This window comes from Vicugna pacos, chromosome 7, assembly GCF_048564905.1.
Source record: "Vicugna pacos chromosome 7, VicPac4, whole genome shotgun sequence".
Classification (NCBI taxonomy): domain Eukaryota; kingdom Metazoa; phylum Chordata; class Mammalia; order Artiodactyla; family Camelidae; genus Vicugna; species Vicugna pacos.
In genome coordinates this window covers 9,834,486-9,948,578 of record NC_132993.1, presented here as the reverse complement: position 1 = coordinate 9,948,578, position 114,093 = coordinate 9,834,486, and the positions used below count along the sequence as shown (strand labels likewise).

At 37.8% G+C, this 114,093-nt stretch overlaps 7 protein-coding genes, 1 long non-coding RNA gene and 2 pseudogenes across 8 annotated transcripts; 9 read left to right on the top strand and 1 right to left on the bottom strand.

The window, feature by feature from the left end:
• The first annotated feature begins 2,999 nt into the window (after positions 1 to 2,999).
• Positions 3,000 to 3,925, top strand: LOC102530384 (olfactory receptor 2A12-like). The gene is given in 2 exon segments (XM_015244228.2): positions 3,000 to 3,630; positions 3,633 to 3,925. Coding segments are annotated over 2 exon segments (924 nt in total).
• A 10,139-nt stretch (positions 3,926 to 14,064) lies between these two features.
• On the top strand, positions 14,065 to 17,630 carry LOC102530646 (olfactory receptor 2A14-like). Its single transcript, XM_072965375.1, has 2 exons — positions 14,065 to 14,101; positions 16,648 to 17,630. Exon 2 carries the CDS (start codon positions 16,698 to 16,700, stop codon positions 17,628 to 17,630), a length of 933 nt encoding a protein of 310 aa, XP_072821476.1. The 5' UTR covers positions 14,065 to 14,101; positions 16,648 to 16,697.
• A 5,777-nt stretch (positions 17,631 to 23,407) lies between these two features.
• Positions 23,408 to 24,358, top strand: LOC102530906 (olfactory receptor 2A2-like). Its single transcript, XM_031674520.2, has one exon. The coding sequence runs from the start codon at positions 23,408 to 23,410 to the stop codon at positions 24,356 to 24,358; it is 951 nt and encodes a 316-aa protein (XP_031530380.2).
• A 4,865-nt stretch (positions 24,359 to 29,223) lies between these two features.
• LOC116278959 (ferritin light chain pseudogene) lies at positions 29,224 to 30,203 on the bottom strand (annotated as a pseudogene).
• Positions 30,204 to 30,459: 256 nt separating this feature from the next.
• LOC140697291 (uncharacterized) lies at positions 30,460 to 109,503 on the top strand. The gene is made up of 3 exons (XR_012074179.1): positions 30,460 to 30,659; positions 109,236 to 109,327; positions 109,426 to 109,503. It is a non-coding gene; the product is annotated as an uncharacterized lncRNA (long non-coding RNA).
• Positions 49,483 to 50,415, top strand: LOC102531398 (olfactory receptor 2A2-like). The gene is made up of 2 exons (XM_006210101.3): positions 49,483 to 49,734; positions 49,780 to 50,415. The coding sequence occupies exons 1-2, from the start codon at positions 49,483 to 49,485 to the stop codon at positions 50,413 to 50,415; spliced, it is 888 nt and encodes a 295-aa protein (XP_006210163.2).
• Positions 64,296 to 65,228, top strand: LOC140697523 (olfactory receptor 2A2-like). The gene has a single exon (XM_072965374.1). The coding sequence runs from the start codon at positions 64,296 to 64,298 to the stop codon at positions 65,226 to 65,228; it is 933 nt and encodes a 310-aa protein (XP_072821475.1).
• Positions 89,222 to 90,154, top strand: LOC102525280 (olfactory receptor 2A2-like). Its single transcript, XM_006219815.3, has one exon. The coding sequence runs from the start codon at positions 89,222 to 89,224 to the stop codon at positions 90,152 to 90,154; it is 933 nt and encodes a 310-aa protein (XP_006219877.1).
• Positions 102,332 to 103,055, top strand: LOC102531640 (olfactory receptor 2A2-like; annotated as a pseudogene).
• Positions 109,504 to 111,226: 1,723 nt separating the features above from the next.
• Positions 111,227 to 112,235, top strand: LOC102531891 (olfactory receptor 2A7-like). Its single transcript, XM_015244218.3, is given in 2 exon segments — positions 111,227 to 111,807; positions 111,809 to 112,235. Coding segments are annotated over 2 exon segments (1,008 nt in total).
• The last annotated feature ends 1,858 nt before the right edge of the window (positions 112,236 to 114,093 follow it).

Here is a 114,093-nt window from a genome sequence, read left to right as displayed (position 1 = left end):
ATTAATAATGTTGTTAGTTTCTTTTTATGTATCTTGTAATTTGGGGAACCATGTATTTTATGTCTATTTTTTATAATTTCCCTGAATGGATATCCAAGTTTAATTGATTCTTACAGATTTAAAATGACTTAGGGCTTCAGTTCTCATCAAGAATATTAGCACTCTACCTATCTAACACGCCTTTCTCCATTTACTCATTATTTTTAAAAGACTTAATTTCCCCCTTTTAAAATACCGAAATAATTATTTCATAATCTTTAGGTTATAAAATTTATCAGTGTATTTTTTCAAATTATACATCAATATTATTCATATATACATATAAATATATATATATATTTGAGTTACTTGTGGGTTGCCTTTTATTGTTATTGAGGAATATTCTTTAATAGTATACTGAGGATCTGTAGATCTGCAATGCTTTCTTATTTGCACATCAATAAAGTTTTACTTTTATCTCACTCATTCAAGTTAATTCTTGAAGACATAAAATTTTAGAATGACAGCTGACCCCCTCTTGGCACACTGAAGACAGCAGCTTATTGTCTCTAGATCTTTTGCTGTTGCTAAGAAATCATGTTCAGTTGAATTGTTGTTCCTATGTATGTAATTATTTTTACCCTTGCTAACTTTTAGTATTTCCTCTTAATCTTGAAAAAAGTACATTATAAAAGTCTAGCAAAGACTGCCTAATAGACAAATATAATTATAGCTTCTATTAAAAAGCACAAAACTTATGAAACAAAAAAAACTATAATGAGCCAAGAACGATAGATATAAGAAGAATCAACATATTTTAATCACAATTTTTTAAATTTAAGATAAAATAAATCAACGCACTTTATCAAAAAATTGAATCAACGTAAAAATCTTGGAAAGAAAAACAATAATTAAAATTTTAAAATAGATGGAATAACTGGTAACTTGGTGTCAGTCACATAATAAATGTACATTTTATTTATTTTTAAATTGAAGCACAGTCAATTGCAATGTGTCTATCTCTGGTGTACAGCACAATATTCCAGTCATGCACATACATGCATATATTCATTTTCACATAAATGTGCATTTTAAATATAGTTATGAAATGCCTAAAACATGGTGAAGAGAGAAAAAGAGAATAAGTCCGAAAGGGTAATTAAGAGCCTTGAGACAGGTTAGTTGACTACAATGCTGTTAGAATAGAACTTCCAGAAGATCTAGACACAGTGAATCGTAGAGAATGGAGAGAAGACAACGGTCAGAGATAATTGTTAAGAATTTACATTCTTTAATAATTTTTAAAATTTATCTATTCTGTTTTCTGAGTATATTTTTAATCTAAAGATTTATGTCATCTTCAGTTATGAAAAAATTTTCATTTTGCTTGAGTGTGCAATTACCTTATGTATCACACTCATTAGATGGAAGGAATATTTACAATTTAAGGACTTAGGTCTGTTTTCAATTCTGAAATGTTTATGGTGAAATCTCTTCAAATACTGTTTCTTCACCATTTTCTCCATTCAGTTTTTGCTCTGAAAACTTTATTATGTCTAAGTGCAGCCTCTAATCTATTATTTGTGTCTTTAAATTCCACCTTCAAAATATCATTCCTTTGTCTGTCTGTATTACAGGACGGGTGGGTTCTTAATGTGACCTTCCAAAGCTCTACTTCCCTCTTTGATTCTAGGTCTGGAAATTATCCTCTTTATTGATTTTTTTAAAAATTATGTGGTTATATTTCTTATTTTAAAGGTTTGTTGTTGATCTCTTTTTCTACACTGATTGTGTTTTCCTGGCTTCCTTGTTTATTTTTCTTAATTTATTAACCATTTAGTAAATATTATGCCTTTATTAATCTAATGGAACATCCTAACCATTCTTACTTATATTAGAGTCTTTGGAAGATTATTTTATACATTTAATTTCATCTTGAATGAATTCAGGTTTCTGCCGTTGACCTTGCTTTTCCAGCATGATATTTGTGAGTTTCCAAACTATGTTTTTTAGGCACACATTTTGAACGAAAGACTTTGTTTTTACTAGTATTTTTATTTCAGGTTGATCTTTCCACCTTTTCTTTCTACCTGTCTTGTGGTTTGGAGTCTTTATGTTCTTCATCTGCTTCCATGGGCCCCTCGTACAGAATTAGGTCCCAAACAGTGTCTCAGGCACTGGAGATCTAATGACAGAGCCAGCACATAGTGACTTCCTGACAGACACCTTATCCAGCGGCCCAATAGCTGTCTTGTTTTTCTATTTAGTTTTGACCTTGTTTTATGAACCCAACCCAAGCTCTTAGTTTCAGTCAATCATATTGGTACCCATATCCCAAACTTTGTCTTGACGCCATAAAAGCTGAGTTCTAGGTATGATTTTTCTGATTTCATACTTGGAAAAAATCATGTTTTTGATTAATTTCTGATACATAGAAGAACAGTCTCATTTTAAACTCTGTTATATATTTGGGGGTATGCATTTTGCATTTTATTTCCATATGTTTGAAGTATAGGAGAACCTAAGGACTCATTTTGAGCATAAATATTCACTTTCTTCTTAATGAAATATAAACCTATAAGGTAAGTACAATGAAAAAACTGTTCAGCATCATTGAGCTTCAGTTTCTGGGAGAAAATAGAGATTAGTGAAAATTGGTAAATGATAGACGATCTGCCACTATCTTCTCATTAGCTTCAGCTGACTATTGCTTACAATGAATTTTAAGAAAAGAAAAATCTCCTATTTTTTTAGAAGAAGACAGTGACCCCAACTTTTATGCAAAATCTACTAATTTTTAAAATTGGTAAATAGGTAACATTTTAAATATCACTAAAAAAAACAATTTTCAGATCAACATCACAGGGCTATGGTCAGGATTAGAGCCATGAATTACTGATTTGTGGCCTCTGGCATAAATTCTCATTTTGTATGAGCATATAATTTCTCTTTCCTTCTCTACCCCTCAGCTCTAAAATTTTTGTCCTAAGTGCAGTATTTTACTTATCTGTCAGAAGAACATGGGAAGCAATCAGACATGGATCTCGGAAGTCATCCTGCTGGGATTCCAGGTTGACCCAGAACTTGAAGTTTTCCTCTTTGGGTTCTTCTTGCTATTCTACAGCCTCATTTTGATGGGCAATGGGGTCATCCTGGTGCTCATCTGCCTGGACTCCAAGCTGCACACCCCCATGTACTTCTTCCTCTCCAACCTGGCCGTTGTCGACATAGCCTATGCCTCAAGCACTGTCCCTAAGATGCTGGCAAATCTTATAATGCGGAAGAAAACCATCTCCTTTGCTCCGTGTATACTTCAGACTTTTCTGTATTTGGCATTTGCCGTCACAGAGTGTACAAGCTTGGTGGTGACGTCCTACGATTGGTACGTGGCGATCTGCCACCCCCTGCATTACACTGTCGTCATGAACTGGAGAGTGTGCACGGTCCTGGCTGCCACTTGCTGGATATTCAGCTTCCTCTTGGCTCTGGTCCATATTTCTCTCATTCTGAAGCTACCCTTTTGTGGACCACAAAAAATAAACCACTTTTTCTGTCAAATCATATCCATATTCAAGTCGGCTTGTGCCGACACAAGCCTCAGCCAAACTGTCCTCTTTGCAGGCTCTGTGTTCGTGTTAGTCGGGCCCTCTGCTTGGTGTTGGTCTCCTACACACGCATCCTGATTGCCATCCTGAGGATCCAGGCAGGTGAGGGCCGCAGAAAGGCCTTCTCCACCTGCTCCTCCCACCTCTGCGTGGTGGGGCTCTTCTTTGGCAGTGCCATCGTCATGTACACGGCCCCCAAATCCAGCCATTCTCAAGAGCAAAGGAAGATTCTATCATTGTTCTACAGTCTTTTCAACCCTATGCTGAATCCCCTGATCTACAGCTTGAGAAATGCAGAGGTGAAAGGTGTCTTGAGGAGATTTCTGGGGAAGAAGAGATGAGGGTGAGGGAAGGTGTGGAATATCCTGAGTGCGTGAGCCTGTCCTCATGATTCTGGGTCCTGACATCCCCCTTTGAATTTATTAATTTAACAAACCCAGTACTGTTTATCTTTAGACTTCTTATAAAATGAGAAAAGAAATACTCTTCTGGTTTGAGCCATTGATAGCAACCCTGAGTTAAACATTTTGAAACAAAAAATCACAGTCTAATCCTAGTCATGATCACAGATGCAAATATCTTAAAGAAAATACTAGTAAAACAGGTCCATAAAAATAAAATTAAATTATGATAAAGTTTTTATCCTGAAAATGCAGTAATTGTTTAGCATTCAAACAATGAAAAAAAGTGTGTCACATTAGCAAATTAAAGGATACATATTAGTAGAGTGAAGAAATTTGACAAAATTCGACATCCATTCATGATAACACTCTTTACAATCTAAAGATTTACCCCCCAATATAAATAAAATAGTAACAAATTGACTTGATATATTTCATAATTATAATGGAATTTTACAAAAATGCTACCATAAGCAATAGAACTTACGTTTAAAGTGCTTAAAAATAAATCTAACAAAGGATGTACAAAACTATAAACAGATAATTAGAAAAAATTATTGAGAAATTCTTGTAACTAAATACACAGACATATGATGTGAGATATGCCAGGTGCTTGGATTGGGAGACATAATATTACAAAGATTCAGTCTCTTCAAATTGATGAATGCATTCAATGTAATTCTACTCAATATTCTATGATATCTTAGAAGAATGTGTAGGTATCTGCAGGACTTGACAGGCTGATTCTAAATTGCAAAGAGCAAAGGCTAGCCCAAACACCATTAAAAAAAGGATGAAATGCTAAGTGGGAGGATTTCACAACAAAATGTACCATGAAGTGCGAATAAGCAAAGCAGTGTGGTCTTCATCCAGGAATTGGCCAATAAACAAACTGAACAGAATACAAAGCATAGAAGCAGATTCATGTCATTATAAGCAGTTGCTATATGAGAGATATGGCACCACAGATCCCGGGAGAGGAAGGGATTTGCAGAATATGGTTCTGGCAGAAATCAGTAGGCATGAATGCAAAAAGCTCATTCTTGATGTTCTCAAGGTCTAAATGTCAAAGGCAAAACTATAAAGCTTTAGAAGACTTTAAGGGGAAGGATTTTTAAATTAATATGCAAAATTATTAGCCAGCAGAGAAAACATTGATAAATTTGACTAGATTGGACTTAAGAAAGTCTATTAATAAAGAGCATTAAAAAAAGACTGAAAAAGACGAGAATCCTCTTCTACTAGATCTTCTAATTTGTCAGATTTCAAGCATCACCTCTTCAAAGAGAGCGTATTTCAGAGAGTCTCATTTGTCTTGATTAGGTGACTTTCTACCATATCACTCAAGTGTATCTTTTTCAGGGTATTATTAATCTGAAGTTATCTTTCTTTATATTTGTTCATAACTTGTCAGTTTACTATCTCTAACACAGAAGATCACTGTAAGCATACACTTTGTCTTCCTCAGAGCTGTGTCCATAGCACTCAGAGCAGAACTAGGCATAGACAAGGCCCTCAGGGAATCTCTGTTGACAAACTGACCAACAGGCATCCGCAGGGAAGGGTAAACACACCCACCATCTCCCACAGTCTTCTTGAAACCATGGAGCAGAGAAGTTAGAGGGGACACAGATACATTTTTACGGTCTTTTTAAAATTTGCACTTTGCTCATAAAAAGATCAAGGAATAGAGACTTTGAATAATTTACCCATGATCATTGAGACAGTGTATGAAAAGGTTAGAGCTAAAACACAGGCAGTCTAACTTCAGACCCTGTAATAACGCTATGCTTAACCCTGTGTGCAAGTGTAGTTCACATTAAGGATCCAATGATTCCAGACAAAACACAGACATGTCTCTCCTCCAACCCTAAGAGAGTCATCAAAATCACCAAAGAAGGATAAAGGTAAGATAAAAGTTGAAAGAAAATGAGATATTTAATTCCCCAGTTTACAGAATAAATTTTAATAATCAAAGCACCATGAAAAATATTGGGGGGGGCTTGGGGGGTAGAAGGTGGCAATATGGTTGATGAACCATTTTCAGATATTTGGTCAGAGAATTTTTCTGACAGAACAATACTTAAAATTGATAAAGAAGCAAAGAAATGTTTCCTTTTTATCAGGAAAGAAAATGTTTTCCTGAACTGTTTTCTCTCAGCAAATTTCCCCCTGTATTGCATTTACCAAATAGGGACAAATGGCCATCTCTGAACTAGTTACTGAAAAAGAGGATGAAGCTGACAGCTTGATTTCGATCAGTTCCCTGTGAGTGAGGCCCCTTTCTCTGATAACTTTACCACTTCATACCTGGAGGAAATCAGTACTAGGTCAGCAAAGAAGGGGCTAATTACTATATATATATATATATAGTAAATAATATAATATAATATATTATATGGCAGAAAACCCACAATATCTGCCAAATGGCTTAAGTTCTGAAGCAAATCTTCTTAAATCTTGAGAATGAAATTGAAGTGTGCTAATTTTCTCATCCTTCAGTTCTAGGGGTGTAGCTGATACTGTCTCAAAATAATGCATTATGTTTAAAAACCTAATGGCTACAACCTCTAAATACAATGAAAAATTATATCAAGGAACTTGCATTAAGAATTTATTCAGTTAAAAAGGATTCTGAAGTAGATAAAGTATTTTAGTACACTAAATATATTTAGTACATAGTAGATACTTTTCCTTCTGCTACATAGAAATACTTATATATGTACACCTGTATATACATAAAAATAGCATGAGGAATATGAATCAATTTTTATAAAAAATATTTATCATTATCTATTTATCTTTTTTTTAACATTTTTTATTGATTTATAATATCTATTTATCTTTTTAGCCTTACAGTTCTCTGAGTGCAAAGAGGTATGTAGGGTTCCACTAACCAAGTGTGTGGGCGATATGGGTGTAATTTGCTGGATTGCTTAACTTAATTTCATGTTGAGGACATATTCCCTTTACACAAAAAATAACAGCTAAAATACTTTCCTAAAATATCCTGTGATTACGTTTTTGTTAAATAATTTGTCTATCTGTCCTATTAGCCTGGAACCTGTATATATTCATGAAGAAATCTCTGGAATATTAATCATAAGAAGCAGTTCAGGTGATTCAATTTGGAATACTTTCAGATTTGTTCCTTACTATTTTTTAGAATTGCTTTACTTTGTATTACGGAGCTTACGCCCTTTTTACAATGAAAACATTCCATTATTTCCCTAAAAGTGGGTGGAGAGAGAGGACGGTAAAGAACGGAGGAGACTTTAAAGAAGGTACCATGAGTGCAGCTCTCCTGTTTAGCCCTAGGATGTGAGTCAGAGGACTGCAGATTTTGTCTCTTGACCAGTGGGATCCCTTTTAAAGGCTTACAGCTCCAAGTAATAAAGGTGGTGTTAACTGATTGCCTACTTTTCCCCCCTGCTTGGATTCTTTGTGCCTGTGGATAAGGCTTTCTCCACCTTTCAAACCTCCTCAGCCACGTCAGTGATATATCCATCTCTTCTTTCTGGACTGGTTGCTTTCTAGCTATCCCATCTGCCTTTATCCTACCTTGCGCTCCTTAGCATGTTAATCTCATATCTTTCTCTTTCTTGGTTTACTCCCTTGTTTTGGTGGAACACATCCTACAATAGCTTCCTATAGTTACAAAGGTGTACTGTGACAGAAGTTACAGTAAAAAGAGTCATCAACATTTCTAATTTCTTATCATTGTTTATAACATTTATCTTTTTCAGAAATGACATTGAAATTCTATGTGCTAAGGGAACTTTAAAAAAAATAAGAAAAGACTCAATCCTGTGTAGGAAGAATTTCTGTCTCAGAGATGGCAAAATATTAAAATGATATTTAGGTGCAGCTGTAGGTATTTGTGATCTGCAAACTCTTTTATCTCTAAATTGAATTTCATTTAATAATTGTCCATCATTAATGATGGAGCCAAAAGTGCTTTGTAATATTCTTACTAAATATAAAATATTGATCAATATAAATGTTAAGTAGACTCAGGAAGTCTAAGACTTTCCAGAGTAAATGGTTTTGTTCTAGCCAATTCAAAGATTAAAAGCAAAAAAAAAAAGATAGAGAGGGATCGTGACACCCCTTTGTATCTACAAAGCTGTGTTAATTGTCACCATATTATCATCATCAAAAGAAATAAAAGTGGCAATTATGAATGAACTTTTCAATTATGAATGAACTTTTACCAAATTGTTATCCTTTGTTCTATCTGATTATTGGTGAGTAAAATTTATTTTTCTATAATAATCTAGTTTTGTTTGTAAAATACAAGAAATATAAACAATAAAAATATTAAAAAGTAAAAAAAAATTAAGCACAGTCTTGAAGGAGGCTCTAAATGCTTTTAGTCTACCACAGAAGGGAGTCCAACTTGGTTTTAGATAGTTGAATGGGCACCATGAGTGCTTTGAAGGATTGGCATTATGTTTGGAGTCAAATGGGTAATTCCTTGAAATAAGGAATAAGAATTTCAAGAGTGGGAGTATTGGGGAGCAGGACTTGAATGAAATAGAGAATGTGTGTTGTAGAGTAGGAAGGTAAGTGGAGTGAGGCTCTATTGGACACACAGATTACAATAAGAAAATAAATAACCATGATTTACTTCATCTTAAAATGCTTATTCTGCTCTCTAATACATGAAATATATCACTTTTATCTTGATGAGCTCCTTCCACCACAATTTTAAGAAGACTCTCTAGAGCACTAGATTGAGATGGACTCTTAAAAAGTTAGAACTAAAAGGACTTTCCAATCATCAAACATTATCACTTAGTGCACAAGATAGAGACAGGAAGACAGATCAAGAGAAAGATGTTCATTTCAACTGCAGGGCTTAATCCACAATGAAGAAAAATGTAGCTCTTACGTCTAATGATGTTTGAAAAGGAGGGCAAACTAAAACAAGGTGATGTGTATCTAAACTGTGAAATCAAAAGTATCTGAAAGTGAAAAATGGATGGTGATTATTTGGCAACAACATTTTCTCCATTGGGAGATACCTGTTTTCCTGAGATGATGTCTTAACAAGGTCCATGGGGCCCCTCCCATGACAGATCAAGAAATATGACCTCTCCTCTACAAACAGGGGAATTTAGAGAATAGAGCCAAGTTAAGACCAGTAAAAATAAGTATTGAGAGAAGTTAATTTATGACACAGTCTTGAATTTTCTATTTTCTGTTTCAAGGTCTTACGTAGTTTAGAGACATCCTGGCCTTACCCCAATCACAAGCAAACACAAACACACACACACAAATCCCCCAAAAATGTACGCACTATTCCCATGGCATACTGAAAGACCTAAAGGAATAAACATGTGAGATGCACCCATTGGTTCACTTGCAGATAGGAAAGCAGCAAACACTTTAAATCTCTCTGGGGAGGACGTGAGTAGAGGTGATAACACATGGTTCTGTCCCCTGAGTCATTATTTGTGTCTGCAGGGAGGAGGTTGGGTTCAAGTGATGCAGAAGACGCCCTCACTTGCCAAAGCAAGTCCATCACAAGTTCTGTGCTGAGAGCTGTGTGTCTGGGCTTCATCTCTGATGAGGCCCCTGTGGAGAAGCATCAGCCCCAGTCCTCCGTCTGCGTGAGGCTTCTCCTCAGACCCAGGCCATGTTGAGAAGAACACTGGTTCTACCACTGTGAGTAAGAGGGTTCATGAGTCCCGAGAAGGGTTTGCAGGTGGAAACAGGAAAGGGGGAGTGAATGAAACCACTGGCCCCAGGTACTAGGGACTGAAAGCCTCCCCTATGTCCCAAGCTTATCTTCAGACTATGATCCTGAGGGTATTTCTAGGGACCTCTGCCTATCCTGACCTTCATGCCTCTGATCCTCCAGGATCCCCATCCATGTCCCCTTCATCATCCTCCTGTGGCAGCTCTTGGCTTTGTCATGACTGTGTCAGAGAAGAGGAGTCAGCTGTCCACCCACATAGGACAGGATCTGGCTAAAGGGCTACAAAGAACTTCAGGGACCACATGGCCCAGGTGCCTCGTCTACAGATAGAAAATGGTGAAGACAGAGGTAAGAGGTTTGCTTCCCCAGCATCTGTTGGCATACAAACTCTCCTTTTGTTTTTTATTTGAGCAGAGGAATATTATGATTCTGTAACATACTTCCTTATGATAACTGGATCCAGAATTTATTCTCCAATGATGGCTTTCCAATCTCTAATAATACATCTTAAAACACTTAGTAAGTTGCTTATGTGAGTTAACTCATTTGACTTTTCGAATGTCCCATGAGGTAAGGTTTATTATCCACTGCAGTTTGTAGCTGGGGTGGGGGTGGCGGGGACTGAGGAATGGAGAGACACACAGAAGTCATGAAACCAGCCTGCACCAAAGGCAGGGTTTGAACCCAGGAAGTCGGGATCAGATTCCATGTTTCTTAATTTTTCACACAATGCTATATATGAGGATCAAGCTGAGTACTGAAGTAACTAATGGAGGTGGAGAACAATTTCTGAGTAAGTGTGAAAATTGGACAAATCTGTACTCCCCCAGTGTTTTGACTTTGACAGCCCCAGGGTTCTCTCTCTGAGTGACAGTAGAAAGTTTTAATTTAGGTCAGTGTGAAATATCCTCAACATGGCTCCTTTCTTCTCATAAGATTTACTTTCTTTCATGTTGATATATTTGGCATAACAGAATGGCCATTTGAATATTAAAACCCATATTTTCTCCTTCAATCCAAGAGGATTGAGGTTACTTTAAAGGACTCTACAATTTCTTAACATTCATTTTTAAAGTTAATTTTAAGAATCAGCATATAAAAACATTAATAGAAATGAGAGTAAAGTGATGTCTTTTCTGTTTAAGCTCAAAAATAACCAAAAAGAGACAAGATAAATGTGAAAGAGTTTACAATACCATGATTTTGTTCAATCTCTAATCCCAGTGATTTATGTTCTTCCTAGAATTGCGGTCCCTTTAGTACAATTAGTAAGAACTAACATTTATTTAACTTTGACTGTGTTCCAGTTTAGTGATATTTATTCTTCACTTTAGCCTTCTAGACTCAATCGTAACCATTTTCCAGATGAAAAGAATGAGGGTGAGACTCAGTGACTCAAGTTCACACGGTTCACCTGCCCGGTTGAGATGGGAGTGATGCCCTGACCAGCACTGTTGACCCTGCAGTTTTAATCCTTCTTCAAGGATCCGGTTCTTTTCAGTCCCTGCTCATTTTCCTGCTGTGGGAAAGCGGAGCAGTATGTCCATGAAACGTTTCCTCTCACTCTGTGCATTGAAGGTGTAGCAGGGTGGACACTTAAAGACCTCTTCATTACAGGTGTTCGTCTCTTTATTGTATCTGTCACAGGCTTTTTCTCAGGTGAAAAAAAGAATCTATCTTCTTGAACTGCGAAATTCTAATATAAAGCCATGCCAATATTTAAAAGGAGAAACATGCTTTCACCTTACGCTGTATTTTCCTGCTATCTTCATCCTCAAAAATGAGCTGATCCATATGATTGTGCATTGATAGCCACCACTGTAGAGCTGTCTCCTCATGACCTTCCTACCAGCCTGTCAAAAGTGCAGGTGACATCCGGGGTTACCTATGGTTTGTCTGGAGTTCACACCTGATGAAAGGAGTCAGCCCACTTGGCACTGTATTTGCTTCCTTATTTATTGCTGCCATTTGGAAATAGGTTTTTCTAGGCTAATGGTTTCTTTCAAAAATTTCTCACAAAAAATCTTACATAAATGCATAGTGTTTAAATTTTGAACTTTGATTAGTCAAATGATTCTAGGCGTTTGGTAAAGGAAGGCTAATGTCGTGCATGTGGGACAGCTGAAGCATCCACGTGCCTGCTATCCTAGATCCCTGCACCGGGTGCATTGGGAATACAGGTGCTCACATCACCGCTGAGCACCCTGGGCTTTTCCTTGGCTGCTGTCCCAGGACCCATCGCAGGCTCACGCAGGCCTCCTTGGCCCAGGTCCCAACTCAGTCTGCTTGGCCTTCCCCTTCCAGCTCTCACCCACACTTCCCCTCCAGGAGGTCTCCTATGACTCCTTCACCAGTCTCCTTGAAAAGAGATTTAGTCTCTCCACTTCCTCTGTCTTTATAGCTCTGAAGATATGCTAAGGGGACTTTCCCTGAATTAATTTTCTAATTTTCTGTTATTTTGTTCCTTGCTTCCTTAATGACAGAATGTACTTATTCAAAATGAGACTTAAAAATTCACAAAGCGTCCATCCCCTCAACATCCCAGGGATTAAGAACTCTCTAAGCCAACCTTTTCAGCTTGCTTCAGAGGAACGAATTAACATAATACTTGGTGTATCCCCAAAGTGCCATATTCCATTCTGCCGTTGGATTTGTATTGTCTGGAAAAGTGGACAGTTTCCCATTTTGTATCTGCTCTTGGGATCAATCCAGTCAGCAGTATGTATCCATTAATTTTGTTCTGTTTACATGAATTTATACATAAATCAATTAATAAGAATGACTAAAAGTATACCTATCAGCTCAAATAAAATCAATTCAGTAACATTTCAGTGACTTGGTAAGATATTTTACTGAGTACAATTTGCTGACATTTTGGGAGCTCCAGTCAAGTGTTCACTCAAGACCTTGGAACTTAGTGTAAGAGGCCACCTGCTTATAAGAGGAACACTAAGTCCACGTAGGCATAGACACAGATGTGCACGTGCAGGAGGGTAAACGCCTCTGAAATGTGCAGTTTCATGGCACTCTGATCTACCTGTGAGCACACTGGTAACCCCAGAAATATAAATAAAGGGAATTCACAGGGGCAAATGTTGGCCTGTGTCACTGGGGTGGTATCAGGGGAAAGAGGAAGTTTTTGTGAGCTGACCTTGGATACGTGATCCCTCTATCAAACAGGCTGATTCTAAGTGACTTATTCTAAGTAATTGATGCAAAGATTTCTGGACTAGATGACAGTCAAATTCCTTGTCACTTCTGACTCTGAATTTACAGGTACTGGTTTTATTGTTTTCAGTGTTTTGGTTTTTTAACCTGAAATCCCCAGAAGCTACTTTATAGGTAAGAAAAGTGAAGGGCGCTGGGAGGTACTTGTCTGCATGACGAAGGTCGCAGTGACCTGTGCAGCATCAGAGCTTGGCTTTGTTTGTCCTCCTCTTCACATTTTGGTGGATGTTGCATTGATTTTCAACCTGATTTAAGATCTTTTTCTCTCATTAGGCAACAGAAAATCTTGATCTTTTTCTCTATTTGGACAGAAAAAATTTCTAAAGAAAAACGAGATTGAAGTTTTTAATTTCCCCTTTCCTGTCAAAAGTTAACTATTGTCATAGTGCAATCACTTATTTCTCCCACTTGAAACTCTAAGAAAATCTACTTAAACTTGAGATTTCTGTTAGACTTGGTATTACTCAGGACTGAGCAGGAATAACATGCAACTTTAGTTCTATTTTACATACTGGATTTTTCCAAAATGGAAATGTCTTATTTTCCCCCTGCACAAGGCATAGTGTTTATTAAAAAGCAAACAAACAATAAGCTAACGATATGCACAAAAGGAAGACCCTGCATAATCCTACTTTCTAGAGGTAATCAGTATAAGCACTTTGATGTTTAACTTATAGGATTTTCTCACATATTTGTAAATAGGCCCCCCAGACATAAGTATGGATATGTTTATATTGTAAAATATAAATTGAAACATATTATACACACACTCTTTGACTTACGTATAACATTTTTCATTTCACCATATAAAGATCCATATTGTCCTTTTAAATGGTGATGCATAATATTCCATGTTCTAAAAATTAGCCAGATATTTTAATCCATCTCCAATTCATAAGCTTTAATATCAATTCCAAACTTTCAAAAGTATAGCAGGATCACAATGAATATTTACAGCCTCTTGGTCATTATGGTTTGGGTACATTGGATTTTTTTCTGTTCCCAAGACTCACCAAGTCCTTCCTGCCCAGGACTCCGTCTCTTCTGTTCTCCTGTGCACGGAGTGGCCTGGTTTGGCTGCTGTTGGGGTGGACTCCCCTTCATCATTCAGATTTCAACCTTGTGTCTCCTATTTAGGAAGACTTTTCCTGACAGTCCCATCTAAAGGAGCCCCTTCAAACCAGGTCAGTTTCCCTCATTTATTTTTGTTTGTTTCCTCCATACTACTTTTTGATGTGAACAAGTATATTATTATTTATTTTACACCTGGTATTTTACAGGTATAATTAAGCATAACTTCATCTTGCTCCAAATCTGAAAAAATAAATTGAGAAATAGACGCAGAAATCAGGTAGAAATTAAAAGTATATTTTATTAGTGAGGCTTATTGAGAAAATATGGTTTCTCTCGTTAACAAAATTTAAAACAAATCCCAACCATTAGCCAACCCCACCCCTAAATGGGACAGAACATACTCCTGTAGGATTTAACCTGAAGGGTAGAAATGTATGTGACAAAAAAGGAGAGCAGAGAAGGGGCATCTGGCATCCTCAGCTCCTTGTTCCTGTCTCACAAGTCATATAAGTCAGAGGACAGAGAGGGGCAGGTGTAACACAAGGTGGTTCCATCCAGGTTAGAGAGGTTTCTCCACTAAATGGACATGTGAGGTTAGAGGAGGATATATCACCTTGTTCTTCATTGTCTCCCGGTGGAATATGTCCACCTCATCCACTACTCTTCCTCCAGAGCTTAGATCAGAGGCTGGAACAGGTGTTGCACTCAAGGAATATGTGCTAAGGAGTTGTTGAAATATAAATTCAAATGGTATAAAATTATTCACATATTGACTTAGCAAAAGTTAAAATTGGTACTACGCAGTATTGGTGATATTGTGGTAAAGAGGCATAATTCTTATACCCTGTCAGAGGGAGAAATTGGTACCAATTTTCTACGTTGAGGTTGGTAACAGGTATCAAAAGTTTTGACAGGTATCTATCTTTAGCATCTGCAGTATCACTTTTAGAACATGTCCTAAAACAATAACCATGAGTATAGATAGCACTTCGGTTTAAAAGATTATTATTGTCAGTGCTACCAAACATAAAGGAAATAAGAATTTCCAACAATAGGAAATTAAATAAATTGAGATGTAATAGAATATTTCACTAATTTAGAATAAGATCTGTAAAGTATTGATTTAATATATAAAAATCGTTATCATATGTTAAATGAAAGTGGTAGGTTTAAAACAGTATAATAAAATCCCAATTTTAAAATATGAATTAGGGATCTAAAGTTTTCTAAAAGAAAACACCAAAATTGTTTTTTAAATATTCTTTTGGATTTGAAACTTTAACCTAATTAAAACATGATAGTTCAGGTTGTTTCTGGGAAAAAAAATATGAGGAACGTTAGAGACAGCACGTGGTTATGTGGTTTCTCCAAGTGATGTGATGTTTCCATCCATCCCTTTTATGACCAGTCCCCCTCTGAATAGACCCAGGCACCTCCTAGGAGGACCTCCCAAGGGAGGACTAACCAACTGATGCTCTAGTTGTCTCACGACCTGTAACCTGCTCACAAGCCATCAGGACAGCAGTAGGTGGTCAGCTGGAAACAGGTGGTGAGGAAGGACTTCAGGGAATTTGATGGCATTGGGAGTGGTCATAGCTGAGAAGATGTCATGATGACAAAAGATTCTGTCACAGCAGAACATATGATTAGCTGTGAATTTGTCTCTTAATACAATTAAAAAGACAGAAAACCCCCAAACCAAAAAAAAAAAAATTAGAGTATAGTTGTCATCTTTAAATATATCCACTCTTAATGTAAATTCATTTTCCCCATTTGAACTGCAATCTTGAAAAGGCTGCAGAAATATTATGATGTTTAACTGCACTGAAGACAAATATACCCACGTGTTCCACGCATGTAGCCAAGAATTCTTTCACTTACGCCTAAACTTCAGTATCCAGTGCTGATAAAGAGGCAAATAAAACTCAGGATAAAACTACAACATCAGAGATGCAAATGAGGCGCCAGAATACATTACAAGGGAGTGTTAGTCAGCTTCTGAAAATAAGGGGCTTACAAAGCTATAAATCCACTGCAACATTGAGGAGTTATTTCGAAGAGAATTTCAAAACTCCAACAAATGGGTAGAAAAGCATGTGAGAAATTGAGTGGATACATAAGCAACATACAAAGAACAGAGGACCCTCATCACTTCATACCTTGGACCAAGAAGTCAAGCAAGCCTAGAAAATGACACTACCTCCTACTGCATGTGGTTTGTCAAGTTCATCCCTCTTCTAACTGCATTAAAAATCAAGACTAATACTCTCTTTTTACTGAAGTGTAGTCAGTTACAATGTATCAGTTTCTGGTGTCCAAGCACAATGTCCCAAGGTCTAATAGTCTTGAAGGGAAACCAAGAAACTTGATTTCTTCAAAACATCGTAAGTGTGCACATGTGTATATGCTATTAGGTAGACTATATAGTAATAAATCCTATAATGTTATCTTAAAATATATCTTATCTATAATAAGTTCTAAGATTCTAATATCCATTTGATACAAAGGGAAATTTTTGATAATTTGTATGAGCAAACCTATTTAGTTTAAACAATACAACTAAAAATAAATTATAGAAAATCCATCCAAAGTAATACATTTGTAAATGTCAATTTGTAACATTCAGTAAATATTTTGTGTCTTCATTTCCCTACAGCTCTGACCTTCCAGTTGTGGACGTGGACCTGTCTGTCTCTGCCCAGGAGCATGGACGGCAACCAGACGTGGATCACAGAAGTGACCCTGCTGGGATTCCAGGTTGATCCAGTCCTGGAGTCTTTCCTCTTTGGACTTTTCTCTCTCTTCTATACCCTCACCCTTCTGGGGAACGGAGTCATCCTGGGGCTTATCTGCTCAGACTCTAGACTGCACACCCCCATGTATTTCTTCCTGTCACACTTGGCCATCATTGACATGTCCTATGCTTCCAACAATGTCCCCAAGATGCTGGCAAATCTAGTGAGTCAGAAGAGAACCATCTCCTTTGTTCCTTGCATTATGCAGACATTTTTATATCTAGCCTTTGCTCACACAGAGTGTCTGATTTTGGTGGTGATGTCCTACGATCGGTACGTGGCGATCTGCCACCCCCTACGTTACACTATCATCATGAGCTGGAGAGTGTGCTCGGTCCTGACCATCACTTCCTGGGTGTTTAGCTTCCTCCTGGCTCTGGTCCATTTAGTTCTCATCCTGAGACTGCCCTTCTGTGGGCCTCATGAAATCAACCACTTCTTCTGTGAAATCCTGTCTGTACTCAAGCTGGCCTGTGCTGACACCAGCCTTAACCAAGTTGTCATCTTTTCAGCTTGTGTTTTTATCTTACTGGGGCCCCTCTGCTTGGTGCTGGTCTCCTACACACGCATCCTGTTCTCCATCCTGAGGATCCAGGCAGCTGAGGGCCGCAGAAAGGCCTTCTCCACCTGCTCCTCCCACCTCTGCGTGGTGGGGCTCTTCTTCGGCAGTGCCATCGTCATGTACATGGCCCCCAAGTCTCCACACCCCGAGGAGCAGCAGAAGGTCCTTTCCCTGTTTTACAGTCTTTTCAACCCTATGCTGAACCCACTGATCTACAGCCTGAGGAATGCAGAGGTCAGGGGTGCCCTGAGGAGGGCGCTGTGGAAGGAGAGGCCAATGTGAAGGATATCAAAGGGCAACGTGTGAGAGGAAGGGCTTTGCTTTCTCTGAATTATGGTAGGTGACTTTTTTTGCCTTGTGCTATAATAATGCCGCAATGTAATAGAAAATTATAAACCTAAACATATAATGAGAAACTCCATAGACCTTAGAAGGTAAGATAGATGAATATCTTCATGACGTTGGATAGGCAAAGATTCTTAAAGATGATCCAAAAAGCATAAGACATAATATTTGAAAAATTGGTTAATATTGGGCCTTTTCAAACGTAATCATTCTGCTCATCCAAGTCACTATTAAGAAACAAGAAATGTAAACCACATGCCATGTGCTCTGTATTTTTAAAAATGTGGTCAGTCAAGAGCAGTCACAAAAGGCTTAAGAAAAAACAACGTTTATTATACAGTCAAACCCTAGAGACAGGAGGCGTGATCTACCATGCAGGGCCACGTGAGGATGACACCAGAGTGGTCAGGCAGAAGACAGGACAAGGGGGAAGATTTCAACCACTGCCTTTATTGGCATTTCTGCAGGAAACATTGAATAAAGGGGTGTATATGAACTAGTTGGAGTTCTTGTAATAGATAAATGTTTACCATGTAAAGAAGGAAATAGTGTAGACTGAAAGGCACAGGAGAATTATAAAGGTGAGGATTTCTCTGATATTTGGAACCCAAGTTATATTACTTTCAATCATTTCAAGTCTCTCTGGCCTCTCTTCTCCCTTGAAATACAAAGAACCCTTGATTTCAGCCTGTGAGGTGTGTGCAGAGAATCAGCTGACCCAAACCAGGACTGCTGACCCATGGAAACTGTGAGACAATAGATGTGTTATTTTAAGCCATTAAATTTGTGTTAATTTGTTGCAGCAACTAGAAAACTAAAATACTTTTGTTATGAGATAAAAATCATTCGTTATCAGCTCTGGCTCTTGCTAGATTGGTAATGTATCATGTAGTCCAGTGGTACTGTAACTCTTTGGTGTCAGGACCTCTTTGAATTCTCCCGAACATATTTTATTTATGTGGTTATATTTGTTGATGTGTGTCATATTAGGAATTAAAACTGAGATTTTATTAAATATTTACTTTTAATTCATTTAGAAATATTTCCATTATACGTTAACAGAAATGATGTATTTTTATGAAAAATTACTCTTTTACAAACAAAAAAAAATGAAAAGAAAAGTTAAGTTTCACCCGTTTGAAACATTTTTAAATGTTTGCTTAGAAGACAGCTAGATTTTATACCATCTTCTGCATTCTGTGTGTTGCAATATCACATGTCATATCACATGTCATGATGCTTCTGGGAAACTCCACTGAGAGAGTGAGAATGAGAAAGGCAAAAGGTGTCTAAATATTATTGTGAAAGTAGTTTGAGCCCATGGGCCCTTTGAAAGGTTCTCGGAGATTCCCAGGGGTCCCTGGATCACACTTAAGTAATTGATGTTTTTATCTTTTTAAAATTTATATTTATATAATTATATATAACATACATATTTTTCTATATAATTATATATTAACATACATAATTATGTTAACATATAAAATATATGTAAATAATTTATATATTATATATTGTTTTGAATCTATCCTAAAATTTCAGTCTCCACATCTGTAAAATGAAGACAGTGATGGAATTAAACTGTGTGGTCAATATAAAGCATTTGGCGTATTTTCTGAAACATAAGGGCTCAGTAATGGTTGCCAGTGGATATTAGACTCCTTCCTCGTTTGAATCTCTGAACCCTTTCTGCAGACAGAGATCCATCTTGGCTTGGGGGATCTGTTCTCTCTCAGGGTTGCCTTCACAGGCCCTACTGGAACCCACCTCTCAACCATCTAAACTTTTCAGCTTATCATATACTTTCATGAGGCTTGTAGAAGAACATGAATTCATAAAATGAATCATTGAAGAGTCTGGCTATTGTAATTTGTTGTATCTGTCTCAGGTTTATAACCCTTGAGATACTTCAAAATATGTGCAGAAACAGGATGATGCCAGTATCTGCTCTGCCCGTTCCCTAGAATTTTTCCTCCAAGGAGAATTAGACATAATCTTAGCTCTCCTCCAGAGAGAGAACTCAGGGTTTTCCTTCCACCCCTTAGAGAGAAAATAAAAAAGTGTTACGTCTCATGATCCTTCTGGGAATCTGAATTCTCAGTAGAGACTCAAGGATTATTTCTGTTTATCTGACTCTAAAATAAAGCATGCTTCTGGGGTTCTTTGAAGAAACTTGAGCAAGTCCAATGAGCAACTCCTCCTGTATCTGGGATTCAATCCTCTGAAAGCTGTGAAGGGGCAAGATTCTACACCCATTTCAGAGGTACATTTCTTACCCCCTTTTTTTTTTCTTGGTCAAAGAAGATTCTTGTGAGAAAATTGACAGCCAATGTCTCCTGGTGCAGAAGAAATTGATTTATGCTGGGAGGTGGTTTTCAGTACATGTGGGTGAGATAGGACAGGATAGTAGCAGGTGTCACCATGTCTATGTGGACAAGAATGACATCCCTGGACGATCTTACCTCCGCGCTTATATTGTGTGTTGTAGGTAGAATGGTAAACGTCTCCCTCCCCAGCTTTAGAAATTTCTGCCTACTGTGTGGTGGGCAGGGGACCCTGAACTCCCTCCACCTCTCTCTCATGACCATCTCCCAGGATAACTGAGTGGTGATGCTCAGAGCTAGCACAACTGTCTCAGTGAGAAGGGGCTCAGGGAATAAAAAGCTCTACATCCAGGAACTGTCTCTGAATAAGGCTCTGAAATAGCTGAATTAATAAAGTGACTTTATAGGTTAGCTAGCCTAAATGGGAATGTTGGTGTCCAGGGAAACTTTTCTCAGTGGAAAACAAAATTCTAGGAACAGCTACAGTACGTATTTTCTTTGCTGACATAATATAAGCGGTAAGTTTGCCATACAGTTACTTCTTTTTGGAACCCTCTCAGGTTATTACCCTATCATGGTGCTTATTAGACTTGAAGTCACATTGTAGATACCTTTCCTATCACGTAATAGGATAGAGTGAGTGCCAGCATTCCTGACAAGAGGTGGAGAAGTAAATACACTCCATACATCAAGAAACATTTGAGCTGCAGGACTGCCCAGGTGGAGAGAATTGCTCGTGCTGACTGTGCAGACCTTTTGCTGTCAGAACTGTTACTGTTTTATTTACTCTATGGGGAAGATGAAGTTTTGGCATCAATTTTGTGACATTTTTTCTTTATTCCAGCACTGTGTCTGTTTAAGAGTTTTAATCAATCTTCAATTTTATTTTTTACGTTGTTTGTTTTTTAACAGCAATATGGTAGTAATCGTAATGAAAAGGAAGATTTAAAGATTTATTAATTCAGACATAAGAATAACTAGGCTTTAAAGTTAATAGATACATGTTCCCACTGAATAGTAATAGACAGAATTACCTTCATCAATATTATTTTCCTTTATGTTTAGAGGTTTTTTTTGTGTTTTAAACATTGCTTTTTGATGTAACTGTGTCTAAGTAGAATTTTGCAGTACAGAAGTTGCTATCTCACACTATATGTAATATAGGAAAATTCTTTAATAATAGCAAAAATCAATGTCACAAACAATGCACATTTATAGAACCTTCCCAAATACAATCATATTTATGGAAGTGATAGAATCTATGATTCTGTCTCTCTTTCATTTTCCAGTGATCAAATCCTGTGAACTTTTCTAGCAAAACAGAAACCATGCTTTGGTCAATAGAAACTGGCAAATAGAAAAATGCTTAGTATATGCATTTTTTGAACTAAAAATGACAGTCATCCATTTAACAAACATTTCCTGAGTGCCCATTTCACCTAGAATTGTGCTAATTGTTATAAGATATAAAGATGTACAAGACATATTATCCACCCATAACACATGTTATTTGGTGAAATGGAATCTCAGTTCAAATAAATGATATTCGATATAAACCTCTTTTTATCTTTGATTTTACCTTAAGGATTATCGATATCTTCACAGTGAGAATACAACTCTTAACTTTTATATCTGACCAAGCCTGTACATTGAATGGGTGCTTGAAGAGCCTTGCCCTATGAATCTACACTAGTCCCAAGAATAGAGAGGATCCCTTTTATAGGCTGTCCAACAGCTAGCCTTGTAATGGGGCCCAGGGAAGAGGAAACAGGCTGCCACCTTTCTCTTTATGGTAACTTGTTGTAAACGGCAATAAAATGGTTCAAGTGAGGAGGGCCATGACCCCACCCCAGCACCCCTTCACGATTATGCAGTGGGGGTGATGATAAGCACAGTTTTCAACCAAACTAACCTTTTTGCATGACCCCCATGCATTCTCCAACTCAATACATCCCAACCTGAGAACTTACATTTACTTAAGTCTGATATTCTGCAACAAGATATACAATAATTCTCAGCATTGTTAAAATTACTGAATTCATCCTGTACTCATAAAATTTTTTTTAAAAAGAATGAACTAAAATTATATCCATCCTTTTAAGAGATTTAACTTATAATTATTTGGGAGAGAATATGTTATCTGCTCTATTGGCCTTTAGGACATGTGTGATAAAATGGCATTATATTTATGCAATATTTTCTTTTAACAGTGATTGATTGATTGATTGATTGATTGATTATCAAAGTATAGTTGATTTACAGTGTTGTGTTAGTTTCTGGTGTCCAGCATGGTGATTCAGTTATATATACATATTCTTTTTAATATTATTTTTCATTATAGGTTATTACAAGATACTGAATATAGTTCCCTGTGCTACACAGTTACACAATATTTTAAAGTGATATGGTATTAATTATGCTAAAATATTGTTAACTTGTAATCGTTCAACTTGCACAGGTAAAAATCTTCGCTCCCTTTAATATATATTAAAAAGTGAAATAATTACAGGTACCACCTCCTAGGAGAAATAGGAGTTCCTCTCAAGCAAGAAACTGGACTTAGGAAGAAAACACTAGATTTAGATACCACCTGAAAAACCTGTAGCTCTTGTTGTTAATAATACAAGATGTAAAGATTTCCAGGAAGGAAGTCTGAATAGTGGTGTTAGGGTGGTTTCTTTCACATGGAACCACAAATGTCACAGAAAACTGTGTCAGCTCCCTCAAATTAAAGGGTAGATGGCTCAGGTAGCACTTAGAAGAAGAGAATAAAACTAAGAGAGAATTTCAGCCTGGCAACCAAACAGCTACACACATTTTAAGTCTGGTTGCACTTAAGCTTTGTGGAGTCTTAACTTCCATTTAATGTTTTTCTTCTTTCTCAGTATTTAATATCAAGCTGAGACAAGAATGAACCAAAGGAAGCTGATGTTAAGCATATTTTCACCAAGGTATTTGAAGAGGATCCGTGGACCTTTGGGAGCCAGCATGATGGAACCAGCCGTAAGCGTGGGACAACCACGTAAGAAGGGTGGATTTATGATTGCAGAGTCGTGACTGTCAACTCAGATGCCTTTTCCCACTGGGTGGTTTCTTACAGACGTGTCTTCAGACATCAGGGGCTTTTGCTTGTTTGATTTTTAGATGACTCTAGGTGAACGTATATGGGAGTTCTTTGCATAATTCTTGAAACTTTTTTGTAAGTTTAAATTTATTTCGTATTAAAAGTTAAAAAAAAGGTAATCAATTTTGAGGCGTAGGGGAAGCCACCAAGTAGGACAAGGATACAACCTTTCTCTGAGCTCATGTTGAGATAATTACAATTTTCATTGGTTCTCCAGCTCTGACCTTTCTACCACACTTCAGTCCTTGACAAACGGTCATTAAGGAATGGGAAGCAACCAGTCATGGGTCACAGAATTCACATTGGTAGGATTCCAGCTCAGTGCACAGATGGAAATGTTTCTCTTCTGCATCTTCTCCCTGTTCTATATCTTCAGTCTGTTGGCAAATGGGGCGATCCTGGGGCTCATCTGTCTGGACTTAAGACTACACACCCCCATGTACTTCTTCCTCTCACACTTGGCCATCATTGACATCTCCTATGCTTCCAATAACGTCCCCAAGATGTTGGCAAACTTAGTGAGCCAGAACAGAACCATCACCTTTGTTCCGTGCATACTGCAGACTTTTTTGTATTTGGCTTTTGCTGCTACAGAGTGCCTGATTTTGGTGGTGATGTCCTATGATCGGTTTGTCACAATCTGCCACCCCCTCCATTACACTGTCATCATGAGCTGGAGAGTGTGCATGGTCCTGGCTGCCACTTCCTGGTCATGTGGATTTATTCTGGCTCTGGTACATGCAATTCTCCTCCTAAGGTTGGCTTTCTGTGGCCCTCAGAAAGTGAACCACCTCTTCTGTGAAATTCTGTCTGTCCTCAAATTGGCCTGTGTCGACACGTGGATCAACCAAGTGATTATCCTTGCTTCCTGTATGTTTGTCTTGATTGGTCCCCTGTGCTTAATGCTAGTCTCCTACACACGCATCCTCTGGGCCATCCTAAAGATCCAGTCAAGGGAGGGCCACGTAAAGGCCTTCTCCACCTGCTCCTCCCACCTCTGTGTGGTTGGACTCTTCTTTGGCATAGCCATGGTGGTTTATATGGTCCCAGACTCCAGTCAGTGGGAAGAGCAGGAGAAAGCACTGTCCCTGTTTCACAGTCTCTTTAATCCAATGCTGAACCCTCTCATCTACAGCCTGAGGAACGCTCAGGTGAAGGGAGCCTTGTGCAGAGCACTGCAGAGGAGGTCCATGCAAGGGTACATGCAGTGTTGTTAGATGGGGTGTTTTCTCTTAAAATATGTGGTTTGCTGAAGGAAAAGCTCAGAAAAATTTCCCAATTAGAAGTTTGATATAAATATAGTAATTGTCCAAATTCTAGTTCTGAAAAATGGGGCAAATGTCCATGAAAAGCACATCTTTTGTCCCTTTATCTTTAGAGGTGGCTGTTATCAGAATATTTAGGCTTTCTTTTAAAAAATATTGAACTCTATTTTTTAAAGCCAGGAATATTAACATATGGAGAAAAAATAAATTAAGAAAATTACATTAATACATTTATCTGGCTTATGTATTTAGGTATGTGTAACATACGCATAGGAGTGAGATCATCTGGTATGCGTCTTTCTCTCTCTGACTTATTTTACTTATCATAGGCCCTCAAGGGCCATCCGTGTTGTTGCCGATGGCAAAGTTTCCTTCACACATTGTGTGTGTGTGTATGTGTGTGCGTGTGTGTGCATAAAATTTTCTTTACCCATTCATTCATTGATAGACACTTAGTTTGTTTCCACAGCTTGGCTATTGTAAACATTGCTGCAGAGAACATGCATATCTTTTTGAGTTAATGTTTCTGTTCTTTTGGATAAATACCTAGAAGTGGAAATGCTGCATCATATGGTAGTTCTATTTTTAATTTTTTGAGAAACCTCCATGCTGTTTTCCATGGTGTCTGCACCAGTTTTCATCTTCACCAACACTTGTTATTTCTGTCTTTTTGAGAAGAGCTGTTCTAAAATGTGTAGGGCAATATCTTATTGTTGTTTATTTGCATTTCCCTAATGATTAGTGATGTTGAGCACCTCTTCATGTACATGTTGGCCATCTGTATGTCTTCTCTGATAAAATGTCTATTCAGATCCTCTACCCATTTTAAAATTGGTTTCTCTCTCTCTCTCTCTTTTTTGTGTTTTTTGTTTGTTTTTTTGCTATAGAATTGTATGATTTCGGACATTAAACCCTTACCAGATATATGAGTTACAAATATTTTCCCCCATTTGATAGATTGCCTTTTCATTTTGTAGATGGTTTCCTTTGCTGTGCAGAAACTTTTTAGTTTTATTGTAAAATGTATCATAATGATGTTAATTATTCTCTATTTTTTGACAAGTCATGAAAATTCTGTTTACCTTGAGTTATAAAGTTCTAGAATAAGTACAAAAGTAAACATAATTAATTTTCACTTAAAAATACCTAGTGCCAAAAGCATAAAACATATAACCTTCAACACCAAAAGCAAATACAGCTGTTAAAAAATACAACCAACCAAAGAGGTGACGTCCAGATTGCTGCTGTAGACATTTACTATGTCTAAACAAATAAACACATGCATAAATAGAATTCACCTTACTTGGCAGAGGGTCATTATATATGCAAACTTCCTCTTTGTTGCAGGTTTTTCTCCATCACAATTTTTTGTCTAAATCGTTCACATGTACTGCCAATATATGATTGTAATTAAAACTTTAAAATAAAAGCAATTCTACCATTCCCTTTTATGAGTAAGATAATTATATTTCCTTGGAATATAAATAGCCACCATTTAAAAAGTTGTTTTTAATTAAAATATAGTCAGTTACAATGTTGTGTCAATTTCTGGTGTATAGCATAATTTTCCAGTCATATACATACGTATGTATATTCATTTTTGCATTATTTTCATTATAGGTTACTATAAGATATTGAATATGTCCTCTGCTATACAGTATAAACTTGTTGCTTATTTTATATATAGTGGTATCTGTAAATCTCAAACTCCCAATTTATTCCTTCCCACCTCCTCCTCTGGTAATCATAAATTTGTTTTCTATGTCTATGAGTCTGTTTCTGTTTTGTAAATAAGTTCATTTGTGTCTCTTTTTTTTAGGTTCCACATGTAAGTGATATCATATGGTATTTTTCTTTCTCTTTCTGGCTTATTTCACTTAGAATGACAATATGCAGGTCCATCCGTGTTGCAGTAAATGGCATTATTTTATTCTTTTTATGGCTGAGTAGTATTCCATTATATATAGGTACCACAACTTCATTATCCAGTCATCTGTCCATGGACATTTAGGTTGTTTCCATGTCATGGCTATTATAAATAGTGCTGCTATGAACACTGGGGTGCAGGTATCTTTTCAAATTAGAGTTCGCTCCGGATATATGCCCAGGAGTGGGATTGCTGGATCATATGGTAAGTTTTATTTATGATTTTTAAAGGAATCTCCATACTATTTTCCATAACTGCTGCACCAAACTACATTCCCACAGTCAGTGTGAGAGGTCTCCCTTTTCTCCACACCCTCTCCAGCATTTGTCGTTTGTGGACTTTTTAATGATGGCCATTCTGACTGGTGTGAGGTGATATCTCACTGTAGTTTTGCTTTGCATTTCTCTGATAATTAGCGATATTCAGCTTTCTTTCATGTGCCTATTGACCATTTATATGTCTTCAGAGAATTGCTTGTTCAGTCTTCTGCTCACTTTTGGATCTGGTTGTATAGGCCCCCGACTGTGGGAACAAAGGAATGAGACTTGGGCTGGAATAGGAAACAAGTTATAAAAAGCTGCAGACTCAGAGGTGAGAAGGCTGGTTAGCCAAGGACGGGTAAGATCCCCAGAGGGGGGCAACCTAAGACAGGCACAGCTGCCTGAGTCCAAGAAGAATGTTGTGAAGCAGCCGTTTCTCATACATTCCGCCCTGATAAGTTGTAAGACTCGCTGGTGCCAACAGGAACATGATTTACCAAAACATAAAGGGTCTTCTGACCTTGAGCCGGACACTGCCTGCTAACCATTTCCCTTGTCATTCTTCTTTGCTACATAAGACTGTGCAACTTAATAAAGCTTCAGAGTAGCCATCAGCTCTCTCCGCATACAGCGTGTATGTGTACATGGTATCGTGACACCGACAGGTTGTTTTTTTTTTTGTTATTAAGCTGTAAGAGCTAAATCTGGAGATTAAGCCCTTGTCAGTCGTATTTGCAAATATTTTTTCCCATTATGTAGATTGTCTTTTTGTTTTGTTTATAGTTCCCTTTGCTGTGCAAAAGCTTATAAATTTAATTAGGTCCCAATTGTTTATTTTTGCTTTTATTTCTATTGCCTGGGTAGGCTGCCCTAGGAGAACATTGCTAAAATTTATGTCAGAGAAAATTTATGTTTTGCCTGTTTTCTTCTAGGAGATTTATAGTGTCTCATTTTATGTTTAAGTCTTTAAGCCATTTTGAGTTTATTTTTGTGTATAGTGTGAGGGAGTGTTCTAACTTCATTGGTTTACATGCAACTGTCGAAATTTCCCAACACCACTTGAAGAGACTGTCTTTTCTTCATTGTATATTCTTGCCTCCTTTGTCTAACTGAACATAGATGTGTGGGGTTTATTTCCGGGTTCTATATTCTGTTCCATTGATACATATGTTTTTGTACCAATACCATGCTATTCTGATTACTGTAACTGTGTAGTATTGTCTGAAGTCTGGGACGGTTAGTCCTCTAGCTTTGTTCTTTTTCTTTAGTATTGCTTTGGCAATTCTGGGTCCTTCATGATTCCATATAAATTTTAGTATTATTTGTCCTAATTCTGTGAAAAATACCCTGGTAGTTTTATAGGGATGGCATTAAATTTATAGATTGCTTTGAGTAGTATGGCTGTTTTAACATTATTGATTCTTCCAATCAAAGAGCATGGGATATCTTTCTATTTCTTTGAATCATCTTTAATCTCCTTAATCAGCGTTCTGTAGTTCTCTGTGTATAAGTCTTTCACCCCCTTAAACTGCTACCATTTTTAGAGTTAGAGACTCTTCAAGATAGTTCTCAAGATCACAGTTCTAGAGAAGACCTCCCCTTCTCTCTTGTCTCTCTAGGTTGGAAAGAATAAGACCAGAGAATACATGAGACACCAATGGTTCTCAAACCTTAGTTTGCACCAGAATCACCTGGAGAGTTTGTTAAATCTCTGATTGCTGGCTCCACTCTGGAATTTCTGATTCTGTAAATCTAGAGTGAGGTCCAAGAATTTGCATTTTTGACAAGGTTCCAGTTCATGCAGATGGCACCATTCAAGGAATCCCCCTGTGAGAACCACTGAGATAAGTTACCTCAGAGGAAAATCTCTTTTTGACCATCATCTTCAGGACACATACACTTTTTCTTTCCTTTCCCAAAACACGAAAGCTCTCTCTTCCCCTGGGTGAGAGGGTGAACTAGGAGACATGGATAATCTAAATACAAAACATTGGGAGAACGTTTATCAGATTGGAGGGGGAGGTGCTGTGTAGATACGGGGTTAAAGGATGTTGTGGGAGAGGGTGTCAGGAAGGTTCCGGGAGGATCGTAGTGGGAAAGTTCACTGTGATAATTAGGTTCTCATCCTGAGAAGCCACTTCTGAATCTCCAGCATCTGGCACTTTTTTGTGAGGGTTGGATTGTAGAAATTTAAATTAGAAAAAAAAAAAAAAAAGATTGAAAATACGTAAAAACTCCCTTGGGGGAAAAAAACTCCCTTAAGGAAAGGTCAAGACACCACTATTTGAGCTTCAGCACATTTTTCCAGGGGAGGGGGTGGGGAGACAGAGTGATCCATGTTTGACCCAAAATTGTCTTTGTTGGCTCCTAAAATCCAGAGTCCCCTCTCGCCATCCCCAAAGGCCTCATTCACTAGAACAAAGGGGTGGGGAAAACCAACAGTTTGACTGTAAGGTGGATTCCTTCTCCCCACTTTTAAATTCCTGCAAAAGCGGCAGGTTCTCTTCATCAAAAGACTCCTCCCAACGTTCCTCCTAATTAGAGGTTATCTGGGGACCAAACACACCCCTCCTCCTCCACTCCCACCCCCCCACAACATCTAGAGACATCCTTTTTTTTTTTTTTTTTTTTCTGCAAAAAGCTTTATTGTTTCCATTTGGCGCAAGGCTTCGGAGAGGGCTCCAGCATGGTTAAGCAGCTGCCTGGTGGCTGCAGAGAGAGGCTTCAGGCGAAAGCCCTGGCACCAGAGGGGCTCCCCAAAGGCCGCTGGGTTTCAGAGGCTCCCAGTCGTGCTTGAGGGTGAGCCTTCTGAAGAGATACTCACCCAGCCCAGCCTGGGGACCAGCCAGCCTGCGGAGGTTGGTCAGGTGGTCGCCATCTTCTTGATGAGCTTCACCTGCTCATCCCGGAAGTGGCCCTCCCGGAAGTCACAGAGGTGGGGGTCTGCGCGGGCAGAGCCCAGGGCACGCAGACCCAAAAGGGTCTGGTTCAGGCTCTTCTCCATGACAATGGCAGCTTCCACAGCGTCCTGGGTTTTCCCCAACTCATCCTGAGACGGCTTCTGCCCGTCCTGGAAGAGGGCACAGCCGCTGCGCTGGTTTTGCAGTTTCAAGAGACCCTCCAGCGCCCTCGGGCTTCTCCTCAGCCAATTCGCAGAAAAAGCGGCCCAGGCCGTCCAGAGCCACATGGTCGCGGTGGAAATAGAAGCCCAGAGAGAGGTGGGGGTAGGAGGCCCACGGCTGACGGCGGCCTCCCCCTGGCTGGAATAACTCTGGCGAATCTAGGGGCTCACGGTTGGCAGTAACAAGGAGCTAAGCTCGCAAGATGGCGTCGGCTGGTCCTGGAGGCCGCGGTCCGCCGAGCGGCTGGTTCTGAAGGTTGTGACTGGAAAAAATGTTGAAGGGTGGTCGGAGGCTGGAGCAGGGGGTGTGCCTGGGTCTGCTCCCTCCAAACACTGTTGAAGCAAGAGACAGGTCTGTGGGACCGCCAAAAGCCCTGCCTAGTGCCGTCTTTGGGGTCGCTCCCGTCGGCGTTCGCAGCCCCCGCGGGCGGTCAAGGCGCCACACGGGGAGCGTGCGCACCACGCGGCCAGGACGCTGCCCGGACCCATGTCAGCAGCGTCAGGGCGCAGGGGGCTCGGCTCAGAGCTGTCCCGGGTGACTGTGCTGCGCCCTCTAAGGGTCCAGACGTTCCCGTTTTAATCAAACACCCAGTCACCCCTGTGTGAGAACCGGGCTGCCTTTGACTCCGGGGCGGGGAGTGAGGAGCCGCCTGCGCCCTGGGCGGACTCGGGCAGCGGGGGAGCTGTGCGGACGCGGCGGTCCCGGAAGCAGAAGCAGGACTGGCGGGGGGGAGGGCCCTTCTGAAGAAGAGTCGCCATCAAAGGCTGCGGAACTTTGGTGGAAACAGCCAGAAGTTTTATTAAGTTACTGCCCAGAGTCACCAAGGGCCTCACTCAGCTCTGATCTTTCGAGTTAGCGCAACAGCTGAAAACCTCAGCTTTCGCAAGTCAGCTGAATTTCTGACCCAGCTCTGCATCTGCAGTGGCGTGAAGAAGGGATTGAAGGTATGTGCTTGAAACTTCTTTAACCTCCGAAGTCTTCCTTTATTTTAGGGCATGGCTTGTGTTATTCCAAGGGCTACCCTAATAATAGCTTCTTTATAATCGGGAGACCAACTTTGGGGCGCCTGAAGGCATCCGTGCCTGGATGATGCCCATAAGAGGGGACAGTGGTTATTTCACAGAAGATAAGGTTTTGTTTTTCTGTTTGTTTTTTAACTTTGCTAAGAGAGTTGTGATGTAAATTTCTCCTGGAGGGGAATAGGATGTATTGATGATAACTTTGGTAACTTGTGGCACTTACGTGGTGAAGAGAACACAAATTTGAAATATTTGGTTGAAATCTCTACTTATTCAAGAGCTCAAAAAATAAAATTCAGTGACCCACATGGTGAATAAATTCTACATCCTTAGGCATAAAAGAAGCAACTTCATTTCTACAACCTTTCTCTTATCTAGCAGTTTTTAACTAGTTGCTCCAAAAAGCCTACAGAAAATTTCTAAAGAAATGGGGCTCCTATGGTTAGTGTGCGATGATGCTTAAGTTTTCCCTCAGTCTATGGTGTTCAGAATTTCGTGTGTGTGTTTTCCTCCAAGGCTTAAATACTTGGTACTTTCTTTTTCTTTTTCACAAAGAACTTGTGGCTCATCAAGGCCAGAGTTACTTTCAAAGTAACATCACTGTGCTTAGTCGGGACTCCCTTATAAGCCCCTTGGTCTCTCTTTATCATTGGGTCTCTCTCATCATCTTTAAATTCTTTCTTCACGCCTGCTTTCAAAACCCTGTAAATGATTTCCCAAGTTCCATTCCATCAAATCCAAATTCTAATCGTAGGCATTCCAACTCCATCTCCTGGTAGCACAAATTTCATTTCTCATGATCTTTCACGAGAGGGCTCTTCTCCGTGTTTAAATAGCAAGACCCCTTGTTTGTTCATCACCTCATGACTTCAGTCCTGCTGTTCTACATGCTTGGGTGGTCTCCACCTCTTCACTGGTCACAACTGCCTGCCATGGCCCCCGCCAGCCTCGTGAGACATTGTGACAGTGGGAACTTCCGAAAAAGCACCTCATCCACACACTAGTTTCAAGAAATCGAACACAGAAAACACCCCCCTAACACTGGACAACCCTTCTGCCTTTAAGAGTCCCTAAACTGCTGCCTTGCCTCTTTGCAGTCAAACAAGGACTGTCAAATGTCCTAAAAGACCAATCAGAAATTCTCTCCCACTTCAAAAAAAAAAAAAATTCTCACTGTACTAGAATGCTTGCCCTTCAGAGACTTGTCTCACTGTTTCCTTTTTACTGTATGAAACTTAATCTCCTTGCTAACATCTTTGTACCCCTGCTGACATAAAAGCAAGGGGTTCCCTTGCCAAAAGTCTACAAATAGCCTGGTAAAATTGTGTCTTCAGCCTTAGTTCTGTCTTTGACACTAACCATCTAAATCCTATCAACTTTTCAGAAGCAGTTTTGGTTCCAACATCTCTAAAGCTATCCAGCAGTTTCCCCCTTCCTTGTTATATGCCCCATTCCACATGGATACAAACTCGCCTCCTCCCAGGCAGGAATTGTTCAGTAATAGTGAGGAGTGTCTTTCTTCCTTCTCCATCTCCCTCTCCCCTCCCCTCTCTCCACTACCTTTTTCTTTTAAAATCTCCATACACCTAACCCTGAACCTAAGCACAAGTGCACAGTGTCCAGTCAGTAAATACTTCTGAGCATGTTCATACTCATCTCCCAGAGCAATGAGAACAAAGCTGATCAGTTTACCATGTTATTTCATATACAGAACATTTAGCCACATTATAGAATTTTTGATATCTTTTTGACATTAAGAGAAACTTCAGTATTTCAGATGCTCATGAAGTGAGCTCATGAAAACTTTAAAACTTTACTCTTAGAAAACAATAGTTCTCTCCACTGTAGTAATCACTTAATCTTTATCCTTAGTGTTTGAATAGTATTCACAAATGCTTGACCTATAGTGAAGTCTTAGTAAATATTTTTGAATGAATGCATGTATAAATGACTGACTGAAGAAAGGAATACCCATAGGATATATTTATAAATGAGGAATGTATCTTATACGTAAAAAAGTGTAGAAGTTTGGGAGGAGGAATAAAAATAGAAATTGAATAGCAATCAAAGCCAGTAAGGTGCCACAGATCTGCTATTCCAATCCACTGTTTTGCTGATAATATAGTGTTCATCAGCTGCCAAGGAGGCAACATATTTTTGTTTGTTTGTTTATATATATGTATGTATTTATTGAAGTATAGTCAGTGTACAATGTGTCAATTTCTGGTGTACAGCACAATGCTTCAGTCATACATGAACATACACATATTCGTTTTCATATTCTTTTTCACCATAAGCTACTACACAATATCATATATAGTTCCCTGTACTGTATGGCATGAACTTGTTTATCTATTCTATACACATCAGTTAGAATCTGCAAATCTCTAACTCCTAATTTATCCCCTTCCATCCCCTCTCCTTGTAACCACTGGTTTGTTCTCCATGTCTGAGAGTCTGTTTCTGTTTTGCAAATAAATTCATTTGTTTTTTTTTTTACATTCCACATATAAGTGATATTGTATGGTGTTTTTCTTTTTCTTTCTGGCTTATTTCACTTAGATGACAATCTCCAGTTCCATCCATGTTGCTGCAAATGGCATTATTTTATTATTTATTATGGCTGAATAGTATTCCATTGTACAAATATACCACCACTTCTTTATCCAGTTATCTGTTCATGGACATTTAGATTGTAAATAGTGCTGCTATGAATATTGGGGTGCATGTATCTTTTTGAGTTAAGGTTCCCTCTGGACATATGCCCAGGAGTGGGATTCCTGGATCATATGGTAAGTCTATTCTTAGTCTTTTGAGGTGTCTCCATACTGTTTTCCATAACTGCTGCACCAAACTACATCCCCACCAGTGGTGAAGGAGGGTTCCCTTTTCTCTACACCCTCTGCAGCATTTATCTTTTGTGGACTTCTGAATGATGGCCATTCTGACTGGTGTGAGGTGATACCTCATTGTAGTTTTGATTTGCATTTCTCTGATAATTAGCAAAATTGAACGTTTTTACATGCCTGTTGGCCATTTGTATGTCTTCATTGGAGAATTCCTTGTTTAGCCTTCTGCCCATTTTTGGATTGGGTTGTTTATTTTTTTCTTATTAAGTTGTATGAGCTATTTATATATTCTGGCAATTAAGCCCTTGTCATTCTCATCTTTTGCAAATATTTTCTCCTGTTCCGTAGATTGTTTTTTTGTTTTGCTTACGGTTTCCTTTGCTGTGCAAAAGCTTATAAGTTTAATTAGGTCCCGTTTGTTTATTTTTGCTTTTATTGCTATTGTCTGTATTGCTATTGCCTGTATTGTATTGCTGAGACTCGGATAATGTTTTGCCCATTTTTACTTCTAAGAGGTTTATAGTGTCTTGCCTTACGTTTATGTCTTTAAGCCATTTTGAGTTTATTTTTGTGTACGGTGTAAGAGAGTTTTCTAACTTTGTTGATTTACATGCAGCTGTCCAGTTTTCCCATTTGCTGAAAAGACTGTCTTTATTCCATTGTATGTTCTTGCCTCCTTTGTCAGGGATTAATTGACCAACAGTTTGTGGGTTTATTTCTGGGCTCTCTATTCTGTTCCGTTGATCCATATGTCTGCTTTTGTACCAATACCATGCAGCTTTGATTACTGTTGCTCTGTAGTATTGTCTGAAGTCAGAGGGTTATTCCTCCAGCTTCATTCTTTTTCTTCAGTATTGCTTTGGCAATTCTGGGGTTTTTTGTGATTCCATATAAATTCTAGAATTATTTGTTCTAGTTCTGTGAAAAATGTCCTGGGTAATTTGATAGGGCTGGCATTAAATCTGTAAGTTGCTTTGGGTAGCATGTCCATTTTAACAATATTGATTCTTCCAATCCAAGAGCATGGGATATCTTTCCATTTCTTTAAGTCATCTTTAATTTCCTTAGTCAGTGTTTTGTAGTTCTCCACATAAAAGTCTTTCACTTCTTTGGTCAGATTTATTCCTAAGTATTTTATTTTTGGGGATGCAATTTTAAAAAGGATTATTTCCTTACTCTCCTTTTCTGATATTTCATTGTTAGTGTAAAGAAATGCCACTGATTTCTGTATGTTAATCTTGTATCCTGCTGCCTTGCCAGAATCTTTTATTAGCTCTAGTAGTTTTTGTGTGGAGCCTTTAGGGTTTTCTATATATAGTATCATGGCATCCACATATAATGACAATTTTACCTCTTCTCTTCCAATTTGGATCCCTTTTATTTCTTGTCTAATTGCTATGGCTAGGACTTCCAATGCTATATTGAATAGAAGTGGTGAGAGTGGGTATCCTTGTCTTGTTCCAGATTTTAGAGGGAAGGCGTTCAGCTTTTCACAGTTGAGTACTATGCTGGCTGTAGGTCTGTCATAAATAGCTTTTAATATGTTGAGATACATACAGAGGAATCATCCCTCTATATCCTCTTTGGTTAGAGTGTTTATCATAAATGGATGTTGAATTTTATGAGATGCTTTTTTGGCATCTGTTGAGATGATCATGTGATTTTTTGTCCGTTCTCTTGTTGATGTGGTGTATCATGTTGATTGATTTGTGTATGTTGATCCATCCTTGTGTCCCTGGGATGAAACCAACTTGATCATGGTGTATAGTCTTTTTTATGTGTTGGATTCTGTTTGCTAATATTTTGTTGAGGATTTTTGCATATATGTTCGTCAATGATATTGGTCTATAATTTTCTTTTCTGGCAGTGTCTTTTGGCTTGGTAGTGTCCTTGTCTGGCTATGATATATTGTTTAGCAATAGTCCTGCAAACAATAAAATGTGTCTAGTGTCTTATAGAAATCAACTTTGTTCACTGAAATTATTAAGAATCCTGAGGAGAGAGAAGATAACATAAAAATAACCAGAAATTATTTTTAATATAATATTGTTATAGTACCTAGGACATAGTCCCTTAGCTGGGTCATTAGTTTTAAAAATAGAAATGCTGTTTCTAAATGTTGTAGCCTGTGGTATTTGTGTAATATTATACACACAGTGCGAACTGAAATAGAGGCTTGTTGAATGGGGTGAAGTAAACTGGATTAAAAGCTTCTTCCAGCTCTGACTAGTGATCAGTTCTCAGAACTTTCTTTGTTCAGGTTATGTTCTTTACCATAATTTTCTAAAATAATTTAGCTTTCACTATATTTTATATTGAAATACACTTGACATAAAACATTGTGTAAATTTAAGGTGTATAACATGTTAATTTGTTACATTTATATGTTGTAATCTGATCGCCATTGTGCTGATAATTGGTAACTCCATCACACTAAATAATTATCCTTTTTTATAGTGGTTGGAATAGTTAAGTTCTAGTCACTTAGCAAATTTGTTGATTATAATACAATGTTGTGGTCTATGTTAACTCTACTATGCATTAGCATTCTGAGGCTTATTTACTACTTGTTAAATTTGTACCCGTAGACAACATCTACTCTGTCCTCCCACCCCTCAATCCCCTGGTAACCACCGTTTACTCTCTTTTTATGAATTCGGCCTGTTTAGATCGCACATATCATTGATACCATTCTTTCCCTGTCTGACTTATCTTAGCATAATGTGCTCAAGGTCCATCATGGCATTGCAAATGGCAGGAAGTCCTCCTTTCTCATGGCTGAGTGACACTCCACTGTGCATACATGCCACATCCTGAGCCATTTGTCAACATTTATGTTGTTTCCATGTCTACGCTGTGCCGAATAATGCTGCAGTAAACATGGGAATTCATGTATCTCTTTGAAATCCTGTTTTTGTCTCCTTTGGGTATATACCCAGAAATGAAATTGCCAGATCCTATGATAGTCTTCAATGTTTTAATTTTTTGAGGAACCTCATATTGTTGTCCATAATGGTTGAACCAATTTGCATTCCCATCAATAATCTACAAGGGTTGGCTTTTTTCCACATTGTCTCCAGCATTCGTTATTTCTTGTCTTCTTGATGACAGCTGTTCTAACAGGTGTGAGAGGATATCTCCTGTAATAATACTACTAATAATAAAAACTCTAGTCAGTAGGACTAGCAGAGTGAGGGCTCCAACTCTTCACTTCATAAAAGCAAAAAGGGCACTGACAAAATCAACTTTTTCAGATGTCTAGAAATTTAAAAACTCTCAATAACAAGCAAAACACATGAACACACGGCTTACAGTAATTTGACCGAACAATTTGAAAGGAAAATCTGAGGAATGAGCTGAGCACAGGTGACTTTGAAAAGCTTCAACATATTCCTGGGAATCGAGAGGCTAATCCCCATGAGTAGGACTGTGGGCGTCTACGAGAAAGGCATGTGAATGCTCCTAGGTCTACATCCAAAGTATTTACTACGTAACAGTATCTATTATAAACAGGTCCTCTTTTGACAACAGGAGAGGTAAGGAACGGAAGCTTATAACTGGGGCCTTTTAAGTGGTTTTAAGGTGTAGGATTTACTCTCTCGAGACAGCAAGTCAGAGAGCACTGCTAATTCACACTGACGTGCAGTAGGCAAGCATGCATTCTGGACACTGCATTTTGGGAAGAACCCTGGCTTGAGAAATTAATTTATGTGTTATCGGCATATGAAATGTACTGAAATCCCCAGGACTGATGAGGTCTCAGAGGAAGTAGATTAAAAAATACAAAGAACCAACCCTGAAAAATGCTGGTGTTAATAGATGCGGGAGATGAGGAGAAACAGACAGAAAGGTAGAAGGGCCACTCGGGGAGCGAGAATATGACCGTCAAATAGAAGTGTTTCAAACAAAGAGGGCGCTTGACTGTGTTAAGTGCTGCTGGCCGGTCTAGTCATACAAGGACTTTGAATTAGTCACTGGATTTAGCAAAGATAATTGCTGTCTTTGATAAAAGGAACTTCAAATTCTGAGCAGGTGGGTTCAAGACAGAATAGGAGCCGAGACATTAGAGACTAAAATTGCTGAAGAGAAGTTCTTGATAGGCAAGAGGGATGGGATTCACAGCATAAGTGGAAGGCTGCCTTTGCTTGAGGACAAACTAGTAACTCCATGGTAACAGTGGAGAAGTGGAGATAAATGCCCGGATTCAGTAACTGCATGTAGTGGTACAGGTTGTGGAAGTTGTCATCTGATTTCTTCTCTTTTCTCAGCTAAGCTTACTTAGTTGCTGACTCTGGGTGACAGAATTTATGGGAGATTTAAAGAATAAGAGAATAGGAAAACTTCATCTGGGAGAGAAGACTAGAGAAATAAAACACGATTTGTGGGAGCATTAAGAGCCAAATTAATGTGTGTATTCATGAATTTAAAGGGATCTCAGCCATGACACTTGCATGTTTTCTGTAGATCTGTGGATGAGGGCAAAGCCACCCATCATCTAAATATAATCCAACATCTAAATGCTTACATCAGAGAGGTTACAATGGCCTCTCTAAATGGAGGATATGTATTAAAGGGAAAAATGTTTTAGAAATTGGATGAATACTTGGAGGGTAGCTTGAAACCAAAGGAAGGGAGGAAAGCACTGGGGAAATAGATTTAATCTCTATGAGTTTCCAAATAAAAAGTAATATTTGCAGTGGGAATTTGTAGAAATAATTTCACAGTAACACTCTTTAGCAAAGATTGACTCTCTAAGGAAAATACAGTCCTGTGAGGGGCTGCCTTAACAAGCTCCCTGGGAGTTACTTTTATTATATCATGAACCTTTCCAAAAGTAGGCTATGAAAACATAAACCAAGTCAAGATAAAGAACACAGTACATTCACATCCTTGGGGATTGTACTGTGGGATATAATTCACAGCATGACTTACATCTGTTAAATTTTTATGTCAACATCCTCTTGACTGCAAACACCCTGCCATCTTCCTGAGCTCCCAGTTCTCTACATCAGCAGGTGCGTGGCTGCACGTGTACACACAAACACACTCACTCACACACGGATAACAAACAGGAGAGCCAACAGAGGAGGGGCAGGTTTTGCACTGCTTTGTAGGGAAGACACAGAATGATGGGAAGATGCTTTGTAATTTGTGTGCTGGACTCCACAGGTATGTCTCTGGGGAATGGGTTGGTTTTAGGTCATCAGAATATGAAGCCCTCACACCTAGATGCTCCTGAGCATCCTTGCATCCTGTCCTCTTGGTCAGAGCATAAAGTGTATCTGAGGCTGATCATCCACCACACCTGCTTCAGGAGCAGGTGCGTCAGCTCCAGCTACTCCCCATCTCTGTGAGTTTCCCTGTATGTTCAAGCTCAAATTGAGAAAAAATATCAGAAATAGTATTATCCTTCCTTCTTGTATAAATCTTTATTTATACCCTGGTTAATGGTTTACAGAAGAGCAGGACAGAAGGCTGGCAGAGATCATCAGCTTTAGGAAGAAGAAAAAGCCACCTTTGTGCAGACCCCTTTCTTGTGCTGTGCTGGGGTCTCAGAGTAACATCTGATGCCCGTGTTGTCTAAACATAGGTTTCTTACTCCTCCTGATCAGAGCCCCTCCCTGGTCACACTTATGGGACGGCTGCTGAAACTCGCTGTCCCTGAGTCATGGTGTGAAACTGAAAGGGACATAAGAGTCACCTAACTCTGTTGTCTGCCCTTACAAATGATGAAGCCGGAGGTGCTGTGTGATTTGTCCTTCACTACCTTTCATTTCTTCCTCTGCTGAGGACCATCTGCTCCTATTGCATCCTGGAAACATCTTCCTGCCAGGGAAGTGAGGGACATTGACCTCCTTTTCTTTGCTGCCCGGTAGGGAGGTGTTAATAAGTGACAGAAATCCTATAGTTATTTAATAAAAATTCCGCTGTTATTTCTCCTTGTATCAATGAAGTTGGTACAGGTGCCCGTTTAGTTTAACCTGATTGGCTTTCCAGAATTGCTCTCCTGGGGTGGTATCCTGAGCCTAGGGAAGCCCTTTGTCTTCTCCTGAAGTGGGATAACATGACTACCTCTGTCACTTACCAGATTCGGGGGGAAAGTTCTAGCTGGTGAAACTATGGTAAGATGTCCCTACTACAAAAACAGTTTCTCTGTTCCACATGTGTCTGCACCTGTCAGCATGTTCAGGGGACACTATTGCTTTTCATTGTCTTCACATTTGTTTAAAGCCATTTTTTCAAAATAATGGAACAAATGAAAATGTATCATTTAAAAATTTTACATAATGAAGAAGAAAATTAGGACAATCTTGTCAGTGTCTGTAATGTCATGAGGCATAGACTTTGTAATTCTAGTCTCTGTTTTCAAACCATTTCAGCATTCTAATGCTTAATGTTCAAGCTACTATTTATGAGGCCAAGATCGTTTTCATATTCATATTACCCTGACGTTTTGCTGTGTAAACGCTGAAAACTGATGATCTGCTAACAGGAGATGACTGGTAGCCCCCACCTGAGCTTATAAGGCGTCAGAATCCACTGAGGTAGCGTGAGGGGTTGGACCAAAGGGGTTCACTTCTGCAGCAAGCCAAGCCAAGCCTTGATCACCTTCTGTAGACACAAGGTTGGACAGAAGTTTCTTAAGCAATAAAGATAAAGCCCTCTGATAATCATCTTATGTTTATTAATGCTATTTATTCCTTTTTAAAAATTTCTAAGTATGTATTAAAATTATGTGGAAATTTAAATGTATTGACTGAATCTCCTATAAGACACATTCTTACATAAGGTACATGTGATAATTGTATTGTTTTAACCTATAATGACAACATGCCTGAATTATAGAATAAAGTTTAGCAATATCTAATCTTTTGGGGGCTGGACTTACAAGCCCGTATCAGATAACTGGGAACTCCCAGGAGAGACGTGAAGAAAGTCAGGCATTTGAGAACCAAAGTCAGGAGCCAGAGAATCAGGCAGTGTTGTCAGGGTACTACCTGTAAGACGTAAAAAACTACCGGAATTTTGATTTATCTGTAAATTTATGAATTTGTGTAGGAGACAGTTTACTGTGGAAGCCAAGTTGCTGAGTCCCTAAGCAGACAACGGAGGACAGGAGGGCAGGCCAGACTAGCAGTTAAAGCAGCAGCCAACAGGGAGGCTTTTAATTCTCATGCTGACATTAATAACATTTGATGTTTATGCTAACATTAATTGTAACATTAGAACTAAAACTTTGTTAGAGACATGCACTGAAATTGGATGAAGGCCTTAGAGTCATTTTTACTGGCTGGCTGATTCAACCTGCTTGAGAGAATCATAAACTATCATTAAATAGGAAAACCTCTGGGGTATGGGATTATATAGTAACTTTAAAGGGAGTATAACCTATAATAATATTGTCTTACTATGCTGTACAACCAAAACTAACATAATATCGTAAATCAACTATACTTCAATAAAAAATGAAAAGGAATCCACTGTTCTCCCTGGCTAGGAGCTGTGTCCCTCTAAGAAGTTAGTAAATCAGTGCCTGCAATATGCTGTATTTGCCCATTGGATTTATGTAGGGCTCATATTGAAAACAGTGTCTGATTATCTATTTATTTTGCCCCAGTGGCAATGATTAAAAATTAGACTTTACTGCAGTTTCAGGCTTTGAAGGATGACTGTCTTTCTTGGTGAGTGCCTCTGAAAGTTAACTTTGTATACATTATATAATCTATATCCCATCCATTTAGGATGCCTTCTTATGAGTGAAAATGTGTCACTTTTCATGTGATAAATAGACCAAAAACTTTAACTTATTTACATAGAGTTGCCACATCGGTCTCAACACATTACTGATGCACATAAACGTTTTTCTTGTATTATTTATGGTGAATAACTGGAGCTAAAATTAAATAGTGTTCCTTAGATTATATTTTATCCAAATAGAGAAGTTTTATAAAATTCCTTCAGGTGAAAGATACGTAATATAAAGGAGGCTAGTGGGATAAGTTAACTTTTGAAATTAAAAAATGAAACTTTCATTTTTCTTAATTATGGATAAATACTGTATTTTTAAAAAAAATTAGAAAAATATATTGATTAATTTTTGGTAATTAATTATCCTCTTCAATTTAGAACCAGAAAACCACACCTATTACTCTGCCTGATGATGTCCAATCAGATTTTGGTCTTCAGGAGTGACATACTGACAGAGATGTTGTAGTTGATGCTTTGGGAGCCCCATCCATAACACAGTGCCTTCCCACTTCAGTGCACACTGGCCTGACTTCCAAATGCCAGCACCTGCATTTCTTTGCCTGAGTCATTTCCCCAGTCACTAGAGCCAGCTTACTTGCCCACTACACAAGGAAAAGGAGCCTTAATACTTGGTGTACCCATCTCAAGGTCCTCATCCAGTAATGGATACTAGTTGGTGCATAAGCACTCCAGGTCCCGTCCTCTCCGGGTGGATTAACACTGAGATACGTATTCTACACTGACTCAAAGATTTTCCCATTAGGCTCTAACTTCAGTTACTATAATTTTGTCCTACTTGATCATCCAACCAAGTCTTTTGATTGTGACCCCTTTCTACTTCTCTACTTGTATTTCCTGGTATTAATTCCTAAAAACTACTTGTAGTTGAATAATTGTCCCAGGGTTGGCTTCTGGAGGAACCCAAACCAAGATACATATCTTAACTGGAACCAGTATTTAGATTTATTTAATTGTTAGTAGGAAAGATATTCACAAACATAGGCAATTTTGAACATGAATAGAAACCTGATATGTTGATTTTTATATTTACAAATATTAAAGATATTTGTAAAAATCTGGTTATCCTAGCACCAAAATACTTGATTGTCGGAACATAGTGCACTACAATTTAAATAATTCTCATTTATACCATTTCATTCATATGATAGAGAAGCTAAGTAATGTTAATTGATATTCATAGATTCTGAAATCAGAGAACCTGTTACAGAATTCACTATTGATCATACAATTTGGGGAATGTACCTGTGAGTCTCATTTTTTATTTTTAGAAAATGATTTTGTAAAGAGGTATTGGCCACATTATTCTTGTCAAGTGAGTTTCCGAAAAACTTAATTTTTCTAGGAATAAGTAAATTAAATCATATATTTCTAAAACTCTAAGAGCCCTTGCAATAAATATTTTTGTGTTCACATGGATTGTAAGGTCAGGCAAAGGAATAAGTCCTTGTTTCATTCTTTAATAAGCTATGATAGATTCTTCCCTTGGAAGATAAGAAAAGAGTTATTGTAATTACATTATGAGTATTCATATACAAACTATATATAAGCTTCATATAAATGTATATAATATATATGTATATATATACACACACACACAAGTGTTTTTTTTGGGTATATCTGAAGGTAGAATCCATGGGTATACATATATTCAAAAATAAATACTTCCAGAGTTTTCCAAAATAGTTGCATTAAATTACATTCTCATCAATGATGTACCCCTGCTTCATACTCTTGCCAACGCCTTGTACTTTGAAACTTTTTAATTTTAGCTATCATTGTGATTTCTATTTTTATATCTTCAGTGACCTGTGAAGCTTAGTACTTCTTAATCTCTTAATGTGTTTGTGGGTCATTTGAATGACTTCATGTGAAGTGTAAGTTCAAGTATATTGTCCAATTTTAATTGGATTATCTATCTTTTCACTAATGATCTGTGGGAAGTCTTTGTGTTCTGAACATGAGCCCTGTGCTTACTATATGTTATAAATATTTTCTTCTATTCCGTGGATTGAATTTTCACTTCTTTAATGATGTTCTAGATAAACAGCAATTAAGTTCTTAGTTTTATGTTGTTTCAGTTCCTTTTTTCAAAACTTTTTGTGCTGTTTCAGTTCCTCTCCCTCCAAGGTCATAGCTACTGCCATCATTTAAGATTCTGCAAAGCTTGTTTTTATCTTTCATACTTAGATCTAAAACCTACCTGCATTTTTGTTTTGTTTGTTTTAGTTTTCTTCACACAGACAGACAATTGATCCAGCATCATTTACTGAAAACACCAGTGCCTTTGTCTTGGTTCAAGTCTGTGGCTGAGGGTGGGGTGGGGGAGGAGGCGGCCGTGTGCATTTCTGTATTTCTCTTTAAACCGTGCTCTTTCATGGGTCTGTTGATTTGTCCTTGCCCCAGTACAGCATTGACTGACTGTATAAAGTCACTGTGACTTTATAGGTCCCAGTATTCCATAGAGTAAGTCCTTTTATACATTGTTCAACATGGCCTCGACTCTTCTTGATGTTTTGTAATTTCACATGAAATTTGTAAGATTATCAATTTCTGCACATAAAAAACCTTCCTTAAATTCTGATTTGGATTTCATTGAACCTGTGGATCAGTTTGGAGAGATCTGCAATCTTTACAAAATGCTTATTCCATAAAAAGGTGTGTATGTTCCAGATTTTTGGAAACTTGCTTTTTATAGATGTCATCTACAGAGATTTTAATGTTTTCAACATGCATAAGTGTGTTGTCAATAATAACTGAAACTTATTATATTGAAGTGTAGTTGATTTACAGTGTTTTAGGTGTATAACTTATTGATTCAATATTTTTATAGATTATACTCCATTTAAAGTCATAAAATATTGGCTATATTCTTTGTGCTGTACAATATACCCTGGTAGGGTACTTATTTTCTATATAGTGGTTGAACCTTTTATTTCCCACCCCTATCTTGGTCCTCCCCCCTTTCCTAAATCCATTCTTTATTTAAAATGGTCTTACATGAAGCTTGCATGTGGCTAGATAGTACTTATTTGGTACATTTTAGTTGGCACAGAAACTGAAATTTCAGTCAATATTGGTAAACCACATACTTCAAGTTTCAACCCTTTATTTTAACTTCCTACTTCAAAAATGGGGGGATTAGTTTTCTTACTATCCCTCATAATTCTTCTTCTATAGCAGCTGATTTTTGTTGGTTTTTCTAATACTATTTTTACATTGCCAAGATTTGTGCTGTTTACATTCTGTTAAGCCACCATCATTCCCAGTTTTCACTGTTCTTTCTCTATTTAAATGAATTTAATGCTGCACAGTAGTTTTGTTCTCACAACTTATGCATATATCCAAAATTTATAATTGAGGAATAACTTTTTTCAGAATACCTCATAGGGACATATGAGTTCTTGCATGCATAAAAATTGCATCGTTTGTATATAATGACTATTTATTGTTATTACTCTATTACTAAATGTATTATAGTGATGACTGCCCCCACCCCGCTCCTGGAGCTTCTGCACGCTGAGCTGTCACTGGGCTCTTTTGTCCCTCAGCAGCTTTCTCATCGCCACTTCCCAGTGTGGTTCAGATTAGCCCAGCTCAGTTGTGTGAGAGGAAGCTGGCGGTGTGGGAGGCTTCGTATGCAGGCATTACCTCGAGATGAGGCTCTGCTGTACCAAAAGAATGGGAGAACCTTTATTACCTAATAGGTGATGTTACTGATAGAGTAACCTCTGTTATGGAAACCAGAATTCTAGTAACAGTTGCAATAAAGTCTTTTTCTTATTGAAAAAGTGTATGGGATAAGTTTACAATATAGTTATTTCTAATTGAATCTTCCCTAGTCTGTCATTTAATCTGGATAATTTTTAGACTCAGAAATAACAGTACTCGATAGGAATATTTGTCCCACCACAGAACAGGATAGAGTGAGTGCCAACTCCACCGACAGTGTTGGAGAAGTACTGTAAGTCTCTCTAGCTCACTTACAGGATGGCCTGGGTAAAGAAGTACACATACCACTGAAATGTTCATTTTCTGGGCTGCTATTACTTTATTGAGTCTATTGGAAAGGAGAAATTGCATTTTTGCTATCAAAATTGTCTTCCCTATTTCAGTGCTGCATTATTTAAGAAATTTAATCTACCTTCACTATTATTTTAAAAAATATTTTAATTGAAATGAAAATGATGGCAATGAACATGAAGATAAAATCATTTATTAATTCAGACAAACAAGTAACTAACCTAAACAGTCAAGATGTTACCATATCTATTTTGCACAGTATAATATATATTCTGTAGTTGTAACAAAACTTCCTAATATTACAAACTTATGTGTATTTATATCCACTGCTTCAAATGAAATCATATTATAGAAACACAGAAATCTAGGATTGTCTCTCAATTTTGTCTAAGTCATTGTTTTTAATGGGCAACTACTCTCATAATTGATGGCTTTGCAATTTGATTTTGTAAAGCTGAAAATGCTGCCACATGTGTCTCCAAAATTCCTTCTTAGTTTGTTTCCTTTCCTATAAATTAATTTTTCCATAAAGAATTTCACTGAAACTTTCTTACAAGCATCACATCAAAGCAGGTAAAAGACATTAATTTATTTAGCTGTTGCTATTTTTTCAACATAATTACATGTTCTGTATCTTTAAGCATATTAAAGCATACCCTATGGAAACACTGTATTTAAATTACATGAATTATTCATAGCGTTTTTGTAAGAAAGCAGTTTTCACATTACTAAATTCTAATTGCGAACTTCAGTAAACTAGAATGCATGTCCTGATCAATAGATAGAAGCTGATGATAGAAGGTGCTAATATAGAGACAGGCAATAGAGAAGCCTGAATTCATAAACTGAAATAATTTTAAGAGTTTGGATATTGCAGTTTTTGATATCTCTTTCAGATTTATGACCTTGAGAAACTTCAAAATTTGTGTGGATACAATGTAATGCCAAAATGTTACTGATACATCTATTTATCTATCTATCCATCCATCCATCCACACACACAGACATATATATGTATATATATATATACAGACATATATGTGTATCTATATAATTACAAACAACTTCCTTATATTAAACAAATACTTGTTGAGTGCCTATTTCACCTAGAATTCAGCAAGTTATTATAAGAAACAAACATGTATATGACATATTACCCACTTAGGAGATTTTTATAACCAGACTCAATTTTAGCTAAGTCATCTCAGTTAAAATAAATGGCAGTTGGTACCAAACCCCACCTCATCTTGATTTTATCTTGAGGATTACACAAATCTTCCTAGTAAGAATATAACTCTTTACTGTTAGTTTTGTCCAAGCCAGTTACCTTAATCTATTCTTTATATTGATCTACTTGAATTTCCTAGGACAGAAAAAGACCCTCTTGGTGGTAGGTAACCTGTGGAGATAATGGACATGGTGCTGGTTTCATGGGTATATGCTTATCCCCAAAGGCATCAAGTTGTGTACATTAAATAAACACAGCTTTTTATATGTTAAACATATCAATAAGGTTTTTTTTTTAAAGGAAAACGACCTTCTTTGTAGGCTGCTTGTCACCTAGATTTGTTTAATTTTTAATACTGTGTAGGTAAAGACATCTCTGTGTTATGGAAGGTGCAGGCCTAAATGTCAAGTCATTCTTTCTTATCATTCATCAAGGAAACAGAAGTCTCTCTCAGGGCCCCAAAATGAAATTAAGAAGGAAACAGTAGATTAGAGGCAAAGTGACGAATTTGTATCTTTTGGTCAATTAAAATCAAATATGTAAGAAGATGTCTAGGACGGAAATGCTAAATAGTGGGTGTTAGGAAAGTTACTTCCTCATGAAACCTTTTGGATCCTGGGAAGCAAGAAACACAGGCAAATAAGGTTTTAATCACAAATTTGCAGTCAGCTCCTTTCAGTTAGATGGTAGACAGATCAAGGCTGTATGTAGACTAAGGGGACAGATTTAACCCAGTAAATAAGGGGCTGTATCGATTGTAGTCAAATTATACGTCAGCTTCACGATATTTCCCTTTCCATCAACTATTCCTGTCTTTCTTGGTATTTAATATGAATTTGAGATAGGGATAAACCTAAGGATAGTTTAACTTAAGGATAAACTTACACCAAGATTGACAAAATTTTATTAAAATGTGAGGGTCAACATGATAAGGGTAGGATAACTGAAGGGTGGGACAACTTCATAAAAAAGATGAACTTGAGATTACAGTCATGATTTTTGAATTAGAGATCATTTCCCACTGGATGTTTTCTTACAGTGAAAAGTCCTGATTCTTTCTTCACTTGTTTGCCTTTTATAGATGATGATGATGGTGTTGGTGATGGATACAGATAGAAAGATGATAGATTTGACTGAGGACTTCCGTGTCTAGGATATGTTATAAGAAAATAATAAAAGATAAAAAAAAGTGTAGAACTTAATACATGGCATATTACATACAGTCTAGTTAGAAGGGAATGTATTAAATAAATTAAAATATCTGTATGTAATAAAATAGTTGCAAATGTTTAAAGTATGTTGCATAGAAATATTTTGACATGAAAAATGTATATAATGATTCTAAATGAAATAAATAATACTGTCAATATAACTTATATTATGAAAATGTATACAGTGAATAATACAAAACTCTATAAAAATAATTAGCAATGGTCACTGTTGGCCATATGTTTCAGGTAAGTATTACCTCTTTAGCCTTTATTGAATGTCATGTTTTTCTAAGACTTATGAACTCTTGATGTCAAAATCTCATATGAAATAGGTGCCACTTTATTCACACAATGAGCCAGATTACTGAAACTTTAGTTTGTAAGTCTAAAACGTCTAAGATACTCTAATTACCTAATACAAAGAAAAACAAACCCCAAAAAAAGATAATTTGAGATTCTACATATAATTTTGTCTAAAAATAATCTACCATATAAAATTGAGATAATTTTTTAACAGTGATGTTAATTTAGCAAAATAGATTTGGTTCACTAAAAGAAGTCAGTAAGGTATATTAAGATTAGGCAAGCAAAATTGACTCCATTATTGCCTTAACAGCATACTTACTGTCCCAATTTATATCCTCTGTTAAACAAGGATAGTAGAGGACAGTAGAAATTTGGCAACAATAATGATAAAAATATTTTTGACACCTAATAAATCTAGATATTGCTTTGAAAAGATTATTCTTCAATAGGAACCAGATATTTTTAGTGAAATAATTGATTCTAAGCTCAAGTGGGAAATCTTCAAGATGAGTATAGGATAATTTTTTAAGCCATAAAGAAGAAAGTACTTAAAATTATGGATTAATAACTTTATAATGGGAATAACTTGGACACACCACCTTAACAACATAACCCACATTAGTATCACCAATACTGAGATTAATAAACATTATCTATATATTCATGAAAGGCATTAGGGTTAGGTAGGACATACTTTTTTCCAACCAAAAATTTACTATCTGAACTAAAACATGACAGTCAATGAAAAACTCCAGTTGAGAGACATGACACAAAACAGGAGCTCATACTCTTCAAAAATATCACTGCTAAGGCAAGAAAGTTGAAGTAACTTTAAGATAGAGGAGATAAAATATATGTGATACTGGATTTGATTCTTAGACCAGAGGGGCTGAAAATGCTGTACTTACAATAGTGAATTATGTTAATGTTATAGCTCCTGATTTTGGTAATTACATTGAAGATAAATTAGTGAATATCCTTGTTCTTGGGGTAAATAAACAGTTTAGGGATAAGTTGGCTTTATGGTTGCCCTTAACTCTTCTGTAGTCCATAGGAAGTGAACCATATATATATACAAAATAAATGTATATATGCAAGATTGTTTGCAAACATGAAAAAATTAGTAAAATGTATATACTATGATTATTTATAATTCCTGATACTTACCTGAAAATTTGATTACTCCTTAGGAAAAAGTATAAAAACAAAAAGGCAAAGACGCATTGGAGGAAATATCTCAGTGAAGTAGGGACAGTCCCATAAACTTGCTCTGAATTCACTTCAGATTAATAACTCCACTTTTCATTCATATCCAGCTCTGACCTTTCCATCACACTTCAGTTCAGTACCCACTGTCATTAGGAATGGAGGGCAACCAATCATGGATCGCAGAATTCATCCTGGTGGGATTCCAGCTCAGTGAAGAGATGGAATTGCTCCTCTTCATTATCTTCCTCCTGTTATATACCTTCAACCTGCTGGCAAATGGCATGATCTTCAGACTCATTTGCCTGGACCCCAGACTGCATTCCCCCATGTACTACTTCCTTTCTCATCTGGCCATCACCGACATATCCTATGCTTCTAGTAATTTACCCAATATGATGGAAAACCTAGTGAAACACAAAAAAACAATCTCCTTTTTCTCATGCTCTATGCAGATGATTTTCTATTTGGCTTTTGCTTCTGTAGAATGTCTGATTTTGGTGGTGATGTCCTATGACAGGTACGTGGCGATCTGCCACCCCCTCCAGTACACTGTCATCATGAACTGGAGAGTGTGCACGGTCCTGGCCATCGCATCCTGGGCATGTGGATTTTCCCTGGCCCTAGTACAAGTAAGTCTCTTTCTAAGATTGCCCTTCTGTGGGCCCCAGAAGGTGAACCACTTCTTCTGTGAAATTCGATCTGTCCTCAAAGTGACCTGTGGTGAAACCTGGATCAATGACATCTTCCTCTTTGCTGATGGTGTTTTTATCTTAGTTGGGCCCCTTTCCCTGATGCTGGTGTCCTATGTGCACATCCTCTGGGCCATCCTGAAGATCCAGTCCAAGGAGGGCCGCAAGAAAGCCTTTTCCACCTGCTCTTCCCACCTCTGTGTGGTGGGGTTCTACTTTGGCATAGCCATGATGGTTTACTTGGTCCCAGAGAGTAGTCAACAAGAGGAGCAACAGAAAGTCCTTTTCCTCTTTTACACTTTCTTAAACCCACTGCTGAACCCCCTTGTCTACAGTCTAAGGAATGCTCAAGTGAAGGCTGCCTTCCACAGAGTATTCCAGAAACAGAGGACAACATGAAGGAGGGTAGAATTATGGTTAGTGGATTTTCCCCCTAATACTGAAGAAAATTCCCCTACGAGAAACACATGACTTAAGGATGAAAATTATCCAAGAGTAACACCAGCAAGATGGCAGAACAGGAGTTGCCAAGCCCCCTGCTCCATGGAGATGACGTACATAGATGAAATTGTCTTTGTGAGAGCGCCAGAAGGCAGGTAAGAGGTTGCAGCATCCCGAACTAGCACAAAGCCGAGAAGAGAGATACAGTAAAGCTTTTAGGCAAATGGATGGCGTTTTGCCTGCCATGGCTGCTTCTCCTCCCTGACCCAGTGTGTTGGGATCAGGAGGAAATTCCTAACTCCCAGCTCTCCCTCAAGAGAGAAAGATAAGAATGGCCCACGCATCCTACTTTTTAGATTTCCGAGGTGTGAAGGAGTCTGAGGGTCTCTTTTCTGTCTTGCCTGCCTCAGAGGCCTCATGGGAGTGGCAGTTTGGACTCCTTATCGGGACAACTGAGAGACATGGCAGGCACTTCAAATTTTTACACAATACAGAGATTTTTTTTGAGATTTTCACAATTCTATTAGATGGACAGTGGCATCATATTCTTGTTTTAATAGGAAATTCCTTGATGACATATGATGATGAATGTGTTTGCAAGTGCTTCCTTACCATCTGTCTGTCTTCTTTGGTGAGCTGTCCCTTTACATCTTCTGCCCATTTTTATTTAATAAACTTTATTTTTACAGCAATTTTAGATTCACAGCAAAAATTGAGTGGCAGGTACAGAGATATCCCATATACTCTGCCTCCACACATGCATAACCTCCCCCAGTATCAACATCCCTCCACAGAGTGGTCATTCATTGTCATTCATAAACCTGCATTGACACATCATTGTCACCCAAAGTCCGTAGCTTCCATTAGGGTTCACTCAAGGTGTTCTACATTGTATGTGTTTGGACACGTGTATAAGTACACGCACCCACCATTATGTTATCATACGCAGCAGTTTCATCACCGTAAATATCATTACTAATCCCTGACAGCCACTGACCTTCTTTAACTGCCTTCGTAGTTTTGGCTTTTCAGAATGTCATATAGTGGGAGTTACAAATATACAGTTTTTTCCACATTGGCTCCCTTCAGTCCCTTCGTATGCATTTAAGATTCCTTTATGTCTTTTTTTATTGATAGTTCATTTCTTTTTAACGTAGAGTACTATTCCAGTGTCTGGGTATACCACAGTTTATTTGCCTACTGTTGGACATCTTGATTGCCTCAAGTTTAGGCAGTTATGAATAAAACTGCTTTAAACATCTCTGTGCAGGTTTTTTTGTGGACATAAATTCTCAGATTCTTTGGATAAACATCAGGTAGTACAAATGGTAGACTGTACTGTAAGAGTATGTTTAGTGTGAGGAAACCGTGAAGCTGTCTTTCAAAGTGACTGTATCATTTTGCAATGAATGAAAATAAACTCCCCTCAGAAATACATGAAAGTTGGTTTAGTTCAGTGATGACAGAAAGAAAGAAATGTCAGTTCACAGAGTGCGAAGCAATGATATATGGAAATCAGTTATCAGATATATTATTAAAGAAGCTACTGGGAACGTCTCCACCAGGTAATATAAAATGAGAAATAATACGCTTTTTAATGTTGGGAAAAATTTCTTTTTCTTAATTGTAAGTCTGAAAAATGAGATCTTCCAAGAAGTAAGATCATCCTTTGCATAATTACACAAAAATATCACAGATAGTTCTATTAAGTTACCTAAGCCTGCATTTCTCGGAGATCCTCTAAAAGGAGCACATAACCGGAATTTGTGTTAAAATTAAATAAAACCATGAGGAATTAAATACCATTATGTGGACAGAGAGCGTGAGTGTGTGTGAGTGTGTGTTTCAGTCAAGGAAACGAAGCTGATGATGAGCAGATTGAATTGAAAACAGCAAAAAGACATCTCCGCTATGATAAGTCTTTCCCAAACTTATGTCACAACGACCAACAGTGAAACAGTGTGCAGTGTGATTGGGCAGGAGATGAAAGGAGTTATCAGGACCACAGAGCAGGCAGCAGCATGTAACAGGAACTGCTAAGAAAGCTTCGAATTTATCTCAGCTTATATAGTGAAAAGAATCATTTTCCTTCCAAATACACAAAAAAATACAATTTTCCTTCAGAAAAACACAAAAGTAGTAGTCTGTGAGAATAGCAGAGTGAAGAATTCCAGAAATTCCCTGAACCAGAGAAGTAAGAAGGACACTGACAAAATTTGTCAAAATCATTTTTTCATAAGCCAGAAATCAGAGGCTTGCAAAAATCTACTGCATGTTCTTCGAAGAAAAACCGCTCCGTTGATAGGAACAGTGGGCTGTGTGGGGTTTTCCTGTGCACTGTGCCCATCACCGTCCCTCCAGCTCTGTGGCAGACTAGAAGACCAACAGCCCTGCCGTCATGGTTCCATCTGGTATCACTGCAGTGTGTGGAAGGGGTGGCCAGGGTTGGAGGAACCAGAAACCTATGACACAGAGAAAGGAAACCGCAGTTACATTATAAATGTTGATGTTAGGATGAGAACCGAGCACATCGCGGATCCTGTAATCATAGGCCCGAATACAAATTTGGAGTCATGACTGAATTTTACATCCAACATCTGAAAATACAGTGAATATTTATAACTAGCAATACAAAAATACGTGTAAACTGACAACTGTCACCAAAGACAGCTAGGAGAAGGGAAGAAATAAACAGAAGCATTAAGTACATGAAATTACATTTTCAAAAAAGTGTGTAGTATGTACTAGTATTATATACCAAGCACTTTCTTGATGACAGAGGAGGGACAGCATAAGAAGAAAGCTTCTAGTTGACGCCTTCTAGGGAGCTTCAGGGCACTGGCATTACTCTAGGTGACAGGAAGTCAGAGACCTGCTGATTCACACTGATGTGCAGCAGGTGAACATTTACTCTGGACCACCGCATCTGGGGAAGAAGCCTGGCTTGAGATACTAATTTATACACACACCAGTACATGAAGCCTGTTGCAACTACTGGGATTCATGAGGGCCTATGGAAAGTGAACAGAAAAGAGATACAAACATAAACCCCGAAGAATGCCAGTTTATACAGATACAAGGACGGAAATGAGGAATCAGCAGGAAAGTGGAGCAAGCACAAAGGCAGGAAGACCACTGGGGGAGCATCATGATCGCCATGCGAAAAAAGGGTTTCCAAGGGTGCCGGTGACTCTGGTACGTGCCCTTGGCAGGTCAACTCAGGTGATGACTGAGAACTGACCATTGGATACAGCAAAGAGATAATCGGTGTCTTTGAGATAAAGAATTTCGCATTCTGACCAGAAGTGTTCAAGAGAAAATAGGAGCAGAGACATTTGAGACAGAAATTGCTGGAGAGAATTTCTTAAGTCGGCCAAGTGGGATGGGACTCATGTAAGCTGTAGTCTGACCGTCACTGAGAAAGAACAGGTAACCCCGTAGAAACAGCAGAGAAGTTGGGATAAATGCATGAATTCAGTGACTCCGTCAGTGTATTAATTGGGACTGGAGAGATTGTCATCTGACTGCTTCCATGGTCTCAGTTACTCTGACTCAGTAGCCAAGACTATGGGTGGAAGGACTTAAGAGAGGTTTAAAGAAAGAGAAAGCAGGAAATAAATCAGCTGAGAGAAAAGGCTAAGCAAATATCCTATGATTTCTGGAAGCAACGAGGGCCAAGTCGACATGAATACTGATGAATTTAAGGGACCTGAGTCATCACGTTTGTGTGTTGTCCTCTAGATCTGCAGATGCAGGCAAAGCCATGCATCATCTAAATTCAATGTGTCAATTAATTTAGAGGAAAAACATTTTTGAGTGGGGCCAAGTATGGAAGGACGAGATAAAGCAGGAAAGCACTGAGGAAATAGCATTCCATCTCCATGAGTTTCCAAGTAATGAATAATATTTGCACTGGAAACTTTCATAATTATTACACATTAACGCTTCAGCCAGCAGAGGTTGTTCACGCCCTGGGAAAGATGCAGTCCTTTGAGGGGCTTGCTTAACAAGCTCCACGGGGGTCGCACTTATTACATCACGAGTCTTCCCACAAGTAATATGGAGAGGAAGGAACAATTTGACGATCAAGTACATAATATTCATATCCTTGGGGACTGTACTACGGAACATAAAATATGACTTATGTGTTAAATTTTTATACCAGGATCCCCTTGCGTACAGACATCTTTGCTGTTCTCCCTGAGTTTTTATTTCTCTGCATGAGCAGGTGCACAGTCATGGGCACGCACACACGCACACACGCACACACACGCACTCTTAAAGATAGCAAAGAAGGAGAGCCAAGAGAGTTGGGGCACTTTTTGCAATACCTGTGGGAAATGCACAGAATAGTGAGAAGACACTTCGTAATTTCTTCCCTGGACTCCACAGGTACGTCTTTGGGGAATGGCTGGTTTTGTCTTGTCAGACTAAAAGCCCTCACGTATATAGAGGCTCCTGAGCACCCATGAGCCCCGTCCTCTCCGTCAAGGGAGAAAAGGTAGATGGGACTCACCACCCTCTGAACTCGCTTCGGGGAGCAGGCGACTTGGCTCCAACCACTCCCCGTCCCTGTGAGTTTTCCTCTGCATTCAAGCCCAATTTGAGAAAAATACCAGAAATAGCACCCCATTCCCCTTTTGTACAAATCTTTATCTTTACATTGATTAATGGTTCACAGAAGAGCAGGACCGAAGGCTGGCATTAGGTTTAGGAAGAAGGAAAGCCACCTCTGTGAAGACCCCTTTCTTGAAGTGTGCTGGGGTCTCAGAGTGACACCTGATACCCATGCTGTCTCAACATAGCTTCCTTACTCCTCTGAGAGCCCCTCCCCAGTCACGCTGACGGGAAGGGGCTGCTGAAACTCGCTGTCCCTGAGTCATGGTGTGAAACTGAAAGGGCATAAGAGCCATTTAACCCTGTTGCCTCCTTTTACAAATGATGAAGCCGGAGATGATGTGTGACTTGTCCTTCACTGCCTTTCACTTCTTCCTCTGCTGAGGACCCTGTGCTCCCACCACATCCTGGAAATGCCCCCCTGCCAGGGAAGTGAGGACCATTGAAAGCCTTTTCTTTGCTGCCCAGGAGGGAGGTGGTAGTAAGTGGCAGGAAAAGCTTATAGCTGCTTGATCAGAATCCGTTATTCTTTCTCCTCGTAGCAGGGAAACTGGTCCAGCTGTCTGTTGAGTTTAACCTGATTGACTTTCCAGAGTTTCTTTCCAGGGGTGATGTCCTCATCTGGCACCCTTTGTCACCTCCTGGGGTGGGATAACATGCCTACCACTGCATCAGATTTGGGGGGAAGTTCTAGGTGGTGAAAATAGGGTAAAATATCCCTACTACAAAGACAGTTTCTCTGCCTCACGTGTGTTTGTACCTGGCAAATTCTGAGTGAATATCTTTGCTTTTATTGTCTTCACCTTTACTTGTCAGAACTTTTAAAATAATGGAATAATTGAAAATATATCGTTCTTAAATTTTACCAAGTGCAAAAAGAGAATCAAGGAACTCCTGTCAGTGTTTATAATGTTACAATGAGGCATAGGATTTCTAACACCTTCATCTAAACAGCAAAAATTGGATTATTTGCAATCCATTTTTCAGCATTAAACACTTAAGATTCAAGTTACTGATTCTGAGGCTAACAGGGTTTTCATGTTCATATTAGTGTGACTTTTTGCTGTGTAGAAGTCCAGAAGTGATGGTCTGCTAACAGGCAATGACTGGAAGGTCGTTCTAGGGAGCCCCCTCCTGAGCTTTTAGGGTGTCAGAATCCGGTGAGGTTGTAGGAGGTGCTGGAGCAAAGGGGTTCACTTCTGCAGCAAGTCAAGGAAGCACTGATCACTCTGCAGACACCAGGTTGGATATGAGAAGTTTCAGGAGCAACAAATATAAAGAGAATGCCCTCTGATAATCATCTTGTAATACAATATTTATTAATGTTTATTATTTTCTTACTAAATAAGCTTTTCTACGTATATATTAAAATTAGGTAGTAACTTAAATAGATTAACTGACTCTCTTAAAAGACATATTCTTATATATTGTGCAATGTGACAGTTGTATCCTTTTAATCTATCATGACAGCATGCCTGAAATGTAGAATGAAGTGTAGACGTATTTAATGTACTGGGGACTGGACTTAGAAGCTGATACCAGACGAATGGGAACTCCCATGAGAGACAGTGAAGAAAGACAGGCATTTGAGAGCATGTGTCTGCAAGGCAAAGAAACAGGGGTGTTGTCAGGGTCCTAAATGTCAGAGGAACAAAAGTGTTGAGTTTTGATTTATCTATAAGTTTGTGAATATGTATAGTAAGCTGATTCTACATTAAACTAAGTTGCTCAGTCCCTAATTAGACAACTGAGGACAGAAAGGCAGACCAGACTAGCAGTAAAACCCCCAGCCACTCCGGAGGCTTTTAATTCTTGTGCTGACATAAATAACACGTGATGTTTATGCTTATATTAGTTGTAAAATTAGTAATGAAAACTTGGATTGTTAGAGGCATGCACTGAAATTGGACGAGGGCCTTAGGATCCTTTTACTAGCTGGCTGACTCAACCTGCTTGAGAGCCTCGTAAACTATCATGAAATAGGAAAACCTCTGGTCTGCTCTCCCTGGTGCACGATACAGACATTTGTCACTTTAAAACGTTAATAAAGCAACACCTGCAATGTGCTGTATTTGGTCTATATTCGCTCATTTTTTTTTAATTTAGTGCTCATATCTGAAACCAGTGTCCAATGCTCTATTTTTTTATTCCACTGGGAATAATTAAAACTTAGACTTTTCTATAGTTTGAGGCTTTGAAGGATGAGTGTTGTCTTTGGTGAGTGCCCTTGAAAGTGGACTTTGTCCACATTATAAACTCTGTCCCACCATAATCTGCCTTCCTGTTGTTGAAAACCTGCTTAACACTTTTCATGTGATAAACAGGCTAGAAACTTGAGTTCATTTACATAGATCTGCTGCATCATTCTCAACATACATTGATACACTTAAGTGTTTTTCATTTTATTATGACTTAGTAGTACCTCGTATATGCCCATCTGTGCTTTGGTCTGATAGCAGTATTGCTACTACCATTCACTGTTGGCATGAAACATGTTTTTTCATTATTTTATTAATCAGTGAATCAGTCTTGTTTGCTTCGGGATGCGTGTGTATGTTGCAGTTACATTTAGATGTGGCTGTTGTAAGGAGCTTGTGACTAGATCTGTTGTTTTTAACTTGATATGATCATCTGTATCTTTTGATGGATAAATGCATTCGCTTACAGTTAATACAGTAATGGATGTACATAGGCTTTTTTCTATCAGCGTATTTTTTGTTTTCTGAGTATCAACCAATGTTTTGGCTTCTTGTTTTCTGTTTTCTACCTTCTACCCTCTTTTCTGGATTGATAATACTTTCAATTGCTCCATAATTTTGGAAACCATAAGATTCTTTATCATTTTTGGATGCTGTTCTTCATGTGGTAACATCAAAATAAGTGACTTATTCTAATAAACTTAAAGTTATCCAGTAGGATGATCCTCTTCAAGGATTCAGCACCCTTTACTTTCAGATACTTCTCTTACTTCATTTACTTATTTTTCAAATTTTACTTTGATCATTTGTAAATAGCAAAATGGTTATTGTATAGCCAATAGGTCATTAAATATGAGACGATGTTTTATTACAATGTTTATTCAATATTATTTGTATGTATTTGATTAATTGTAAATTCACTTCTGTCATTTGAGGAATAATATGTATTAGTATACTAAAGAGCTTTAGGCTCTAAACTTTCATAATTTGTATACAAAATACACTCACTTTGTTCTCATTCATACAAGGGAGCTCTTACAGATATAAAATTCTTGGTTGAGAGCTTCCCTGCTTCTTGGTACATTAAAGATAGTACCTTACTGTCTTCAGACCTCCTCCTACTGATGAGAAATCTGTCAGTGAAATTGCTGTTTGTAGGTAGGTATTTTCTCTTACTGTTAGTGATTTTAAATATTTCCCTTTAATGTTGGAACATTTAAATACTAAAATAGTGCAACAAACCTTTTTAAGAGGTAAATGAAATTATAGCTTTTATTAAATACTACAAAACGTATGAAACAAAAACTGCAGTTGTAATTTGTTATGCCAACCCTAAGAAACTTTTTTGCAAAGAGGAAAACAACAAGCATTTAATTGTTCATTTATATTTATTGAGAAGTTATTTTTATTTCTCTTAATCTCATGTTTTTCATTTAAAGATTTGTTTTATCTTCAATTGTGAGAAGTTCTCCAATGTTTTTGAGTGCATTTACCTTTATTGTACTCTTTCAGAATACATTTTTATCAGTTTGGAGACTTAGTTTAATCTTTCTTCAGTTGTGGTACTTTTTGGTGAAACTTCTTCAATTATTGCTTCTTCATTATATCCTTTATTATCTATCTTTGGACATTTCATCCTGGTTATGTACAGCCTCTCATTCATGCCTGTAAACTGAATTTTCAAGGATTTATCTCTCTGTTGTGCACCTGGAACTAACATAGTGCTGCAGGTCAATTATACCTCACTTAAAAAGCAAACTAACAAACAAAAAACCAGACTCATTGAAAAATAAATCACACTTGTAGGACTAGAGGCAGAGGCAGGAGAATGGAATTGGATAAAAGTGGCCCACATGTACAAACGTTCACTTATACACAAGTACTAGGAGTGTAACGAACAGTGTGATGAATGTAATTAACACTGACATATGTTGGATGTGAAAGTTAAGAGAGTAAATCTCAAAGTTCTCACAAGGAAAAATAGTTTTTCTTTTACTTTGTATCTATATGAGAAGACGGCTGTTCACTACACTTATTGGTGTAATAGTTTCATTGTGTATGTAAGTGAAATCAGTATGCTGTACACCTTAAACTTATGCCGTGTTATTGTCAATTATAACTCAGTATACCTGAAAGAAAAATAAATGGATAGAATAGAATAAAACAAAACATCTTTAAAAATAATTTATCCATGTCTATGTTGAGATCTAGGTAGATTCTTTAATACACTCGCTCAGTGCATTATTTCCCTCTGTCATTTTCAGATGTTTTATCCTCTTTTTTGAGTATGAAAAAATGAATGACTCCACTTACATGCAGGATGTCTCTTAGATCCTTTTATAACATGCAATGACTGTTTATTCCCACTTTCTGTATTGCTTATAATTTATCAGGAATTTAAGTAAACACTGTGCTTTCATTGACCTATTGTAACTTTTAACCATGTTCTTGTTAGATTCTTTGTAAGCTATTCTATATATTTTATTTCATCTTGAGTGAATATGACGTTGCAATTATTTAATTTGTACGTCTTTGGCATTAAAATTGTTTGTTTGTTTGAAAATTGGTTTTTAAAACACATTTTGAGTCTAACAGTTTTATTAATACTATTTGATTTTAACTTTGATTTTTGTTACGTGGTTTTGAATTTTTGTTTTCTTCACCCTGCTCCATGTCCCTGTGATGCAGAGGCATATCATATATGGATGTTCCAGGCTCAGTAATCCAGCGAGCCAGCAAGTGTACTGACTGCTGTACATGCACATTATCCAGCCGTGCTTCAGATATTTTCAACCTCCAGTCATATTTTTGTAAATGGCTCATTTTATATGTTGGGGTATGTCTTTATCCCTCATCCAGGTCACTTACAACTCTGATGACTTCCTGCCTTTACAGAGCCTGAAGTTTAGACAGCAGTGAGGGGTTAGGACATTTTCAGATCCCTTGTGAACATTTTCCCAGCCCTGGCCATGTGTGTGGCCCTCTAGTTACCCAGGAAGATCTTGAAGCTATTCACATCACTCATTTACTAAATCATCTTATTTCAAGTCTTTCCACTCAGGATTTTAAAGTTAGTCAGTCTGTTGTTACCAAATGCTGTTTCTTGCACTCACATGGCAACAGCTAATATTTTTTTTGCCTTTAAATGTTTTCAGCACATGGCTTCTGGGTCTCTGCCTCAGCCCTGGCAGAGTTTTGAGTTAAAGGAAAGGCAAGTCCTTTGAGCAGATCCTTCAAGGAGCCACCAAACAGGTCAAATAAAACAACCATTATTATTTGACTGTAAAGTCTCTTCTGCTCCCTCTGGTACTGGGTGTGTACCAGCAATGCACACTGCCTTCTTCAGGGCGGCCCTGGGCTAGGAAGTGGGGGGTGGCGTCAGGCAGGGTGAGTTCAGTTGCTACAATTCCCTCCCACTGACATTCAGCCATGTTTGTTTGTTTGTTGTCTATATTAAGCATTCTTCTGGCTGCTCTAGCTTTTGATTAGATCCCAGAACTTCATAGAAGTTTATTCTGACAGATTTTTCTATTTTATTTGTTGCTTTTATGGAGAGAAATAATTTTTATTTTTCTATTCCATTTTTTTACCAGTGTTCCTACATGGTGTTAATATTTTCTTGATCTTCTTACTCAGATGTAGTCTTAACCTGTTGGTCTGTAAAGACATTTAATGTCTCACTTAATGACCATTTTCAGTCCCGTACTGTTTTGTTTGTTTTGTTTTTTAACAGAATCTTTCAGTTTATGTATGTGACTACGTACTGCACATGGGCCTAATTTATCGGTACAGTGGAGTGACGAACTCTGGGTGGAAAAAAATGGCTAATGAAAGTCAGTAGTTGCACTTTTCCATCAAAATGCATGGAAACTAGAACTTTGTAACTCCCACCAGTCCCTGCTCAACATATATCCTACTGTGACGAATTTAGTTCCGTCTTGTTCTAGGTACCAGATGGCATTGCCAGTATTCTTTGTACAGTCAATATCTACTTAGCTTTACAAATGTATGTGCTTCTGTCATTGATCTTGATCTCTTTTTACAATGTGAACTTTCTTTCTGGGATCATATCGTGTCTGCCTGAAATGAAATCTTAGAATCTCCTTCAGTAATGATAGTTGAATCCAGACTGTCTCAGCGCATGAATAGCTTTCGTTGTTTTCCATAGAAGAGTTTGTGGTAGGGTATGTGGTCTCTCATCTTGCCAGAAACTGAAGTCTAAATCTTAATGTGTATAAAGAATATTCTTTAAATTAGACCATTGATTCTTAACTTCCCACTTCAGAAATGGGGAGATTTGTTTTCTTATGATTTCTCATAATTCTCCACTCATACCTGCTGATTTTTGTTGGTTCCTGTAATACTATTTTTACGTTGTCAAGATTTGTGCAACTTATGTTTTGTTTAGCCACCATCATGCCCACAAGTTTGACTGTTCTTTCTCTAATTGAATGAATTGAGTGCTGCATGAGAATCCTGTTACTGCTGTTTGTGGGCATATCTGTAATTGCAATTGGCTGAGAGATAGTTTTTTCAGAAGAATACCATAGGGGCATACTTTATGAATTCTTACATGAATCTCGATTACATCTATATGTGTGTATGTATATATAATGAGTATATACCACTGTAATTATATTACTAAATACACTGTAGTAATGGCTTCCACATCCAGCCTGTGGAGCTTTAGCGTGGACCTTCTGTCCTTCAGCGGCTTTCTCATCATCTCTTCCCACTGCGGTTGAGTAGTGGTCCTTCAGATTAGTCCAACTCTATTGTTTTTGCATAATCTGGAAGCAGTAGAGGCCTCATGTGCTGGCGTTTCCTCTGGAGAAGTCTCTGATACGGACAAAAGAATAAAGGAGCTTATCTTACTCAAGTGAGAAATACATTGATAGAGTAACCTGTGATACCGGAAGTCAGAATTCTGATAACAGTTGCAGTAAATTCTTTGCCTTGCTGAAACTATGTCAGTTCTGCAGTATACTTATTTCTTAGACACTTCCCTAGGCTGTCATCTAAAGTGGCTTATTGATGAGACTCAGGATTACTGTTTTGATAGAAATATCTGCCCTACCACAACATAGGATAGAATGAGTCCCAATCCCACTGCCTAGAGATGGAGAAAGAGCTTAAAGTTTCCCAGCACACTTACAGGACTGACTGTGTAGAGAACCACATATGCCCATCACTCAAACCTTTGAGCTGCTGTTGTTTTAATGCCTTTACTGGAAAGGAGAAAATTTATTTAGGCAATCTGAAAATATATCGGTAAGCAGAAAGGAAGGAAGGAGGGAAGGAAGGCAGGAAGAAAGAATGTAGATAGATTTGACTGAGAACTTTCATATCCTGGCATTTAGTATAAGAAAATAATAAAATGTATGCAAAAATAAATGTGTAAAATTTAGTCACCATAGAATTATGTTGCACCAACCTCGTTAGAAGGTCATATATAAAATATCCATGTGCAAAAAATAGTATGCATATGTTTAATGTATGTTGCAGAGAAATACTTCACATGCAAAATGTACATGGTATTATTCTAAATAAAATGAATAAAGAAAAACTGTTTATATAATTTTAATAATGTATATGAGAATATTTTTACAGTGAATAATGGAAAACTATATCCACAAATTATTAACAATGAAAACATTTGGCTGAATGTTTCACATATGTATTATCTCTTTAATAACTTATCGATTTCATGTTTTCTAAAACATTTGAGAAAACTTGATGTAAAAGTTATATATGAGGTAGATGCCACTTTATTAACACAATGCACCAGATTACTGAAATTTTAATAGATAAGTCTAAAATTTCCAAAAGCCTGTAATTGTCCAAATACTAAGAAAAACAAACAAAAAAACCCCCAAATAATTAATAAGATTTTGGGATTGTAAATCTGCTTTTTCCAAAAAACTACTTGGCTCTCCAAAAGAAGTCAATAAAAATGTGTTAGGATTAAATGGGTAAAGAATCCATTATCTCCTTAACAATTTATATGCTGTCCCAAATTATATAATACCCTATTAAATGAAGATATCAAATTTGCAATAATTTTGATAAAAATTGTTTAATACCTAATAAACAGATATTGCTTTGAAAGGAAACAGAAATTTTAGTGAAATAACTGATTCCAAGCTGAAGTGGGAAATCTTGAAGGTAAGTATAAGATAATTTGTTAAGCCAGAAAGAAGAAAGTACTTAAAAATGACAGATTAAGAATTTTCTAATGGAAATACCTGGGAGACACAACCTTAGCCAATGATATACATTAACACCATCCATACCGGGACAAATTAACATTATCTGTGTATTAATGGGAGGCATTAAGAAGGACCCTTTTTTTTTTGCCAAAAATGTTTAATATGAACTAAAACGTGGACAATCAATGGAAAACCCCAACTGAGGGACATGATACAAAGCAAGAACTCGTACTCTTCAAAAATATCAGTGAAATGGCAAGAAAGGCTAAGTAACTATTTAATATCAGAGAAAATGAGTATTATATGTGATATTGAACTTGAACCTTAGACTTCACAAGCAGAAAATGGTGTATTTAGACTAGTGAATCATGTTAATGTTAATATCCCGATTTTGGTAATTATACGGAGAACAGATTAGTGAATATCCTTGTTATTGTGGGAAAAATGAAAAGAATTTAGGAACAAATTACCAATATGTGAATATGGTTGCACTTGATTCTTATGCGGTTTACAGAAAATATGATGGACATATAGAGAAAATAATAAGGCAAACAGTAAAAAAAATTTGGTAAAATGTATATAATAGTATGTTTTATAATTCTGATAGTTATCTGAAAAGTTGAATTACTTCTCAAGAAAAGGTAAAAAGAAAAAAGAAAAGTCAGAGAAATATTGGCCAAAAAAATACTCAGTGTATTAGGGACAAGAACACAAACTTCCTCTGACTCACCCCAGATAAATAACTCTACTTTTCATTAATGTCTGGCTCTGACCTCTCCATCACACTTCAGTTCTTTACAGACTGTCGTTAGGAATGGAGGGCAACCAATCATGGATCGCAGAGTTCATCCTGGTGGGATTCCAGCTCAGTGAAGAGATGGAATTGCTCCTCTTTGTTATCTTCTCCCTGTTATATACCTTCAACCTACTGGCAAATGGCATGATCTTGGGACTCATTTGCCTGGACCCCAGACTGCACACCCCCATGTACTACTTCCTTTCTCATCTTGCCATCATTGACATGTCCTATGCTTCCAGCAATTTGCCCAATTTGCTGGCAAACCTAGTGAAACACAAAAAAACGATCTCCTTTGTCTTATGCATAATGCAGATGTTTTTTAATTTGAATTTTTCTTCTATAGAGTGCCTGATTTTGGTGGTAATGTCCTATGACAGGTACGTGGCGATCTGCCACCCCCTCCAGTACACTGTCATCATGAACTGGAGAGTGTGCACGGTCCTGGCCATCGCATCCTGGGCATGTACACTTTCCATGGCCATAGTACAAGTAAGTCTCTTTCTAAGATTGCCCTTCTGTGGGCCCCAGAAGGTGAACCACTTCTTCTGTGAAATTCAGTCTGTCCTCAAAGTGACCTGTGGTGAAACCTGGATCAATGACATCTTCCTCTTTGCTGAAAGTGTGTTTATCTTAGTTGGGCCCCTTTCCCTGATGCTGGTGTCCTATGTGCATATCCTCTGGGCCATCCTGAAGATCCAGTCCAAGGAGGGCCGCAAGAAAGCCTTTTCCACCTGCTCCTCCCACCTCTGTGTGGTGGGGTTCTACTTTGGCATAGCCATGATGGTTTACTTGGTCCCAGAGAGTAGTCAACGAGATGAGCAGAAGAAAATCCTTTTCCTGTTTTACACCCTCTTCAACCCACTGCTGAACCCCCTTGTCTACAGTCTAAGGAATGCTCAAGTGAAGGCTGCCTTCCACAGAGTATTCCAGAAAGAGAGGACAATGTGAAGGAGGGTAGAATTATGGTTAGTGGATTTTCCCCCTAATACTGAAGAAAATTCCCCTACGAGAAACACATGACTTAAGGATGAAAATTATCCAAGAGTAACACCAGCAAGATGGCAGAACAGGAGTTGCCAAGCCCCCTGCTCCATGGAGATGACGTACATAGATGAAATTGTCTTTGTGAGAGCGCCAGAAGGCAGGTAAGAGGTTGCAGCATCCCGAACTAGCACAAAGCCGAGAAGAGAGATACAGTAAAGCTTTTAGGCAAATGGATGGCGTTTTGCCTGCCATGGCTGCTTCTCCTCCCTGACCCAGTGTGTTGGGATCAAGAGGAAATTCCTAACTCCCAGCTCTCCCTCAAGAGAAAAAGATAAGAATGGCCCACGCATCCTACTTTTTAGATTTCCGAGGTGTGAAGGAGTCTGAGGGTCTCTTTTCTGTCTTGCCTGCCTCAGAGGCCTGATTGGAGTGGCAGTTTGGACTCCTTATCGGGACAACTGAGAGACATGGCAGGCACTTCAAATTTTTACACAATACAGAGATTTTTTTTTGAGATTTTCACAATTCTATTAGATGGACAGTGGCATCGCATTCTTGTTTTAATAGGAAATTCCCTGATGACATATGATGATGAATGTGTTTGCAAGTGCTTCCTTACCATCTGTCTGTCTTCTTTGGTGAGCTGTCCCTTTACATCTTCTGCCCATTTTTATTTAATAAACTTTATTTTTACAGCAATTTTAGATTCACAGCAAAAATTGAGTGGCAGGTACAGAGATATCCCATATACTCTGCTTCCACACATGCATAACCTCCCTCAGTATCAACATCCCTCCACAGAGTGGTCATTCATTGTCATTCATAAACCTGCATTGACACATCATTGTCACCCAAAGTCCGTAGCTTCCATTAGGGTTCACTCAAGGTGTTCTACATTGTATGTGTTTGGACACGTGTATAAGTACACGCACCCACCATTATGTTATCATACGCAGCAGTTTCATCACCGTAAATATCATTACTAATCCCTGACAGCCACTGACCTTCTTTAACTGCCTTCGTAGTTTTGGCTTTTCAGAATGTCATATAGTGGGAGTTATAAATATACAGTTTTTTCCACATTGGCTCCCTGCAATCCCTTCGTATGCATTTAAGATTCCTTTATGTCTTTTTTTATTGATAGTTCATTTCTTTTTAACGTAGAGTACTATTCCAGTGTCTGGGTATACCACAGTTTATTTGCCTACTGTTGGACATCTTGATTGCCTCAAGTTTAGGCAATTATGAATAAAACTGCTTTAAACATCTCTGTGCAGATTTTTTTGTGGACGTAAGTTCTTTGGGTAAACACCAGGTAGTGCAAATGGTAGACCGTATTATAAGAGTATGTTTAGCATGTTAGGAAACCGTGAAGCTGTCTTTCAAAGTGACTGTATCATTTTGCAGTGAATGTATGCAATATATGAACGTTCCTCTTGGTCCGCATCCTACTCGGTGTTTGGTGTTGTCAGTGTTCTAATTTTTAGCCATTATTTGCTGATATTTCATTGTTGTTTTAATTTGTGTTTCTCTGATGATAGAGATGTGGAGCATTTTTTCATATGCTTCTTTGCCATCTGTATATCTTCTTTGAAGTGGTGCGTGTTAGTTTTTGGCCCATTTTTAATCGAGTGGTTTTTTTTCTTTTTGCTATTATGTTTTAAGAGTTCTTTGTATGTATTGGAATCAAGTCATTTTTCCTACACGTGCAAAGGTTTTTCTCCAGCCTGTGGCTTAACTTTTCATATTCTTACCGGCGTTTTTCACAGAGTAGAAGTTTTTAAATTTAATGAAATGCAACTTATCATTTTCTGTTTTAACTTTGAAGAGTTTTTGATTTTCAGTTCAAGGTTGTCATTTTCTATTTTGGAGGGAGGAAGAGTGGATACTTGTTCTAAATGTCTTCCAGTTCCCGCTGAGGCAAGATTTAACATTAAATCTTTTTTTTTTAATATTAAAAACAGTAATCGTAAGAGCAAGGCTTACAAATAAGTCTTCTATCTAAAGTGCAGCAGCCTGATTGACTGAATGATACTTTTATATCACTGATGATTAACTTACACAAAATTAGGAGTTGAAGCTACACCTGGGAGCAAAGAAAGGGTGAGTAAATGCTTAATGAAAGGAAATTTCTGAGAGCCTGAATTTGCCTGTACTTACTGGGAAATAAATCCAAGTGAGAAATAATAGTTAGGGCCAAATCTCAAGGACCTAGTGTGGGCAAAAAACTAAAACAAGGCAAAATTAAGTGTTCACTGCCTGTAGGTAAACTGCAAGAAACACTGAAGAAAATATTTTTTTCCATTTGATAGAAATGCTCCCTGATGGTAATGGGTATGATTATTTCCTAGGTGAGTTTGGATGTTATTTTGTCGTTGGTTTTCAGAAGTGTGACTGTGATATGCCTGAGTGTTGCTTTAGTGCCATTTATCCGGCCTGTGATTTGCCGAGCTGTCTGTATCCAGGGAAACGTAACCTTTATCATGTTGAAAAATCCTCTGAGATAATTCCCTCAAAATTTCCTTTTGTGTCATTTAATTTATTTAATTTCAATTTTTTTCTTCCAGTGTTATTGAGATACAATGGACGTAGAGCACTGGATAAGTTTAAGGTGTAGAGCATAATGATTTCACTTACATAAAATGTGAACTTTTTATTACAAGTTTAGTAAACATCCAACATCTCATATAGGTTAAAAAATTAAAGAAATAGAAGAAACATCTTCCTTGTGATGAAAAATCTTACAATTTTCTCTCAAGAACTTTCATACATAACATTACAGCACATTAATTATGTTTATCATGTTGTGTATCCCTTCCCTCACACCTTGTCTTATAAGTGTCAGTTTGTAACTTTTGACTACCTTCATCTAGTTCCCCCAGTCCCCACACCTCACATCTGGTAACCACAAACCTGATCTTTTTTTATGAGTTTGATTGATTGGTTGATAGTCTGCTTTTCAGATTTAATTAACCTAACACTGTGTTAGTTCCTGCTACACAATATAGTGATTTGATATTTCTATAAATCTAAAAATGATCACCATGATAAGTCTAGTTGCAGTTTATCAGTATATGAAGATATGTCGAGTGTATTTCCCACTTTGTACCTTTCATAATTTGTCTATTTATTTATTAACTGGAAGTTTCTACCTTACAATTTCTTTCACCTCAATTTCTTTTTTCTCCCTACTCCACCCCCTCTGCCAACCATCTGTTCTCTGTACCTATATCTTTGTTTCTGTTTCCTTAGGTTTGTTCACTAGTTTCCGGTTTTTTCATTCCACATGTAAGTGAAAATATACAGTATTTGTCTTTGTCTCACTTATTTCACTTAGCATAATAGCCATAGGTCCAGGCATGTTGTCTCAAATGAGAGAATTTCATTCTTTTTTATGGCAGAGTAATGTTCCATCCCCTTGTAATATAATGTTACATCCCCTTGTAATTCTTGCCTTTTGATAATAGTCATGCTAACAGGTGTGAGGGAACACCTCACTGCAGTTTTGATTTGTATTTTCCTTATGATCAGTGATGTTGTGCACCTTTCCGTGTGCCTGTTGTCCATCTCTATATGTCTTTTTGAAAAACAAAATGTCTATTCAGATTCTCTGTCATTTTTCTTAAACAAGTTTTACAATTTTTCGATCTTGAGTTGTATGAGTTCTTTGTATATTTTGAATATTAATTCATTAATGAATGTTTCATTTGAAAATACTGTTTTCCATTCAGTAGGCAGCCTTTTCATTTTGCTGATAGTTTCCTGTGCTGTGCAAAAGATTTTTATTTTGATGTATTCCCATGTGTTTCTTTTGGCTTTTGCTTCCCTTGCCTGAGATGACATATCCAAAAAGAAAAAAACAACCACTGAAATCAATGTCAGAGTACTACTTATGTTTTTTAGAAGGTTCTTTTTTAAACTAAAGTATAGTTGATTTATAATATTAATGATTTTCATTTGTACAGCATAGTAATTCAGTGTTTTTACAGGTTCTATTCCATTAAAAGTATTACGAGGTAATTGCTGTAATTCCCTGTGCTGTGCAGCACATCCCTGTTGCTCACCTGTCTTACGTACAGTGGGCGGGACCTCTTAATCCCCTGCTCATCATCTGCCCCTCCCCTCTGCCCTCTCCCCTTTGGTAACCACTAGTTTTCTTTCTATCTCAGTGAGTTTGTTTCTGTTGTACATACACATTTGTCTGCATTCTTTTTAAAGTTCCATGTATAAGGGATAACATACAGTATGTATGTTTCTTGTTTAACTTAATTCACTAAGCTTAATATTCTCTTGGTCAGTTCATGGTGCTGCAAATGGCAGAATTTTATCCTTTCAGGTAGCTGAGTAGCATTCCATTGTGTGTGTTATGTCCTTTATTCATTTGTCTGTTGTTGGCACTTTGAGTGCTTTCATAGTTTGAGTATTGTAAGTAGTGCTGCTGTTGGGGTACATATTTCTTTTTGAATTTCTGTTTTATTTTTACCAGATATGTACCCAGGAGTGCAATTGCTGGATCCTATGGTAGTTCTATGTTCAGGGTTTTGAGGAAACTCCATACTGTTTTCCATACTGACTGCATCAATTTAGTTTCCCACCAAGAGTGGACAAGTGTTTCTTTTACTCTACATCCTCTCCAGCATGTGTTACTTGTAGACGTTTTGAGGATAGCCATTCTCACAGGTGTGAGGTCATTCTCACTGTGGTTCTGATTTGCATTTCTCTAATAATTAAAAATGCTGAGCATGTTTTCATGTACCTCTTAGCCATCTATATGTCTTTTTTGGAAAATGTCGATTCAGGTCTGCACATTTTTTGATTGAGTTGTTTTATTAATATGGAGTTATATGAGCTGTGTATATTTTTTAGACATTAACCCCTTACCGTTTATTTCATTTAGAAATATTTTGTCCTGTTCCGTAGCTTTTCTTTTCATTTTGTCCACGGTTTCCTTCACTGTGCAAAAGCTTTTAAGTTTTATTAGGTCCCATTTGTTTATTTTTGCTTCTATTTCTTTTGCATTAGGAGACAGATCCAAAAAATAGGCTACTGTGTTTTATGTCAAAGTGTATTCTGCCTGTGTTCTCTTCTAGGAGGTTTATGGTTTCAGGTCTTACATTTGATTAATTAAGCCATTTTGAATTTATTTTTGTATATACCATGAGAGAGTAGTCCACATTGATCCCTTTTCATGTAGCTATCCGGTTTCCTCAACACAATTTACTAAGGAGGCTGTCTATTCCCCATTGTGTCCTCTTGTGTCCTTTGTCATGGATTAACTGCCCATGTAACTGTGGGTTTATTTCTGGGCTCTCTATTGTGTTCCATTGATGTATGCCTCTTGTTGTACCACTATTATGCTGTTTTGATTATTGTAGCCTTGTCGTATAGTTTGAAGTCAGGAAGTGTGATACCTTCAGTTTTGTTCTTTATTAAGATTGTTTCATCTTTGGGGTCATTTGTGTTTCCATAAAATTTTTAGGATTACTTTTTTTCTAGTTCCGTGAAAATTCCAGTGGTATTTTGACAGGAGTTGCACTGAATCTGTAAACTGTCTTCAGTAGTTTGGACATTTCAACAATATTAATTCTTCCCATTTATGAGCACAGTATATCTTTCCATCTGTTTGTGTCATCCTGAATGTCTGTCATCAGTGTCATAAAGTTATCAAGTCTTGTTGTGTTTCTCTCTGTGTTCATCTTCTTTGGTAATCTCTGCATTTCCTGAACCTGGATGTCTGTTTCCTTTCCCAGGTTATGGACGTTTTCAGCTATTATGTCTTCAGATATGTTCTCTGCCCCTTTCTCCCTTCTGCTTTTGGGAACCCTATAATGCAAATGTTCGTTCACTTGATATTGAGCAAGATGTCTCTTAAACTGTCCCCACTGCTTTCCTTTTTCTGAACGTCTTATGCTCATTACCTTGAACTATTTCTTGGCTAAATTGCTTATCCCCATTTCACTTAGTTCTTCTTGCATTTTATCTTATTCCTTTGTTTGGAACTTACTACTCTGTTGCCTCATTTTGCCTAACTGGACGTTTTTCTCTCTCGTGTTTGGTAGGTTGGTTATGTTTCCCAACGTTGGAGATGTGGCTTTTGTGAAGATATCCTGTATGTTCCAGCAGCACACTGCTCTCTGTCCCTAGAGCTACCTGCTCTAGGGGTTCCACTTGTGTGCCTACATGGGTCCTTGTGCTGAGGCAGGGTTCACACGTGGAGGTCTGGCAGGCATTGCCGACCCCTCGTTCTGCTTGTTGCTAGGCCCTGCCTTGTGCAGAGCCCAATAGCCACTGATGGGCCGGACATGGTCAAGAGACACCTGACTGCCAAGTGCCAAAGGGGCCCTGAGCTAGTGCTGCTCTGCTGGTGGGTAGACACAGGTTCCGGGGTGGGTAGTTGTGCAGCCTGGGATCCCAGATCCAGTGTCAGCCTGCTAGTGGGTGGGGCCAGTTCCTGACATGACTGGCTGTCTGGTCAAAGGTGTCTTGGAGCTCTCATTGGTCTGCTAGTAGGAGGGGCTGGGCTTCAGGGCACCTGGAGCCAAAGCTTGCACATTGCTGGGTGAGGCTGTTCCCAGGGCTAGTGCCAGCTTGCTTGTGCATGGACCCCGGCTAGGGAGGGCTGGGTCCCAGGGAGACTCTGGGCTCAGAGGGTCTTAAGGCAGTCAGCCAGCTCATGAGTGGCACAATGTCGCTGCTTGTCCTGAGGCATCAAAGTACTGGTGGTGTAGGCTGGTGAATGGGGCCAGGTCCCAGGATTAGTATGCAAGAAGGAGAAATCTAAAATGAGGCTAGCCAGCCTTGATGTCCTCATGGGAGAATGAGCTCCTAAAAGTAGCTGCTGCTAATGCCTATGTCCCTAGCGTAACCTCCATTTGCCTCCTACCTCTCCAGGAGGCCAAGATTAGCAGGTGATCCTCACGCAGGCTCCTTTCAAATTACTGCATCTACCCTGGGTCACAGAGTTTGTGAGATTTTGTGTGAGCCCTTTAAGCCTGGAGTCAATTTCCCACAGCCTTTTAGAAACAGCCCTGTTAGCCTTCAAAGCCAGATGTTCCGGGGCTTGTCTACCTGGTGCAGGAACCCAGGCTAGGGAGCAGCTTGATGTGGGGCTCAGACCCCTTGCTTCCTAGGGAGAAGCTCTGTGGTCACAGTTATCCTCCTGTTTGTGGGTCGTCCCCCTGGGGGTGTGAGGGTTGACTCTAGTATCTCCCTCCCCCTTCTACCCGTCGTGTTGTGGTTCCTTCTTTATATCTTTAGCTGTGGAAGATCTGCTAGTCTTCTGATCTTTCGCATCAATACTTGCTCTGTCAACACTTAGAATTCTGCTGTGCCTGTGGGAGGAGTGACTCAGGGTCATCCTGCTCCAGCATCTTGGCCACTCCTGTGTCATTTTATTTGACTTTTTCCTGAGGATGGTTAGCCTTTTTTAAACACATCCCCATACATCTTTCAGACTCGTCTCCATGTTTTCATTATTTTTCTTTGAATGCTTTTCCTCGAATGTTTTCTGTTGATCTTCATTTGAATTTGTTGATCCTGCTCTCAACTGGATCCGGTCTGCTGTTAAATCCACCCAATGTTTTCTTAATTTCACATATTATTATTTACTCCTTAACAATGAATATATGGTTATTTCCATAGATTCTCATTCTTCATTGAAATTATACTTTTAAAATTTTGTGTGTCTTTGTTCCCATTTTCTTTGATATAAACGACAGTTATTTTGAAGTCCTTCTTGTAGCTTCAATATCTTTGTCATATCTGAGACCTTCTCTGTTCGTTCTTTTATCTCTCAGGTATTGATAATTTTCTTCCTTTTCACATTTGGAATGATAAATTACAAAGTCTGTAGACTTTTATCAATATATGAAGATTAATGAGGCTTTGTATTTTCTCTATAAAGCTTATTAAACTTGAAGTTCACCTTGTTCCTTTTAGGGCTTGGTTTTATACTTTTTTTATTGGAGCACAGTCAGTTTACAATGTTGTGTCAAGTTTTGGTGTTCAACTCAGTGCTTCAGTCATATGGGAACATACATATATTCATTTTCATATTCTCCTTCACCATAAGTTCCTACAAGATATTGAATATAGTTCACTGTGCTATACAGTATAAACTTGTTGTTCATCTATTTTTTTGGTTTTAGATTTGTTAACATAAATGTATTTCAGTTACATTTTTCGAGTTAGGACTTGAGCAATGTTTGAGAAAACGTCCTCCACGTATTTTGAGGAATCTTTTTCAACATATACACTTCCTCTCTAAAATCTCACCCCCTAAAATACCAGCTTTCTTCCTTGCCCTTTACTCCAACCTCTGCTGGGATTTCAGCTCCCTCTACTTTCTTGAGCACTGTTTGGAAAATAGCCCTTGGAAGAAAGCCTGTGTGAACGTGAGGCTTACGTGGACTTCCCGTTAAACAAGTGCTACAACGTGGTCCTAGCCGTGTGCTTCTGCAACGCGCGCAGTCAAAGCCTGGACTCGCTTCTGATGGCACTGATGATTTCCTTTCTCAACAAAGCAGTTAAGTGTTGTGGGAAAACAGTTTTTGTAGTCAATTGATGTTTAGCACATGACAAGTATTTTTAAGCTCATTAATAAGTAAATGAGGAAGAAAATAATAGATTGCACCAGTTTGAAGAAGGCTTGGAAGGGCACATACACATATTTATACAGGCAACAAACTGCACCACATAACAGTTTTCTTTTTATTATGATGTCTCTGCGAGTCGATAGGTAAGTTGCAGGGGCAATATTATGCTGAGTTATATCCTCAAAGATATGATTAGTCAGAAATACCAAGTCATGAGCCTGACACGTAAATATTAGACAAGTTGATTTGAGTCTGTTAATCACAGATAGCTATAGTGAGAATAATTAGCTCTTATTGCTAAATTGTGTTCCCCACACAAATATAAATGTTGAAGTTCTAACAGTCAGTTCATCAAAATGTGACTGCATTTAATGCTGCATATTTAAAAGGTAACTAAGTTAAAATGAGGTCATTAGGATGGGCACCAATATGATATGACGGGTGTCTTTTAGAAGAGGTGCTTAGGACTCAGACACACACAGAGGAAAACCATATAAAGTCACAGTGAAAGGACTGCCATGTACGAGCCAAAGAGACAGAGGTTTCAGAAGAACCCAACCCCCTTAACCCTTGACCTTTGACATCCAGCCCCTAGGACAATAGAAAGCACATTTCTGATGTTGGAGGTACATAGTCTGCGGTACGCTGTGATGGCAACTCTAGAAAACTAAAGGTTTAGTTCAGTGATGACAGAAAGAAAGAAATATCAGTTCACAGAGTGCCAAGCAATGATATATGGAAATCAGTTATCAGATATATTATTAAAGAAGCTACTGGGAATGTCTCCACCAGGTAATATAAAATGAGAAATAATACGCTTTTTAATGTTGGGAAAAATTTCTTTTTCTTAATTGTAAGTCTGAAAAATGAGATCTTCCAAGAAGTAAGATCATCCTTTGCATAATTACACAAAAATATCACAGATAGTTCTATTAAGTTACCTAAGCCTGCATTTCTCGGAGATCCTCTAAAAGGAGCACATAACCGGAATTTGTGTTAAAATTAAATAAAACCATGAGGAATTAAATACCATTATGTGGACAGAGAGCGTGAGTGTGTGTGAGTGTGTGTTTCAGTCAAGGAAACGAAGCTGATGATGAGCAGATTGAATTGAAAACAGCAAAAAGACATCTCCGCTATGATAAGTCTTTCCCAAACTTATGTCACAACGACCAACAGTGAAACAGTGTGCAGTGTGATTGGGCAGGAGATGAAAGGAGTTATCAGGACCACAGAGCAGGCAGCAGCATGTAACAGGAACTGCTAAGAAAGCTTCGAATTTATCTCAGCTTATATAGTGAAAAGAATCATTTTCCTTCCAAATACACAAAAAAATACAATTTTCCTTCAGAAAAACACAAAAGTAGTAGTCTGTGAGAATAGCAGAGTGAAGAATTCCAGAAATTCCCTGAACCAGAGAAGTAAGAAGGACACTGACAAAATTTGTCAAAATCATTTTTTCATAAGCCAGAAATCAGAGGCTTGCAAAAATCTACTGCATGTTCTTCGAAGAAAAACCGCTCCGTTGATAGGAACAGTGGGCTGTGTGGGGTTTTCCTGTGCACTGTGCCCATCACCGTCCCTCCAGCTCTGTGGCAGACTAGAAGACCAACAGCCCTGCCGTCATGGTTCCATCTGGTATCACTGCAGTGTGTGGAAGGGGTGGCCAGGGTTGGAGGAACCAGAAACCTATGACACAGAGAAAGGAAACCGCAGTTACATTATAAATGTTGATGTTAGGATGAGAACCGAGCACATCGCGGATCCTGTAATCATAGGCCCGAATACAAATTTGGAGTCATGACTGAATTTTACATCCAACATCTGAAAATACAGTGAATATTTATAACTAGCAATACAAAAATACGTGTAAACTGACAACTGTCACCAAAGACAGCTAGGAGAAGGGAAGAAATAAACAGAAGCATTAAGTACATGAAATTACATTTTCAAAAAAGTGTGTAGTATGTACTAGTATTATATACCAAGCACTTTCTTGATGACAGAGGAGGGACAGCATAAGAAGAAAGCTTCTAGTTGACGCCTTCTAGGGAGCTTCAGGGCACTGGCATTACTCTAGGTGACAGGAAGTCAGAGACCTGCTGATTCACACTGATGTGCAGCAGGTGAACATTTACTCTGGACCACCGCATCTGGGGAAGAAGCCTGGCTTGAGATACTAATTTATACACACACCAGTACATGAAGCCTGTTGCAACTACTGGGATTCATGAGGGCCTATGGAAAGTGAACAGAAAAGAGATACAAACATAAACCCCGAAGAATGCCAGTTTATACAGATACAAGGACGGAAATGAGGAATCAGCAGGAAAGTGGAGCAAGCACAAAGGCAGGAAGACCACTGGGGGAGCATCATGATCGCCATGCGAAAAAAGGGTTTCCAAGGGTGCCGGTGACTCTGGTACGTGCCCTTGGCAGGTCAACTCAGGTGATGACTGAGAACTGACCATTGGATACAGCAAAGAGATAATCGGTGTCTTTGAGATAAAGAATTTCGCATTCTGACCAGAAGTGTTCAAGAGAAAATAGGAGCAGAGACATTTGAGACAGAAATTGCTGGAGAGAATTTCTTAAGTCGGCCAAGTGGGATGGGACTCATGTAAGCTGTAGTCTGACCGTCACTGAGAAAGAACAGGTAACCCCGTAGAAACAGCAGAGAAGTTGGGATAAATGCATGAATTCAGTGACTCCGTCAGTGTATTAATTGGGACTGGAGAGATTGTCATCTGACTGCTTCCATGGTCTCAGTTACTCTGACTCAGTAGCCAAGACTATGGGTGGAAGGACTTAAGAGAGGTTTAAAGAAAGAGAAAGCAGGAAATAAATCAGCTGAGAGAAAAGGCTAAGCAAATATCCTATGATTTCTGGAAGCAACGAGGGCCAAGTCGACATGAATACTGATGAATTTAAGGGACCTGAGTCATCACGTTTGTGTGTTGTCCTCTAGATCTGCAGATGCAGGCAAAGCCATGCATCATCTAAATTCAATGTGTCAATTAATTTAGAGGAAAAACATTTTTGAGTGGGGCCAAGTATGGAAGGACGAGATAAAGCAGGAAAGCACTGAGGAAATAGCATTCCATCTCCATGAGTTTCCAAGTAATGAATAATATTTGCACTGGAAACTTTCATAATTATTACACATTAACGCTTCAGCCAGCAGAGGTTGTTCACGCCCTGGGAAAGATGCAGTCCTTTGAGGGGCTTGCTTAACAAGCTCCACGGGGGTCGCACTTATTACATCACGAGTCTTCCCACAAGTAATATGGAGAGGAAGGAACAATTTGACGATCAAGTACATAATATTCATATCCTTGGGGACTGTACTACGGAACATAAAATATGACTTATGTGTTAAATTTTTATACCAGGATCCCCTTGCGTACAGACATCTTTGCTGTTCTCCCTGAGTTTTTATTTCTCTGCATGAGCAGGTGCACAGTCATGGGCACGCACACACGCACACACGCACACACACGCACTCTTAAAGATAGCAAAGAAGGAGAGCCAAGAGAGTTGGGGCACTTTTTGCAATACCTGTGGGAAATGCACAGAATAGTGAGAAGACACTTCGTAATTTCTTCCCTGGACTCCACAGGTACGTCTTTGGGGAATGGCTGGTTTTGTCTTGTCAGACTAAAAGCCCTCACGTATATAGAGGCTCCTGAGCACCCATGAGCCCCGTCCTCTCCGTCAAGGGAGAAAAGGTAGATGGGACTCACCACCCTCTGAACTCGCTTCGGGGAGCAGGCGACTTGGCTCCAACCACTCCCCGTCCCTGTGAGTTTTCCTCTGCATTCAAGCCCAATTTGAGAAAAATACCAGAAATAGCACCCCATTCCCCTTTTGTACAAATCTTTATCTTTACATTGATTAATGGTTCACAGAAGAGCAGGACCGAAGGCTGGCATTAGGTTTAGGAAGAAGGAAAGCCACCTCTGTGAAGACCCCTTTCTTGAAGTGTGCTGGGGTCTCAGAGTGACACCTGATACCCATGCTGTCTCAACATAGCTTCCTTACTCCTCTGAGAGCCCCTCCCCAGTCACGCTGACGGGAAGGGGCTGCTGAAACTCGCTGTCCCTGAGTCATGGTGTGAAACTGAAAGGGCATAAGAGCCATTTAACCCTGTTGCCTCCTTTTACAAATGATGAAGCCGGAGATGATGTGTGACTTGTCCTTCACTGCCTTTCACTTCTTCCTCTGCTGAGGACCCTGTGCTCCCACCACATCCTGGAAATGCCCCCCTGCCAGGGAAGTGAGGACCATTGAAAGCCTTTTCTTTGCTGCCCAGGAGGGAGGTGGTAGTAAGTGGCAGGAAAAGCTTATAGCTGCTTGATCAGAATCCGTTATTCTTTCTCCTCGTAGCAGGGAAACTGGTCCAGCTGTCTGTTGAGTTTAACCTGATTGACTTTCCAGAGTTTCTTTCCAGGGGTGATGTCCTCATCTGGCACCCTTTGTCACCTCCTGGGGTGGGATAACATGCCTACCACTGCATCAGATTTGGGGGGAAGTTCTAGGTGGTGAAAATAGGGTAAAATATCCCTACTACAAAGACAGTTTCTCTGCCTCACGTGTGTTTGTACCTGGCAAATTCTGAGTGAATATCTTTGCTTTTATTGTCTTCACCTTTACTTGTCAGAACTTTTAAAATAATGGAATAATTGAAAATATATCGTTCTTAAATTTTACCAAGTGCAAAAAGAGAATCAAGGAACTCCTGTCAGTGTTTATAATGTTACAATGAGGCATAGGATTTCTAACACCTTCATCTAAACAGCAAAAATTGGATTATTTGCAATCCATTTTTCAGCATTAAACACTTAAGATTCAAGTTACTGATTCTGAGGCTAACAGGGTTTTCATGTTCATATTAGTGTGACTTTTTGCTGTGTAGAAGTCCAGAAGTGATGGTCTGCTAACAGGCAATGACTGGAAGGTCGTTCTAGGGAGCCCCCTCCTGAGCTTTTAGGGTGTCAGAATCCGGTGAGGTTGTAGGAGGTGCTGGAGCAAAGGGGTTCACTTCTGCAGCAAGTCAAGGAAGCACTGATCACTCTGCAGACACCAGGTTGGATATGAGAAGTTTCAGGAGCAACAAATATAAAGAGAATGCCCTCTGATAATCATCTTGTAATACAATATTTATTAATGTTTATTATTTTCTTACTAAATAAGCTTTTCTACGTATATATTAAAATTAGGTAGTAACTTAAATAGATTAACTGACTCTCTTAAAAGACATATTCTTATATATTGTGCAATGTGACAGTTGTATCCTTTTAATCTATCATGACAGCATGCCTGAAATGTAGAATGAAGTGTAGACGTATTTAATGTACTGGGGACTGGACTTAGAAGCTGATACCAGACGAATGGGAACTCCCATGAGAGACAGTGAAGAAAGACAGGCATTTGAGAGCATGTGTCTGCAAGGCAAAGAAACAGGGGTGTTGTCAGGGTCCTAAATGTCAGAGGAACAAAAGTGTTGAGTTTTGATTTATCTATAAGTTTGTGAATATGTATAGTAAGCTGATTCTACATTAAACTAAGTTGCTCAGTCCCTAATTAGACAACTGAGGACAGAAAGGCAGACCAGACTAGCAGTAAAACCCCCAGCCACTCCGGAGGCTTTTAATTCTTGTGCTGACATAAATAACACGTGATGTTTATGCTTATATTAGTTGTAAAATTAGTAATGAAAACTTGGATTGTTAGAGGCATGCACTGAAATTGGACGAGGGCCTTAGGATCCTTTTACTAGCTGGCTGACTCAACCTGCTTGAGAGCCTCGTAAACTATCATGAAATAGGAAAACCTCTGGTCTGCTCTCCCTGGTGCACGATACAGACATTTGTCACTTTAAAACGTTAATAAAGCAACACCTGCAATGTGCTGTATTTGGTCTATATTCGCTCATTTTTTTTTAATTTAGTGCTCATATCTGAAACCAGTGTCCAATGCTCTATTTTTTTATTCCACTGGGAATAATTAAAACTTAGACTTTTCTATAGTTTGAGGCTTTGAAGGATGAGTGTTGTCTTTGGTGAGTGCCCTTGAAAGTGGACTTTGTCCACATTATAAACTCTGTCCCACCATAATCTGCCTTCCTGTTGTTGAAAACCTGCTTAACACTTTTCATGTGATAAACAGGCTAGAAACTTGAGTTCATTTACATAGATCTGCTGCATCATTCTCAACATACATTGATACACTTAAGTGTTTTTCATTTTATTATGACTTAGTAGTACCTCGTATATGCCCATCTGTGCTTTGGTCTGATAGCAGTATTGCTACTACCATTCACTGTTGGCATGAAACATGTTTTTTCATTATTTTATTAATCAGTGAATCAGTCTTGTTTGCTTCGGGATGCGTGTGTATGTTGCAGTTACATTTAGATGTGGCTGTTGTAAGGAGCTTGTGACTAGATCTGTTGTTTTTAACTTGATATGATCATCTGTATCTTTTGATGGATAAATGCATTCGCTTACAGTTAATACAGTAATGGATGTACATAGGCTTTTTTCTATCAGCGTATTTTTTGTTTTCTGAGTATCAACCAATGTTTTGGCTTCTTGTTTTCTGTTTTCTACCTTCTACCCTCTTTTCTGGATTGATAATACTTTCAATTGCTCCATAATTTTGGAAACCATAAGATTCTTTATCATTTTTGGATGCTGTTCTTCATGTGGTAACATCAAAATAAGTGACTTATTCTAATAAACTTAAAGTTATCCAGTAGGATGATCCTCTTCAAGGATTCAGCACCCTTTACTTTCAGATACTTCTCTTACTTCATTTACTTATTTTTCAAATTTTACTTTGATCATTTGTAAATAGCAAAATGGTTATTGTATAGCCAATAGGTCATTAAATATGAGACGATGTTTTATTACAATGTTTATTCAATATTATTTGTATGTATTTGATTAATTGTAAATTCACTTCTGTCATTTGAGGAATAATATGTATTAGTATACTAAAGAGCTTTAGGCTCTAAACTTTCATAATTTGTATACAAAATACACTCACGTTGTTCTCATTCATACAAGGGAGCTCTTACAGATATAAAATTCTTGGTTGAGAGCTTCCCTGCTTCTTGGTACATTAAAGATAGTACCTTACTGTCTTCAGACCTCCTCCTACTGATGAGAAATCTGTCAGTGAAATTGCTGTTTGTAGGTAGGTATTTTCTCTTACTGTTAGTGATTTTAAATATTTCCCTTTAATGTTGGAACATTTAAATACTAAAATAGTGCAACAAACCTTTTTAAGAGGTAAATGAAATTATAGCTTTTATTAAATACTACAAAACGTATGAAACAAAAACTGCAGTTGTAATTTGTTATGCCAACCCTAAGAAACTTTTTTGCAAAGAGGAAAACAACAAGCATTTAATTGTTCATTTATATTTATTGAGAAGTTATTTTTATTTCTCTTAATCTCATGTTTTTCATTTAAAGATTTGTTTTATCTTCAATTGTGAGAAGTTCTCCAATGTTTTTGAGTGCATTTACCTTTATTGTACTCTTTCAGAATACATTTTTATCAGTTTGGAGACTTAGTTTAATCTTTCTTCAGTTGTGGTACTTTTTGGTGAAACTTCTTCAATTATTGCTTCTTCATTATATCCTTTATTATCTATCTTTGGACATTTCATCCTGGTTATGTACAGCCTCTCATTCATGCCTGTAAACTGAATTTTCAAGGATTTATCTCTCTGTTGTGCACCTGGAACTAACATAGTGCTGCAGGTCAATTATACCTCACTTAAAAAGCAAACTAACAAACAAAAAACCAGACTCATTGAAAAATAAATCACACTTGTAGGACTAGAGGCAGAGGCAGGAGAATGGAATTGGATAAAAGTGGCCCACATGTACAAACGTTCACTTATACACAAGTACTAGGAGTGTAACGAACAGTGTGATGAATGTAATTAACACTGACATATGTTGGATGTGAAAGTTAAGAGAGTAAATCTCAAAGTTCTCACAAGGAAAAATAGTTTTTCTTTTACTTTGTATCTATATGAGAAGACGGCTGTTCACTACACTTATTGGTGTAATAGTTTCATTGTGTATGTAAGTGAAATCAGTATGCTGTACACCTTAAACTTATGCCGTGTTATTGTCAATTATAACTCAGTATACCTGAAAGAAAAATAAATGGATAGAATAGAATAAAACAAAACATCTTTAAAAATAATTTATCCATGTCTATGTTGAGATCTAGGTAGATTCTTTAATACACTCGCTCAGTGCATTATTTCCCTCTGTCATTTTCAGATGTTTTATCCTCTTTTTTGAGTATGAAAAAATGAATGACTCCACTTACATGCAGGATGTCTCTTAGATCCTTTTATAACATGCAATGACTGTTTATTCCCACTTTCTGTATTGCTTATAATTTATCAGGAATTTAAGTAAACACTGTGCTTTCATTGACCTATTGTAACTTTTAACCATGTTCTTGTTAGATTCTTTGTAAGCTATTCTATATATTTTATTTCATCTTGAGTGAATATGACGTTGCAATTATTTAATTTGTACGTCTTTGGCATTAAAATTGTTTGTTTGTTTGAAAATTGGTTTTTAAAACACATTTTGAGTCTAACAGTTTTATTAATACTATTTGATTTTAACTTTGATTTTTGTTACGTGGTTTTGAATTTTTGTTTTCTTCACCCTGCTCCATGTCCCTGTGATGCAGAGGCATATCATATATGGATGTTCCAGGCTCAGTAATCCAGCGAGCCAGCAAGTGTACTGACTGCTGTACATGCACATTATCCAGCCGTGCTTCAGATATTTTCAACCTCCAGTCATATTTTTGTAAATGGCTCATTTTATATGTTGGGGTATGTCTTTATCCCTCATCCAGGTCACTTACAACTCTGATGACTTCCTGCCTTTACAGAGCCTGAAGTTTAGACAGCAGTGAGGGGTTAGGACATTTTCAGATCCCTTGTGAACATTTTCCCAGCCCTGGCCATGTGTGTGGCCCTCTAGTTACCCAGGAAGATCTTGAAGCTATTCACATCACTCATTTACTAAATCATCTTATTTCAAGTCTTTCCACTCAGGATTTTAAAGTTAGTCAGTCTGTTGTTACCAAATGCTGTTTCTTGCACTCACATGGCAACAGCTAATATTTTTTTTGCCTTTAAATGTTTTCAGCACATGGCTTCTGGGTCTCTGCCTCAGCCCTGGCAGAGTTTTGAGTTAAAGGAAAGGCAAGTCCTTTGAGCAGATCCTTCAAGGAGCCACCAAACAGGTCAAATAAAACAACCATTATTATTTGACTGTAAAGTCTCTTCTGCTCCCTCTGGTACTGGGTGTGTACCAGCAATGCACACTGCCTTCTTCAGGGCGGCCCTGGGCTAGGAAGTGGGGGGTGGCGTCAGGCAGGGTGAGTTCAGTTGCTACAATTCCCTCCCACTGACATTCAGCCATGTTTGTTTGTTTGTTGTCTATATTAAGCATTCTTCTGGCTGCTCTAGCTTTTGATTAGATTCCAGAACTTCATAGAAGTTTATTCTGACAGATTTTTCTATTTTATTTGTTACTTTTATGGAGAGAAATAATTTTTATTTTTCTATTCCATTTTTTACCAGTGTTCCTACATGGTGTTAATATTTTCTTGATCTTCTTACTCAGATGTAGTCTTAACCTGTTGGTCTGTAAAGACATTTAATGTCTCACTTAATGACCATTTTCAGTCCCGTACTGTTTTGTTTGTTTTGTTTTTTAACAGAATCTTTCAGTTTATGTATGTGACTACGTACTGCACATGGGCCTAATTTATCGGTACAGTGGAGTGACGAACTCTGGGTGGAAAAAAATGGCTAATGAAAGTCAGTAGTTGCACTTTTCCATCAAAATGCATGGAAACTAGAACTTTGTAACTCCCACCAGTCCCTGCTCAACATATATCCTACTGTGACGAATTTAGTTCCGTCTTGTTCTAGGTACCAGATGGCATTGCCAGTATTCTTTGTACAGTCAATATCTACTTAGCTTTACAAATGTATGTGCTTCTGTCATTGATCTTGATCTCTTTTTACAATGTGAACTTTCTTTCTGGGATCATATCGTGTCTGCCTGAAATGAAATCTTAGAATCTCCTTCAGTAATGATAGTTGAATCCAGACTGTCTCAGCACATGAATAGCTTTCGTTGTTTTCCATAGAAGAGTTTGTGGTAGGGTATGTGGTCTCTCATCTTGCCAGAAACTGAAGTCTAAATCTTAATGTGTATAAAGAATATTCTTTAAATTGGACCATTGATTCTTAACTTCCCACTTCAGAAATGGGGAGATTTGTTTTCTTATGATTTCTCATAATTCTCCACTCATACCTGCTGATTTTTGTTGGTTCCTGTAATACTATTTTTACGTTGTCAAGATTTGTGCAACTTATGTTTTGTTTAGCCACCATCATGCCCACAAGTTTGACTGTTCTTTCTCTAATTGAATGAATTGAGTGCTGCGTGAGAATCCTGTTACTGCTGTTTGTGGGCATATCTGTAATTGCAATTGGCTGAGAGATAGTTTTTTCAGAAGAATCCCATAGGGGCATACTTTATGAATTCTTATATGAATCTCGATTATATCTATATGTGTGTATGTATATATAATGAGTATATACCACTGTAATTATATTACTAAATACACTGTAGTAATGGCTTCCACATCCAGCCTGTGGAGCTTTAGCGTGGACCTTCTGTCCTTCAGCGGCTTTCTCATCATCTCTTCCCACTGCGGTTGAGTAGTGGTCCTTCAGATTAGTCCAACTCTATTGTTTTTGAATAATCTAGAGGCTTCGTGTGCAGGCGCTTTCCCTGGAGAAGGCTCTGATATGGACAAAAGAATAAAGGACCGTATGTTACCCGAGAGAGAAATGCATTCATAGAGTAACCTCTGATACCGGAAATCAGAATTCTGTTAACAGTTGCAGTAAACTCTGCCTTGCTATGTAAGTTTTGCAATATAGTTATTTCTTAGAAACTTCCCTAGGCTGTCATCTAAAGTGGATTTTTTAAAACATTTTTTATGAGTTATAGTCATTTTACAATATACAAAGTCCTACTGTATACCACAGCTAACTATATTCAATACCTTGTAATGGCATGTAATGAAAAAGAATATGAAATATAAATGAGTCACTCTGCTGTATACCAGAAATGAGCACAAGATTGCAAATTGACTATGGGTAAAAGAAAAGAAAATTGATTAAAAAATGCATTGCTAAATAAATAAATAAATAAAGTGGATTTTTTAAAAACATTTTTTACAGATCTATAATCATTTTACAATGTTGTGTCAAATTCCATTGTAGAGCACAATTTTTCAGTTATACATTAACATACATTTTCACATTTTTTTCTCTGTGAGCTACCATAAGATCTTGTGTATATTTCCCTGTGTTATACAGTATAATCTTGTTTATCTGTTCTACAATTTTGAAATCCCAGTCTATCCCTTCCCACCCTCTGCTCCCTTGGCAACCACAAGTTTGTATTCTATGTCTATGAGTCTGTTTCTGTTTTGTATTTATTCTTTGTTTGTTTTGTTTGTTTGTTTGTTTGTCTGTTTTTAGATTCCACATATAAGCGATCTCATATGGTATTTCTCTTTCTCTTTCTGGCTTACTTCACTTAGAATGACATTCTCCAGGAGCATCCATGTTGCTGCAAATGACGTTATGTTGTCGGTTTTTATGGATGAGTAGTATTCCATTGTATAAATATACCACCTCTTCTTTATCCAGTCATCTGTTGATGGACATTTAGGCTGTCTCCATGTCTTGGCTATTGTAATAGTGCTGCTGTGAACATTGGGGTGCAGGTGTCATCCTGAAGTAGGGTTCCTTCTGGATGTATGCCCAGGAGTGGGATTCCTGGGTCATATGGTAAGTCTATTCCTCATCTTTAGAGGAATATCCACATTGTTTTCCACAGTGGCTGCACCAAACTGCATTCCCACCAGCAGTGTAGTAGGGTTTGCCTTTCTCCACAGCCTCTCCAGCATTTGTCATTTGTGGATTTTTGAATGACGGCCATTCTGACTGGTGTGAGGTGATACCTCATTGTAGTTTTGGTTTGCATTTCTCTGATAATTAGTGATATTGAGCATTTTTTCATGTGCCTTTTGATCACTTGTATGTCTTCCTTGGAGAATTGCTTGTTTAGGTCTTTTGCCCATTTTTGGATTGGATTGTTTGGTTGTTTCTTATTAAGTCGTATGAGCTGCTTATATATTCTGGAGATCAAGCCTTTCTCTGTTTCATTTGCAAAAATTTTCTCCGATTCCGTAGGCTGTCTTTTTCTTTTACTTATGGTTTCCTTTGCTGTGCAGAAGCTTGTAAGTTTCATTAGGTCCCATTTGTTTATTCTTGCTTTTATTTCTATTGCTTGAGTAGACTCTTCTAGGAGAACATTTTTGAGATGTCTGTCAGATAATGTTTTGCCTATATTTTCTTCTAGGAGGTTTATTGTATCTTGTCTTATGTTTAAGTCTTTGATCCATTTTGAGTTGATTTTTGTGTATGGTATAAGGGAGTGTTCTAGCTTCATTGCTTTACATGCTGCTGTCCAGTTTTCCCAACATCATTTGCTGAAGAGACTGTCTTTATTCCATCGTATATTCTTGCCTCCTTTGTTGAAGATTAATTGACCAAAAGTTTGTGGGTTCATTTCTGGACTCTCTATTCTGTTCCATTGGTCTATATGTCTGTTTTGTACCAATACCATGCTGTCTTGATGACTGTAGCTCTATAGTATTCTCTGAAGTCTGGGAGAGTTATTCCTCCAGCCTCTTTCTTTCTCTTCAGTAATGCTTTGGCAATTCTAGGTCTTTGATGGTTCCACATAAATTTTATTGTAATTTGTTCTAGTTCTGTGTAATATGTCCTGGGTAATTTGATAGGGATTACATTAAACCTGTAGATTGCCTTAGGCAGTGTGACCATTTTAACAATATTGATTCTTCCAATCCAAGAGCATGGGATATCTTTCCATTTTTTAAAGTCTTCTTTAACTTCCTTCATCAATGGTTTATAGTTTTCTGTGTATAATTCTTTCACCTCCTTGGTTAGATTTATTCCTAGGTGTTTTATTACTTTGGGTGCTATTTTAAAGAGGATTGTTTCTTTACTTTCTTTTTCTGTTGATTCATCATTAGTGTAAAGAAATGCAACTGATTTTTGAACATTAATCTTTTAACCTGCTACCTTGCTGAATTCTTTGATCAGCTCTAGTAGTTTTTGTGTGGAAAGTGGATTATTGATGAGATTCAGGACTACTGTTTTGATAGAGATACTTGCCCTACCACAACGTAATATATAATGAGTCCCAATCCCACTGTCCAGAGTTGGAGAAAGAGCTTAAAGTTTCCCAGCTCAGTTACAGGGCTGACTGGGTAGAGAACCACATATGCCCATCACTCAAACCTTTGAGCTGCTATTGTTTCAATGCCTGTATTGAAAAGGAGAAAATTTATGTAGGCAATCTGAAAATATATAGGTAGGCAGAAGGGAAGGAAGGAGGGAAGGAAGACAGGAAGAAAGAAAGTAGATAGATTTGACCGAGAACTTTCATGTCCTGGCATTTAGTGTAAGAAAATAATAAAATATTATGCAAAAATATACATGTAAAACTTAGTCACTGTAGAACTGTGTAGCACCAACCTCATTAGAAGGTGATATATAAAATATTCATGTGCAAAAAATAGTGTGCATATGTTTAATGTATGTTGCACAGAAGTACTTGAAAAGGAAAATGTACATGATATTATTCTAAATAAAATGAATAGAGAAAACACTGTTTATATTATATAATTTTAATAATGTATATGAAAATATTTGTACAGTGAATAATGGAAAACTATATACACAAATTATTAACAATGCAAACATTTGGCTGAATGTGTCACATATGTATTATCTCTTTAATGATTTATCAATTTCATGTTTTTCTAAAACTATTGAGAAAAATTGATGTAAAAGTTAGATATGATGTAGATGCCACTTTATTAACACAATGCACCAGATTATTGAAATTTTGATATGTAAGTCTAAAATTTCCAGGAGCCTATAATTGTCCAAATACTAAGAAAAACAAAGGAACAAAATAAGCCAGATAATTAATAAGAGTTTTGGGATTCTAAATCTACTTTTTCCAAAAAAAACTACTATGTAATATTGAGAATATTTGATTTGATAGTAATGTTAACTTAGTAAAATAGATTTGGCTCTCCAAAATAAGTCAGTATAGATGTATTAGGATTAAATGAGTAAAGAATCCATTATCTTGTTAACAATTTATATGCTGTCCCAAAGTATATACTACCCTATTAATTGAAGATATCAAATTTGCAATAATTATGATTAAAAATTGTTTAATACCTAATAAACAGATATTGCTTTGAAAAGGAACAGATATTTTAGTGAAATAACTTATTCCAAGCTGAAGTGGGAAATCTTGAAGGTAAGTATAAGATAATTTGTTAAGCCAGAAAGAAGAAAGTACTTAAAAATGACAGATTAAGAATTTTCTAATGGAAATACCTGGGAGACACAACCTTAGCCAATGATATACATTAACACCATCCATACCGGGACAAATTAACATTATCTGTGTATTAATGGAAGGCATTAAGAAGGACTCCTTTTTTTTTGCCAAAAATGTTTAATATGAACTAAAACGTGGACAATCAATGGAAAACCCCAATTGAGGGACATGATACAAAGCAAGAACTCGTACTCTTCAAAAATATCAGTGAAATGGCAAGAAAGGCTAAGTAACTATTTAATATCAGAGAAAATGAGTATTATATGTGATATTGAACTTGAACCTTAGACTTCACAAGCAGAAAATGGTGTATTTAGACTTGTGAATCATGTTACTGTTACATATCCCGATTTTGGTAATTATACGGAGAACAGATTAGTGAATATCCTTGTTATTGTGGGAAAAATGAAAAGAATTTAGGAACAAATTACCAATATGTGAATATGGTTGCACTTGATTCTTATGCGGTTTACAGAAAATATGATGGACATATAGAGAAAATAATAAGGCAAACAGTAAAAAAAATTTGGTAAAATGTATATAATAGTATGTTTTATAATTCTGATAGTTATCTGAAAAGTTGAATTACTTCTCAAGAAAAGGTAAAAAGAAAAAAGAAAAGTCAAAGAAATATTGGCCAAAAAAATACTCAGTGTATTAGGGACAAGAACACAAACTTCCTCTGATTCACCCCAAATAAATAACCCTACTTTTCATTAATGTCTGGCTCTGACCTTTCCATCACACTTCAGTTCTTTACAGACTGTCGTTAGGAATGGAGGGCAACCAGTCATGGATCGCAGAGTTCATCCTGGTGGGATTCCAGCTCAGTGAAAAGATGGAATTGCTCCTCTTTGTTATCTTCTCCCTGTTATATACCTTCAACCTGCTGGCAAATGGCATGATCTTGGGACTCATTTGCCTGGACCCCAGACTGCACACCCCCATGTACTACTTCCTTTCTCATCTTGCCATCATTGACATGTCCTATGCTTCCAGCAATTTGCCCAATTTGCTGGCAAACCTAGTGAAACACACAAAAAAGATCTCCTTTGTCTTATGCATAATGCAGATGATTTTTAATTTGAATTTTGCTTCTATAGAGTGCCTGATTTTGGTGGTGATGTCCTATGACAGGTACGTGGCCATCTGCCACCCCCTCCAGTACACTGTCATCATGAACTGGAGAGTGTGCACGGTCCTGGCCATCGCTTCCTGGGCATGTGCATTTTCCATGGCCCTAGTACAAGTAAGTCTCTTTCTAAGATTGCCCTTCTGTGGGCCCCAGAAGGTGAACCACTTCTTCTGTGAAATTCAGTCTGTCCTCAAAGTGACCTGTGGTGAAACCTGGATCAATGACATCTTCCTCTTTGCTGAAGGTGTGTTTATCTTAGTTGGGCCCCTTTCCTTGATGCTGGTGTCCTATGTGCACATCCTCTGGGCCATCCTGAAGATCCAGTCCAAGGAGGGCCGCAAGAAAGCCTTTTCCACCTGCTCCTCCCACCTCTGTGTGGTGGGGTTCTACTTTGGCATAGCCATGATGGTTTACTTGGTCCCAGAGAGTAGTCAACGAGATGAGCAGAAGAAAATCCTTTTCCTGTTTTACACCCTCTTCAACCCACTGCTGAACCCCCTTGTCTACAGTCTAAGGAATGCTCAAGTGAAGGCTGCCTTCCACAGAGTATTCCAGAAAGAGAGGACAATGTGAAGGAGGGTAAAATTTTGATCCAGTGGACTTTTCCCCTTAGGATATGTGATTGCTGCTGTAAAAAATCAAGAAAACTCCCCAATAAGAAGCATGATTTACTTGCCCAAGAGAACATGAACATGATTGCAGAATATGAATCCCTAAGCCATCATTCCTCAGTGGAGACAATATATAGGCCAGATTTCCTTTGTGGAAACAGAAGGAGTCAATAGGTTGCAGCACCTCAGACAAGCACAAAGGCAAGAAGAGATACAGTAAGTGTTTAGACATTTTGATGGCATTTTACCTGCCCATAACTACTTCCCCTCCCTGGCGCAGTATGTCAGGATCAGGAGAAAATTCCCAAATCTCAACTCTCCCCCAAGAGGGAAAGAGAAGAATGGACCATACATACTACTTGGTAGCTTTTCAGAGAATGTTGTTTCCCTTTTCTGACTCAGCACTGATGGACATGGCAGTTTTTTAGTTCCTTGTTGGGGCCACTGATAAAAAGGGCAACCAATCAAAGTTTGCACAGCTGTATAGGATTGTAGAACATCAAAGAAACACCAGGGGGAGCAAGTTTGCACAAGCTTCAGAAAAAAACAAACAAACAAAATCAGGGCAACCTCTTTTACCAGGAAAATACACGCACTGTCTCAGAGAAACTACATCCCCAGACAAGCTTGGCGAGATCCTCAGAATCTCTAGCAGGGCTAATTGCTGAAGATCTTCACAAACTCAATCAGTAAAAACTTGGAGAAGTAGCTGTTTTTCCAAAAGCCCAAATCTCAAAGTTCACAAGGTATACAGTGAAACAGGGACCTATCAAAGGAACAAAATAAATCTCAAGAAACATCCTAAGGAAATGTAGATTTATGAGTTACCTTGCAAAGAAACCAATATAATCATCTTAACAATGTTTAGTATTGAAAAGAATATGGATGACAACTAAACAAAATGAGGAACATGATACATGAAGAAAATAAATATATCAGAGATAAAAACTGAAAAAAAAAAAAACCAAACAGAAATTCTGAAACTGAATTGAGCAATTCACTAGAGAGGCTCAAGAGCAGAAATTAGGAACTAGCTGGAAACAGATGAAAATAAAACACAACATACCAGAAATGGGATGCTGCCAAAACAGTACTGAGAAGTTAATTTACAGCAGCAAACGCATGCATTTAAAAAGAGAAAAGATTGCAAATCAACAATGTCACTTTACCTTTGAACCAGAAATAGAAGTTGACAGAAGAAAGGAAATAATAAATACTAGAATATATATAAACAAAGTAGAGAATAGGATAAACAGTCAATTGGTAGAAAAAAATCAGTGAAACCAAGAATTGGTTTTCTGAGAAATTCAAAATATTAGCAAACCCTTAGCTAGACTGACAAAGAGATATATTTAGAATATTCAAATTCACAGGAACACAAAGTAGAATTGTAGTTACAAGGGACTAGGAGGGAACAATGGGGAGTTATTATTAAATTGGTGCAGAATTTCAGTTTGGGATGAAAACATTATGGAGATGGATGTTGATGATGGTTGCCCACAGTGTGAATGACTTAAGTCACCAAACTGTACATTTAAAAATTTCTAGAAAGGCCGGTTCATGATGGCAAAGTACGACCCTGAGCTCATCAACTCCTATGAACACACCAGAGCTACAACTGCATAAGAAGAGCTCTCTTTGAGGGCAAACTGAAGTAGAACAACTCTTGAACAACTCTTGTACAACTGAAGTAGAAGAACAGCTCTTGAACAACTTTTGTATAATGAAAAAAAAAAACACCAAACATGTAAGAGGGAAAGAAAAGTGATCTACTGGGGACCACACCCCCAGGGGGCATCTTGGAAGAGGAGGGGGATATGACAAGATGGGGATCCTTCCCAAGGAGCAAGGAGTTCAAGCACCATGTTGGGTATCACATCCCTGGTGTCCAGCACCGGGAAGACAAGCTCCCTTTGCTGGTTTTGTAAACAAGGCTTATGACTTAGAGAACCTCAGGGCTATAGGAAATCTTTACTTCCCTATTAAGGTGTGCACACATGGACTTGACTGCTCCCAATTCCAGTGCAAAGGCAGCAAATTAAAAAATGCCTTGTGCTCTGGCCAGACTGCCAAAATGACCCCAATCCCTCTGGCTCCATCCCCCGCTCCCACCACCAAACTGGTGGTGCCATTGTGATTCAAGGGAAGCCCCAGCCCATGATAAGCCCTGGATCTAGTCCCCTGGACTCAGCCCCTCCCACCCTTGCTGAGGCAGTTGCTCCTAGTGTGACCCAGAAGAAGCCTCAGCCTGCATCAGACTCCAGCTCTAACCCCACTCACCCTTGGCTTTAGTTCTACCCCAAGCAAGGAGATGGCACCAGCATATGCCTTCCCCTGCAAAAAGCCTCAGGCTATACTTGCCTTACATCCAGTTGTTACACAAAGACAATGGGCACATGGAGACTGCATAAGGATTCTCCTGCACACACAACTTCAAGACTGGAGTAGGCATCTATTTTGCCTAATTTCAGAGACAAAGTCAAAGAACATGAGAAGACAAATATGTTCCAAATGAAAGAACATGATAAAAACTCAAAGTAAAACCATAATGAAATGGAGATAAGTACCTGAGAAAGAGTTCAAAGCAATGGTCATAAAATGCTCACTGATCTCAGGACTAGAATAGAGGGACACAGTGAGAACTTCAAAAAAGAATTAGAAAATATAAAAAATACAAATCAGAGCTGAAGAATACAATACCTGATATGAAAAATAGACTAGAAAAAATCAACAGCACATTAGGTGATACAGAAAATGCATAAGTGACCTGGAAGACAGAATAGACTCTGGTTGGAAAATCACTCAGTCAGTACAGCAAAGAGAAAAGAAAGTAATGCAGATAGTTTAAGGGACCTCTGAAACAATAATAAGCATTCTAACATTCACATTATAGGGGTCCCAGAAGGAGAAGAGGGAAAGAAAGAAGCAGAAAATGTGTTTGATTATGTAATGGCTGAGAAGTTTCCTAACATAAAAGAAACAGACATCCAGGTTCAGGAAACACAGAGTCCCAAGAAGATGAACTCAAAGAGATCCACACCAAGACAGATCATAATTAAAATAGCAAAATTTAAAGATAAAAAGAATTTCAAAGGCAACAAGAGAAAAACAGTCACATACAAGGGAACCTCCATAAGACTATCAGCTGATTTTTCAGCAGAAACTTTGCAGGTCAGAGGGAGTAGCATGATATATTTAAAGTGCTGAAAGGAAGAACCCGTATTCAACAATACTCTATCCAGGAAGGTTATCATTCAGAAATGAAGGAAAGAGAGTTTGCCAGACAAGCAGAAACCAAGAGTTCATCACCATTAAACCAACTTTACAAGAAATGTTAAGTGGTCTTCAGGCGAAAAAGAAAGAACCAAACAAGAAGTAAGAAAATATATAAAAGAAAAAAATCTAACTGGTAAAGGTAAATATATAGTAAAGGCAGTGGATCAACCACTTAAGTAAGCTAGTGTAAAGGTTGAAAGACAAAAGTTGTAAAATCAATTATAACTAAAATAATCAGTTGAGGAATACAAATTAAGATGTAAAATATACCCAAACACAACACTTGTGGAAAGGGGAGTAAAAAATCTAGAGCTTTTAAAATGTGTTTGAACTTAAACAGCTATCACTTTAAAAGAAATATATATAGGTCAGTATATATAAACCTCACAGTAAGCACAAACTGAAAACCTACAATAGATACACACACACACACACACATACCAGAGAGAAAGAAATCCAAACATAACACTAAAAATCATCAAACGGCAAGTGAAGAGATTAGAAGGATAGAAGTGATAAGACCTACAAAAACAATCAGAAAACTAACAAAATGGCAGTAGTTACTTGTCAATAACCACTTTAAATGTAAATGGACTAAATGCTCCAGTCAAAAGACATAGGATGGCTGAATGGGTTTTTAAAAGACCAATCTATATGCTGTCTATAGGAGACTTACAACAGAACTAAAGTCACAAAGGGATTGAAAGTGAAGGGATGGAAAAAGATACTCCATGAAAATTGAAATGAAAAGAAGCTGAGGTAGCAATACTCATATCAGACAAAACAGTCTTTTTAAAAAAGTGTATAACAAAAGACAAAGGTATTATATAATAATAAAGGAGATGATTTAAGAAGGTGATATAACATTTGTAAACATATATGCAACTAACATAGAAACACCTAAATTTAAAAGCAAATATTAACAGACATAAAGGGAGAAATTGACAGTAATACAATAATAGCAAGAGCTGTAATATCCCATTTACATCAATAGGTCATCCAGACAGAAATCAATAAACAAACAATGGCTTCAAATAACATCGTAGGCTGGATGGACTTAACATATTGACAGAACACTCTGTCCAAAAATAGAAGAATACACATTCTTTTCAAGTGTATATGGAACATTCTCCAGGAGAGATCACAGGCTAGGCTACAAAACAAGTCTCAGTAATTTTGAGAAGACAGAAATCATCAAGCGTGTTTTCTGACCACAACAGTATGAAACTAGAAATCAGTTATAGGAAGAACACTAGAAAAAAATACTAACACAAGGAGACTAACCAACATACTACCACAAAAGCCAATGGGTCAATGAAGAGATAAAAGAGGAATCAAAAAAATACCTTGAAATGAATGAAAATAGAAATACAACTATTCAAAATCTATGAAACATAGCAAAAGAAGCTAAAGAGGGAAAGTTATTGCAATATAGAGCTCCCTCAAGAAAAGAAAATTCTCAAACAACCTAATTTCATAACTAAGGAAGTTAGAAAAACAATGAACAAAGACCAAAATTAGTAGAAGGAAGGAAATAATAAAGATCAGAGTGGAAATAGAGACCAAAGAAAACAATAAAAGAGATCAATTAAACTAAAAGCTGGTTCTTTGAAAAGGTAAACAAAATTAATAAAACTTTAGCCAGACTCATCATGAAAACAAGAAAGATTGCCTATATAAATAAAATCAGAACTGAAAGAGGAAATGTTACAAATGATATCAAAGAAAAACAATTATAAGAGAATACTATGAACAGTTATACACCAACTAACTGGACAACCTAGAAGAAATGGAAAATTTCTAGAAATGTAATTTTCCAAGCTAAACCAAGAAGAAATAGAACATCTCAAAAGATCAGTTATTAGCAATAAAGTTAAAGCAGTAAATAAAGCACTCAACAAACAAAAATCTAGGACTAAAGAGCTTCACAGGGGAATTCTACCAAACATTTAAAGAAGAGTTAATACCTGTTCTTCCCCAACTATTCCAAAAAATTGAAAAGAACAAAACACTTCCAAATTCATTCTACAAAGCCAGCATTGCCCTGATACCAAAATCATACAAACACACTACAAAAAAGAAAATTACAGGTCATTAACCCTGGTTAATACAATTTAAATAGATACAAAAACCCTCAACAGAATATTAGCAAACTGAATTCAGTAATACTTTTAAAAGATCATGCATCATGGTCAAGTGGAATTTATTCTAGGAAATCAAGGAGGGTTCAATATCTACAAATCAACATGATACACCACATTAACAAAATGAAGAATAAAATCACATGGTCATCTTAGTAGACTCAGAAAAATCACGTGACAAAATTCAACATCCATTTATGATCAAAACACAACAAAGTAGATATAGAGGAAATACACCTCAGCAAAATAGAGCCATTTATGACAAACCCACAGCTAACATCACAGTCAGTGGTTAAAAGCTGAAATCTTTTCCTCTAAGATCAGAACATGACAAGGAAGCCCACTCTCATTATTGCTTTTTAACATAGTATTGGAAGTCCTAGCTACCACAATCAGAAAAAAATAAATAAAATGCATCAAAACTGGAAAGAAGTAAAACTGTCACTATTTGCAAATGACATGATACTATATGTAGAAAACCCTAAACTCTCCACCAAAAAAACTGTTAGAACCAATAAATTAATTTAGTAAATTAAAGTTGCAGGATACAAAATTAATACATAGAAATCTGTTTCATTCCTATACACTAATAATGAGCTATCAGAAATAGAAATTTTAAAAATCCCATTTATGACTGCATCAAAAAGAATAAAATACCTAGGAATAAATTTAGCCAAGGAGGTGAAAGAGTGGTACTCCAGAAACTATGAACATTAATAACATAAATTCAACATGACAGAAATAAATGGAAAGGTGTCCCATGTTCATGGTTTAAAAGAATTAATAGTGTTAAAATGTCCATATTACCCAAAGCGATCTACAGATTCAATGCAATCCCTCAAAACATCATGGCATTTTTCACAAAACTAGAACAAATAATCCAAAATTTGTATGGAACCACTAAAGACCCCAAATAGCCAAAGCAATCTTAAGAATGAAGAACATAACTAAAAATATTACACTCCCTGGCTTCAGATTATACTACAAAGCTTTGGTAATCAAAGCAATATGGTACTGGCACAAAAACAGACACACAGATCAATGGGACAGAATAGAGAACCCAGAAATAAACCTATGCACATATGGTCAATTTATCCATGATAAAGGAGGCAAGAATATACAGTAGGGAAAAGACAGTCTCTTTGATTAATGGTGTTGAGAAAACTGGACAGTTCCGTACAAGAGAATCAAACTGGATTGCTTTCTCACACCATATACAAAAATAAACTCAACGTGCATTAAAGACTTAAATGTGAAACCATAAAACTCCTGGAAGAAAACATAGGCAGTAAGCTCTTTGAACTAGGTCTTAGCAATAGTTTTTGGACCTGTCTCCTTGGGCAACAAAAGTAAAAGGAAGGAAGGAAACAAAAGTAAAAGTAAATAAATGGGACCCAATCAAAATAAAAGACTTTTACACAGCAAAGGGCATCAAAAAATGAAGAACAACTTATTGAATGGGAGGAGATATTTACAAACAATATTTAAGATAAGGGGTTAATATCCAAAATATATAAAGAACTCATACAGCTTAATATAAAAAATCCAATTAAAACATGAACAGAGGACCTGAATTCTCATTTTTTTCCCAAAGAAAATGTACTGATAATCAACAGGCCTATAAAAAAGACGTTCGACATCATTAATCATCAGGGAAGTGCAAAACAAAACCACAATGAGATGTCACCTCACAACTGTCAGAATGGCTATCACCAAAAAGATAAGGAATAACAAGTGTTGCTGAGGATATGGAGAAAAGGGAACCCTAGTACACTATTGATAGGAGTGTAAATTAGTGCAGCCATTATGGAAAGCAGTATGGAGGTTCCTCAAAAAACTAAAAATAGAACTACCATACAATTCGCAATTCCACCATTGGGTAATTTATCCAAAGAGAAGGAAAACACTAATTCAAAAAGATGTGCACCCCAATGTTCATAGCAGTATTATTTACAATAGCCCTGGAATAAAAATAATCTAAGTGTCCATTGACAGATGAATGGATAAAGAAGATATATACATGTATCTATGTATATAATGGAATATTAATCAGCCATAGAAAATGAAATCTTGCCATTTGCAAAATGTGAATGAATCTAGAGATTATGATGATTAGTGAAGTAAGTGGGACAAAGACTCAATGTTTTCTCTTACATGTGGAATCTAAAAAAATGAAATAAATATATATAACAAAACAGAAATGGACTCACAGATACAGGCTAGGGTTGGAGCCAAGTGTGAGGCAGGGCTTCCCTTCTGGTTCCTGGCCATCATCACCCTCCCAGGGGTGGGGTCAAGTCCCAAGTTGCTGGAGCAGAAGCCCTGGGGTTGAGTCCGAGCTGACTCAGTTCCCTTTAAGTGTGTGCTCTTCCTTGTCCCAGCATGGGCACCCTTGCCCTAGAGGGGAGCAATGCTGAAGCAAGAGGGGCTGCTGTGGGTATTCAGGGGGGATCAGGGCATGGACTGTAATGATCTGGCCACCGTCAGAAATCCTGACTGTCTCTGATGCAGCACCAGTACAATCACCAGGGATGGCTACCCCCTCCCTCTCAGATGCTGCTCTCAGCACCTAACAGCTAAGCCTGTTCTTCGTCATGGCAGCCCTGGCTCCTGTGTGGAGCCGCGAGTGAAGAAGGCAGTGCTGGAATGTTTCCTTGGCCCAGGCTGGGCGGTGCCTGGACAGTGTCTGGAGTCCAGCGAGACACTCTCATGGTTTCAGTCCATCCGCTCTGCCCTGCCTCTTGGGAGCAGCAAGCTGTCATGCTCCTCACAGAGTCCAGGCTTCCCACGGGTCCTCCAGCCAGCCAAAGGGGCTTGTCTTCCTTTGCTGGAAGGCAGAGCCCAGTATGTGGCTTTGACAGCTCACTCCCCAGGGAGGGTCTCCACCTGTGTAATCTCCCTTTTCCCCGAGTCCCCTCTCCAGGGCACAGGTCCTGAACGTTTGTTTCTCTTCCCTTCCTGCTTGATTCTGTGTGGGTCTTTCTTACAACTTTGGTTGTCCAGGAGTCATTCTGCTGGTCTCCAGCTAGTTTTCAGTAAGAATTGTTCCACATATAGGTGTATTTTTCATGTGTTTGTAGGGGGAGATGAGTTCTGGGTCCTCCTACTCTGCCATCTTGATTTGAGTCCTCATGGACTTAATTTTTAGTCCAGCTTTAGGTTTATATAAAATTTGAGTACTAAGCTCAAAGAGTTCCACATACTCCCTCGTCCTTTCCCAATTTCTCATATGATTAATATTTTGCATTATTTGTAGTACATCTGTTAAAATTGGGAAGCCAATATTGATATATTATTATTAACAAAAGTTTATAGTTAATATTAGAGGTCACTCTTTGTGTTATATATTCCATCAGTTTTGACAAATGTATAGTGACATATATCCATGGTATCATACAGAATAGTTTCACTATTGAATATATATCACTGTTTCTGGTCTAAAAAGTGAGCAGAAGGAACATGAATCATTTCCAGGCTAAAGCAGTTATGAGCAGATAGGCATCTTCATTTGTTTCTCTGCCGTGATCCATCAGGAGAACTTGTGTTCCATTAGACACAGCTACAAGGTAATAGTGGGCTGCCTTCCCCATATTTGAATTTGAGTATAAATTATATTTTGCTGTACGAGACATTGAGAGCTCAGGGTGTGTCTGTTGGGTTGTGGCAGCTAGGTATCATGTAGTAGAATTAAAGGGAGTGTATACAAAGGAGCTGCCATTTGGAAAATTTCAAAAACCTAGAAAGTAAGATACTAAAACAAGGTGTGTTTGACACGTGTCAATTCTTTAAAAAAATTTTTTTTTTATTTTCATGGTTTATTGGAGTACAGTCAGTAAAAATGTGTCAATTTCTGGTGTACAGTGTAGTGTCCCAGTCATGTATATATATACACAAATATTTTTTTCATTAAAGATTATTGTGCTGTATAGAAGAAATTTGTTTTTTAATCTATTTTTATATATAGTGGTTGTCACTTGCAAATGTCAGACTCCCAAATTTATCCCTTCCCACCCCCTTTCCCCTGGTAACCATAAGATTGTCTGCAAGTCCATTTTGGTTTTGTAGATTAGTTCATTAGTGCCCTTTTTTTTTTAAGTTCCACATATGCATGATATCATTCAGTATTTTTCTTTCTCTTTCTGGCTTCACTCAGAATGATGATGTCCAGGTCCATTTATGGTGTTGCAAATGGCATTATTTTTCTCTTTTTTATTGCTGAGTAGTATTCCATTGTATAAATATACCACAACTTCTTTATCTAGTCATCTGTCAATGGACATTTAGGTTGCTTCCATGTCTTGGCTGCTGTATACGGTGCTGCTGTGAACATTGGTCAACCCTTTGAGATTCGAGGGCAGATAAATCAAGGCAGAGGGAAAATTGAGATAAGGTCTCGAGGCTGGTGATTAGGGGAGGATTAAGTTCTGCATGTTGTTAGACTGTCCCAGGTTGGATGTTACAGAAGTGGACACCAGGATGGAGTTTGGCATGCAGGATACTTATTAGGGATCAACACTTGCAGGAGGGAGGGAGAGACAGGAAACCTGCAGATATCAGTGCAACAAAGGCTCATTCAACCCCACAGCCAACTGTGACACACCTATGGCCCATGACTTTCCCCACGTTGGGCCAGAATGGTGGGGTCTCTCAATCCCCTCCACAATCAGTGGTGGGCTGTGGGCAGACCAGAAGCACATGACCTGAGATGGGGCATCACTGCAGTGTAGGCAGCCCTGAGGAGCTGATGGCTGGAGGCTTTCCCCTGGCACCCAGGGCGAAACTGTCCTCCCTTGAAGTCACGGCTTTTCATCTCTACCACACATGTTGAATTCAAGTTTGAGGAGTCTCTATTTTTCTTTTTGTTGTTGTTGTTTTCTTATTTACCATTTATCCAACAATTGTAAGAACAACCCCACAGTAGCAGATTATTCCCAATTTGACTTAGAGGTTTAAAGAGGACACTCATTCCCCAGGGAGGGTCTCCACCTGTGTAAGGAGCCAGCTGCGGGAGCCAGCATCACAGACATGCCCTCGGATGGGACAACTACCGGGAAGGATGAACTCAGGCTTACAAAGCCTCAACCACCCAGTCAACCATGTTTCTCACTGGGGATTCTTGCCCAGGTTAAGATTTAAATTACCTGTTCTGCTTGCTTTTACTTCTTTCTTAACAATAAAATTAAGGGTGTCCTTTGCCTCAGCAATTCCATTCCTAGGACTATATCCTAAGCTTTCAATTTAAAAAAATAGATAGACAGGCAGGCAGACACACACATATCACATGCACAAATTTTTAGGCTGCTATATTTTATTATTTTTTAATTGGAGTATAATTGAATTACAGTGTGTTAATTTCTGGTGTACAGTATAGTGATTCAGTTATATGCATTTTATAATCATTTTTTTTTCATAATCATTTTTATAATCATTTTTACCATAGGCTTTTACAAGGTGTTGAATATAGTTCCCTGTGCCAAACCACTAGCCAGGCTCACCAAGAAGAAAAGAGAGAGGACTCAAATAACCAAAATAAGAAATTAAAAAGGATAAATTAAAATCAATACCACAGAAATACAAAAACACAGTGTAAGAGACTACTAGGAACAAGTATATGGCAGCAAATTGGGAAACCTAGAAGAAACAGACAAGTTTCTGGAAATACATTTATATATATATATATATACAGACATACACACATGCATGTACATTTATTGGCCCATAACACATTGTGGCAAATGAAATGGACATAGTCCATAATCTAATTGTCAGAAAATGAGATTCACTAAGTTACATTGTATCTATGATATGGGAAAAAAAAAAAACACTCAACTGTTAAATACATGTCATAGGACATTTTTGACTGAGAAAAGCTTCATAAATGTTACTGCCAAAGGAAGAACAAAGGATAGGTATAATATTTGTTTCTTATCATTTAAAAAAATTTCTAATATGTAGCAGGTGAATATATATGCATTACAAAGACTAGATATTCATGTATCAAAATAATTCAGATACTTCCCTTTAGATCACAGATTTCTTGGTCATTTATATGACATTTTATTTTTCTATTTCTAAAAGGAAGTAGGAAATTGAATGTCATATCCTTAAATATGACTTGAATCTTATTTCCACTCTGAATCAGCCTTTTGAAACTGACCCGTGACCTAAAATTGTCAAGTGTCAGCAAATTTTTCATACTGAAATAACAGTAAGTAAAGGTATTGAAGTGAATAATTGAAGTTCTAGAATTGCAAGATTTTAAGCTAGAAGTAAATCACCACTTAATGTAAATACTGTTAAAGTAGTGAAATAATTAGATTCTCTATAGGGAAAGAGAAAAATTGAAGTAGAGGATCTGGACTAAATAACCTGCATTGCTCTACTACCCCACAATATTATTTTATACTATGCTGAATACTTTATTCATCCTTTGTAAATGTGGTTTAGAAATATTTGCTATATTAAGACTGAAAATAATTGAAACATAACAGAAAGTAGCATGTATTTCCTCTAAGTTCTTTTGAATTAAATAACTCCATTTTTATTAATTCTTTAGCTCTGAGCTTTCTGTCACCCTTCTGTTCTTGACAGACTTTCTTTAAGGAATGGGGGCAACCAAACATCGGTCATAGAATTCTTCTTGATAGGATTCCAGCTCAGTGCAGAGAAGGAAGTGTTTTTCTTCTGGATGTTTGTTATGCCTTAACCTGCTGGGGAATGGCATGATCTTTGGACTCATCTGTCTGCATCTCAGACTGCACACCCCAATGTACTTCCTCCTCTCACACCTGTTCATCACTGGCATGCCCTGTGCTTCCAACAGTGTCCCCAAGATGCTTACAAACTTGGTGACCCTGAATAGAACACTTTCCTTTGTTTCATGCATAATATAGATGTTTTTTATTTGACTTTTGCTCACACAGAGCCACCTGATTTTGGTGGTGATATATTTTGATAAGATCTGTGGTGATCTGTCATCCCATACATTACACTGTCATCATGAGCTAGGGAGTGTTCATGCTCCTGACCATCACTTCCCAGACAAGTAGAGCTATTCTGGCTCAGACACATGCAATTCTCCTTTTAAGGTGGTCCTTCTGTGAATCGTAGGAATTGGATCATGTCTTCTGTGAAATCCTAGCTATCTTCAGGCTGGCCTGTGCTGACACTTGGATCAATGAAACTGTCATCTTTGCTGTCTATGTATTTTTCTTAGGTCCTTTTTCTTGGTGCTGGTCTCCTATGCTAGCATCCTCTGGACCATCTTGAAGATCCAGTCAGGAGAGGGCTTAAGAAAATCCTTCTTTCACCTGCTCCTCCTACCACCGTGTGGTTGGGATTTTCTTTGGCACTGCTGTGATGGTCTATGTGGTCCCAGTACCCTCGTCAAAGAAAGAAATAAGAAAATGCTGTTACTGCTTCACAGTCACTTCAGTCCAGTGCTGAACCCCCTCCATGTACAGCCTCAGGGATGCTGAGGTGAAGGGTGCCTCCTGGAGGGCACTGCAGAAAAGGTCCATGTGAAGGGTAGATAGAACTTTGGGCTAAGTAGACCCTTTTTCCTTTGAGATATGGTTGGAGGGTGACTAAAGGTCAGAAAAATTACCTAACAGCAATGTTTGGTAAGAGAAGTTGAATTGTCCAAGATACTACATGAAAATAGGGAAAATTTTGATGCATAGGGTCATCTCTGGCATTAAGCATTTTTGTTCAGAGATGAGACATCCAGATTATCAATATGCGTAATGCTATAAAAATCTAAAGAGTACATTTTTTCAAGAAATAGATTAATATCTTATTTTTAATTCTTTTTGTTGTTTAATTATTGAAACAAATGCCACTACACTAAGTAACCAATTCAATCATAAGCATTCACATCACCTGATAACAAGCAATATTTTTCAGGGAAATGAACCCCCAGAGAGAAAGTTTCTGGCTAAAGAGTAGCTCAATAGAGAGGGGAAGGGTATAGCTCAGTGGTAGAGCACTGTGCTTAGCATGCACAAGGTCTTGAGTTCAATCCCCAGTGCCTCCACTGAGAAATAAATAAATAAGCCTAATTATTTCCCCTCACCTTCCCCCAAATTAAATAAATAAATAAATAAATAAATTAGAGTTTTTAAAAACAACAGCTCAATACATACAATCATTGAAGAACTAAGTATCTCTACAATACCAATTATGAGTCAAATGAAGAACAGATTGAGACTCACTGTTGGACAGATAATAAGTTTCAAGTGCTCTGACAAGAGCTGAAAAATATTTAGTATTGCACAAAAAAACCCCACTGTCTCACAACTTGTTATAGAAATCTTTCCATTCTTCCTTTACTTCTGCTTTCATTTTTACCTCCCACCTACATACCCTCTCCTAGTCTCCCATTTATGTTTTGCAATTTGTATAATTAAAGACAGATTTATGTTCTATTTACCTCACTTCCACAAAAATTTCAGAAACAAAGAGGAATATTACATAATAAAAGATTTAATTCACCAAGAAGACATAGCAAACTTAAATGTGTATCAACAAACAACAGAGCTTCAAAAGATGTGATGCAGAAACTAGTAGAAGTGAAAGGAGATGCAGACAAATCCACACATGGTGAGAGACTAGCACCCCAATTTCAACAAGTGATAGAACAACTAAAGAGAAAATCAGCAAGAATATGGATGAACTCAATGGTGCCATCATCAAAGAATCTAACCATCATTTATAGACCATTCCACCCAACAACAGCAAAATGAAGAGCTGCCAGGATGGACAGATCTATTCTAGACCATCAAACAAACAAACAAACAAAAACTCAACAAATTAAAAGAAATAAAAGTCAAATGGTGCAAGTCTTCAAAAACAATGGAATCAAACTAGAAATTAATATAAGAAAGATAGAAAAATCTCTACTACTTGGAAATACAAAAATACACATTTAAATAATCTAGAAGTCAAAGGGGAAATCTCAGAGGAAATAAAGAAAATACATTGAACTGAATGAAAATGTGCTGAGATGGAAACATATAGAAAAATACGTACATTAGCAAAGAGGCAAAGTCTTAAATGAATAACAGATGTCCTTACCTCAAGAACCTAGAAAAAGAGAAGCAAAATAAATTCAAGCAGAGGGTGGAGATTAATGAAGATAAGAACAGAAAACACTAAAATTTAAAACAAAAATATAGTTAAGTTAATGAAACAAAAAGCAGGTTCTTTTAAAGGATCAACAAAATTTAGAAACCTGTAGCAGAACTTAAAAGAAAAAGACACAACCTAAAAATATCAGAATGAAACAGGACATCACTGTAGACATCAAAGGATAATAAAGGAAATTATAAACAAATCACACATGTAAATTTGATCACTTATACAAAGTAGTATACTTCCTTGAAAAACACAAGCTATCACAACTCAGATGATATGAACAGATAATTTGCATAACCCTATAATATGAATTAAGAAAATTTATTTCATAATTTTAAAATTACCAAAAATCAAACTCAGGAAAACGAAGACTTATGTTTACACAAACACATACATCATCCTCCCCCCAAAAACCCTGTACATTTGTGTTTATAACAACTTCTTTTTGTAATAGCTCAAAACTGAAACAATCCAGATGTCCATCTGTCCATCAATAGGTGAATAGTTAGACAAACTGGGACACATCCATACCGTAGAATACTGCTCAGCAATACCAAGGAGCAGACCAGTAATACATTCATCAACCTGGATGAAACTCTAGAGAATTATGGTGAGTGAAAAAAAGACCAGTCACATAATATGCTGTATGATGCCATTTAAGTAACAATTTTGAAATATCAATATTATATAAATGGAGAACAGATTTGTAGTTAAGGACAGAGTAGGGGTGAGAAGGAAGTAGATGTGGGTAGAAAAGGCAACATGAGAGCTTCTTGTGCTGATGAAAATGTTACGCACCTTGACAATATCCTGATTTTGATATTGCATCATAGTTTTGAGAGATGTTCCCAACGGAGAAAACTGGGTAAAGAGTAAACAGCATTATGACAATACTACAATAATCATCTTTGTATTATTTCTTACAATTGCATGTGAACTTAAAATTGTATCAAGATAAAAGCTTAGTTAAAATGAAATAAAAATTTTAAAGTTGAAGCAAGTATTATAAACAATTCTTATACAAAAATTACATAACAATGCAAAGAACCTTAAATATCAAAACATTTTAAGAAAGAAGAACAAAATTGGAATCCTTATTCTTCTGATTACAAGGCTTAATTTATAATATTCAAGATAGTAGACACTGTTGTATTAGTTTAAGGGTAAATAAATAGAATAGAGAACACAGTAATAGATCTGCACATATTTAGTCTGTAAATTTTTGACAAAAGTGCCAGTACAATTCAGTGGGTAAATGATTCACTGTTGCAATTGGATATCTTTATAGGAAAAAAATGAAACTCAACCCCTGTCTCACACCATACACAAAGTTAATTTGAGGTATATCTTAGACCTAAACGTGAAAGCAAATACTTACTCTTCTAGGGGAAAGCTTGTGTTATGTTTCATAACCTTTGGGTAGCTAAAAGTTTTCTTAAATAGGAAGCCAAAAGTACTAATCATAAATGAAAAAATTTATAAGCCGGACTCCATTAAAATTAAGAATTTCTTTCCATCAGATGAATCAGTAAGAAACTGAAGAGGCAAACCACAATCTGGGGAAAAGATATACTCAGTATCTATACTGAACAAATCACTTACAGACTCTATAAAGACTGCCTACAAATCAACAAGAGGGGGAAAAACAGTTAAAAATTGAGCAAAAGATCTGAGTAGGCATTTCATACAAAAGGAAATCCAAAAGACCTGTGAACATATGATAATGTGTTCAATACAATTACTCACCGATAAAATATAAATAAAATCACAAGGAAATGCCACAATGACTTAAGTTACAAAATTAATATCAAGTGCTGATGGGAATGTAAAATGATAAAACCACACTGGAAAACTGTTTGGCAGCAATATCTAGTAAAAATAAATGAATGTCTGTCCTATGATTCAGTAATTCTGTTCCTGGGTATATACCCAGTTAAAACATGTATAAGGATACTCATAGAAGCTTTGCTCACAATAGCCAAAAGCTAGAAATAACCCAAATGTCCATGAACAATAGGATGTATAAACAAACTGTGGAAGGTTCATACTGAATATCATACAACATAAAACAAGAATGAACTACTGATACACACAACAACATAGACGAATCTCAAAAACATTACACTGGGCCAAAGAAACCAGGCACAAAAGCACCCCTACTGTGTAATTTATTTATGTCAGGTTCAATATCAGGCAAAACTAATCTGTGTGACAGAAGTCAGAATAGCGGTTACCTCAGAGTAGAAAAGTGATTTCAAGCAGTGTGGGGGTCAGGAATTTTCTGTTGTGATGGAGATACTCTATACTTTGGTCTGGATGGTGCATACACAGTGTATTAATATATAAAAATTCATTGAACTGTATGCTTATTATTTATAGCTCTAGCACTTAGGCCATTTAACCAGCAGACCACGCGATAAATATGTCTCTGGTAAGCCACAATAGGTGAATCATGGGACAGGCCGCACGGATTTAGCATCAAGGCTTTTCCATCTACAGCAGAAGGCAGTACATCTTTCAAAACACCATTCCTCACATGCCTCTGAGACTTGGTAGAGGCTAATCAAAGAGTATCAAGTAACTGTCAATCCAAAGTTGCTTGTCTTGAATTGAAGATGCTATCAGACCCACCAAATGAAAAATGACTGAGTGATCACAGCATCCATGCATCATATCATGGATGTGATGTAACTTAGGACAAGAGCAGGTGCAGAAGACAAAAGCAAGCTGGATGAACAGTTGACTCAGATCCCCATAGACCCGTATCACTGATGCCTCCCTCTAATTTATATATGTATGTATGTCTGTGTATATATATCTGTGTCTCTGTATATCTATATCTATGTATATAAAATTTCCAATTTCCTACAGCCAGTTGACAGTTTGGGAAAAAAGAGAGGCCTAATACAAGGAAGACTTGGTACAACATAGCTGCCACTCAGGTGGGAAGTCCTAAAGGTATCTGATGAGGGTAAATTTCTCACTGCCCATGGCTAGCCATTCACCTGGTTATCTACTTTGTGGAGAGAGAAGTTGCCTAAAATAAGAATATTCATGAACTCCTGGAAATTTTCAAATGGGTTGACTGGTTGGTCATGGGCCTGGAAGGAGCACAGCTGGAGTACTGGGTGAATGGCAGTGTGGGGAAGAGACATGGAACGAAGCACAAGGTATGTGAATCTGCATGCCCCACGTTCATGCCAACGAGAGACATCACTGCAGAAGAGGCATTAACCAATCAGGTACAGGATGACTCAGTCAGTAGATGACAGCCAGCTTCTGCTTTCAGCCACCCCAGTGATTGCACAGTGAGCACACCAGGCAGTAGGCATGGCAACAGAGATGGGGGCTTTGCATGAATCCAGTAGCACAGGCTGCCCCTCACCAAGGCTGCTCAACTGTGCCGAGCATCTGAGGGACCAGTGCCAGGCCCTCAGTGTGGAACCTTCCTCTTGAGGGAACCGGTAAGTCAGTCGGTGGCATGCTGGTTCCTTCTGCCCTATATAGGGCAGTGATTCATTGTGATCGCAGGCGATATACATCACAAGTGTGAGTTTCCCTTTTTTAATCTTGATCAGTACCTCTATTGAAGGGCTATTAGTGTATCTGAGTTCTAATATAATTTCCCACATAATATCAGCTCAGTCCAGCAGAACCATTTCACAGCAAAGGAAGTGACAAGGGGTAAATGACCAAAGGATTTACTAGTTCCAACACATACCATATTGCTCAGAAATTGTAGACCTGATAGAAGCTGTATGCTGACACACAGACTTAGGCACTGGATTGTTGATAACACCCTGTAGAACTGGAATGCTGCCCCTCAGTGTTTACTGTGATAGTGTACATGCCTACTCTGATAGGGAAAGTATGTATATCCATCCCGACCGTAAGGATGAAGAGGACAGGAGGTGGCCACGTGCTTTTACAGAGCTCTGTCTTTCCCATGAGAGCAAGACCAGAAATTACCAAAAAGTGAAATTTTCCTAAAGTAAGCTTTTCTCAGCCCTTGTGCCTTATTCGTTCATCTTCCAGACAGGCCAACAAGCTGTAGGGCATGTCCAACATGGACCCGTAACATGGATACCCATACATTTCCAGATCTCTGCCCAAGGATGTAGGTTCTGAGTGGCTATCTAAAAAGATCTAATGGTTAAGACCTTTGAATACAAGTTTGTTCTTCTGCAAGCTTCAGGGAAACTCCACTATGTACACTAAAAGAAATATGGCTTCGGGAATTAATGTCAAGTTTCACTGTCAAGCAATAACCATACTTGGATCTCTGTATCTCTTAAGTGCCTCCTGAATGTTTGGGAGCTGGAACAACATAAAAATTCACATAACTGTACCAAATTCATGTATTTGGGTATCTGTAATGTTCATGGGGTACCCAGGGTATGACTTAATACGTGTGTATCCTTTTGGTTAGGAAGTTACTACCTGTTCTTATCGTGACATCCACAGATCTTGCTGTTCCTCTGGTTTCCTCAGGGACAGAAATACAGACAGCCGACCCTCGTCAGTCTTGGAAGCGTAAGAGCGCTTGGCTTCTTCGTGTCTCTAGAGGGAGCCTGCTGGCGTAGGTAAGACCTATCGTCTCATGCCCTGTACAAAGCACTCATGACAATTGGGAGGGTGCTCTGTGGAGATAATAAAGGAATAAAGCCTTCTCTTCTCATAGGCAGTATGAAGACAAGATCCTTCCTCAAAGGTCTCAGATGAGCAGCAAGTCTTCCAGTACCGTCGGTATATCTAGCCACACCAGGTATGTTTGCCTCTTCTCCATGAATATTTGTACAACAATCATCTCTAGACACACAAGCTTCTTAATTGTCTTTGTGAATTCTAATCAAATGTATTTTAACATCATTTTCATTGCCTGTTAGCTTTTGCTGTCACTCTTCAATATAATGCAAAAGTACATTTTTACTGATGCTCAAGTTTTGCTCATTGATAGTTTAAATAATAGGCTGAGTAAAATATGCTTTTAATGTATTTGTGTATTAGTATAATCAGTATGTGAATGGTTATTCTTGACTGGTGCCTATTTTTAAGGTAAGGAAACAAGTGTGTGTGACTTTCTGGTAAACATTTAACATTAAACAAAAAATGGCTAGTACAACTTTAAAAAATCTAGGCTTAAAATATCATGTGTAAAGGGAAATCAAATGTCAAAATATATAAGGTAGAATATTCAGAGTTACAGGAGAAGCATACAGATATTCATTTATGTGCAGTATTGTGAGGTCAGAGTCTGAGCAGTGAGTATGAACTCAGAGTTCCTATCATTGATATCTCCACTCTCAGAACACTGGTAGGTCCATAATAGGAAATTAATAAATACCAAATTATTTTATTTTCAACTTTCTGGACATGACATTTATCACTGGACAAATAATAGGGGAGAAATAATACAAATGGAATGATTTTTAAATGGGTTTATAATTTTATAGTCATTTAAATTGAGAATTGTTTGTCATTTGTACTCTAAGACAAGATGATCTTATATGAAAGATGGAAATAAAATTTAAGCAAGAACAGCAATATCATGTTTATACTTATATTTAAATTGGGAACTCACAGAGTAAGATGATTTAGTTCAGTCTCTCAAAGAATTTAAAGACCTCTTTTGCAGCATCTTCCTAATCACCTGCAGAAACAGTGTCTACAACTAGGTATTTCTAGAGTGTTTATCAATATAAAGTCAAAATCTAACAGTTATTGTTTCTCTTTTTATGTTTAGATAACACAGTACAAATCCATTCAGTCATTCATATAAATTTTCATCTGAATATTGTGAAAAATTATATACGAAGAAATAGATTTTAGGCTGGATGTAAGTCTGCACTTGAACAAGAAGAGATTTTGTGCAATATTAGTTGTGGAGGTGGCAATAGATGTTGGAGTGGAAAGTGTGTTTCGACAGGCAGGTGAGAGGTTCATGTCTAATGGTGTATTTGAGCAATGGCGTGTCTCCCCTTAGTATACCCTGTCCTTAACTGAACGCTTTCAACTTGAGAATAGATGTATTGCAGCTTAAGGAATTGGGCATGTATGTCAGTTAAGGGTCATAGTTTTTGAAAAAACAGAAATAACTCTAATATAAGCAAAGAAAAGCAGAATTTATTTGAACAATATGAGTTAGCTCACTGAATGAACCAAAAACTATGTATTTGATTAATATGTGACAACATAATTATTTTGAAAATTTAGCGTTTGTTTAAAACATTAACAAGAAAGGAAACATATATGTGTGTGTGTGTGTGTGTGTGTGTGTGTGTATTTCTGTGTATGTATATATGTATTTCAGGGTTATCAAATAAAGTCTTTAAACATTCATTAAAAAACACAAAAATTCACTGAAAGTGTTTCTGAACACTTTTTTATACTACAGAAAGGTATATCACAAGTTAACCCAAATCTATTTTCAAAGACTTCTCTTAAACCATGGACATTAACTCCTTTTCCTCTGTCATAGGGATATGGGAGACAATATGACCTCTGTCACAGAGTTCACCCTCCTGGAATTTCCCCTTGACACAACCATTCAGGTGTTTCTCTTTGTACTCTTCTCCCTGTTCTTTGCCTTCACCCTGCTGGGCGATGGGGTCATCCTGGGGCTCATCTCCCTGGACTCCAGGCTGCACACCCCCATGTACTTCTTCCTCTCACACCTGGCCATCGTGGACATAGCCTATGCCTGCAACACAGTGCCCCGGATGCTGCTAAACCTCCTGAGTCCAGCCAAGCCCATCTCCTTTGCCGGCTGCATGACACAGACCTTTCTCTTTTTGACATTTGCTGTCACAGAATGTCTTCTCCTCGTGGTGATGTCCTATGATCGGTATGTGGCCATCTGCCACCCCCTCCGATATTCTGCCATCATGAGCTGGAGGGTCTGCATCACACTGGTGGTGATTTGCTGGACCATTGGGGTCCTTCTGTCTTCGATTCATCTGATATTACTTCTACCCTTACCCTTCTGTATGTCCCAGAAAATCAATCACTTTTTCTGTGAAATCATGGCCGTTCTCAAACTTGCTTGTGCAGATACACACATCAATGGTTTTGGCCGGGGCAATTTCTGTGCTAGTGGGACCCTTCTCCTCAATTGTAATCTCATATGTGTGCATCCTCTGTGCCATCCTTAGGATCCAGTCTGGGGAAAATCAAAGAAAAGCCTTCTCCACCTGCTCATCTCACCTCTGTGTGGTTGGACTCTTCTATGGCACAGCCATTGTCATGTATGTTGGGCCCAGATATGGGCACCCCAAGGAACACAAGAAATACCTTCTTCTCTTTCACAGCCTTTTCAATCCCATGCTCAATCCGCTTATCTATACTCTTAGGAACTCAGAGGTAAAGAATGCCTTGAAGAGAGTGCTGGGAATAGAGGGAGCTTTATGCAAAGATGGCATCGGGGTTGACAGTGACCTGGGGGGATATTATCTCAAGAGGTTCCAAGCCCAACTCAGTGTAAGAATTACCTGAGATTCTTATTAAAAATATCTGTCTCCTAACCTACCATTTGATCACTAATTCGGTAGGTGTGGGATCTATTTTAAAAATCTGTGCCTTTAAATATTATCAGTAGCAAATGTGATGCAGCTGATCCATGGACCAGGATTTGGAAGCCACAAATCTAGAACAGTGCCCTTTGTAATTTCTTCATTTAAGCTATGGTGCAGCCCCATATCTGCCAGAATGTTTTCCTGAAATCACTAGCTCCTGAAGAGAACTTTAAAAATAAATTCTGTGCTCAAATTAGCTTGAGAATTAGTGCATATTAAATGTCTCACTTTAGGGAACTCACAGTTCATATTAGCATAGTAAAAACTGTAAGAATTCCTGTGGTAAAGAATAATTCTATTCCAATTTTTAGCCAGTGTTTTTCAAACTTACCTGGTCACATGAATTTTCTTTCTTAATGCTTATTGCAGTTTGCTGGTACTAGAGATCTTGATGTGGATTGATTTGTTGTGAATACTGCCCATAACCACCCTCTACAGCAAAATGATTTTTTTCCTGTAAGGTGAGCCTCTAAAGAGGATATAGGTTTAAACACAGTATCCTAGATCAGTCTTTGGGATCACTATCTCTACTCTTTGATGCTGGATCATCTGGAGATAGTAAATCCAGCCGTCTGCTTCATCTTGGGTATGTATTCCTGGATACATCTCAGAGGATGACCTTGTTCAATTTCACACTCTCTTCTAAATCTGAGATTAAAAAACTTTATTCTGTATCCATTTCCCTATTTACACAGTACATGAAATCAGTCTGTGTTTTGTATCTCAAGGCTTTAGAGATAAAACCAAGTTTCTCACAGAAATCTGGAAGAATTTGCAAAGCTGATTACCTACACAGTGTACAAGCTTTAGAAAAGTTTAATTCCTTGTTTAGAAAATAGAGACATGGGAGAAGTTTTGTAAGAAAATGTTCACAGGAACAGGCGCATAATGAACATGATAAATAAAAAGGAAATGAATATAAGACAGAATGCCCAAGGGGATAGTTGATCCTTCGGAGATTAAGAACAAAACGAAACAGGGAAAGTATATGATTTGTTATTCATTGGTTATTCTTACAATGAACAAATCTCAAATGATAGCCTTACAAACTGGAATTTCCTGATACTCTGTATAGAATGCCATGTACATTACTACAATCTCAACAGACAGAGTTAAGTGAAGTGTTTATGCAGTTACAAAAATTTTCTCCTAATCAAAGAAAAAAATTCTAAGGTTTTTTGTGGCTAAATACATAAATAAAACTTAGAGAAATTTTTTAACTTTGTTTCTCTACTGCTGGAAGAAAATAACAGTGTTTTAAGGGGCATAAAATAAATTATATCTTCTACAAATTGTATTTTTTAATTATTACTTTGGGGTATAGTCAGATCTCAAGTACTTAAAAAGTAACAAAGCTTGGAGATGAGTAAAGGTTTTTAAGCATGGTTATAGGAATATTTTGGTTGTAAATTAAACCCTAGAATAAATTGAAGAAGGAAGTTCTATCAAGTTTTAGTGGAGTTAAGCCCTGCGGACCAATGAAGTACTTGAAGAATTAAAAGAAACTATTTAATTGCATCAAAGTGTTTTCATATTGTTGAACAAATATCATCATTTTAATAAAGGGATCAGTGTTCTTGTTTATGAAGCTAATGTTTAGTCCTTAACAAAGTTTACAGTTAATTGAGTCAGAAAATAGTGTTCTAACCTCTCTTAGTTCACCATTTCTATAGGAATTCTGATGATCAGTTTATGAAATTATAATTTGAGCATCAATGTTTATCCAGTGTGGGGCTTCTTGATTGAGAGTTTATGGTCACTAAAGACCCCTTGGACAA

What these genes read in the sequence shown, in the direction of transcription:
- LOC102531398 (XM_006210101.3), top strand. Translation starts at nt 49,483, where the DNA reads ATGGAGGGCAACCAATCATGGATCGCAGAATTCATCCTGGTGGGATTC. An exon ending in CCAATATGATGGAAAACCTA is followed by an intron (nt 49,735 to 49,779) that starts GTGAAACACAAA and finishes TGCTCTATGCAG; the next exon opens with ATGATTTTCTATTTGGCTTT.
- LOC140697523 (XM_072965374.1), top strand. Translation starts at nt 64,296, where the DNA reads ATGGAGGGCAACCAATCATGGATCGCAGAGTTCATCCTGGTGGGATTC.
- LOC102525280 (XM_006219815.3), top strand. Translation starts at nt 89,222, where the DNA reads ATGGAGGGCAACCAGTCATGGATCGCAGAGTTCATCCTGGTGGGATTC.
- LOC102530906 (XM_031674520.2), top strand. Translation starts at nt 23,408, where the DNA reads ATGGGAAGCAACCAGTCATGGGTCACAGAATTCACATTGGTAGGATTC.
- LOC102530646 (XM_072965375.1), top strand. Translation starts at nt 16,698, where the DNA reads ATGGACGGCAACCAGACGTGGATCACAGAAGTGACCCTGCTGGGATTC.